Source organism: Mesoplodon bidens, assembly GCF_964165515.1.
Source record: "Mesoplodon bidens genome assembly, chromosome: Y".
NCBI lineage: Eukaryota > Metazoa > Chordata > Mammalia > Artiodactyla > Ziphiidae > Mesoplodon > Mesoplodon bidens.
Genome location: NC_138180.1, coordinates 44,560,747 through 44,704,925, shown reverse-complemented (window position 1 = coordinate 44,704,925; position 144,179 = coordinate 44,560,747). Strand labels below are relative to the sequence as shown.

At 38.5% G+C, this 144,179-nt stretch overlaps 3 protein-coding genes across 9 annotated transcripts; 1 reads left to right on the top strand and 2 right to left on the bottom strand.

The window, feature by feature from the left end:
• Nucleotides 1–40,382: 40,382 nt before the first annotated feature.
• Nucleotides 40,383–86,096, bottom strand: LOC308609613 (lysine-specific demethylase 5C-like). 7 transcript variants are annotated; one of them, XM_081223324.1, is made up of 27 exons: nt 85,856–86,096; nt 85,560–85,728; nt 84,320–84,397; nt 83,182–83,304; nt 82,556–82,726; nt 81,597–81,731; nt 78,019–78,142; nt 77,726–77,910; nt 75,993–76,151; nt 75,478–75,597; nt 75,204–75,362; nt 56,303–56,484; nt 56,046–56,208; nt 47,483–47,602; nt 47,166–47,360; nt 46,712–46,893; nt 46,505–46,629; nt 46,232–46,379; nt 44,980–45,076; nt 44,103–44,461; nt 43,540–43,678; nt 42,925–43,104; nt 42,633–42,770; nt 41,862–42,452; nt 41,505–41,583; nt 41,177–41,376; nt 40,383–41,065 (listed from the first exon to the last, which is right to left on the bottom strand). In XM_081223324.1, exons 2-27 carry the CDS (start codon nt 85,707–85,709, stop codon nt 40,712–40,714), a joined length of 4,656 nt encoding a protein of 1,551 aa, XP_081079450.1. In that variant the 5' UTR covers nt 85,710–85,728; nt 85,856–86,096; the 3' UTR covers nt 40,383–40,711. The 7 variants fall into 7 exon arrangements, with proteins under 7 accessions (XP_081079450.1, XP_081079452.1, XP_081079454.1 ...); XM_081223326.1 differs by having other exon boundaries at nt 77,726–77,889; XM_081223328.1 differs by having other exon boundaries at nt 77,726–77,883.
• Nucleotides 85,862–103,558, bottom strand: LOC308609679 (sodium-dependent organic anion transporter-like; the record flags this gene model as incomplete). The annotated part of the gene is made up of 4 exons (XM_081223393.1): nt 103,154–103,558; nt 93,177–93,295; nt 91,523–91,611; nt 85,862–85,957 (listed from the first exon to the last, which is right to left on the bottom strand). The coding sequence occupies exons 1-4, from the start codon at nt 103,528–103,530 to the stop codon at nt 85,862–85,864; spliced, it is 681 nt and encodes a 226-aa protein (XP_081079519.1). The 5' UTR covers nt 103,531–103,558.
• A 7,492-nt stretch (nt 103,559–111,050) lies between these two features.
• On the top strand, nt 111,051–111,853 carry LOC308609693 (ubiquitin-conjugating enzyme E2 D2-like; the record flags this gene model as incomplete). The annotated part of the gene is made up of 2 exons (XM_081223403.1): nt 111,051–111,170; nt 111,608–111,853. The coding sequence occupies 2 exons, from the start codon at nt 111,051–111,053 to the stop codon at nt 111,851–111,853; spliced, it is 366 nt and encodes a 121-aa protein (XP_081079529.1).
• Nucleotides 111,854–144,179: the final 32,326 nt, after the last annotated feature.

Sequence of the window (144,179 nt, the reverse complement as noted above, 5' to 3'; positions counted from 1 at the left end):
TTGTTTACTCGAGATGTTTCCTGTTTCTTAAGGTGGGATTGTACTGCTATAAACTTCCCCCTTAGAACTGCTTTTGCTGAGTCCCATAGGTTTTGGGTTGTCCTGTCTCCATTGTCATTTGTTTCTAGGTATTTTTTAATTTCCTCTTTGATTTCTTCAGTGATGACTTCGTTATTGAGTAGTGTATTGTTTAGCCTCCATGTGTTTGTATTTTTTACAGATCTTTTCCTGTAATTGATGTCTAGTCTCATAGCATTGTGGTCGGAAAAGATACTTAATACAATTTCAATTTTCTTAAATTTACCAAGGCTTGATTTGTGACCCAATATATGATCTATCCTGGAGAACGTTCCATGAGCACTTGAGAAAAATGTGTATTCTGTTGTTTTTGCATGGTATGTCCTATAAATATCAATTAAGTCCATCTTGTTTAAAGTATCATTTAAAGCTTGTGTTTCCTTATTTATTTTCATTTTGGATGATCTGTCCATTGGTGAAAGTGGGTTGTTAAGGTCCCCTACTATGAGTGTGTTACTGTCGATTTCCCTTTTATGGCTCTTAGTATTTGCCTTATGTATTGAGGTGCTCCTATGTTGGGTGCATAAATAGTTACAATTGTTATAACTTCTTCTTGCATCGATCCCTTTATCATTATGTAGTGTTCTTCATTGTCTCTTCTAATAGTTTTTGTTTTAAAGTCTATTTTGTCTGATATAAGAATTGCTACTCCAGCTTTCTTTTGATTTCCATTTGCATGGAATATCTTTTTCCATCCCCTTACTTTCAATCTGTATGTGTCTCTAGGTCTGAAGTGCGTCTCTTGTAGACAGCATATATATGGGTCTTGTTTTTGTATCCATTCAGCCACTCTGTGTCTTTTGGTGGGAGCATTTAGTCCATTTACATTTAAGGTAATTATTGATATGTATGTTCCTATTCCCATTTCTTTAATTGTTTTGGGTTCGTTATTGTAGTTATTTTCCTTCTGTTGTGTGTTTTGCCTAGAGAAGTTCCTTTAGCATTTGTTGTAAAGCTGGTTTGGTGGTGCTGAACTCTCTCAGCTTTTGCTTGTCTGTAAACGTTTTAGTTTCTCCATCAAATCTGAATGAGATCCTTGCTGGGTAGAGTAATCTTGGTTGCAGGTTTTTCTCCTTCATCGCTTTACTTATGTCCTGCCACTCCCTTCTGGCTTGTAGAGTTTCTGCTGAGAGATCAGCTGTTAACCTAATGGGGATTCCTTTTTGTGTTATTTGTTGTTTTTCCCTTGCTGCTTTTAATATGATTTCTTTGTGTTTAAGTTTTGACAGTTTGATTAATATGTTTCTTGGCGTATTTCTCCTTGGATTTATTCTGTATGGGACTCTCTGTGCCTCCTGGACTTGATGAACTATTTCCTTTCCCATATTAGGGAAGTTTTCAACTATAATCTCTTCAAATATTTTCTCAGTCCCTTTCTTTTTCTCTTCTTCTTCTGGAACCCCTATAATTCGAATGTTGGTGCGTTTAATGTTGTCCCAGAGGTCTCTGAGACTGTCCTCTGTTCTTTTCATTCTTTTTTCTTTATTTTGCTCTGCAGCAGTTATTTCCACTATTTTATCTTCCACCTCACTTATCCGTTCTTCTGCCTCAGTTATTCTGCTATTGATCCCATCTAGAGTATTTTTCATTTCATTTATTGTGTTTTTTTTTTTTTTCTTTTTGCGGTATGCGGGCCTCTCACTGTTGTGGCCTCTCCCGTTGTGGAGCACAGGCTCCGGACGCGCAGGCCCAGCGGCCATGGCTCACGGGCCCAGCCGCTCCGCTGCATATGGGATCCTCCCAGACCGGGGCACGAACCCGTATCCCCTGCATCCGCAGGCGGACTCTCAACCACTGCGCCACCAGGGAGGCCCTATTGTGTTTTTAATTGATGCTTGATTTATCTTTAGTTCTTCTAGGTCCTTGTTAACTGTTTCTTGCATTTTGTCTATTCTATTTCCAAGATTTGATCTTGGAAATAGAATCTTGTATCAGCTTTACTATCATTATTCTGAATTCTTTTTCAGGTAGACTGCCTATTACCTCTTCATTTGTTAGGTCTGGTAGGTTTTTTTCTTGCTGCTTCACCTGCTGTGTGTTTTTCTGTCTTCTCATTTTGCTTATCCTGTGTTTGGGGTCTCCTTTTTGCAGGCTGCAGATTCGTAGTTCCCGTTGTTTTTGGTGTCTGTCCCCAGTGGCTAAGGTTGTTTCAGTAGGTTGTGTAAGCTTCGTGGTGGGGGGGACTAGTGCCTGTGTTCTGGTGGTTGAGGCTCGATCATGTCTTTCTGGTGGACAGGTCCACCTCTGGTGCTGTGCTTTGGGGTGCCTGTGTCCTTATTATGTTTTTAGGCAGCCTCTCTGCTAATGGGTGGGGTTGTGTTCCTGTCTTGCTAGTTGCTTGGCATAGGGTGACCAGCACTGTAGCTTGCAGGTCGTTGACTGAAGTTGGGTGCTGGTGTTGAGATGGAGATCTCTGGGAGATTTTCGCCGCTTGATATTATGTGGAGCTGGGAGGTCTCTTGTTGACCCGTGTCCTGAAGTTGGCTCTCCCACTTCAGAGGCACAGCACTGACTCCTGGCTGCAGCACCAAGAGCCTTTCATCTACCCAGCTCAGAATAAAAGGGAGAAAAAGTAGAAAGAAAGAATTAGTAGAAGAAAGAAAGAGAGAGTGAAAGAAAGGAAGAAGGAAAGGAAGGAAGCAAGGAATAGAGGGAGGGATGGAGGAAGGACGGAAAGAAAGAAAGAAAGGAGGGAGGGAGGAAGGAAAGAAAAAGAAAGAGTGAAATGAGGAAGGGAGGGAGGGAGGGAGGAAGGAAAGAAAAAGAAAGTGAAAGGAAGAAGGGAGGGAGGGAGGGAGGAAGGAAAGAAAGAGAGAAAGAAGGAAAGCAGGGGCGGAGGGAGGGAGGTAAGAAGGGGAGATAGGAAAAAAAGAAAGAGCAGGTAAAGTAGAATAAAGTATAAAATATAGTAGCGTTATTAAAATTAAAAAGTAATTATTGAAAAAAAACCAGACAGAACCCTGGGACATATGGTGGAAGCAAAGCTATACAGAGAAAATCTCACACAGAAGCATAGACATACACATTCACAAAAAGAGAAGAGGGGAAAAAAATCGAAAATCTTGCTCTAAAAGTCCACCTCCTCAATTTGGGATAATTCGTTGTAAAAAGAGGAAAAGGGGAAAAAGTCTGAAATCTTGCTCTCAAAGTCTACCTCCTTAATTTGGGATAATTCATTGTAAAAAGAGGAAAAGGGGAAAAAGTCTTAAATCTTGTCCTCAAAGTCCACCTCCTCAATTTGGGATAATTCGGTGTAAAAAGAGGAAAAAGGGTGGAAAGTCTTAAATCTTGTCCTCAAAGTCCACTTCCTCAATTTGGAATATTCGCTGTCCATTCATGCACTCCACAGACGCAGGGCACATCAAGTGGACCGTGGAGCTGTAATCCGCTGCCTCCGTGGCTGCACAGAGAGATTTCCCTGTCTCTTCTCTGCTCTCACAGCTCCCGGGTCTCAGCCTTGGACCTGGCCCCACCTCTGCGCGTAGGTCACCAGAGGGCCTCCGTTCTTTGCTCAGACAGGACGGGTTTAAAGGACCCACTGATTCGGGGGCTCTGGCTCACTCAGGCCGCAGGGAGGGAGGGGCACGCAGTGCTGGGCAGGCCTGCGGCAGCAGAGGCCAGTGTGACGTTACACCAGCCCGAGGCGCTCCGTGCGCTTTCCTGTGGAAGCCGTCCCTGGGTCCCGGGACCCCGGCAGTGGCGGGCTGCACAGGCTCCCCGGAAGGGGGTGTGGACAGTGACCTGCGCTCGCACACAAGCCTTGTGGCAGCGGCAGCAGCAGCCCCAGCGTCCCACGCCCATCTCCGGGGTCCGCGCCTTTAGCCGCGGCTCGTGCCCGTCTGTGGAGCTTCTTTAAGCAGCTCTCTTAATGCCCTCTCCTCACGCACCAGGAAACAAAAGGGAAGAAAAAGTCTCTTCCACTTTGGCAGCTCCAGACTTTTTCCCCAGACTCCCTCCGGGCTAGCCATGATGCACTAACCCCTTTAGGCTCTCTTCCTGCCGCCAGCCCCAGTCCTCTCCCTGCGCTCTACTGAAACCCGATACCTGAGCCTCAGCTCCCAGCCCCGTCCGCCCCGGCGGCCGATCAGACAAGCCTCTCAGGCTGGTGTGTTCCTGAGGGCACCGATCCTCTGTGCGGGAATCTCTCTGCTTTGCCCTCCGTACCCCTGTGGCTGCGGTCTCCTCCGCAGCTCCCGAAGCTTTCCCCCTCCGCCACCCGCAGTCTCCGCCCACCAAGCATCTTTTCTCACCACAAGGCTACGAGATTAGAAATGAATTACAGGGGAAAAAATCAAAAACACAAACAATTGGAGGCAAAACAATACATTACTAAATAACCAAGAGATCACTGAAGAAATCAAAGAGAAATCAAAGAATACCTAGAGAAAAATGAAAATGAAAACACGATGATACAAAACCTATGGTATGCAGCAAAAACAGTTCTAAGAGGGAAGTTTGTAACAATACAATACTACCTCAAGAAACAACAAACATTTCAAATTAACAATTTAACCTTCCACGTAAAGGAACTAAAGAAAGAAGAACAAAGAAAGCCCAAAGTTAGTGGGAGGAAAGAAATAAAGATCAGAGCAGAAATAAATGAAATAGAAACAAAGAAAACAATAGCAAAGCTCAATAAAACTAAAATCTTCTTCTTTGAGAAGATAAACAAAATTGATTAACCATTAGCAAGACTCATCAAGAAAAAGAGGGAGAGGACTCAAATCAATAAAATTAGAAATAAAAAATGAGTAGTTACAACAGGCACTACAGAAATACATAGGATTCTAAGAGACTGCTACAAGCGACTGTGTGCCAATAAAATGGACAACCTGGAAGGAATGGACAAATTCTTAAAAATGCACAACCTGCGAAGACTGAACCAGGAAGAAATAGAAAATATCAACAGACCAGTCACAAGTAATGAAATTGAAATGGTGATTTAAAAACTTCCAACAAACAAAAGTCTAGGACCAGATGGTTTCATGGGTGAATTCTATTAAACATTTAGAGAAGAGCTAACACCCATCCTTCTCAAACTCTTCCAAAAATTTGCAGAGGAAGGAACACTCCCAAACTCATTCTGTGAGGCCACCATCACCCTGATACCAAAACCAGACAAAGGTATGACAAAAAAAGAAAATTAGAGACCAATATCACTGAATATAGATGCAAAAATCCTCAACAAAATACTAGCAAACAGAATCCAACAACACATTAAAAGATCATACACCATGATCAAGTGGGATTTATCCCAGGGATGCAAGGATTCTTCAATATACACAAATCAATCAATGTGATACACCATATTAACAGATTGAAGAAGAAAAAACATATGATCATCTAAATAGGTGCAGAAAAAGCTTTTGACAAAATTCAATACCCATTTATGATGAAAACTCTACAGAAAGTGGGCATAGAGGGAACCTACCTCAACATAATAAAGCCCATATATGACAAACCCACAGCAAACATCATTCTCAATGGTGAAGAAACTGAAAGCATTTTCTCTAAGATCAGGAACATGATAAGGATGTCCACTCTCGCCACTGTTATTCAACATGGTGTTGGAAGTCCTAGCCATGGCAGTCAGAGAAGAAACAGAAATAAAAGGAATACAAATTGGAAAAGCTGAAGTAGAACTGTCACTGTTTGCAGATGACATGATACTATACATAGAGAATCCTAAAGATGCCACCAGAAAACTACTAGAGCTAATCAGTGAATTTGGTAACGTTGCAGGATTCAAAATTAATGCACAGAAGTCTCTTGCATTCTTATACAGTAATGATGAAAAATCTGAAAGAGAAATTAAGCAAACACTCCCATTTACCATTGCAACAAAAAGAATAAAATACCTAGGAATAAACATACCTAGGGAGACAAAAGATCTGTATACAGAAAACTATAAGACACTGATGAAAGAAATTAAAGATGATACAAACAGATGGAGAGATATACCATGTTCTTGGAAGAATGAATATTGTGAAAATGACTATACTGCCCAAAGCAATCTACAGATTCAATGCAAACAATCCCTATTAAATTACCAATGGCATTTTTTACAGAACTAGAACAAAAAATCTTAAAATTTGTGTGGAGACCAAAAGACCCCGAATAGCCAAAGCAGTCTTGAGGGAAAAAAACAGAGCTGGAGGAATCAGACTCCCTGACATCAGACTATACTACAAAGCTACAGTAATCAAGACAATATGGTACTGGCACAAAAACAGAAATATACATCAGTGGAACAGGATAGAAAACCCGGAGATAAACCCATGCACCTAATCTATGACAGCAGAGGCAAGGATATACAGTGGAGAAAAGACAGTCTCTTCAATAAGTGGTGCTGGGAAAACAGGACAGCTACATGTAACAGAATGAAATTAGAGCACTCCCTAACACCATACACAAAAATAAACTCGGAATGGATTAGAGACCTAAATGTAAGACCGGACACTATAAATCTCTTAGAGGAAAACATAGGAAGAACAATCTTTGACATGAATCACAGCAAGAATTTTTTGGATCAACCTCCTAAAGTAATGCAAATAAAAACAAAAATAAACAAGTGGGACCTAATGAAACTTAAAAGTTTTTGCACAGCAAAGGAAACCATAACAAGACGAAAGGACAACCCTCAGAATGGGAGAAAATATTTGCAAATGAAGCCACTGACAAAGGATTAATCTCCAAAATTTACAAGTGGCTCATGCATCTGAATATGACAAAAATAAACAACTCAATCCAAAAATGAACAGAAGACCTAAATAGACGTTTCTCCAAAGAAGATATACAGATTGCCAACGAACACATGAAAGAATGCTCAACATCACTAATCATTAGAGAAATGCAAATCAAAACGACAATGAGGTATCATCTCACACCAGTGAGAATGGCCATCATCAAAAAATCTACAAACAGTAAATGCTGGAGAGGGTGTGAAGTAAAGGGGAAGCCTCTTGCACTGTTGGTGGCAATGTAAATTGATACAGCCAACTTGGAGAATAGTATGCAGGTTCTTTAAAAACCTAAAATAGAATTACCGTATGACCCAGCAATCCCACTACTGGGCATATACCCAGAGAAAACCATAATTCAAAAACACACATGCACCCCAGTGTTCATTGCAGCACTATTTACAACAGCCAGGACCTGGAAGCATCCTAAATGCCGTTCGACAGATGAATGGGTAAAGAAGATGTGGTACATATATATAATGGAACATTACTCAGCCATTAAAACGACGGAAATTGAGTTATTTGTAGAGACGTAGATGAATCTAGAGCCTGTCATACAGAGTGAAGTAAGTCAGAAAGAGAAAAACAAATATCGTACATTAATGCATATATGTGGAACCTAGAAAAATGGTACAGATGAACTGGTTTGTAGGGCAGAAATTGAGACACAGATGTAGAGAACAAACGTATGGACACCAAGGTGGGAAAGCAGCGTGGGGGATGGGGGTGGTGGTGGGATGAATTGGGAGACTGGGATTTACATGTATACACCAATATGTATAAAAGGGATAAGTAATAAGGACTTGCTGTATAAAAAAATAAATAAAATAAAATTCCAAAATTGAAAGAAAAAAAGGCATTCTGTAAGTAGTTACCCTCATAGGATTGATTATGGTTTCTAAGTTGATAAGTGTGTGTGTTTGTGTGTTCATGTGTGCATGTGTGCTTGTTCAGGCCAGTTAGGGATGCTTCAGTGATGGACTCTAATTTTATTGTTCTGATTTTATAATATTACTGTTTACTGTTGTTTTTAAAAAACCTTGGTCATTTCCACTTTATTTCTTGGTCTTTCAGTTTTTTCTTTCCAAACGTCAGTAACTAAACTATTTTACTGTTCAGAAGCAATAAAAAGTAAGATACAGTTCAGTTCAGGGCAACGAGACATTATTTTGACCACTTTTTTCCCCCTGAATTTACATAGCTTTCCACTATGTCCAGCAGAAGAAACGTCCTGCTCCATGAGGTCTGCTTGGCCTCCATAATCCTTCTCCACACTTTATGCCTGATCTCAGTAATTGCAATCTCCTACTCCAACGTTCAGTACCAGCCTTTGTTTTGGGGCCTCCTCTTGCACATTATTGGCAATTTGCACTATTGCTTCTTCCTAATTTTCTGTCTATTTCTTCTCCTCAGATGGCTTATAGAGTCAAGGCATAAAACATTGGTCAGTCGTACAATGCCCCCATACGTTAGTCCCTGAAATAATCAAGGGTTACATGAATAAATAGTAGTGCTAAGTTTTAAGACACTGAACTCTTTAATCATTTCTTTAAATCACTGTGTTCAAAATATATATGATCTTCAAATCCCAACAGTACAGAGTACAGACCTGTGTTGGCTTTGTGTACAACCTGCTGTCATAACCCACATCCTCAGACCTGGCCCCATCCCCAACATGATCACAATTTATTGGACTGAGGACCAAGTTTGTGCTTGTGTACATGAAATACTACGGAGAGGCAATGTACTAGGGCTCTCCTCACAGTTATAAAATAAGCAAAATTGAAATGTTTGTGGTATTTTATAGTTTCAAATTACTACTTATTCAGGTTGGGAATGCAGGCAGTGTTTCAACCCCTAGTGGAAATGGATGGAGGACTTTGTATCTTCATGAGAACTCACCATAATGACTCTGGTTCTGGGCTGACTCTGGACCCTGTTTCTTCTCTCCCCATCAGTCACTGAGGTTCTGAGGCAGAGAGTTATCACTAATGTCTATAAGTTCCTAGGGCCCAGCTTCCAAGAGAAATTTTCATTGATCACTGTTATTTGTACCCTGGTTCTTTTTGAAATGGAGTAAGTATTTTAAAAAAATTGTGTAACAATTGATACTTCTATTGGCTTCCATAACGATGAGATTTTTCCCCTCTGATTTATCTTTATACAGTCTGTCATTAGTTAAATTCCTTCAAAATATTTTCATCTTTGTCTTGAATTAGGCCTTGGACTAAAATAGATTTTCATTTGAGAATTATTTCTGAAATTGTTCATTCACCTGTCCTATAAATGACTGATACAGAACTAACAGTAATTTATCATTTCATCTTGGGTCAGTTACCACGCCTCAGTTTCCCTTTGTGTAGAATGGTTTGAAAGTACGTACTTTCTTGGTGAAATATTCCATGTAGGGGGTTTATCACACATAGTACACACACCGTATTTTGCTTATTGTCAAATGAAACTACTCCAGAAACAAGTATGTGTACACAAGTTTAATCCCACTACACATCTCTTCCTAGGCCTCTTCATGATGCAGTTGAGGGGGATTTCTTGGAGATTGTTCGCCTGCTTCTCTCCTATGGTGCTGACCCCACTTTGGCTACATATTCCGGTAGAACCATCATGCGTATGACTCGCAGCAAACTTATGGAAATGTTTCTGGCAGGTAGGTAACTTCAAAGAATAGGAATGACAAAGTTTAACAAATGTTTTAAATTAAAAATTAGATGGTAATTTGCAACACTTCTAATTTCTCTAGATCCTCTCACTCACTGTTTTTTGTTCTAATTGATGTGAGGTGGTATCTTACTATAGTTTTTATTTGCTAATTAATGAAAATATGCTTATTGGACATTTATAGATCTTCTTTGGAGAAAAGTTTATTCAGGTTCTTTGCCCATTTTAATATTAGATTATTTGTTTTTTGTTGACTTGAAGGAGTTCCTTTTATATTCTGGCTCTAAACCCCTATCAGACTTGCAGTATTTTCTCCCATTCTGTAGACTGTCTTTTCACTGTATTTCCTTTGATACAGAGAAATTTTTTAGTTTGATGTAGTCAGATTTATCTGATTTTGCTCTTGTTGCCTGTGTTTTGGTGTCATATCCAAGAAATGTTTGTCAAATTCAATTTCCTGAACCTTTCCTCCTATGTTTTTATGGCATTAGGTCTTATTTATTATATCCATTTTGAGTTAAATTTTGCATTTGGTGTAAGGTAAGGGTCCAGCTTCATTCTTTTCCCAACATCATTTTTTTGTTGCTGTTGTTTTATTTTATTGGCCACACCACATGGCTCGTGGGATCTTAGTTCCCTGACCATGGATTGAATCGGGGCCACCACAGTGAAATTACCAAGTCCTAACCGCTGGACCATCAGGGAGTTCCCCCAGCACCCTTTGCTGAAGAGACTTTCTCCACGTGTAGCCTTGGCACTCTTGTCAAAGATTATTTTACAGTGTATTGTCTTTATGCCAGTGCTGTATTGTTTTGATTACTTTGTTTTGTGGTGTGTTTTGAAATCAGGGAGTGTGAGGCCACCAACTTTATTCTTTTTCAAGATTATTTAGGCTATTCAGAATCCCTCGAGATTCCATGTGAATTTTAGGGTAGACTTTTCTATTTTTGCAAAAAAAAGAAAATGGCTGGGATTTTGACAAAGATTGCCTTGAATCTGTAGACTGCATTGGGTAGTATGGACATTTTAACAATAAAGTCTGCTTAATCTGTGAACATGGGATATCTTTCCATTTATATGAGTCTTCTTAGATTCCTTTTAGCTAAGTTTTGTAGATTTTAGTGTACAAGTCTTTGTCCCTTTGTTGTTTTTTTTTAACGTCTTTATTGGAGTATAACTGCTTGTGTGTTAAGTTTCTGCTGTATAACAAAGTGAATCAGTTATATGTATACATATATCCCCATATCCCCTCCCTGTTGTGTCTCCCTCCCACCCTCCCTATCCCACCCCTCTAGTTGGTCACAAAGCACCAAGAGGATCTCCCTGTGCTATGCAGCTGCTTCCCACTAGCTATCTATTTTACATTTGGTAGTGTATATATGTCCATGCCACTCTCTCACTTCATCCCAGCTTACCCCTCCCCCTCCCCGTGTCCTCAAGTCCATTCTCTACATTTGCGTCTTTATTCCTGTCCTGCCCCTAGATTTTTCAGAACCATTATTTTTTTAGATGTCCCTTTGTTATTAACTTTATTCTTAAGTATTTTTTCAATGCTACTGTAAGATTGTTTTATTTCCTTTTCGAATTGTTTATTGTTAGTATGTAAAATTGCAACTCATTTTTGTATGTTGACTATGTATCATGCAACTCTGCTGAAATCATTTTTACTTTTAACATATTTTTTTAAAAAACTTTATTTTGTCACCTCTCTAGATTATTTAAAGAACTTACAGGGTCACAATGATGATGAACCTGGTGGCCTTTGGGAGTTCTATGGAAGATTTGTATGTGGTAAGAAACATTTTTTCTCCACATTTTTCTTTCAGTGGGAAGTGAATGAGTTACAGAATATGTCTTTCTTTCTGGTATGGGTGAGGGGATGATGGGTGATGGATACTGTAAGCAGGGATCATTAGGAAATTATCTGTTTTTATTTAGAATTATTTAATTATTGAGAGCTGAAATCTGATAGAGCCTACTGACTCCTTTCTTTCTTTTTACCTGCATTAGAGCCAGATAAAAAGGATGGATTTAATGTTTTGACAAATCCTCCAGGACCAGAGGATGAGGATGATGATAAGGCTTCCAGCGATGTGTTTGAATTTGAATTTTCAGATAGTCCTCTCTTACCTTGTTATAACATCCAAGTGTCTGTTGCTCAGAGGTAAGGATGTATATATCATGTGGTTGAAAAATAGCTTGCAGTAGTTTTCTTTGGGAAGCAGGACCTAAAATCCCTTTTAAGCAGATGAGGGTGGGTGAATGATTTCTAATTCTCCATGAACCTCACTTAATGAAAATTTCTGGAAAAGATTAATTATACACAGTGGGGATCAGATTCATAGCACAGTATAAACTATCCTCAATAGAACGCCACCAAGGCAAATAAGACCCCAGGCCCAAAGTGTTGAAGTTGTCATTCAGTGGAGTTTCACAGAATAGTTGCTCCCTTGGAGACTTCGGTCACAAAATCTTTGGGAAAGGGTCCAAGGAGCTCCCAACATAGGGGACTTCTTAGGCACATGAAGTGTGTAACAGTGTATTGATAAACTGCCTTCTTGTGTAGGATTAGAAAAATAATTTATTCATGGGCTTTTATATATCGTATACACATAAAAGATGAATCCTTTGCTGTGTTAACAAAGGTACTTAATAAATAAAAGTATATATGCCATTAAAACAGTGAAATTTTATAGTAACAGAAAACATAAAGTTGTGTTGCAGTGTGCATGTAAGGAATGTCACAGTTTGCTGAAAGAGATGAAGGTTAGGGTGTGGCATGTGTAAAAAGAAATGTGGTGTAATGTGTGTTTAAAATGTGTTCTATTGTGGGGGTAGGAGGTGGGATCAGAAAAGGTGTTTGTAATCAATCCTCTTGTGTTGGGATACAGACTTCCCTCAGTGAATATAGTGGAACACATAGCGAGTTATAACTTGAACTGTGATCAGAGCTGAGTGCATAGGAATTAACCCATTTCTGTTAGCAGTGAGAGCAGTGAAAAGCACATTCGATGAATCTCATTAAGATGTTCCTTCTGCTTTCTAAAAATCAGATGGTCTTCTGTAGATGTTCTCTTAAAACCAGATGAGTTCTGAGTTACTCATACTAGAAGTAAATACTTTCCCTTACTTTGATAAGAGAGCATTGGTCAATGATGGGTGTGGTTAGAAAAAGCTACTGGCTCTTGTTATGGCTGTAGATGGGTTTATTCAGGATAGTCAGTAATTTTTGCCAGAAACTCGAACCACTTTCTTTTTTATTTTGTAGGCCACGAAACTGGTTATTGCTTTCAGATGTGCTTAAAAAATTGAAAATGTCCTCCTGTGTATTCCACTGCAATTTTCCCAATATTGAAATTGTCACAGTTGCAGAGTCAGAGTTTTACAGGCAGGTTTCTGCAAGTCTCTTGTTCTCTTGCCCCAAAGACCTGGAAGCCTTTAATCCTGAAAGCAAAGAGCTACTAGATTTGGTTGAATTAACAAATGAACTTCAGACTCTGCTCAGCTCCTCTATGGAGTGGTTAAATCCCAGTGATGTAGCCCTGGAAGACCATTGAGCAGTTTAGTTTTACTGTATACAAAATATGTTGTGGTGTTAATCCTGTGCATTATTGTTTAAATACAGCTTTGTCTGTAAAGAAGGGACATTATTACATATGAAAGTATATATCTGCTTTATCTAAAACACGATTTGGAAAACGTACAAGCTTGTTTTTCTTTTTAGCTTTTATGAAGTTCAAGTGTTTTACCTTTAAATGTACGGAGGCTTTTTTTTTTTTTTTTTTTGCGGTATGCGGGCCTCTCACTGTTGTGGCCTCTCCCCTTGAGGAGCCGCTCGCTCCTCGGCATGTGGGATCTTCCCGGACCAGGGCACGAACCCGCATCCCCTGCATCGGCAGGCAGACTTTCAACCATTGCACCACCAGGGAAGCCCGGGTTTTTTGAAATAAGTTTGTTTTACATGGAACGTTTTTCTTTTTTTTTTTATTAAGGAAAAAACAAATTATAGCAGATCTTCATTCACTGACTTTTTTTCATACAAAGTCCCAGTGACAGAGGCAGTTAAGAGAGGTCACCAAAATTGAGAAGGTGTTTGGGAAAACAACTTTTTGTTTTGTTTAAAGAGTACATGCTAATGCCCAAGTATATGTTATTGGATATAAGTCAATTTAAAACCACATCTGTACACAACAACTAATTGTATGAACTCCATTTCATAACTTAAAAGTTATGAAATTAGTTTTCATACCTTAACTGGATTGTTTATGTATTTTATTGTCTTATTTAAGGGAGACTTAGAGCTCTTTTTCTATCTACTATATAGAATATTGAAAATTATTATTGTAAGTTGAAGTTTGCTTAAAAATGTATATAAATGGAAGTTTTTTGAATTGTGTTCTTGTATTTTAACTTTATAAGTAAATTCTGTGCCTTTTTTTTTTTTGCGGTACGCAGGCCTCTCACTGTTGTGGCCTCTCCCGTTGCGGAGCACAGGCTCCGGACCTGCAGGCTCAGCGGCCATGGCTCACGGGCCCAGCCGCTCCGCAGCATGTGGGATCCTCCCGGACCGGGGCACGAACCCGCGTCCCCTGCATCGGCAGGCGGACTCTCAACCACTGCGCCACCAGGGAAGCCCAATTCTGTGCCTTTTTAACAATTTTACAGAAATGTTCTGAAAGGCAGTAAAACCGTTGAGGAAGTGAGAGAATTGTATTCCCAAATTCCTATCGTGTTCCTAAAATAAATGGTGTTTACTGCTATTTAAAAAAATGTTGGTGATCTAATTTTTATAGTTATATTTATATCAATTTGTATTCTCTATACACCAAAGCAAGCTGGAAATTTCAGAGGAAATATACTCTGAATACATCCTACACTGCTGTCCTATAATCTCAACTCCTAGAAGTGTCTGTGTGTATATGTATACGTTCATTCACAGATATAAACATACAGAAACATATATTATTTACATACATTTTATTTGTTTAGTTATTCCAATTATTTAATTAAGGCAAAACACACATACTGTCAAATTTACTAGCTTAATTATTTTTACATGTGCAGTTTGTTAAATGTGGAGTGGTACTAAATACATTCATATTATTATGCTATTGCCATTATCATACATCTCTTATTACACTTTTCATCTTGTAAAACTGAAACTCTACCCATTAAACAATAACCCTCCTGTCCCCCTTTCTCTTCCTTGTTAGCCACTAAATTCTATCCTTTGTCTCTGAGATTTTGACGATTCTCAGTACATCATAAAGAGGTGTCGTACAGTATTTGTGACTTACTTATTTCACTTAGCTTAATGTTTTCAAGGTTCATCAATGTTGTCACATATGTCAGAATTTCATTTTTGAGGCTGAATAATATTTCATAGTATGTGTATACCACATCTTGCTTATCCATTCATCAGTTGATGGAACTTGGGCTGCTTCTGTGTTTAGCTATTTTGAATAATGTTTCTGTGATCATGGGTATAAAAATAATTCTTCAAGACCCTTTAAATTCTTTTAGGTACATACACAGAAGTTGAATTACTGGTTTATAATTTAATACTGTCTTTAATTTTTTTCAGCAACTGCCAGTGTTTCTCATAGCGGCTGTAACCAATCATGAACAAAAGTTCCAATTTCCACGTTCTCACCAGCACTTGTTATTGCAGAAATTTTTTTCATTTTTGTTAGTTCAGTTTGCCTATTTTTTCTTTTGTTGTCTGTGCTTTTGAGGTCATAGCTAAGAAATCATTTTTTAAATCCAATAATGTTGTGAAGGTTTTGCTCAGTTTTCTTCTAAGGGCTTTATAGTTTCAGCTCTTACATACAGGTGTTTGATCCATTCTGAGTTAGCTTCCGTATATGGTGTCAGATATTAGTCCAACTTCATTTTTTGCATTTGGATATATCCAGTTTTTCCAGCGTCATTTGTTGAATTCTTAATTAAATGGTCTTGGCATCCTGTAGAAAACCGTGTATGTGAGGGTTTATTTCTGAGCATTTATTTTGCCCCATTGATCTTAATGTCTTCATGCCAGTATGATTCGTCTTGATTACTGTACCTTTGTAGTAATACTTGAAGTTGGGAAGTGTTTTGTTCTTTCTCAAAGTTATATCAGCTACTCAGGATCCCATACAATTCCATATGAATTTTAGGATAGGTTTTTCTATTTCTGTAAAAAATGTCATTGGTGTTTTGATAGGGATTTCATTGAATCTGTATATTGCCTTGGATAGTATGCTCATCTTAACAATATTCTTCCAATTCATGAGGACGGAATATGTTTCTATATATTTATGTCCTTAAGTCTTTCAGCATGTTCTGTAGTTTTCACTGTACAGTTCTTTTGCTTCCTTGCTTAAGTATATTTCTATGTATTTTATTCTTTCTGATGCTGTTGTAAATGGAGCTTTTTCTTATTTTCTTTTTGTACTTTTTGTTAGTGTATAGAAATGCATTATTTTTGTATTGTTGACTTGGTAAGCTCATATTTGCTGAATTTCTTGTTAGGTCCAGTAGTGTTTTTGGTAGAATCTTTAGGGTTTTCTACATATAAAGTCAGATCTGCTAACAGAGATAATTTAACTTCTTCCCCTCCAATTTGAATACTTCTGACTGTTTTTCTAGCTTAAGTATTCTTGCTAGCATTGAATAAAAGTGATGAGACTGGACATCTATGTCTTGTTCCTGTAGTTAGGGGGTTAGTGATCAGGCTTTCACTACAGAGTATGATGTTCACTGTGGTATTTTCATACACAGCTTTTATTATGTTGAGGTAGTTTACTTCTGTTTCTGTTCTGTTGAGTTTTTGTAATGAACGTGTGTTGAGTTTTGTTAAATGCTTTTTCTTTATCAATTTAGATTATATGCCATTTTCTTAATTTTTAAAAATATATTACACTGATTTTCAAATTTTCAACTGTCCTTGCCTTCCAGGAATAACTCCCACTGAATCCTTTTAATATGCTGCCGAATTCACTTTGCTAGTATTTTGTTGAGGATGTTTGTTTGCATTCATAAGAAATATGTGTCTGTAGTTTCCTTAGGGTGTCTTGGTTTGGTTTTGGTATCAGGGTGATGGCATCCCTATAGACTGAGCACAGAAGTGTACCCTACTTTTCAGTATTTTTGAATATGTTGGGGAGTATTGGGATTAGTTCTTTAAATATTTTGTGGAATTTAGTAATGAAGCCTCATGTCCAGAACTTTTCTTTTTTTTTTCCTTTTTTATTAGTTTCTGCTTTATAACAAAGTGAATCAGTCATACATATACATCCGTTCCCACATCCCTTCCCTCATGCATCTCCCTCCCTCCCACCCTCCCCATCCCACCCCTCCAGGCGGTCACAAAGCACCGAGTTCATCTCCCCGTGCTCTGTGGCTGCTTCCCACTTTCTATCTAACTCACGTTTGGGAGTGTATATATGTCCATGCCTCTCTTTCGCTTTATCACAGCTTACACTTCCCCCTCTCCATATCCTCAAGTCCATTCTCAAGTAGGTCTGTGTCTTTATTCCTGTTTTACCCCTAGGTTCTTCATGACATTTTTTTTTAATTCCATATATATATGTTAGCATACGGTATTTGTCTTTCTCTTTCTGACTTACTTCACTCTGTATGACAGATTCTAGGTCTATCCACCTCATTACAAACAGCTCAGTTTCGTTGCTATTTATGGCTGAGTAATATTCCATTGTATATATGTGCCACATCTTCTTTATCCATTCATCCGATGATGGACATTTAGGTTGTTTCCAGCTCCGGGCTATTGTGAATAGAGCTGCAATGAACATTTTGGTACATGTCTCTTTTTGAATTATGGTTTTCTCAGGGTATATGCCTAGTAGTGGGATTGCTGGGTCATATGGTAGTTCTATTTTTAGTTTTGTAAGGAACCTCCATACTGTTCTCCATAGTGGCTGTACCAATTCACATTCCCACCAGCAGTGCAAGAGTGTTCCCTTTTCTCCACAACCTCTCCAGCATTTATTGTTTCTAGATTTCTTGATGCTGGCCATTCTGACTGGTGTGAGATGATATTCATTGTAGTTTTGATTTGCATTTCTCTAATGATTAATGATGTTGAGCATTCTTTCATGTGTTTGTTGGCAGTCTGTATATCTTCTTTGGAGAAATGCCTATTTAAGTCCCCTGCCCATTTTTGGATTAGGTTGTATGTTTTTTTGCTATTGAGCTGCATGAGCTGTTTATAAATTTTGGAGATTAATCCTTAATCAGTTGCTTCATTTGCAAATATTTTCTCCCATTCTGAGGGTTGTCTTTTTGTCTTGTTTATGGTTTCCTTTGCTGTGCAAAAGCTTTGAAGTTTCATTAGGTCCCATTTGTTTATCTTTGTTTTTATTTCCATTTCTCTAGGAGGTGAGTCCAAAAGGATCTTGCTTTGATTTATGTCATAGAGTGTTCTGCCTATGTTTTCCTCTAAGAGTTTGATAGTTTCTGGCCTTACATTTAGGTCATTAATCCATTGTGAACATATTTTTGAGTATGGTGTTAGGGAATGATCTAATCTCATACTTTTACATGTCCCTGTCCAGTTTTCCCAGCACCACTTATTGAAGAGGCTGTCCTTTCTCCACTGTACATTCCTGCCTCCTTTATCAAAGATAAGTTGACGATATGTGCGTGGGTTTATCTCTGGGTTTTCTATCCTGTTCCATTGATCTATCTTTCCGTTTTTATGCCAGTACCACACTGTCTTGATTACTGTAGCTTTGTAGTATAGTCTGAAGTCAGGGAGCCTGATTCCTCCAGCTCCGTTTTTCGTTCTCAAGATTGCTTTGGCTATTCGGGGTCTTTTGTTTTTCCAAACAAATTTTGAAATTTTTTGTTCTAGTTCTGTGAAAAATGCCATTTGTAGTTTGATAGGGATTGCATTGAATCTGTAGATTGCTTTGGGTAGTAGAGTCATTTTCACAATATTGATTCTTCCAATCCAGGAGCATGGTATATCTCTCCATCTATTTGTATCATCTTTAATTTCTTTCATCAGTGTCTTATAATTTTCTGCATACAGGTCTTTTGTCTCCTTAGGTAGGTTTATTCCTAGATATTTTATTCTTTTTGTTGCAATGGTAAATGGGAGTGTTTTCTTGATTTCATTTTCAGATTTTTCATCATTAGTGTACAGGAATGCCAGAGATTTCTGTACATTAATTTTATATCCTACTACTTTACGAAATTCATTGATTAGCTCTAGTAGTTTTCTGGTAGCATGTTTAGGATTCTCTATGTATAGTATCATGTCATCTGCAAACAGTGACAGCTTTACTTCTTCTTTTCCAATTTGGATTCCTTTTCTTCTCTGATTGCTGTGGCTAAAACTTCCAAAAGTAGGTTGAATAAGAGTGGTGAGAGTGGGCAGCCTTGTCTTGTTCCTGATCTTAGTGGAAATGGTTTTAGTTTTTCACCATTGAGGACAATGTTGGCTGTGGGTTTGTCATATATGGCCTTTATTATGTTGAGGAAAGTTCCGTCTATGCCTACTTTCTGCAGGGTTTTTATCATAAATGGGTGTTGAATTTTTTCGAAAGCTTTCTCTGCATCTATTGAGATGATCATATGGTTTTTCTCCTTCAACTTGTTAATATGGTGTATCACATTGATTGATTTGCGTATATTGAAGAATCCTTGCATTCCTGGAATAAACCCCTCTTGATCATGGTGTATGATCCTTTTAATGTGCTGTTGGATTCTGTTTGCTAGTATTTTGTTGAGAAGTTTTTCATCTATGTTCATCAGTGATATTGGCCTGTAGTTTTCTTTCTTTGTGACATCCTTGCCTGTTTTTGGTATCAAGGTGATGGTGGCCTCGTAGAATGAGTTTGGGAGTGTTCCTTCCTCTGATATTGTTTGGGAGAGTTTGAGAAGGATGGGTGTTAGCTCTTCTCTAAATGTTTGATAGAATTCGCCTGTGAAGCCATCTGGTCCTGGGCTTTTGTTTGTTGGAAGATTTTTAATCACAGTTTCAATTTCAGTGCTTGTGATTGGTCTATTCATATTTTCTATTTCTTCCTGAGTCAGTCTTAGCAGGTTGTGCATTTCTAAGAATTTGTCCATTTCTACCAGGTTGTCCATTTTATTGGCATAGAGTTGCTTGTAGTAATCTCTCATGATCTTTTGTATTTCTGCAGTGTCAGTTGTTACTTCTCCTTTTTCATTTCTAATTCTATTGATTTGAGTCTTCTCCCTTCTTTTCTTGATGAGTCTGGCTAATGGTTTGTCAATTTTGTTTATCTTCTCAAAGAACCAGCTTTTAGTTTGGTTGATCTTTGCTATAGTTTCCTTCATTTCTTTTTCATTTATTTCTGATCTGATCCTTATGATTTCTTTCCTTCTGCTAACTTTGGGGGTTTTTTGTTCTTCTTTCTCTAATTGCTTTAGATGCAGGGTCAGGTTGTTTAATCGAGATGTTTCCTGTTTCTTAAGGTGGGATTGAATTGCTATAAACTTCCCCCTTAGAACTGCTTTTGCTGCGTCCCATAGGTTTTGGTTCGTGGTGTCTCCATTGTCATTTGTTTCTAGGTATTTTTTAATTTCCTCTTTGATTTCTACAGTGATGACTTCGTTATTGAGTAGTGTATTGTTTAGCCTCCATGAGTTTGTATTATTTGCAGATCTTTTCCTGTAATTGATGTCTAGTCTTATAGCATTGTGGTCGGAAAAGATACTTGATACAATTTCAATTTTCTTAAATTTACAAGGCTTGATTTGTGACCCAGGATATGATCTATCCTGGAGAATGTTCCATGAGCACTTGAGAAAAATGTGTATTCTGTTGTTTTTGGATGGAATGTCCTATAAATATCAACTAAGTCCATCTTTTTTAATGTATCATTTAAAGCTTGTGTTTCTTTATTTATTTTCATTTTGGATGATCTGTCCATTGGTGAAAGTGGAGTGTTAAAGTCTCCTACTATGATTGTGTTACTGTCGATTTCCCCTTTTATGGCTGTTAGTATTTGCCTTATGTATTGAGGTGCTCCTATGTTGGGTGCATAAATATTTACAATTGTTATATCTTCTTCTTGGATCGATCCCTTTATCATTATGTAGTGTCCTTCTTTGTCTCTTCTAATAGTCTTTATTTTAAAGGCTATTTTGTCTGATATAAGAATTGCTACTCCAGCTTTCTTTTGATTTCCATTTGCATGGAATATCTTTTTCCATCCCCTTACTTTCAATCTGTATGTGTCTCTAGGTCTGAAGTGGGTCTCTTGTAGACAGCATATATATGGGTCTTGTTTTTGTATCCATTCAGCCACTCTGTGTCTTTTGGTGGGAGCATTTAGTCCATTTACATTTAAGGTAATTATTGATATGTATGTTCCTATTCCCATTTCCTTATTTGCTCTGGGTTCGTTATTGTAGGTATATTCTTTCTGCTGTGTTTCTTGCCTAGAGAAGTTCCTTTAGCATTTGTTGTAAAGCTGGTTTGGTGGTGCTGAAGTCTCTCAGCTTTTGCTTGTCTGTAAAGGTTTTAATTTCTCCATCAAATCTGAATGAGATCCTTGCTGGGTAGAGTAATCTTGGTTGCAGCTTTCTCTCCTTCATCATTTTAATTATGTCCTGCCACTCCCTTCTGGCTTGTAGAGTTTCTGCTCAGAGATCAGCTGTTAACCTGATGGGGATTCCCTTGTGTGTTATTTGTTGTTTTTACCTTGCTGCTTTTAATATGATTTCTTTGTGTTTAAGTTTTGACAGTTTGATTAATATGTTTCTTGGCGTATTTCTCCTTGGATTTATTCTGTATGGGACTCTCTGTGCCTCCTGGACTTGATGAACTATTTCCTTTCCCATATTAGGGAAGTTTTCAACTATAATCTCTTCAAATATTTTCTCAGTCCCTTTCTTTTTCTCTTCTTCTTCTGGAACCCCTATAATTCGAATGTTGGTGCGTTTAATGTTGTCCCAGAGGTCTCTGAGACTGTCCTCTGTTCTTTTCATTCTTTTTTCTTTATTTTGCTCTGCAGCAGTTATTTCCACTATTTTATCTTCCATCTCACTTATCCGTTCTTCTGCCTCAGTTATTCTGCTATTGATCCCATCTAGAGTATTTTTCATTTCATTTACTGTCTTTTTAATCGATGCTTGATTCATCTTCAGTTCTTCTAGTTCCTTGTTAACTCTTTCTTGCATTTTGTCTATTCTATTTCCAAGATTTTGGATCTTGGAAATAGAATCTTGGATCAGCTTTACTATCATTATTCTGAATTCTTTTTCAGGTAGACTGCCTATTACCTCTTCATTTGTTAGGTCTGGTAGGTGTTTATCTTGCTCCTTCACCTGCTGTGTTTTTTTCTGCCTTCTCATTTTGCTTATCTTCCTGTGTTTGGGGTCTCCTTTTTGCAGGCTGCAGATTTGTAGTTCCCGTTGTTTTTGGTGTCTGTCCCCCGTGGCTAAGGTTGTTTCAGTAGGTTGTGTAGGCTTCCTGGTGGGGGGGACTAATGCCTGTGTTCTGGTGGTTGAGGTTCGATCTTGTCTTTCTGGTGGACAGGTCCACGTCTGGTGGTGTGTTTTGGGGTGCCTGTGGCCTTATTATGTTTTTAGGTAGCCTCTGTGCTAATGGGTGGGGTTGTGTTCCTGCCTTTCTAGTTGCTTGGCATAGGGTGACCAGCACTGTAGCTTGGTGGTCATTGACTGAAGCTGGGTGCTGGTGTTGAGATCGAGATCTCTGGGAGATTTTCGCTGCTTGATATTATGTGGAGCTGGGAGGTCTCTTGTGGACCCGTGTCCTGAAGTTGGCTCTCCCACTTCAGAGGCACAGCACTGACTCCTGGCTGCAGCACCAAGAGCCTTTCATCCACCCGGCTTAGAATAACAGGGAGAAAAAGTAGAAAGAAAGAATTAGTAGAAGAAAGAAAGAGAGAGGGAAAGAAAGGAAGAAGGGAAGAAAGGAAGGAAGGAAGAAAGAAAGAAAGGAGGGAGGGAGAGAGGAATGAAAGCAAAAGGAACAGTGAATGGAAGAAGGGAGGGAGGGAGGGAAGAAGGGAAGTTAGGAAAAACAGAAAGAGCAGGTAAAGTAAAATACAATAAAGTATGAAATATAGTAGCGTTATTAAAATTAAAAAGTAATTATTGAAAAAAAACGGACATATGGTGGAAGCAAAGCTATACAGAGAGAATCTTACACAGAAGATTACACATACACATTCACAAAAAGAGCACGGGGAAAAATCAAAAATCTTGCTCTCCAAGTCCACCTCCTCAATTTGGGATAATTTGTTGTAAAAAGAGGAAAAGGGCGAGAAGTCTGAAATCTTGCTCTCTAAGTCCACCTCCTTAATTTGGGATAATTCGTTGTAAAAAGAGGAAAAGGGAGGAAAGTCTTAAATCTTGCACTCAAAGTCCACTTCCTCAATTTGGGATGATTCGCTGTCCATTTATGCACTCCACAGACGCAGGGCACATCAAATGGGCCGTGGAGCTTTAATCCGCTGCCTCCGAGGCTGCACAGAGAGATCTCCCTGTCTCTGCTCTCACAGCTCCCGGGTCTCAGCCTTGGACCTGGCCCCGCCTCTGTGCGTAGGTCGCCGGAGGGCGTCCGTTCTTCGCTCAGGACGGGTTTAAAGGAGCCGCTGCTTCGGGGGCTCTGGCTCACTCAGGCAGAGGGGAGGGAGGGGCGCGCAGTGTGGGGCGGGCCTGCGGCGGCAGAGGCCGGCGTGACGTTGCAGCAGCCCGAGGCGCTCCGTGCGCTTTCCCGGGAAAGCCGTCCCCGGGTCCCGGATCCCCGGCAGTGGCGGGGTGCACAGGCCTCCCGGAAGGCGGGGCGGACAGTGACCCGCGCCCGCACACAGGCCCAGCGGCGGCGGCGCCAGCAGCAGCCCCACCGTCCCACGCCCGTCTCCGAGGTCCGCGCCTGTCTCCGGCGCTTCCCCAAGCAGCCCTCTTAATGCCCTCTCTTCACGCACCAGGAAACAAAACTGAAAAAAGTCTCTTGCCTCTTCGGCAGCTCCAGACCCTTTCCCCGACTCCCTCCGGGCTAGCCGTGGTGCACTAACCCCTTCAGGCTCTCTTCCTGCCGCCAGCCCCAGTCCTCTCCCTGTGCTCCGACTGAAAGCCGATACCGAGCCTCAGCTCCCAGCCCCTCCCGCCCCGGCGGCCAAGCAGACAAGCCTCTCAGGCTGGTGTGTGCCTGAGGGCACCGATCCTCTGTGCCGGAATCTCTCCGCTTTGCCCTCCACACCCCTGTTGCTGTGCTCTCCTCCGCTACTCCGAAGCTTTCCCCCTCCGCCACCTGCAGTCTCCGCCCGCGAAGGGGCTTGTAGTGTGTGGAAACCTTTCCTCCTTCACGGCTCCCTCCCACTGGTGCAGGTCCCATCCCTATCCTATTGTCTCTGTTTATTCTTTTTTTCTTTTGCCCTACCCAGGTATGTGGGGAGTTTCTTGCCTTTTGGGGGGTCTGAAGTCTTCTGCCAGCGTTCAGTAGGTGTTCTGTAGGAGTTGTTCCACGTGTAGGTGAATTTCTGATGTATCTGTGGGGAGGAAGGTGATCTCCGCGTCTTACTCTTTCGCCATCTTCCCGGGACATGATCCAGAACTTTTCTTTGTGGGGAGTTTTTTTTTTTTCGCGGTACGTGGGCCTCTCCCGTTGTGGAGCACAGGCTCCGGACGCACAGGCTCAGCGGCCATGGATGATGGGCCCAGCCGTTCCGCGGCACGTGGGATCTTATCAGACCAGGGCACGAACCCGTGTCCCCTGCATCGGCAGGCGGACTCTCAACCACTGCGCCACCAGGTAAATCCTACTTTTATTTTTTTAATTTTAATTTATTTCTTTAAGTTGAAGTATAGTTGAAGAGTAATTACTTTTACAATGTAAGTGGATTAAATTCTTATCAAGGGACAGATGAGCAGAATGAATTAAACAAAAACATGATACAACTCTTTGCTTTCTACAAGAAATTCATTTTAGATCTAAAACACAAAAACGAACAGTGGGAGCATGGATTATTCAGCCATGAGAATAAATGAAATCCTGCCATTTGTGACAACACAGAAGAGCCTTGTGGGCAGTAAGATAGAGACAACTGCTGTATGATCTCACTTCTACATGGAATCTCAAAAAGCCAAACTTGTAAAGATGAGTAGAATGATGCTTTCCAGGAGCTAGAGGATGGAGAAGTTGAGATGTTGAAGGGTACAGACTTGCAACTGGTAGATAACAGATAGCATTAACAAGCAACAGATAGCAATAACAAACAACAATACTGTATTATAAACTTCAGATTTCCTAAGACACTAGATCTTCATTGTATGCTACATTTATAAATGCATTAAATTAGCCTTAGAATGTCTCATACACCTTAATCTTCAAAATATTATATGTCAGTTATATCTCAATTTATAAAAAGATAATTATAAGAGTGCTTATAATGCTCATCACCTGTTTCTGTGAAAACAAATATTCAAGGAGTGGCTATAACAGCCATTCTGTACATGTAGAGAAGTGTTTAAGAACACATAGAATAAAGATGATTATAAGAGAAAAAAAGTAAAAGGGTGGAAAAAATACTCTATGGAAATAGTAACCAAAAGAGAGCAGGTATGAGTTTATTATCAGACAAAATAAATGTTAAAATGAAAAAGGTTACAGGAGACAAAGGAGGACTGTTATGTTAATAGATGATTCAATACAGCAGTAAGCTATAATAATTAAAAATACTGATGTACTGAACAACAGACTACCAAAATATATGAAGCAAAAATTGACAGAAAGGAAGGTAGAAATAGTTCTTCAATACTACTAATAGTTGGAGAGTTAAATATCCCACTTAGAATACTGGATAGAACATCTAGCTAGGATAAGTAAGAAAATAGATATCTTTACCAAGACAATAAACCAACTAAATCTAACACATATGCAGAACACTCTACCTAGCAACAAGAGCTTTTTCTTTTTCTTTCTTTCTTTCTCTCTCTCTCTCTCTTTTTTCTTTTTGCAAAAGCTTGTAAGTTCGATTAGGTCCCATTTGTTTATTTTTGCTTTTATTTCTATTGCCTTGTGAGACTGACCTAAGAAAACAATGGTATGATTTATGTCAAAGAATGTTTTGCCTATGTTCTCTTCTAGGAGTTTTATGGGATCATGTCTTATGTTTAAAATTATTTATTTATTTATTTATGGCTGCATTGGGTCTTTGTTGCTGCGCGCGGGCTTTCTCTAGTTGCAGCAAGAGCTGCTTTTTGTTGTTGTATGTGGGCTTCTCATTGCAGTGGCTTCTTTTGTTGTGGAACACGGGCTCTAGGCGCATGGGCTGGGTAGTTGTGGCTCACGGGCTCTAGAGTGCAGGCTCAGTAGTTGTGGTGCACAGGCTTAATTGCTCCGTGGCATTTTGAATCTTCCCAGACCAGGGCTCAAACACATGTCCCCTGCATTGGCAGGCGGATTCTTAACCACTGCACTACCAGGGAAGTCCCCATTTAATCCATTTTGAGTTTATTTTTTGTGTATTTTGTTAAGGAATGTTCTAATTCATTCTTTTACGTATAGCTTGCCCATTTTCCCAGCACCGTTTATTGAAGGAACTGTCTTTTCTCTATCGTATATTTTTGCCTCTTCTGTAGAAGATTAATTGACCATAGGTGTGTGGGAAGAGAGCTGTTCTAAGAAGCTATATTGCTAGTGTCAGAAGAAAGGTCCAGGAGGCACTCCCGTTTTTGAGAAGGTGTGGTTAATGTGTAATGCAGGTACACACAGCACATTAGGGAGAGAGCAAGGATGTCCAAATGGACACAGAATTTTATGTTTAAATTCTCTTGTCCTGCCTTAAAATATAAATTTCATTTCATCAGTAACTTTAAAGTGTACAGTTCAGTGGGTTTAATTATATTTACAGGATTGTGCAACCATCACCAATATCTCATTACAGATATATTTTATTACCCAAAAAAGAGAGCTGCACCTAATGTCTTTCTCTGACTTGTTTTACTTAGCATAATACTCTCTAGGCCAGTGTATTTTATTGATAATGGCAACATTTCAGTCTTTTTTATGGCCAAGTAATATTGTATATGTTATATATACCACATGTTCTTTTTTAAAAATCTTTATTGGAGTATAATTGCTTTAAAATGGTGTGTTAGTTTCTGCTTTATAACAAAGTAAATTAGTTATACATATACATATATCCCCATATCTCTTCCCTCTTGCGTCTCCCTCCCTCCCACCCTCCCTATCGCACCCCTCTAGTTGGTCACAAAGCACCGAGCTGATCTCCCTATGCTATGAGGCTGCTTCCCACTAGGTATCTATTTCACATTTGGTAGTGTATATATGTCCATGCCACTCTCTCACTTTGTCCCATCTTACCCTTCCCTCTCCCCATATACTCAAGTCCATTCTCTAGTAGGTCTGCATCTTTATTCCCATCTTGCCCGTAGGTTTTTCACGACCATTTATTTTTGTTTTTTAGATTCCATATATATGTGTTAGCATACAGTATTTGTTTTTCTCTTTCTGATTTACTTCAACTGTATGACAGACTCTATATCTATCCACCTCACTACAAACAACTCAATTTTGTTTCTTATTATGGCTGAGTAGTATTCCATTGTATATATGTGCCACATCTTCTTTATCCATTCATCTGTTGATGGACACTTAGGTTGTTTCCATGTCTTGGCTATTGTAAATAGAGCTGCAATGAACATTGTGGTACATGACTCTTTTTGAATTATGGTTTTCTCAGGGTATATGCCCAGTAGTGGGATTGCTGGGTCATATGGTAGTTCTATTTTTAGTGTTTTAAGGAACCTTCATACTGTTCCCCATAGTGGCTGTATCAATTCACATTCCCACCAAGAGTGCAAGAGTGTTCCCTTTTCTCCACACCCTCTCCAGCATTTATTGTTTGTAGATTTTTTGAATGATGGCCATTCTGACTGGTGTGAGATGATATCTCATTGTAGTTTTGATTTGCATTTCTCTAATTAATGATGTTGAGTATCCTTTCATGTGTTTGTTGGCGATCTGTATATATTCTTTGGAGAAATGTCTATTTAGGTCTTCTGCCCATTTTTGGATTGGATTGTTTGGTTTTTTTTTTTTGATATTCAGCTGCATGAGCTGCTTGTAAATTTTGGAGATTAATCCTTGTCAGCTGCTTCATTTGCAAATAGTTTGTCCCATTCTGAAGGTTGTCTTTTCATCTTGTTTATGGTTTCCTTTGCTGTGCAAAAGCTTTGAAGTTTCAATAGGTCCCATTTGTTTATTTTTGTTTTTATTTCCATTTCTCTAGGAGGTGGGTCAAAAGGATCTTGCTGTGATTTATGTCATAGAATGTTCTGTCTATGTTTTCCTCTAAGAGTTTGATAGTTTCTGGCCTTACATTTAGGTCTTTAATCCATTTTGAGTTGATCTTTGTGTATGGTGTTAGGGAGTGTTCTAATTTCATTCTTTTACATGTCCCTGTCCAGTTTTCCCAGCACCACTTATTGAAGAGACTGTTTTTTCTCCACCGTATATTCTTGCGTCCTTTATCAAAGATAAGGTGAGCATATGTGCGTGTGTTTATCTCTGGGCTTTCTATCCTGTTCCATTGATCTGTATTTCTGTTTTTGTGCCAGTTCCATACTGTCTTGATGACTGTAGCTTTGTAGTATAGTCTGATGTCAGGGAGCCTGATTCCTCCCTCTCCATTTTTCTTTCTCAAGGTTGCTTTGACTATTCTTGGGGGTTTGGGTTTCCATACAAATTGTGAACTTATTTGTTCTAGTTCTGTGAAAAATGCCAGTGGTAATTTGATAGGGATTGCATTGAATCTTTAGATTGCTTTGGGTAGTAGAGTCATTTTCACAATGTTGATTCTTCCAATCCAAGAACATGGTATATCTCTCCATCTATTTGTATCATCTTTAATTTCTTTCATCAGTGTCTTGTAATTTTCTGCATACAGGTCTTTTGTCTCCTTAGGTAGGTTTATTCCTAGATATTTTATTCTTTTTGTTGCAATGGTAAACGGGAGTGTTTTCTTAATTTCACTTTCAGATTATTCATCATTAGTGTATAGGAATGCCAGATATCTCTGTGCATTAATTTTGTATCCTGCTACTTTACCAAATTCATTGATTAGCTCTAGTACTTTTCTGGTAGCATCTTTAGGATTCTCTATGTATAGTATCATGTCATCTGCAAACAGTGACAGCTTTAGTTCTTCTTTTCTGATTTGGATTCTTTTTATTTCTTTTTCTTCTCTGATTGCTGTGGCTAAAACGTCCAAAACTATGTTGAATAATAGTGGTGAGAGTGGGCAACCTTGTCTTGTTCCTGATCTTAGTGGAAATGGTTTCAGTTTTTCACCATTGAGAATGATGGTGGCTGTGGGTTTGTCATATATGGCCTTTATTATGTTGAGGTAAGTTTCCTCTATGCCTACTTTCTGGAGGTTTTTATCATAAAAGTGTGTTGAATTTTGTCAAAAGCTTTCTCTGCATCTATTGAGATGGTCATATGGTTTTTCTCCTTCATCTTGTTAATATCGTGTATCACATTGAGTGTATTGCATATATTGAAGAATCCTTGCATTCCTGGGATAAAGCCTTGATCATGATGTATGATCCTTTTAATGTGCTGTTGGATTCTGTTTGCTAGTATTTTGTTGAAGATTTTTGCATCCGTGTTCATCAGTGATATTGGCCTGTAGTTTTCTTTCTTTGTACCACATATTCTTTATTCATTAATCTATTGATGGACAGTTAACTTGCTTACATGTCTTGGCTATTCTTAATAATGCTGCTGTGAACATTGGGGTGCATGTATTTTTGGAATTAGTGTTTTCATTTTTGATTTATATATACCCAGGAGTGGGTATATAGTCATATAATAGCTCTATTTTTGGTTTTTTTTTAAGGGACCTCCATACTGTGTTCCATAGTGGTTGCACTAATTTACATTCCTACCAAAGTGCAAGAGGGTTCCCTTTTCTCCACACCCTCTCCTGCATTTATTGTTTGTAGATTCTTTGATGATGGCCATTCTGACAGGTGTGGGGTGACACCTCATTATGGTTTTTCCTTTTTTTTTTTTTGAGGTATAGGTCTTTTACAATGTTGTGTTAGTTTCTACTGTACAGTACAGTGGAGTTCCCTGTGCTATACAGCAGGTTCTTATTAGTTATCTGTTTTATACATATTAGTGTATATATGTCAATCCCAATCTCCCATTCATCCCACCACCCTCCCCTCTTTCCCCCCTTGGTGCCCATATGTTTGTTCTCTACATCTGTGTCTCTATTTCTGCCTTGTAAACTGGCTCACCTGTACGATTTTTCTAGATTCCACATATATACGATGATAAAAATAGGCTTCACTACATGCAGGAAAGTAAGCTGTTAATTCTACTGGATGCTTTCCCATGCTTTTCTCTCAATTGCCTCCAATTTTATTCCAATTTATGCTCACCCTCGGTATCTAATCTTCATCTCTTTATACACTATCTTTAGTCTGTAATCAGCTCCATACAAACTCAAATGTTAAACGTGAATGGTGAACCAAACACACTTCTTCAAAAGTTTTCCTCTAGTGCCTATTTTTAAATAGTTTTGAAAAGCATACTTCCGCACCTATTTTAAAGTCGCCACCCAAAATGTTCACATGCTGAGCCCTGGCAAATCATTTCATTATCAGCATATTAAGTATGGATTATACATATATCAGATATATTTCTGCAGAAGTACTGGAGCAGCAGATTCAGATATATTGATGGAAAAATGTGCAGTATATAATGAAACTTGTAAAAACCAATCCCTGATCCTCATGGTCTGATCCAAAAGCCAAATTGGACCTATTGTCTACCAAAAAATGGGATTCCACTTTCCTGTTCAAATAAAGGTGTTGATATTTTGAGGAAGCAGTGTCATTCTAAATTCTGAGAGTTGTTTGATCAATGAGGCGTTTTATCCTTGGATGAAATAAAACACTGCCATGAGGAGGGTGAAGCAAAATGAAAATAATGAGTTGCTTGGAGAATGATGACCAGGTGTTGATGCCCTTTCCATAGTCTGCATGGCACTTGGGAGGTGACTAGAGTGAGTATCTGTCACAGATCTTTCCCCTGAAAGACAAACCTCCATTGCCACTGTTTCCATCTAGATGTCCCGTTGGCCCTTCAACCTACATCGTCCCCTGGGCATTCCTACCATCCTCTGGCCACCCTGACATCAACAAGAATAGCCCAAGCATTACCTTGGCTAGATAATCAAGGTCAAGTACAAGATAAAGGTCATTACCAGTGATAAGTCAGGCTACTATTCTGTCCCCCATGGTATGAAGTGACCAGAAAGACCCTTCACCTCTGTGGTCTTCACCCCGAAGCCTTTAACCCCTGTCTAATGATGAGAAAAACTTCAGGAAAACTCAAAATAAAAAATGTTCTACAGGATGCCTGTCCATTACTTCTCAAGTCTGTCAAAAGTATGAAAAACAAGGGAAGTTAGAAAAATGGTAAGAGAGCAGAGGAGACTAAGGACAGAAATACGGAATTAGTGAAGTCCTGATAATGTACGGAATTTGTTTAGCATGAATATACAATGTTGGCTTTATAGTTGTGACAAATGCACCATAGCTATGCAAGGTGCTGACATTAGAGAAATGGGTGAGAGGTACACGCTGCACTATCTTTGTAACTTTCCCGTAAATCTAAATGTATTCCAAAATTAAAAGTTCATTTAAAAAAAAAACCCAAAACAGAATAGGAAACCTTGACTCTGAGGCTTTTGCATCAGTTTTGCAGCTGAAGCATTACTTCTGTTTGGGAGGTGTTTCTCTGGCCAGGTCATCAAACCCCCAGTTGAATTCCCACCCATCCATTAGGATATTTGTTCTCAAGCTTTTTTGCCACTCTAAGCTCCCTGAATGCAAGGATAACTGGGATTTTGTTTTTAAATTTTGTATGTGCATCAAAGGATATGCGTTTTAAAAAAAAATTATCACCCAAAGTCCATAGTTTACGTTGGGTTCACCTTGCTGTTATACACTTTATTATACCTAGGACAAATGTATAATGACATGTATCCACCATTACAGTATCATATAGAGTAATTTCACTGCCCTAAAAATTCTCTGTGCTCCACCCGTTCATCCCTGTTTACCCCCAAACCCCTGGCAACCACTGAGCTCTTCACTGTCTCCATAGTTTTGCCTTTTCCAGAATGTCATCTGGTTGGAATCATACAGTATTTATCCTTTACAGATGGGTTTCTTCACTTAGGAATATGCATTAAGGTTCCTCCATGTCTTTTCCTGGCTTGATAGCTCATTTCTTTTTAGTGCTGAGTAATATTCCATTGTCTGGATGCTTTACAGTTTATCCATTCACCTCCTGAGGGACATCTTAGTTGCTTTCAGGTCTTGGCAATTATGAATAAAGCTGCTGCAAGCATCCATATGGTTGTAAGTTTTCATCTCCTTTGGATAAATATTAAGGAATGAGATTGCTGGATCGTCTGGTAAGAGTATGTTTAGTTTTGTAAGAAACCACCAAACTGTCTTCCAAAATGGTACAGACACTAAACTGTCTGTACCATTTTGCATCCTCTCTGCTGTTTTGTATACTTTTATCTTTAGGACCTTGAATGGCACCTGGTGCACAGAGGATACTAATAAATATTTGTTCAGCACTGAATGATAAGAAGCACCTGGGCTGTGTATATAAAATGTGCATTTCCCAGCCAAATCCCTAGAGATTCTGATTCAGTGGGTCTGGAGTGGGTCCCAGGAATCTGCCTGTGTATCAGTGCCGGAGAATGCTAGTGTGCCTGGTCTGAAAACCACGCTTTGAGTATCACTGCTTTCCAAGCTCATTCTAGAGAATTTCCTTCTGCCTAGTCAGAGAGCAAGGTTTTGCCCACTTCTGAAAAAGGGTGGTTCCTGGTTTATGCCACTCATACATCACTGTGTTCTGAAATTGCTACTAGGTTGTCTTGAAAATAAAGCAGGCTGCTATGATGGGAGATAGAGCTGTGCTTCATTCCCAAAAAATGTTTAGCTGAATGAGAATCGTTGCACATAAATGTAAATTCAGAATGGAGAACTCTGGGAAAGCATGGGAAGACTGCAAGGTTGGAAGGGATACATTTTTCAGACATAATATAGACAGTTGAATCCTACAGAAGTATTCAACAGCGCTTTCCGGCAACACGTTCAAAACTTGTGCAGATAAGAGCCGTAGGAATAGTCCACTAAAACGAGGCCTTGTGTGACGTAATCGCAGTGCAATGATCAAAATCGGGAACCTAACATGGATCTAATACTGTTGTCTCTCTGGAGACTTATTCAGGTACTGCCAATTGTAAGAATAATGTCCAAGTTATCCTTCAGCTGTCCTGTCTTTTAATGTGAAATAACTCCTGAATCTTTCCTGGTAATGTAGGACTTTGACACTTTTGAAGAGAGCAGGTTAACTCTTTTGCAGAATGTCTTTAATTTAGGCTCTTTTGATCTCTCTTTAGGATTAGGTTCAGGTTAGGCTTATTTTTTTAAAATAAAATTTTTAAATTTACAGGGGATATACTTATCTCCGTAGTGCAAGGTCCCAATCTTAATGGAAGATGGGTGGCCAGAAAGTGTTGGAAAGCTTTCAAGATGAAATTCTGATTTTCTATAAGATGAAAGATTTCCATGAGGAATAAGAACCTTTCTTCATTTTATCTGTATTCCAAACTGGGAGCACAGGGAGGAACACATTGCTGAAATGTATCTTTTTGTTTTTTAAACTTTTATTCTCTCCCCCTCTGCCTTTTTCCATACCACCTATTTGTTGGGGAAGCCAAGCCATTTGCTGTAGAATATCCACATTCTAGGTTTTGAAGAATTCTTTCTCCTGGTATCTTTTTACATGAAATTCCTCTCCATAGACTAAATAGTACATGAGTGACAGTAGTATCAAATTCTGGGCCAGATTCTTCAACATTACTTAAGCAGTTGTCTTGTAAGCATTTAGTAACAATTAAGAGACACTGGCCAAATGTTAGCATGGGTTCATTAAGGACATATTTTGCAGGTTTCCATCCATTTCTTTTTCTTGATGCAAGACTAGGTAATTCTTTAGTTACATTGTTTCTGGAGATCCTGGGAAATCCTGCAGTTACATTATTTCTGGACTTCAGGAAAGTGGCATAATTTTCCTTTTTTAAATTGGGATATAGTTGCTTTACAATGTTGTGTTAGTTTCTGTTGTACAGTGAAGTGAATCAGCTATAGGTATAATATATCCCCTCCCTCTTGGACCTCCCTCCCCCCCCCCACCATACCACCTATCTAGGTCATCACAGAGCACCGAGCTGAGCTCCCTGTGCTATACAGCAGGTTCCCACTATCTGACACATGGTAGTGCACATACTTCAATCCCAATCTCCCAATTCATTACCCACCCCCTCCCCATGTCCACACGTCTGTTCTCTATGTCTGTGCCTCTATTCCTGTCCTGCAGATAGGTTCTTCTGTACCATTTTTCTACATGCCACATTCATGCGTTAATATATGATATTTGTTTTTCTTTTTCCTGACTTACTTCACTCTGTATGACAGACTCTAGGTCCATCCACTTCTCTACAATTGACCCCATTTCGTTCCTTTTTATGGCTGAGTCATATTCCATTGTACATATGTACTTTGTAATGATAACATCCCCTATGTCAAGAACTTTGTAAATACCATCTGAATCTCATGATTCAGAAAATTAGAATTCAGGAACCAGGCAAATTTACATTCACATCTCAGCTCTGCCTATTTCTACTATGAGAGCTTGGGTGTGTGACTTAACCTCCAAGTCTCAACTTTCCTATCTGTAAGGTAGTGATAATGATAAGACCTGCTTCAGTTACTATTTGTGAGGATTAAATACTTTGAAAATTAAATGCAGGTGTAAATCTTAATATGGTGCCTCACACGTAGTGAGTTCTCAGTAACTGCTTTCTGTTAGCATTGCTATCACACTGCTGAGGAGACTGAGAGTCATAGAAGCTACAAATCTGGAATAAGGTCTCCAGTACCAAGGTCATTACTGTAATGCCTTCTTTCCTCCTTGCAGACAAACCAAAAGAAAACGTGAGCTGGGAAACAATACAGATTTGTTTCAAGTAGAATAACCCTCTGGGGTTCTAAAACAAGAGGAATCAATGCCAAAAATAGAGTGTGGCATCTATATCATTGCTATTGGGCCTTACCACCATTCCACCCTTCTGAAAATGTGGCTGCATGGAAGGTTGTTTTACAAATGGCAGATGAAAAGAAACTACTCCAGATAATGGTATAAATGAATTAGGATTTAAAAAAAAATTAACATATACAAGACAAATTTAAATTTGAGTCATGAGATTTAATTAAGAAAACATGCAATTTCTGACTTGTTCTCCAAAGAGAAAAACTTTACAAAACCCAGGTAAGTAAAAAACAACAACAAAAACACCAGATGAGTTATTGTTAGGTTTTGAACTTGCTATGGAAAGTAATAGGGGATTTTTGTTCAGCTGTCTGAACCCGTCTGCCCTTCTGTGAGATTATTCTTTTTGCATGTGCTCAAGGCCCAAGTTCAGGGATTCAACAAGACTGGGTAACACTGGGGCCCTCCATCTTTATGGTCATCCTATGGGACTGAGGATGATATAAGCAGAGGTTTTGAAAGAGCTTGTGCTTTTCGGTTTGCTGCCACTGCTCACCCCAGTCCTGAGAGCGTGCCTGAGCAAGCTTGTTGGAAATAAGACATCTATGGTGACATTTCTCAGCTGACAGCCATACCTAGGCAGACCCTGTGAGTGAAGTCAGTAGACAGCAAATAACCCAACTGAACACAATCTAAAGATCCACCCTTCTGCCTCATTAGCTAAATTACTGTACTTTATTTTAAGCCGCTGAGCTAAGGGATGTTTGTTATGCGGCTTTACGGTGCTACTAGATAAGTGATCTTTTCTTCAGCATGCCCTTGTTTGATTGGCAATACGCTGAAATCACCCCACTAGAATAGAGTATGTGCATCTTACTTTTTGCCATGTATGCGATATGAGGTCAATCCATCTTTTGGTTAAATTAATAAATTTAAGTTGTGAGTTAATATAGCATCCTACGTTCCTCATATATTAACATGTTAATAATTATAACAATTATGTTACTACAAGAGGGGCAGGGTTCCATCGTTTCACACCATTATGAGGTTAACAGCTGTGTCACTGAGATGAAAAGTGGGTTTAGAGGTTATCACTTTGGAGGGATGCTGGTACTACTGCATCCTGGTGTCCTATGGAGGAAATCAACTAATAACGGGGCAAAATCTTCAAGATACCTTCAAATATCCTTAAGAACACCAGGAAATTGGCTGCATAAAGTCAATAGAGAACCTGCATTTATGGAACTTATATTCTTGCCCAAAAGATAAAGCAATAAAATGGATATCTGTCGAATCCCACGGCAGTGTGGCCTGCCTTGCTCTGCAGCAAAGAAGCCCTGTGTTCAAATCCTAGCATGATCATTAATTGGTTTGGGGAAGGTGGATAAGATTCTTAAATTCTCTAAGCATCAGCTTTCTCATTAAAAAAAAATCAGGCTATTAATATTGCTTCCATAAGAGTGTTGCTTTGAGAATTGAATCAAACGGCATATTCAGAATGCTTAGCAGAGCACCTGGCAGATATTTAACTGTTAAGTAAATTGTAGTTATTATTATTAAGATGGCCTGCTGCTCCTATGAACCTGAAAATTCAGGAGCAACAGTTTATTTGGAAGAAAATTAGTGTAGAATTCTGATGAGCTGTGCAGAAAAGTAATGAATCACAATATTTGTGATATAGAGAGTTGCCTCTCTTTGAAAATGGGGCATATTTTAAAAAAAATTTCATCCTAAGAGACCCAGGCCCAAGGGGTTAGAAGAAGCACGGCAAGGATTGAGGTGTCTCATTGGAAACCAGATGTGGACACATCTGGAGAAAATAGATCATCCAGAGCATGCTCAGGTAGGTTATTAATCATACAAATTAGAACGGACCCTGCAGACAAAGTTACTGATACTCCCAAATCATTAATGATTTTTGAAATCCCACAAAGACTTTAGGAACTATGGAATCACCAACTTTGGTATATGTTAAATAATCACAATGATAAAAATAATTATCCATTAGGAGAAATGCAGAAAATGTACAAAAGTGAAAACAAGAAGAAAAAAACGTAGAAATATCTTTTTTCAGAGCATCAACATTATGGTGCATTGTCTCCCAATCTTTATTCTTCTTGACATTTAAAAGAGAGGCCACAAACTAAATTTGAAATTATTTCACAGAAACAGAACACTTTTTCTTTCCCTGAAAACAAAACAGGTGTTATTTCATTGTCTCTGACAGAGAAAACTGAACAATGAATCTCAGACTCCAAACAAAGCATTTCAGTAAAATATCAGAGTTACCGTTTGCGCCCTTAAGATTGCTGTAATAGACCTCGGCATTTTTGAATCTTTGTTCTACTAAAAGGTGAGAGGGAAATGTGCACAGGTGTGTGACATAAGCAAGATGGTATTAAACGGCCCTATATTAGTGGTTTGGAAATATGTTGATCAAATAGAACACAATATATTGATTAAAAAAGAACTTACTCGGGTCTCTATGTTGTAAACAAAGCACAACTCTGAAATTTGCTTCCGTTTTGAGTTTATGGACTAATCTCTTTTCTTCCCTAGGGTTTTTGAAAATGATCCGAGAATGCTTCCCATCAGCATAATCCATGGATCATAGTGGTAGAAGTTTATTCGATTCCCTGATAGCCATTTTAATTAGGCACATGAGACTATACTGGTCGCCTCAAAGTTCTGTCCAGATCCTTCATAGGTTATGGATCCAAAAGGAGGTGGGATGCAGTACAGACTGACCCGAGCTGGGAAGGCTGTTGGAAAGCTAACGGGGCAATTGCTCTTTTAGGATTTGAGACGAACTCAGTGGATATTGGATGGAAATAGATGTCCTGAGCTACAGTGACTCGCTGGGACCTTATACAAATAGCATCTTGCCCTGGAGTGATGTTACTTGGGTCATGCCATATACTCCTAGATGTCCAGCTTGATGGACATCCACCCAACATCTCAACTCGCCAGCTCTGCATGTGTACACGTGCTTCTGTGGCTCTGAGTGCACAGCCCAGAACACTGAGGACCAAACAAGTCTTCCAGTACATACGGGAAATTGCTAGTGAACCACTTCTGTGACCGAAGATTTAAGCCATATGAAGGCAAGAGATCATCATCCCCACCCCTGCATCCTACAGAGGCAATGCAACACTGAAGAGAACCTTTCAGTGTATGTGCCGAAGACATGAATTTCTCTTTTCATTCTCTGTAGGGTTAATTTCCAAAGAGACAGCAGAATGTAACAGAACAATGAATCAGTGCCTGGCAGATCCATAAGTCTTAACGAAGAGGCCTGACTGGTCATCTGCCAGATGACAGAGGAAACACTCTTCCAATCATTGCCTTAACTCGGATTTACAGACAGATATTAAAAGTACTAAAGGGAGGTTCCAAATCACCAGCTTTAAAAGGGAATATCCAGAGCACTCATAATCCTATTTTTTTTCTAGCCAATACCTTGTTTTTACCATATATTAACTGAGTATCTACTCGAGTCCTTCTGTGTCTTTTCTATTAACGCACCATGGTTTTGGCACTTCTTAATCTGTGTCCAGTCAATTGCAGTATAGTTGCTTTACAATGTTGTTAGTTTCTGTTGTACAACAAAGTGAATTAGCTATATATGAGCACCGAGCTGAGCTCCCTGTGCTATACAGCAGGTTCCCACTAGTTGTGTTTCACGCGTGGTAGTGTATATATGTAAAACCTAATCTCCCTATTCGTCCCACCCTCCCCTTCCCGCACTGTGTTCACGTCCGTTCTCTACGTCTGCGTCTCTATTCCTGTCATGCAAATAAGCTCATCTGTACCATTTTTCTCGGTTCCATATGAGTTAACGTAGTTTTTTCAAAAAAAAATTAATTGGGGTATAGTTGTTTTACAATGTTGTGTTAGTTTCTACTGTACAGTGGAGCTCCCCATGCTACACAGTAGGTTATCTATATTAGTGTATATATGTCAATCCCAATCTCCCAATTCTCACTTTCCCACCTCGGTGTCCATACATTTGTTCTCTACACCTGTCTCTATTTATCCCTTGCAAACTGGTTCATCTGTACCACTTTTCCAGATTCCACATATATGTGTTAATATATTGGTTTTCTCTGATTCTGTACGACAGTCTCTAGGTCCGTCCACATCTCTACAAATGAGCCAATTTCATTCCTCTTTATGGCTGAGTAACATTACATTGTGTGTATACACCGCATCTTCTTTATCCATTCATCTGTCAGTGGACGCAGACATTAGGTTGCTTCCATGTCCTGGCTATTATAAATAGTGCTGCAAATGAACACTGGGGTACATGCGACTTTTTGAATTATGGTTTTCTCAGGGCATTCCCAGCAGTGGGATTGCTAGGTCGCATAGTTCTACTCTGCAGGCAGATGCTCAACTCTTTCACTACATTATCAGTATTTTCCATTAAATGTTAATTCTCAAAACGGTCAGCTGCATATGTAAACTGTGAGGGAACAAATACAGGGAGCAGATGCTGTATTTAGAAGACACTCTTTAGAAAATACAAAATTTCTGAGGCCCATGGGGAGTCATAGGTCTTTTTGCCACACTGCAGGGGAAGAGGATAGACACAAAAGCTTAAGAAATAATTCTTTTACTTCGATAAAATATCACAAGACATTCTATTTTACCGGATCCTTATGCTGCAAGAGGATATCACTTTTTTTCTTTTTTTTGCACAAGTGAAAAAGGTAAAACTGGGGGAAGCAGACTATGATTTGGTTTCCCAGTAACAAAGCTATACTTTAGGATCACCTGCTAGAATAAAGAAGAAAAAGGAAGAGAATAAAGAGGGTGGCAGTGATTAAAGGCATGAAATTTCAAAGTCTACACTGGTTGGGGTCAGCAGGAAGAGAGGGAGCAGCATTGACTTAAGACATTCAAACCAGGTTGACAGAATTAGATTACTGGAAAGGAGTAATAGTACAACAGCATCTATATGACTAGACCCCTTAGAGAGAAACAAGAAAAACAAACTGATTAAAGGTCTCCTACTGGTCTTGCCTGAGATATTTACACATTGGTCTCATTGAAATCTTACAAAAAATGCTATTAGATGAGTTGTTGTATTTATCATTTGAAAGCACAGGAAAACCTGAACAAGTAACATTTTCAACTTCAAATCTATAAGAAACAGAACTCACAGCCAACTGTATATGGAAAAACAGATTGGTTCTAGGCTACTAGAACAATTTGAAAAAGAATGAAGTGGGAGGAACCACTCTACCTTAATGTAAAACTTCCTAAAAGCTACGTTAATGAAGACAATGGAATATTGCCAAAGGGACAGACATAATGGAATAGATCAAAACACAGACACACAGTGGAAGCAACACTTTTTGACATAATGATAATAAAGCAAGAAAATAACTTTTCAGTAAATGGTGCTGAAACTGGCATACTTGAGGAAAAAAGTGAACCTTGACCTAAGTCTAACACCTTATACAATTAAGTCCTTCACCCCTACCAAGAAAGACATTATGCATTTTAAAACTAAATTTATACATTTCCAAATCTCAGACCTTCACTTTTCTTGTATTCCCAAAAGTGCAAAAAAAGACCTGCAGTTTCAAAACACACCTGGTGGTGTTTTATTTCTAAGTAAATAAATTAAACATAGACAACAGCTCTAACCAACAATTTGTTTTGCTCTATTCTTTTTGGCCTTACCAAATAATTACATCGTAAATGTCTTTTATTACAATGTGAACTAAGGTGAGAAAAGAAAAGGAGGTAGGATGAAGTTGGAAAAAGACTTTAAGCACCAAAATATTTTAAAGATATAAGAGGAAAAAAAGAGGAATACAGGAAGAGAAAAAAAATGAGACATTTGCCTTTCTCAAGTTTTATTTGCACCAGTCTAGGAAAAAAAGTGGTTTAGGAAATATCTCCCTGTATGCTAGTCACAGTAATGTTGCTGGGAAACGGTGTTATCCATAGGAACAGAGCTTAAAAAACATCACCTTTAGGAGTTAGGATTTGAAAACTGAAGTGACAAATCCTAGATAGAAAAGAAGGTATAGGACCTACGAAGGTCCAGGAAGCAGTGGTATTAAACAAAAATCTTGTGTTACTGTCACAACTCTTGCTGCTCAGGGTACGACAGGTGTACCAAAGGTGTTAAAGAATGAAATGGTGTTGTAGAAGTTGAATCATTCTCTTGTAAGTTATTTTGGTTCCCTTTCAAGATAGGGTTACGCTCTGCAGGAGGTGTCATGAATATATTTTCACAATCTGTTCCCTCCTGAAACTCTTCTTCGTCTTGGCCCTCCTCAGGCTTGATCTGTGAACTCCGGGCCTTTTTTGACTCCGGTTCTTCTTGAACAATACGCTCACTCTTTCTACCCAGATCTACTTTCCGCTGCCGCCGCTGTCGCTTCTCAAGTACCTGGCCCCTTATCTGACTTCCTTGATGCTCAGGCTTCTCCAGCTAGAATAATACACAGACAAGCAGAAAGGAGTTGTGGGTCAGTGGCCAGGCCTGGAATTTCTGCCTACTTGGTCTGATCTCCTGGCTGTGGCCTTCACCCCACCACATCACCTCCAGAAGCGTGCGGATCCGTGCTAGGTCTGGAGGCTGCCCAGCTTGCAACAGCTGCCAGATGCTGTGGTTCTCATCCAGAGTCACCTCAAGGAGATCCCCCTCCAACATGAGCTCCTCCAGGGGGGCCCTAGTTGCCTCAGGCAGTTCCAATACAGGGCCAATCAACTGAGGCAGTACTGAGGAGAGCTGTTCCAAGTCTGGGGCATGTGGAGACAGGCTGCATTAGAGTCTGCCCTGTCTGATCCACAACACCTTGACAAAGCCAAGGACCACATGGATTATTCTGGTAGTATCTATTCAACAGCCTACCCACACTTAGACATACCTGTCTTATGTGAGTCATACCCGGCAGCTACCTTCTCAGGACTGCTTACACTGTCTCTGTTCTCCAGCAACCCCTGGACCTGCAAATGAGAGCAAGGATGAGTCACAATAACAGAAAAACCGGGCCCTATTATTCCTCCCCCAACACCAAGCATGGGATCTTCCACCTCCTGGAACAGGAAAGCAGACACAAGTTTATAGAAGTGGAAAGTCTAGGGATCTGCACAACATGAATGGGGCAGGGAGGCTAGACCAAGGGAGACTGAAAATTCAAGAACAAAAACAGGGCTGCATAGTAAATATGGGTAGTGAGAGGAGACTGAAATTTAAGGACAAGAGCTGGCACTCAGCTGCTAACCTTGGTCATCTCCTTGCCATTGCCTTTTCTGAGACGGTCAGAGACAGCAGCTGAAGAGCAGGTATGGGGATCCTTGGGTGTGGGTTCAAGCTGCAGCTGCTGGCGAAGCTCAGCCAGCCGTTCCAACAGAGCAGTCACATCCTTAGACGCCAGAGCTTCTCTGGCACGACCTTGCCACCCAATGGCCCTCTCTGTGAGGCACTGCAGGGCCTCACCCTCAGGCAGCCGTACAGGCAGTCTCTGCAGTGCTACCAGCAGTGCCAGTATGGTTTCCAGGCGTGGGCGCCGTGAGCGCATGCACAGTGGACACAAGAATTTCGTGTCCCACTCCCACCAGGCCAGCAGTGGTGATGAGGTGGCACTGGGTCTCGGGGAGCTGAAGAGGCGGGGTACTGACACACATCGCCCATGGAACCATTCCTGACATAGGTCACACTGAAGAGCCCCCACCCCGGCTGGCACCTGCCCACACACACAGATGGAGGTTGCAGAGGAGGCTGTGGTTGATGGACTGAGCTTGGAGGAGTTGGTGTGACGAAGCTGCAGGATTCCCTCCTTCTCCTTCTGTTCCCCCTCCTTGAAGGCCATAATCTGCCAGGCCCAGGATATAGAAGAATGGTAGATCAGCACTCTACCCCCTCCCTCTTCTGGTGCCATTAACACCACAAACCACGAGTAGTAATGCTCAGGGAGCAAGTGGCCTACCTACAGTCACACAGCTGAGACACTTGCAGGCAGATTCTTCACCCCATCTGTGCCCAAGTTCCTTACCACAGAGCCTGGGTCCCTGAGGTCCTTCGCGGAAAGTCCCAGCAGCTCTGCATCAGATTTATATAACCCCATCTCCTTCTCCATCCACCGGCTGCGCTTGGTCCTGTCTGAACCAGTGTCTGCACATGGGCAAAGCACCTGAGGCATACAGCAGAGAAGTCAGGATTTCCCCACCTCACACCCACTTTCCTCTCCTCCCAGGACCCTCCAAGGTCCCATGTTCTCATGTGAGTCATGTCACAATAGCAAGGCCAGGGAGATGACTGGTGTGGTTCACAGTCACAGGACGCACCTCCAGCAACGTGTAGCATGAATTCTTCTTCAGGAACATCTTGGAAGCCTTCTCTCTCCAGGAGTGTGCTGTCAGTACCTGCAACTCTAGCTGTCTTAGCTCTTCCAGCCCTACTGGTAGGTCCCGGCCCACAGCTACCAAGCCCTCCAAATCATCCAAGCATGGGTAGTGGTCACCATTCTGGGATAGGGGCAAGAGAAAAGCTCAGCTGAGTAATGTCAAAAACTACTAAGTGCAGACATGCTGACCAATGTTTAATTTCATGCTGCACAGTCATGATAACAATCTATAGACTATTCTGGAGGAAAAAGAGGGATAGCAACAACTTTTCTATCAGAACTCCTAGTTTCACCAGTTTAGGAAAAAACACCTACTTAACAGGCCACTTGTTCTGTTCTGCTTTGCTTTGTCTGGCACCTTCTACGTTGATACTCTCTGCTCTAGGCCCGTGCATGTGCTTCCCTTTCACCTGTTCTCATGCTGATATCCTTAGTTCCTTAAGGGTGCCCTTCAACCTGCAGCTTCCACTTTCTAGCACAACCCAACTGAGACTAAGACTGAAGTGTCCTTCTTTTAGCTGAATGTTTGAGGTAGGAAAAGAAACAAGGTTCTCACTTGAATCTCATCCACATCAGCAATCCAAGCCTGTGCCTTGGTCAGAGCCTCTTTGAGTACCTGGATGTTAGGTAGGTGAACAGGGATGTTTTCTGCCTCACGAATTATGGCTTCCAGTGTAGCTGGTGGATGCTTCTGCCTAAAAATGTTTGGGGAAAAAAGAACCAATCCTTAATGTATATATATACTGGGTTCTTTTCTAGTCCTAGATTTCTTTGGCAAAATCAGAGGCAATGAAAACTTTGACAGAGAAAGTGAGCAACAATTCTCCAATTCTTAGGAACTCTCTAAACACTGAAGTAAACATGTGACTCTTTTAGAAGTCATGTCCAGAGTCTCTCACCCAAGAATAAACTCAGGCCAGGAGAATTTCCTTAGTTATTGCCTTTAAACAGTAAAATATCTATAGGACTGTATGACATGTCATATTAATCATTTATAGTTTACTGGATGGGTAACTGGGACTCTGGTACCAGAGTCGTGCATTAGAAGCCATACTTAGGGTCACCCCCAAACTACAAAGACTTTGAGTTACAGTAATATGAAAAAAGTGTGGGCTCCACCTGGCCTCCAGGCAGAAATGAGCCTTTTCTTCCCAGCGCTCTGCAATGGTCAGCAGCTCCTGAAGCTCAGCCCGGGCCTTGTCCACAGAAGGGCTGGAAGCTACTTTGGCACCTGTAACCAACAGCCCCTGCATGATGACCAGGGAGCCCCTTTGGGCCGAAGGGTCCAGTGCTTGCTTTACTTCATCTAGCCATCGTGCTTGCTCCACTTGCTGCTGGAGCTGACGGGCTTCAGGCACTTCCACACCCAGCTGCTGCCCCCTTTCCAACAGGGACTGCAGTTGCCCCAGACTGGCTGGCAGTGAGGCCAGGGCTTCCCGGGCCTCAGCTTGGTAGTCCTCCACCTGCTGCAGGAAATCCTGCAGAGGAATTGAATAACAAACATATTCTTTATTCATACTGATACTCAACCAGCTGGCCTTGTTGTGCTCCCACTTATCTTCAGTGATGTCCTAAGACATGGCCTGCTTGATATCAACTCATTTATTTACCATAAATACCTCTGCTTCTCCTTTAATTATTTGGAATTTACTTTTTTTTTTTTTTGGCCTACTTTAATACCATCTTACTCTTCTAGAAAGCTTCCTGACACTTTAAAGTAAAAAAAAAAAACTTCCCACCCCCTTCAGGTTCTCCAATGCCAGGAGTCTTTCATGTAGCCCTCTGCTTAGTATGTATAGTAACTTTTGTTTGGAGGATATCACTTTGTACTGTAAGCTGTCAGGATAGACATTGTTGGACCAGCCATCTCCATAGCTTCTAAGAAAGATGTATTATAAGGAACTACTTAGAACAATCAGTTCTCACACCTTCCTAGCATCTTAGACTCTGCTAGTATCTGATGTTAACAAGGATTCCAGGCCACGTCCCTCTTCACCTTAACAACCCCCATCTGACGCATGGCACAGGGGAGGCTGCCCATCTGCTCAAGAAGGACCCGGAGCTCAGTCAGGGTCAGCTGTGGTGTTTCAATCCTGCAGGAATCAGGCAGAAAGAATTCACTGAATGAACCTGCAAAGTCCATATTTCATGCATTCATGAGAAACCCATCATCCTTATTTCTCTTCCATGTATAGTAATGCTTCCAAAGTCATTTTCTAAATTGGTACTGTGAACTAATAAGTTAAGATAAAAAAGACTTGAGGACAACTGACAGCTGACAGAAACTGTTAACGAAGAGACTGGAGATAACCTAAGTGAGAGAGTCTAAGTTTTTGAGGAAATTTAATAGTTTGGGGTCTAGGGTGAGTGTCGTTAGTTAGAAGAGTGAAAATAAATACAGAGTTTTTCTGGACATGACAAAAATATGAGATGGTCCCTAGATAACTTATTTGCTGTAGTATTCAGTTAAGACATATAAGGAGATCTAAATGTAGAATAAGGAGGACATAAAAGTAAACAGCCAGCAGTATATGAGCAGTAGTCAAGGCCAGTGAGCATGAGTATCCCTTGTCAAGGTGTGAAAGTTTTTATTTCTTTTGAAGTAGGAAAAGGAAACAAGTTATCTACAAGAAGGGAATCACCTCTACTACCTTTAACTTTTTAAAAACTTCAAGTTAAAAAAAAATGACTCTGACATTCTGATTAATAGCTCCTATTTTTCCTTTACCTAAAATTTATAAAGCAAAAGTATATAAATAATCACTAAGTTAATTTTTCAGTCAGAGAAGTAGGTGTATATCAGTTAATCATACACTTCTGCAACCAGTTATGTAAACACAACGTGAGGATTTCTTCCAAATTCTAAAATTTTATCTACCTACATAGAAAAACATAAATTTTGTGGAAATTCCAGTGGTTGAATATCTTTATGAAATTTGTTGATAGGTCAGGACTACAATTTTCCCATTCATGACATATTATGTTTGAAGTTGCCTATTTTCAATGGTTTGTTGTTCATATCCCATTGTTTTCATGTCTTAATAAGTTCTCACTGTAAGTCACCCTATGTTGAATCCATGCCTTGTCAACTAGATTATAACTATTGGTCACCAATAAATATAACATATATACACAGATATATAACATATTAATTTTTGTTACCTGGATTCTTCACTTACGGTCTACCCATTTTTTCTTACCGATTTTCACATACTGCCCATCCTTTTTAGCTCTTTTCTCTAACATACCTGACCTCTTGGCCACTGACCAGACCCAACACTTGGGAGACACAAGCCTCTGCTTCATTCAGGCAGTTTGTCAATCGCTGAAGCAGCTCACTGTTAGGGAACCTTCTTTCACGGGCCTCAGACTCTAGTGCCCTTAGTTCTTCAAAGCCTGGAGAGAGAGTTAAAGTTTCAAGAGGTAGGCAGTATTATGAACAGCTGGAAAAGAAAGGTTGGGAGTGCTGAAGTTAAAGAAACAGCACTTGCCCTTGGGTTGTTCCACCTCTTATCACTTACTCCGCTTCCGGCCATCCTCTACCTCTAGGGCCATTCGCACTTTGTTAGCCCAGGTGTCAAAGGACTCGGCGCGAACCTTCAGCTTATGTAGCATGGCGGGGAGCTCATCCAAGGTGTAACGATACCTGGGGGAATGGTGCAAAGAAAAGCACATCTGGCCCAGTTCTATAAACTCCTCTGTGTCCTCCAAGTAGGCCCCATACTCACCGCAGGTACTGCCGGCTACTGGAACACTTGCAGAGGTCATTGATGTGGGAAAGGCAGACAAGGCCATCTGGGCAGTCATAGCAGGCCAGGGCTGATAGGAAGCATGTGGTCTTGCACTTGATGCACTGGCGTTCATCATCTGGGAGTAGCTCGAAAGCCTCTCGCTCAGCCTCCGTGATGCCCTGGGGGTGTTCAACCCACATATACTGTAAAGACTAGGAGCAGGGTTGTGGACACCCCACCTCAGCCAACACTGAGCCCTGCTGTGGGCTCAACCTTGTAAGGACAGCTGTAGAGAAATTGGAAGAAAAAAATATAAACAAATATAGTTTTTCTTCATCTTCAAAATGTATGACTTAGAGATGAGGAAGAGAATTCTTACTCAATTTCTGTCTATGTCTCCCATCCTTAGTCTACTTCACTGAATCCCTGAGTTCTGTTCTCCACCACGCACCTTGTCCAATAGGGACTTTCGTAAACGTCGCTCCTCCTGCACCATAATGAACATCTCCTTGTACACAGCCACAGCCAGGTTCAAGTCTAACTTCTCTGGAAAAGCAGCCATTTTGCATATGAGCTCCTCATGGGAGAAGACACAGTAACGCCGAAGTCGGCGGTAGTGTTCGATGCACTGGCGGCCAGCAGGCAGCTGTAAGCAGTTCAAGACTATGTTAGAGAATCTGGAGACCAGAGTGCTTACCTTCTCCACAATAACCTCTACTCATATTCTTTACAGTTTTCTATCTGCAAACCCATCCATTCCAGACTCACCCAGTCAGCAGTACAAAAGTTGACGGCCTCTGCAAAGTTGTAGCCTTGGTTAAAGCCACTGTGGTAAGCTCGAGGAAAAGTGATGACAAATTCTCCTGCACACTGATTTGTGCGCACAACCTGAAAAGAAGAGACAGGAGGGTGTGGGTCAGGACTAAGGATGGGATGTAGAGTTAAGAATGTCTTTCACATAAACTTTACTTCAGCATTTATGTGCCCTAAAGGAGAAAATGAAGAGTGTGATGGTTAAAAGTGATATTCAGACAAAAGTACAGATGAAAATAATGCACAATTCAATAATTAAATACATCAATCATCCGTAAACGTGAAGAAAATTCGTAAGGTCAACAAATAAAGAAATGTCAATTTCAAAGTTTGAGAAATAATATCAGCACAAATGATGGAATGGGAACTCCAAACTTTTGTCCCTCTACCAATGATTAGGCTGGCAAAAAGTGTCCTAAGCATTTTCAAAATTCTGCAGTAAAATCACAAACTCCAAAAACCATAAATTAAAAAAAAAAAGGAAGAAACAAAGAAGAAGAAATTTTTAAACTGTCACAAGTACACCATGGTTTCATAACTTCTCAGCCTATGACCCTCTCACCCAATCTCAACAGCTACCTTTAGGACAGCAGTTTTAAGACCCTGGTGCAGCCTGCTGGTGCCTGCAGCACAATGTAAATCTTGTTTTCAAAAAACTGATGTGTATTTTGACCTGTCATATGGCCCCCTGAAAAATCATCTCAAGTATCTCCCCTTATTTCATCTGTCTGAGGGTTTCCCCATGAATAGAAGCGCCTTCACATGTTCTGTTTGTTGAAAGCATGCAAAGAAAAATGTATCACCCACTGTCACCTTTATTACGAGAAAAAAGACTGACCAAAAATTAAATTCGAAAATGCGTGGGAAGTAAAAGGCAAGGGAAAGAGATATTTGGGGAAATAAGGGCTCTGAAAAGCTCCTACTTACTTCTGAAAATTGAGAAGGCTATATGAATACTAAGGAAAAAAACCTGTGAAGACCCTAAACTCCCACCTCTGGCTGATTTTGGGGCTACAATCAGGTGGTGACAGTTTTAAACAGCTTTCACTAAGCACTGAAAAAGAGCCCCCAACCAGAGCCAACCTGGGAAGACTGGGAGGATATATTTTTCTTTCTCTCTTCTTGGTTTAAGAAAAAGTCTCACTGATAGATGACTACCATTCTAATGGAACAGAGAAAAAGAACAGACTTTACAAGATTACTTCAAGCCCATAAAAAAGACAAAGTTATTAGTCATTAGGGAAATGGAATCAAAATCACGAGATACTTCTTACCATTGTGATGGTCAAAGATTTTTTTTTAAAGAAAATAACAAGATGGCAAAGATGTAGAAAAAAATGGAACCTGTCAGTAGGAAAGTATACTGGTGGATCCACGATGGAACACAGTATGGACGTTCCTTAGAAAGATAAAACGTTGAATCATATGATGCAGCATTTCTGGCTATAAAACAAAGATGAAAGCAAGTGCTCAGGGATGTCCCTGGCGGTCCAGTGGTTAAGACTTCGCCTTCAAGGAAAACCTTCAAGATAGCGGAAGAGTAAGACACGGAGATCACCTTCCTCCCCACAGATACATAAGAAATACATCTACACGAGGAACAACTCCTATAGAACGCCTACTGAACGCTGGCAGAAGACCTCAGACTTCCCAAAAGGCAAGAAAGCCCCCATGTACCTGGGTAGGGCAAAAGAAAAAAAGAAAAAACAGAGATAAAAGAATAGGGATGGGACCCACACCTCTGGGAGGGAGCTGTGAAGGAGGAAAGGTTTCCACACACTAGGAGCCCGTTTGCGGGCGGAGACAGCGGGTAGCGGAGGGGGAAAGCTTCGGAGCCGCGGGGGACAATGCAGCAACAGGGGTGCGGAGAGCAAAGCGGAGAGATTCCTGCACAGAGGATCGGTGCCGACTGGCACACACCAGCCCGACAGGCTTGTCTGCTCACCTGCCGGGGCGGGCGGGACTGGGAGCTGAGGCTCGGGCTTCTGTCGGTGTGCAGGGAGAGGACTGGGGTTGGCGCGTGAACACAACCTGAAGGGGGCTAGTGCACCACGGCTGGCCGGGAGGGAGTCCGGGAAAAAGTCTGAGCCTGCCGAAGAGGCAAGACTTTTTCTTCCCTCTTTGTTTCCTGGTGCGCGAGCAGAGGGGATTAAGAGCGCTGCTTAAAGGAGCTCCAGAGAAGGACGTGAGCCGCGGGCTATCAGCGCGACCCCAGAGACGGGCATGAGACGCTAAGGCTGCTCCTGCCGCCAGCTAGAATCCTGTGGGCAAGCACAGGTCACTCCCCACACCTACCCTCCCGGGAGCCTGTGCAGCCCACCACTGCCAGGGTCCTGTGATCCAGGGACAACTTCCCCAGGAGAACTCATTGCGCGCCTCAGGCTGCTGCAACGTCACGCCGGCCTCTGACGCCGCAGGCTTGGCCCGCACTCCGTACCCCTCCCTCCCCCCGGCCTGAGTGAGCCAGAGCCCCCGAGTCAGCGGCTCCTTTAACCCCGTCCTGTCTGAGCAAAGAACAGACGCCCTCAGGCGACCTACATGCAGAGGCAGGGCCAAATCCAAAGCTGAAACACAGGAGCTGTGCGGACAAAGAAGAGAAAGGGGGGCTTCCCTGGTGGCGCAGTGGTTGAGAATCTGCCTGCTAACGCAGGGGACACGGGTTCGAGCCCTGGTCTGGGAAGATCCCACGTGTCGCGCGGAGCAACTAGGCCTGTGAGGCACAACTACTGAGCCTGCACGTCTGGAGCCTGTGCTCCGCAACAACAGAGGCCGCGATACTGAGAGGCCCGTGCACCGCAATGAAGAGTGGCCCCAGCTTGCCACAATTAGATAAAGTGCTCACACAGAAACGAAGACCCAACAGAGCCATAAATAAATAAATGAAAGTAACCTTAATTAAAACAAAGAAAAAAAATGTATTTCACACCAGGGTCAAAAATTAAAACAAAGAACAACAACAACAACAAAAAACCAAAAAAAAAAAAAAAAAAAGAGAAACGGAAATCTCTCCCAGCAGGCTCAGGAGCAGCGTATTAAATCTCCACAATCAACTTGATGTACCCTGAATCAGTGGAATACCTGAACAGACAACGAATCATCCCAAATTGAGGAGGTGGACTTTGTGAGCAAGATATATTATTTTTCCCCTTTTCCTCTTTTTCTGAGTGTGAATGCTTCTGTGTGAGATTTTGTCTGTATAGTTTTGCTTTCACCATTTGTCCTATGGTTCTGTCCGTGCTTTTTTTTTTAACTTAAAATTTTTTTTCCTTAATAATTTTTATTTTATATTTTAATAACTTTATTTTATTTTATCTTACTTTATTTTATTCTTTCTTTCTTTCTTTTTTTCTTTCTCTCTCTCCCTCCCTCCCTCTCTCCCTCTCTGTCTCTCTCTCTCTCTCAGTGCTGTGCCTCTGAGGTGGGGGAGCCAACTTCAGGACACTGGTCCACAAGAGACCTCCCAGCTCCACGTAATATCAAATGGCGAAAATCTCCCAGAGATCTCCATCTCAACGCCAAAACCCAGCTTCATTCAACAACCAGCAAGGTACAGTGCTGGACACCCTATGCCAAACAACTAGCAAGACAGGAACACAACCCCACCCATTAGCAGAGAGGTTGCCTAAAATCATAATAAAGCCACAGACACCCCAAAACACACCACCAGACGTGGACCTGTCCACCAAAAAGACAAGTTCCAGCTGCATCCACCAGAACACAGGCACTAGTCCCCTCCACCAGGAAGCCTACACAACCCACTGAACCAACTTTAGCCACTGGGGACAGACACCAAAAACAACGGGAACTACGGACCTGTAGCCTGCAAAAAGGAGACCCCAAACACAGTAAGATAAGCAAAATGAGAAGACAGAAAAACACACAGCAGATGAAGGAGCAAGGTAAAAACCCACCAGACCTAACAAGTGAAGAGAAAATAGGCAGTCTACCTGAAAAAGAATTCAGAATAATGATAGTAAAGATGATCCAAAATCTGTGAAATAGAATAGAGAAAATGCAAGAAACATTTAACAAGGACCTAGAACAAATAAGAACAAGCAATGATGAACAACACAATAAATGAAATTAAAAATACTCTAGAAGGGATCAATAGCAGAATAACTGAGGCAGAAGAACCGATAAGTGACCTGGAAGATAAAATAGTGGAAATAACTACTGCAGAGCAGAATAAAGAAAAAAGGATGAAAGGATTGAGGACAGTCTCCGAGACCTCTGGGACAACATTAAACGCACCAACATTAGAATTATAAGGGTCCCAGAAGAAGAAGAGAAAAAGAAAGGGACTGAGAAATATTTGAAGAGATTATAGTTGAAAACTACCCTAATATGGGAAAGGAAATAGTTAATCAAGTTCAGGAAGCACAGAGAGTCCCATACAGAATAATTCCAAGGAGAAACACGCCAAGAAACATATTAATCTAACTATCAAAAATTAAATATAAAGAACAAATATTAAAAGCAGCTAGGGAAAAACAACAAATAACATACAAGGGAACCCCATAAGGTTACAAGTGATCTTTCAGCAGGAACTCTGCAAGCCAGAAAGGAGTCGCAGGACATATTTAAAGTGATGAAAGGGAAAAACCTACAACCAATATTACTCTACCCAGGAAGCATCTCATTCTGATTCGATGGAGAAATTAAAATTTTAGAGACAAGCAAAGCTAAGAGAATTCAGCACCACCAAACCAGCTTTACAACAAATGCTAAAGGAACTTCTCTAGGCAGGAAACACAAGAGAAGGAAAGAACCTACAAAAACAAACCCAAAACAATTAAGAAAATGGTATTAGGAACATACATGTCAATAATTACCTTAAATGTAAATGGATTAAATGCTCCAACGAAAGACACAGACTGGCCGAATGGATACAAAACCAAGACCCATATATATGCTGTCTACAAGAGACACACTTCACACCTAGGGACACAAACAGACTAAAATTGGGGGAACAGAAAAAGATATTCCATGCAAATGGAAATCAAAAGAAAGGTGGAGTAGCAATACTCACGTCAGACAAAACAGACTCTAAAATAAAGATTATTATAAGAGACAAAGAAGGACACCACATAATGATGAAGGGATGAATCCAAGAAGAAGACACAATTAAATATTTATGCACCCAACACAGGAGATCCTCAATATATAAGGCAAATGCTAACAGCCTAAAAGGGAAAAACAACAGTAACAGAGTAAGAGTAGGGGACTTTACACCCCACTTTCACCAGTGGACAGACCATCAAATGAATATAAATAAGGAAACACAAGCTTTAAATGACACAGATGGACTTAATTGATATTTATAGGATATTCCATCCCAAAACAACATAATACATTTTCTTCTCAAGTGCACATGGAACATTCTCCAGAAGAGACCATATCTTGGGTCACAAATCAAGCCTCAGTATTTAAGAAAATTGAAATCATATCAAGTATCTTTTCTGGCCACAATGCTATGAGACTAGATATGAACTACAGGAAAAAAAACTGTAAAAAATACAAAAACATGGAGGCTAAACAATACACTACTAAACAACCAATGGATCACTGAAGAAATCAAAGAGGAAATCAAAAAATGCTTAGAGAGAAAGGAAAATGAAAGCATAATTATCCAAAACCTATGGGAAACAGCAAAAGCAGTTCTAAGAGGGAAGTTTACAGCAATACAACCCTACCACAAGAAACATCTCAAATAAACAACATAACCTTACACCTAAAGCAATTAGAGAAAAAAAGAACAAAAAAAGCCTGAAGTTAACAGCAAGAGAAAAATCATAAAAATCAGATCAGAAATAAATGAAAAAGAAATAAAAGAAACAATAGCAAAGATCAATAAAACTAAAAGCTGGCTCTTTGAGAAGGTAAACAAAATTAATAAACCATTAGCCAGACTCATCAAGAAAAAAAGGGAGAAGACTCAAATAATCAGAATTAGAAATGAAAAAGAAGTAACACTGACACTGCAGAAATACAAAGGATCATGAGACTACTACAAGCAACTTTATGCCAATAAAATGCACAACCTGGAAGAAATGGACAAATTCTTAGAAAGATATAAACTTCTAAGACTGAACCACAAAGAAACAGAAAACATGAACAGACCAATTGCAAGTAATGAAATTGAAACCGTGCTTAACAATCTTCCAGCCAACAAAATTCAAGGACCAGATGGCTTCACAGGTGAATTCTATCAAACATTTAGAGAAGAGCTAATACCCATCCTTCTCAAACTCTTCCAAAATACAGCAGAGGGAGGAACACTCCCAAAGTCATTCTACAAGGCCACCAATGCCTTGATACCAAAACCAGACAAAGATGTCACAAAAAGGAAAACTACAGGCCTAAATCACTGATGAACATAGAGGCAAAAATCCTCAACAAAATACTAGCAAACAGAATCCAACAGCACATGAAAAGGATCATACACCATGATCAAGTGGGGTTTATCCCAGGAATGCAAGGATTCTTCAAAATACATAAATCAATCAATGTGATACACCATATTAACAAATTGAAGGAGAAAAAACATATGGTCATCTCAATAGATGTAGAGAAAGCTTTTGACAAAATTCAACACCCATTTATGATAAAAACCCTCCAGAAAGTAGGCGTGGAGGGAACTTACCTCAACATAATAAAGGCCATATATGACAAACCCACAGCCAACATCGTTCTCCATGGTGGAAAACTGAAACCATTTCCACTAAAATCAGGAACAAGACAAGGTTGCCCACTTCACCACTATTATTTAACATAGTTTGGGAAGTTTTAGCCACAGCAATCAGGGAAGAAAAAGAAAAGGAATCCAAATCGAAAAAGAAGAATTAAACATGTTGAAGGGCAAACATGTAATTTGTGACAATAATAATATAAAGGAAGAGGGACAGACCTACAAAGGAATGAAGATTTTTTTTGAAACTTACTATTGAAAATAAATTGGTATTAATTCAAACTAGATTGTTATAAATTAAAACAGTAATTGTAATCACCAAGCTAACCATTAAGAAAATAACTAGAAAATAAACACCAGATAAGGGCATTATGTAGAATTAAACTGGAATAAACCAGTTAATCACAAAGAAGGAAGTAATGGAAGAACTGAGGAATAAAAAAGATTCCGGACATGCACAAAACAACAAATGGCAGAAAGAAGTAAAGTCCTTCCTTACTGACAATTATATTAAGTTTAAAATTAAAGTTTCAAAAAGCAAAGACTGGCAGAATTAATAAAAAACTTCATTCAACAATTATCTTCTTTATAAGAAACTCACCAACACATAAGACACAAGTGGACTGAAAGTAAAAGAATGAAAAAATACACTACAGGTAAATAGTGATGAAAAGAGAGTAGGAGTGGTTGTAGGAATATGAGATGAAATTAGACGTCAAGTAAAAAATTGTCATGCGATGAAGACGAACATGATATATTTATAAAAGGGTCAATTTCTTAACAAAATAAGTAAAATAAAGAATAGAAAACCAACAGAGGATGACCAAAACCAAAACCCAGTTGCTTGAAATGATTAACAAAATTGCGAAACCTTTAGGAAGAGTATGACAAAAAGAGAGAAGACAAATTATTAAAATCAGAAATGAAAGTGGATTACTAACTTTACAGAAATAAAAAGGATAATAAGAAAATAGTATGAATCACTACATCAGCAAATTAGATTACAAAAAAAAAGAGGATGCACAAATTCTAGTCCCGAATATGAATGGCAGTCCCTGATATATGTGGGGGAAGAACAGTAAGTAAGAATCATGAGGAAAGAGAAATGGTAAAACTAGATTAGCTGTATGATCTCATTATAATCAATACTCAGGGCTATCTTTTTTAATGAAAAAATAGTGATGTTATTAGGAAGAAAGGAAAATAATTCAAGAACGTGTAAAATGTCAGAACTGGAAGAGAGTGCTGGAGGTGTCAAGTCCATTTTATGTGGATGGAAAAACTGAGGGAGATGGACATAAAAGTTATGAAAATGTTTTGTGGAGGTTACTCTAAATCTAAAAGTTGTTCAAATGAGAATATGTGTAGTGTGTTGTAGACAGAGAGAGTGTGCTATTTTATCTCCTAGAAATTTCTGGCTTAGTAACCTTTGCAAAACAGGGTGATATAAATGAATCCTGAAAAACCTGAAGTCTGAAACCACCCCTCCCACGTCTGTTGAAGCATTATAAAATTAGAATCTATATCCAGTAATGTTGTCAGAAAACCTATTACAGACTATGAGGCAGATTAAAAGGCCAGAAACAAGGTTTTAGGTTTTATGCTGTTGAATAATTTTCTGATTTCTCTTTTCTCTTCGCCTTAAGGATACCCCACACCCTGGGGTCTACACAGGATTGCAGCTTGAAATAGCATGTAAAGGGAAAGAGAGATGCATTGCTAAACCCAGTCTCCAAAACTTTATTTCCTCCAAAACTAAGTTTTTCATTCACTGCCATTCACCTTATGGAAAACATTAAATCCATTTGTCCCCTATTTCCAGGTACTTACTGGCACACCATGAGACATGAGGGTGTTGGGATTCATGAGGGTGACGAGCTGGTGTAGGAGGTCAGGCTGGCTATCAAAGAGCTCAGGTGTTAGCCTCTTCATCACCTCCTCCAAATGCTCTGCTGCCAGTGAGGGTACACCATACCAGGTCTTCGGCTCACCCCTGCTCAGGTAAAGAGAGACACATAAAGACTGGAAATATCCTTGCATACTGAGGGAATCTTGATATCCATCCCGGCCATTTGGAGCCCACTCACCAGTGTAGGTAGTTAATGGAGTAACTCCAGTGATCCTCAATATGCCAACAAAATGCTGAGAATACCATGCCTACATAGAGCCAGGGAACCTTCATGCCTGAGATATCTGCATTAATGTGGCAGAGAACAGACTGATCCAGCACTGGCATCACATTCAGGTTCCATCCACTGTTTGCATACTCCTGTCAGGTCAGAGATTTGCCAGAGTGAGTAGGGAGCAGTTGGGTGAAGAAAGATAACTGCTTGCTCTAGTTTGGGAATAAAAACCTAGTTTTCATGGGCCCTCAGGAGGTCCACTGTATGCAAATCAGTTTTCTGCATAGAGAGGGAAGACTATGACTCAAAATATTAATTATCCATAATCCAGATTAAGATTTATCTGCCCCTGAAATTAACAAACACTCTTCATAAATGTTCTTTAAAATCACTTTATCTCAGTTACACTCCAGGCATTCTGTGCCCCTAATGAAAATTTACAGACAACGATGTTATTCCTTAAATTACTTACATCTTCTAAATATCATTATCATATTTTTCTTTTCTTTATGCCTTTCTATTACTTGTCCAAAACAAACACACAACAGAAAATATGTTATCCTGGAAGTCTTGCCCAAAACTTAGTACTACTCTGGGTAGTTTCCATAGGATATTTTAGGCCGTCTCTTACTTCCAAACTACTAAATTATTAAGTAAATCATTTATATACCATCTCATTTATTTCTTGGTTGTGTTTGACACATTAAGTTATTAATTCATTTTTTGGAGTATCAAAGTCATTGGTGAAATCTCAGAGTAGGAAACTAAGGGCTCACAGAAACATCAACAAAAATGGGCAAAAATTATCTGATTCACTTTATCAGAACTCTGAATAATTTTCGCTGCAAAGATTTACTGCAACCAAAAGACAAAAACAATCATGAAAAAAAAACAACTGTAAACACATCAGAAAAGCTTTATCATATTTTAACTTACCCTCACCCAACCCCTACCCTATGGCTTAGCTGTAATCTTGAAAACAGCACCCTATATTGCCCACGTGGGTTCCTGGTTCCAGAAGGTAGAAAAGAGACCGGTTCTCAAAGAACTGTGTTTATTTTAACCTGTTTGAGAATACACTGAAGAACTAATGCAAAAAGTTTATTCTGCCTAACTCGGAACTATCTCAGAGTTAAGAGGACATTTCTCAAAAATACTAAAAGCAAATGAACCAACCAAAGCTTACTACAGGCCAAAAAAAAAAAAAAAAAAAAAAACCGTTGGGTAAAACAACAGATAATGCAGTACACTTGGGAGGAAAAACTCCAAAATTCCTGCTTCTGAAAGCTTCCTTATATTTCAAGGAATACCAACTCTTGCTATACCTCCAAGCTGTGCTTAAGTGATGAGTTGTAAATATCTATGCATTGAAAGGTCATACACAGAGCCAATCTGCAAAGAATTTAATAAGAGTATTCAGAGCTCTAACAAAAAATTTTTCTTTGCAAAATCCTTTAAGAAAAGTCATATAAAACATACACAGTACACAATGCCAAAAAGTAGCAACAAAAAACCCCAAGGGAAGGAGAATATGATTTCCAGAGCAGAGTCACATTAAAATACTCAAAATACCCAGCTGTCAATAAAAAATTAGAATACATGCAAAAAAAAAAAAAACCCAAGAAAATATGACCCATTCAATGACAGGGGTAAAAAAAAAAAAGAGAAACTGTCACTGAGAGAGCAGAGACACTGGACTTACTAGAAAAAGGCTTTTAGCACCTTAAATATGCTCAAAAAGCTAAAGGAAACCATTGACAAAGAACTAAAGGAAACCAGGAAAACAACGTCTCCTCAAATAGACTCGAGAGACAGAAGAAAAAAAAGGTCTCAAATAGAAATTCTGGAGCTGAAGAGTATCATATTTGAAGCAAAAAATTCACTGGAGCAATTCAATAGAATGAAAAGTCAGAACTAAATATCAGGAAATTTGAAGACAGGTCAATTGAGATTATTTACACTGAGGAGCATAAAGAATAAAGGAAAATGAACAGAGCCTTTAAGTCAGCTGTGGGAAACATTCAAGCAAACCAACATACTTTTTTTTTTTTTTTTTTTTTTTTTTTTGCGGTATGCGGGCCTCTCACTGTTGTGGCCTCTCCCGTTGCGGAGCACAGGCTCCGGATGTGCAGGCCCAGCGGCCATGGCTTACGGGCCCAGCCGCTCCGTGGCATATGGGATCCTCCCAGACCGGGGCACGAACCCGCATCCCCTGCACCGGCAGGCGGACTCTCAACCACTGCGCCACCAGGGAGGCCCCAACATACTCTTAATAAGAGTCCTTAAAGGCGAGAAGATGAAACAAGAAATAGAATATTTGAAGAAATAACAGCTGAAAACTTCCCTAAAGATATTAATCTACACATCCAACAAGCCTAATGCAATCCAAGCATAGCCAAACTGTTGGAAGCTAATAGAGATTCTTACAAGCAGCAAGAGAGAAGTGCTATCTCTCCTACAAAGTATTCTCAGTATGATTAACAGCCTATTTCTCACTAGAAACTAAGGAAACCACAGACAGTAGGCAGACATATTGTAAGTTATAAAAGAAAAATAAATAAATCAAGAATTCTATAACCGATAAAAACTATCCTTCAAAACTGAAGGACAAATTGACATTCCCAAACAAAAACTGAGGGATCTGCACTACAAGAAATAGTAAAGAGAGTTATCTAGGCAGAAGTTCAAAAATCACTAGATGGTACTCAAAGATTTATGAGAAAATATGATACAGATAACTACACATGTAAATGTAAAAGCTCAATACTATTGTATTTCTGATTTGTGACTCTTTTTACCCTTATGATATAAACACAAATGTATTAATATAAAATAATAATTATAAGTCTATATTAATGGGCACACAATTTATGAAGATATAATTTACCATAATAACAAAGGGATAGAGAAGACTCTGTGTAGGAACAATGTTTAAAACTAAGGTGGTATTAACCAAGTGTAATATATATTAGTTGTATAAGGTAACCACCAAGAAATTAACTAAAAAATATACAAAAAGGGAAATGACATACTGAGGATAAAAGTCAATTAAACAATCAATTAAACACAATATAAAAGAGCAATTATGAGTAATAAAAGAGAAAAATAATCAATGAAAAATTAAACACAAAATGAAGGAGTAATGTGGGAACTGAGAAGAAAAATGATTAACGACATAAGAAAAAAAGAGCAGAATTAAGTTCTTCATTATCAGTAAATACCTTAAATGTAAATGGATTGAAGAGGAATGCCTCTTCAATTAAAAGGCAGAAACTGACAGAATAAAGAAAAAGAACTGATCTATTATGTCTTGAAAAGACTCAAAGCCTTAAACACTAACAAATTAAAAGGGAAAAAATCTGAAGAACTTATTTTGTCCAAATAGTAACCAAAGGAGAGATGGGGTCATTGTATCACTATCAGACAAGATAGATTTTGAGAATTATTCAAGATAAAAAGACATTATACACTGAAAAGAATGGTCAATCCATCAAGAAGACAAAACAACATAACTTAAAACTAGCCCCAATATAAATGAAGCAAAAATTGACAAAGTTGAAGGGAGAAATAGAAAATTCTATAAAAATAATTGAAGATTTTAATATTGCTATGACAATAATAGACAGAACACCACCAGAGCAGATATGAATATGAAAATAGGAAATGTGAACAACACTATAAACCAGCTCAAGGTAGACACAGACTATCCCATCCAGTAACAGCAGAATTCATATTTCTCACAAGTGTAAAACAGACCACTCCCCAGGATAAAACATGTTAGGCCATAAAACAAATCCCAATGAAGTATAAAAAAACTGAAATAATAAATTCTTTCTGCACCACAAACAAATGAAACTAGAGATCAATATCCAATGAAAAACCAGAAAATTTACAGATATGTGAAAATTAAACTACACACTTTTAAAAACCATGGGTCAAAGATGAACTCACAAAGGAAAAATGAAAAGATACTTCGAGACAGATGAATAACAACTGAAAAAGCTTAATCTAAGAGAAAGAAGTTCAAATGACTAAAATCACAAATGAAAATGGGTATAACTAAAAACTTCACAGAAAAAGGTATTATATAAGAGAACAATGTAACAACTGTATACCAACAAATCATATAATCTAGATGAAATGAAAAATCTACTAAAAACAATCTCCCCAAACTGACTCAAGAAATAAAAAATCTGAAGACTGATAACACATACAGAGATTTAATCAGTAATCTAAAACCTCTGAACAAAGAAATGCTCAGAATGAGATGGCTTCACTCGTGAATTCTACCAGTGAAAGAAAAATTATAAGAAAAATTGCAATCTGACTCAAACTCTTTGAAAAACAGAAAAGGAATGAATCCTTCTTAACTCACTTTATGGCATCAAGTCAGACAAAGACAACACACGAGAACTACAAACCACTATACATTATACACTGATACAAGGCACTTCCGCAAATACTAACAAACCAAGTCTAGATGCATATTAAAATGATTATACATCATGATCCAGTGAAATTGTCCCAGGAATATAGAGGATGATTCAAATACAAAAACCAGCCAATGTACTACCCTATATCAGTAAAATGAAAAGGGTTAAAAAACTCATGATCATCCTAACTGATGCATTTAACAATAATCAGCACCCTTTCATGGTAACTATCCTCAACAGTCTCAGATTAAAAGAGAACTTTCTCAACCTACTAAAAGCACTTGTGAAAAACCCACAGCTAATATCATACTCAATGATTAAAGACTGAAAGCTTTCCTCTAAGATCAGGAACAAAACAAGGATTCCAACATTTTGCCACTTCCATTCAGTACTGTAGTGTAAGTTCTACGCAAAGCAATTTAGCAGAAAATTTTTTAAATATTAAGTAAACTAGATGTATAGCTATATTTGCATACCACATAATCTAATACATAGAAAATCCTGAAGAATGTACCCATAAAAAACTGAGCTAGTAAAGGAATTCAGCTAAGTTGCACAACACACAATCACACAAAATTCAATTGTGCTTCTTTACCTAAAAAAGAAACTTTCAAAAACAAGTCTGTTAACAACAGCATTATAAAGAATAAAATATTTAGGAATAAATTTAACCAGAGATGAAAAACTAATACAATGAAAACCACAAAGCACTGCTGACAAAATTAAACAAGACAAAGAAATGGAAAGAGATATGTGTTCATAGGTTAGAAGTCTTAATATCATTAACATGGCAAAGCTACTCAAAGCAATCTACACATTCAATGCAACCCTTATCAAAACTGCAATGACCTTCTTAGCAGTACTGGTAAGCCAATCTTAATATTCAAATACAGGGGAATCCGGAGGAAGATGGCGGAGGAGTGAGACGGGGAGATCATCTTCCTCCCCACAGATACCATCAGAAATTCATCTACACGTGGAGCAACTCCTACAGAACACCTACTGAACGCTGACAGAAGACCTCAGACCCGCCAAAAGGCAAGAAACTCCCCACATACCTGGGTAGGGCAAAAGAAAAAAGAATAAACAGAGACAAAAGGATAGGGATGGGACCTGCACCAGTGGGAGGGAGCCGTGAAGGAGGAAACGTTTCCACACACTAGAAGCAAATTCGCGGGCGGAGACTGCGGGTGGCGGAGGGGGAAAGCTTCGGAGCAGCCAAGAGGAGCACAGCAACGGGTGCGGAGGGCAAGGCGAAGAGATTCCCGCACAGAGGATCGGTGCCCTCAGGCACACACCAAGCCCGGAGAGGCTTGTCTGCTCGGCCGCCGGGGCGGGCAGGGCTGGGAGCTGAGGCTCGGGTATCGGGTTTCGGTCGGAGCGCAGGGAGAGGACTGGGGCTGGTGGCAGGAAAAGAGCCTGAAGGGGTTGGTGCGCCGCAGCTAGCCCGGAGGGAATCCGGGGGAAAAGTCTGGAGCTGCCGAAGAGGCAAGAGACTTTTTCTTCCCTTTTGTTTCCTGGTGCGTGAGGAGAGGGCATTAAGAGCGCTGCTTAAAGAAGCTCCACAGACGGGCACAAGCCGCGACTAAAGGCGCGGACCCCGGAGACGGGCGTGGGACGCTGGGGCTGCTGCTGCCGCCGCCACAAGGCCTGTGTGAGAGCGCAGGTCACTGTCCACCCCCCCTTCCGGGGAGCCTGTGCAGCCCGCCACTGATGGGGTCCGGGGACCCAGGGACGGCTTCCCCGAGAAAGCGCACGGAGCGCCTCGGGCTGGTGCAACGTCACGCCGGCCTCTGCGGCTGCAGGCCCGCCCCGCACTGCGTGCCCCTCCCTCCCCTCGGCCTGAGTGAGCCAGAGCCCCCGAAGCAGCGGCTCCTTTAAGCCCGTCCTGTCTGAGTGAAGAACGGACGCCCTCCGGCGACCTACGCGCAGAGGCGGGGCCAGGTCCAAGGCTAAGACCCAGGAGCTGTGAGAGCAGAGAAGAGACATGGAAATCTCTCTGTGCAGCCTCGGAGGCAGCGGATTAAAGCTCCACGGTCCGCTTGATGTGCCCTGCATCTGTGGAGTGCATGAATGGACAGCGAATCATCCCAAATTGAGGAAGTGGACTTTGAGGACAAGATTTAAGATTTTTTCCCCTTTTCCTCTTTTTACAACGAATTATCCCAAATTAAGGAGGTGAACTTTGAGAGCAAGATTTCAGACTTTTTCCCCTTTTCCTCTTTTTACAACGAATTATCTCAAATTGAGAAGGTGGACTTTGAGAGCAAGATTTTCGATTTTTTCCCCCCTGTTCTCTTTTTATGAATGTGTATGTATATGCTTCTCTGTGAGATTTTCTCTGTATAGCTTTGCTTCCACCATAGGTCCCAGGGTTCTATCCGTCCGTTTTTTTTTAATAATTACTTTTTTATTTTTAATAACGCTACTATATTTTATACTTTATTCTCTTTTACTTTATCTTCTCTCTTTTTTTCCTACCTTCCCTTCCTCCCTCCCTCCCTCCGCCCCTTTCTTTCTTTCCTGCCTCCCTCCCTCCCTCCCTGTCTTTCTTTCTTTCCTTCCTCCCTCCCTCCCTTTCTTCCTTTCACTCTTTATTTTTCTTTCCTTCCTCCCTCCCTCCCTTCTTTCTTTCCTTCTTCCTTTCTTTCTCTCTTTCTTTCTTCTACTAATTCTTTCTTTCTACTTTTTCTCCCTTTTATTCAGAGCCGGGTAGATGAAAGGCTCTTGGTGCTGCAGCCAGGAGTCAGTGCTGTGCCTCTGAAGTGGGAGAGCCAACTTCAGGACATGGGTCCACAAGAGACCTCCCAGCTCCACATAATATCAAGCGGCAAAAATCTCCCAGAGATCTCCATCTCAACACCAGCACCCAACTTCAGTCAACGACCTGCAAGCTACAGTGCTGCTCACCCTATGCCAAGCAACTAGCAAGGCAGGAACACAACCCCACCCATTAGCAGAGAGGCTGCCTAAAAACATAATAAGGCCACAGACACCCCAATACACACCACCAGACGTGGACCTGTCCACCAGAAAGACAAGATCGAGCCTCAACCACCAGAACACAGGCACTAGTCCCCCCCCACCAGGAAGCCTACACAACCTACTAAAACAACCTTAGCCACTGGGGAGAGACACCAAAAACAACGGGAACTACGAATCTGCAGCCTGCAAAAAGAAGACCCCAAACACAGGAAGATAAGCAAAATGAGAAGACAGAAAAACACACAGCAGGTGAAGCAGCAAGATAAAAACCTACCAGACCTAACAAATGAAGAGGTAATAGGCAGTCTACCTGAAAAAGAATTCAGAATAATGATAGTAAAGATGAGCCAAGATTCTATTTCCAAGATCCAAAATCTTGGAAATAGAATAGACAAAATACAAGAAACAGTTAACAAGGACCTAGAAGAACTAAAAATGAATCAAGCATCAATTAAAAACACAATAAATGAAATGAAAAATACTCTAGATGGGATCAATAGCAGAATAACTGAGGCACAAGAACGGGTAAGTGACGTGGAAGATAAAATAGTGGAAATAACTGCTGCAGAGCAAAATAAAGAAAAAAGAATGAAAAGAACAGAGGACAGTCTCAGAGACCTCTGGGACAACATTAAACACACCAACATTCGAATTATAGGGGTTCCAGAAGAAGAAGAGAAAAAGAAAGGGACTGAGAAATATTTGAAGAGATTATAGTTGAAAACTTCCCTAATATAGGAAAGGAAATAGTGAATCAAGTCCAGGAGGCACAGAGAGTCCCATACAGAATAAATCCAAGGAGAAATACGCCAAGACACATATTAATCAAAGTGTCAAAAATTAAACACAAAGAAATCATATTAAAAGCAGCAAGGGAAAAACAACAAATAACACACAAGGGAATCCCCATTAGGTTAACAGCTGATCTCTGAGCAGAAACTCTACAAGCCGGAAGGGAGTGGCAGTACATAATTAAAGTGATGAAGGAGAGAAAGCTGCAACCAAGATTACTCTACCCAGCAAGGATCTCATTCAGATTTGATGGAGAAATTAAAACCTTTACAGACAAGCAAAAGCTGAGAGACTTCAGCACCACCAAACCAGCTTTACAACAAATGCTAAAGGAACTTCTCTAGGCAAGAAACGCAACAGAAGGAAAATACCTACAATAACGAACCCAAAACAATTAAGGAAATGGGAATAGGAACATACGTATCAATAATTACCTTAAATGTAAATGGACTAAATGCTCCCACCAAAAGACACAGATTGGATGAATGGATACAAAAACAAGACCCATATATATGCTGTCTACAAGAGACCCACTTCAGACCTAGAGACACATACAGATTGAAAGTAAGGGGATGGAAAAAGATATTCCATGCAAATGGAAATCAAAAGAAAGCTGGAGTAGCAATTCTTATATCAGAAAAAATAAAAGTCTTTAAAATAAAGACTATTAGAAGAGACAAAGAAGGACAGTACATAATGATAAAGGGATCGATCCAAGAAGAAGATATAACAATTGTAAATATTTATGCACCGAACATAGGAACACCTCAATACATAAGGCAAATACGAACAGCCATAAAAGGGGAAATTGACAGTAACACACTCATAGTAGGGGACTTTAACACCCCACTTTCACCAATGGACAGATCATCCAAAATGAAAATAAATAAGGAAACACAAGCTTTAAAAGATACATTAAACAAGATGGACTTAATTGATATTTATAGGACATTCCGTCCAAAAACAACAGAATACACATTTTTCTCAAGTGCTCATGGAACATTCTCCAGGACAGATCATATCTTGGGTCACAAATCAAGCCTTGGTAAATTTAAGAAAATTGAAATTGTATCAAGTATCTTTTCCGACCACAAAGCTATGAGACTAGACATCAATTACAGGAAAAGATCTGTAAAAAATACAAACACATGGAGGCTAAACAATACACTACTCAATAACGAAGTCATCACTGAAGAAATCAAAGAGGAAATTAAAAAAATACCTAGAAACAAATGACAGTGGAGACCCGACGACCCAAAACCTATAGGACGCAGCAAAAGCAGTTCTAAGGGGGAAGTTTATAGCAATACAATCCCACCTTAAGAAACAGGAAACATCTCGAGTAAACAGCCTGACCCTGCACGTAAAGCAATTAGAAAAAGAAGAACAAGAAACCCCCAAAGTTAGCAGAAGGAAAGAAATCATAAAGATCAGATGAGAAATAAATGAAAAAGAAATGAAGGAAACGATAGCAAAGATCAATCAAACTAAAAGCTGGTTCTTTGAGAAGATAAACAAAATTGACAAACCATTAGCCAGACTCATCAAGAAAAAAAGGGAGAAGACTCAAATCATAGAATTAGAAATGAAAAAGGAGAAGTAACAACTGACACTGCAGAAATACAAAAGATCATGAGAGATTACTACAAGAAACTCTATGCCAATAAAATGGACAACCTGGAAGAAATGGACAAATTCTTAGAAATGCACAACCTGCCAAGACTGACTCAGGAAGAAATAGAAAATAGGAATAGACCAATCACAAGCACTGAAATTGAAACTGTGATTAAAAATCTTCCAACAAACAAAAGCCCAGGACCAGATGGCTTCACAGGCGAATTCTATCAAACATTTAGAGAAGAGCTAACACCTATCCTTCTCAAACTCTGTGTAGCAGAGGGAGGAACAGTCCCAAACTCATTCTACGAGGCCACCATCACCTTGATACCAAAACCAGGCAAGGATGTCACAAAGAAAACTACATGCCAATATCATTGATGAACATAGATGCAAAACTCCTCAATAAAATACTAGCAAACAGAATCCAACAGCACATTAAAAGGATCATACACCATGATCAAGTGGGGTTTATTCCAGGAATGCAAGGATTCTTCAATATATGCAAATCAATCAACATGATACACCATATTAACAAATTAAAGGAGAAAAACCATATGATCATCTCAATAGATGCAGAGAAAGCTTTCGACAAAATTCAACACCCATTTATGATAAAAACCTTCCAGAAAGTAGGCAGAGAGGGAACTCTCCTCAACATAATAAAGGCCATATATGACAAACCCACAGCCAACATCGTCCTCAATGGTGAAAAACTAAAACCATTTCCACTAAGATCAGGAACAAGACAAGGCTGCCCACTCTCACCACTCTTATTCAACCTACTTTTGGAAGTTTTAGCCACAGCAATCAGAGAAGAAAAGGAAATAATAGGAATCCAAATTGGAGAAGAAGAAGTAAAGCTGTCACTGTTTGCAGATGACATGATACTATACATAGAGAATCCCAAAGATGCTACCAGAAAACTACTAGAGCTAATCAATGAATTTGGTAAAGTAGGAGGATACAAAATTAATGCACAGAAATCTCTGGCATTCCTGTACACTAATGATGAAAAATCTGAAAATGAAATCAAGAAAACACTCCCATTTACCATCGCAACAAAAAGAATAAAATATCTAGGAATAAACCTACCTAAGGAGACAAAAGACCTGTATGCAGAAAATTATAAGACACTGATGAAAGAAATTAAAGATGATACAAATAGATGGAGAGATATACCATGCTCCTGGATTGGAAGAATCAATATTGTGAAAATGACTCTACTACCCAAAGCAATCTACAGATTCAATGCAATCCCTATCAAACTACCACTGGCATTTTTCACAGAACTAGAACAAAAAATTTCAAAATTTGTTTGGAAAAACAAAAGACCCCGAATAGCCAAAGCAATCTTGAGAACGAAAAATGGAGCTGGAGGAATCAGGCTCCCTGACTTCAGACTATACTTCAAAGCTACAGTAATCAAGACAGTGTGGTACTGGCACAAAAACAGAAATATAGATGAATGGAACAGGTTAGAAAGCCCAGAGATAAACCCACGCACATATGGTCAACTTATCTTTGATAAAGGAGGGAGGAATGTACAGTGGAGAAAGGAGAGCCTCTTCAATAAGTTGTGCTGGGAAAACTGGACAGGGACATGTAAAAGTATGAGATTACATCATTCCCTAACACCATACACAAAAATAAGCTCAAAATGGATTAAAGACCTAAATGTAAGGCCAGACACTATCAAACTCTTAGAGGAAAACATAGGCAGAACACTCTATGACATAAATCACAGCAAGATCCTTTTGGACCCACCTCCTAGAGAAATGGAAATAAAAACAAAGATAAACAAATGGGACCTAATGAAACTTCAAAGCTTTTGCACAGCAAAGGAAACCATAAACAAGACCAAAAGACAACTCTCAGAATGGGAGAAAATATTTGCAAATGAAGCAACTGACAAAGGATTAATCTCCAAAATTTATAAGCAGCTCATGCAGCTCAATAACAAAAAAACAAACAACCCAATCCAAAAATGGGCAGAAGACTTAAATAGGCATTTCTCCAAAGAAGATATACAGACTGCCAACAAACACATGGAAGAATGCTCAACATCATTAATCATTAGAGAAATGCAAATCAAAACTACAATGAGGTATCATCTCACACCAGTCAGAATGGCCAGCATTAAGAAATCTAGAAACAATAAATGCTGGAGAGGGTGTGGAGAAAAGGGAACACTCTTGCACTGCTGGTGGGAATGTGAATTGTTACAGTTGCTATGGAGAACAGTATGGAGGTTCCTTAAAAAATTAAAAATAGAACTACCATATGACCCAGCAATCCCACTACTAGGCATATACCCTGAGAAAACCATAATTCAAAAAGAGACATGTACCAAAATGTTCATTGCAGCTCTATTCACAATAGCCCAGAGATGGAAACAACCCAAGTGTCCATCATCGGATGAATGGATAAAGAAGATGTGGCACATATATACAATGGAATATTACTCAGCCATAAAAAGAAACGAAACTGAGCTATTTGTAATGAGGTGGATAGACCTAGAGTCTGTCATACAGAGTGAAGTAAGTCAGAAAGAGAAAGACAAATACCATATGCTAACACACATATATGGAATTTAAGAAAAAAAAATGTCATGAAGAACTTAGGGGTAAAACAGGAATAGAGACACAGACCTATTGGGGGTGGGCTTGGGGATATGGGGGGGCTGTGATGGGGTGGGGGAGAGGCATGGACGTGTATACACTGCGAGGCGTGGGTTGGATGGATGGTGGGGGGTGGCTGCGTGGCGCGGGGGGATCGGCTCGGTGCTTTGTGGCCGCCTGGAGGGGTGGGATGGGGAGGGTGGGAGGTAGGGAGACATAGGAGGGAGGGGCTGTGGGAACAGATGTATATGTATGACTGATTCACTTTGTTGTAAAGCAGAGACTAATACAAAAAAAATATTCAAATACAATTGCAACTGATCCCAAACAGCCAGTCTTGAAAAAGAACAAAGTTGAAAGATTCACAATTTCAAATTTCTAAATTTACCACAAAGCTACAGTAACCAAAACAGGGTAGCATTTAGACTAATGGAGTAAAAATGAGAGATCATAAACAAAGCCACACGTCTATGTCAATTTTGACAAGGATGCCAAAACCACTCAGTGGAGAAAGAGCAGTGTCTTCGAGAAATGGTGCTATGACTACTGGATATCTAACTTCAAAAGAATGAAGCTGAAACTTTATTTCACATTGTAAGGGAAAAGGAAAACAAAATGGGTTCAAGACCTAACTAGAAAAAGAAAACACAGAGGTAAATATTCACTGCTTTGGATTTGGTGGATTCTGAAAATGACACAAAAAGTACAAGCGACAAAAAAAAAAAAAAAATTGCACTTTAAAATGAGCAGTTTTGTTTTCAGAACACTACCAAAATTATTTTTTAAATCCTGTAATATGACAAAAAACTCTTTTAAGTCATGTTAATAAGTCATGTATCTCATAAGGGTCTCTTATTCCAAACATACATAAGATCTCAAAGTCAACAATAACCTCAATAAAGTACAATATGAGCAAATCTAATTTAGCTACACATTAGGATACTACACCACTTATAAGTGGAAGTGGGAATTCCACCTGTAAGTGGAATTTATTCCTGGAATGCAAAAATGGTTCAACATACAAAAATTAATGAATGTAAACTTTTCATTAATAAAATGTAAGGGAAAAAGACACACAATCATCTTAAGTTATTCAGAAAAAGCACATCTGACAAAATTCTACAACTTTTCCTAATAAAAACAAGAAATGGAAGGAAACAGAATTTCTTCAGAACAATAAAGACTACATATGAAAAACCTCTAGATGACACTATACTCAATTCAATATTAAAAGACTGAAGCTTTGTCCCTAAGATCAGAACAAGTCAAACGCCTACTTTCACCATTTCTGTTCAACACGGAACTGGAAGTTACAGTCACAACAATTAGTCAAGAAAAAAAAAAAAGCAATCAAAATTGAAAAGGAAGATGTAAAATCATCTATTTGCAGATGACATTATCCTCTATGTAAAGAACCCTAAAATATCTACCAAAAACCTGTTACAACAAATAAACTTGGTAAAGTTGCATGCTACAGAAATCAAACTACAAAAAACAGTTGCATTTTTAAAAGCTGACAATTAACAATCCAAAAAGAAAATTAAGAAAATAATTCTACTAACAACAGTATCAAAATGAATACCAGGAAGTAAAAGTGTACAAACACTAAAAACTAGAAAACATTGCTGAAAGATATTAAAGACATAATTAATAGAAACACATCTGTGTTCATGAATTCTAAGACTTAAGATGTCAATACTACCGAAGTGTTCTACAGACTCAAACTTTATCAAAATTCAAACAACAATGGAGAAGTGAAAAAATCCATCTAAAATTTTCCTGAAATAGAAAAATCCACCCTAAAATTCACATGGAATCTCAAGGACACCAAATAGCCACAAAGTACAGTTGAAGGTATTACGCTTCAAGAAGCTACAGAAATCAGTGTGGTACTGACATAGGATACATTAGAGACCAATGGAATAGAACAGAGAACCCAGAAATAAATTACTACAAATACAGTCAACTGATTTTGACAAGGGTGTCAACACCACTTAATGGGGAAGGACAGCCTTTCCAATAAATAGGAAACTTAGATATCCACTACAAAGGAATGAGGCTGGCCCATATACAAAATTTCAACTCCAAGTAAGTCAAAGACCTATACATAAGAGCTAAGCTGTAAGATTCTTGACATTTCTCCAAAGTCGGCAACAAGTACATGAAAAGATTCTCAGCATCTCATCATTTAGGGAAATACAAGTCCAGATGGAAGATAATAGTTTACTTTCGCACATTAGGAAACTGCTATTACCAAAACAAAAAACCAGCCCACAAACTGACCAAAAGACAAATAGCAGAAAATATGTGTTGACCTATACATGGAGAAATTGGAAAGCTGGTGCACTGCTGGCCAGAATGTAAAATGGAATCGCTGCTGTTGGGGTTTCAAATTATATAATCTAGTAATTCTAATCTAAGCCTATACCCAAATAAAAGCAAGAAGTCAAAAAGAAATTTGCTACACCAATGTTCACAAAAGCATTATTCACAATAGCAAAAAGATACAAACAATCCAAATGTCCAACAACAGAAGAATGAATGAACAAACTGTGCTATATAAATATAAAAATATTATTCAGTTTTAGAAAGGAATGAAATTCTGTTATATGCTACAATACTGATGAATCTTTAAGACAATATGCTAAATGCAATAAGCAAGACACAAAAGTATGACTCCATTTACGTGACATATCTAGAGCAGTCAAATTCATAGGCAGAAAACAACAGTGGTTACTAGAGGCTGGAGGGAAAGGAGAATGGGAAATTATTTAATGGGTACAAAGTTTGTGTTTGGGGTGATAAGAAAGGATGGTGGTGATGGTTGCATGACCTTGTGACTGTACTTAATGCCACTCAAGTATATATTTAAAATGATTAATATAGTAAATTTTATATTATGCATATTTTACCATATTTGAAAAATATCAATTACAAAAGCCAAAAACTTCAATTAAAATATGCAAAGGACCTAAATAGGTATTTCTCCAAAGGAGTTACATAAATGGTCAACATACACATGAAAAGATGCTTGACATTAGTTAGTATAATGAGATGATTACAACCATGTAACAGTCAATAACAAGTATTAGTAGGCATGTGGAAAGTGGAACCCTCATTTGCTACTAGTAATGTGGTAAACAGTTTAATAAATTAAACACAGATTATCATGCAATCCAGTAATTCCATTCTTAAATACATATTCAAGAAAAATGGAAACTGGTGTTCAAACCAAAAATGTAGAGGAATGTTCACTCGACAAATTCAATACTCTTTCATGATAAAAACATTAACAAACAAGGAAAAGAAGGAAAATACCTCAACATAATAAAGGATATACATAAAAAGCCCACAGCTAATTTCACAATCAATAATGAAAGACTGAAAGCTCTTCCTCTAAAGAATAAGAAACAAGAAGAATAAGGAATAAGCCTGCTCATTCTTCACAGTACTATTCAGAAAAAGGTACTGGACTGCCTTTCTGGTAGGAGTGTAAAATGACAGAACCACTGTGAAAAATGACATGGTTCCTCTTCAAAAGATTAAACTTTGGGCTTCTCTGGTGGTGCAGTGGTTAAGAGTCCACCTGCCGATGCAGGGGACATGGGTTCGTGCCCCGGTCCGGGAAGATCCCACATGTTGCGGAGCGGCTGGGTCCGTGAGCCATGGCTGCTGAGCCTGCGCGTCCGGAGCCTGTGCCCCGCAATGGGAGAGGCCACAACAGTGAGAGGCCCGCGTACCGCAAAAAAAAAAAAAAAAAAAAAAAAAAAAGATTAAACTTTATGTTTCAGGAATTCCACCTCTGGGAATACTATACGCAAAAGAACTGAAAAAGGGTCTTGCATAGATATCTGTACATCTGTATTCATGAAAGCATTATTCAATATAGCCAAAAGACAGAAGAAAACCAAATATCAACCAATGAAAAGTAGATCGAATGTAGGAAATTATGACACATGCTACAAGATATAAACCTTGAAGTTTATAAACTTTGAAACAGTACACCAAGTGAAAGAAGCCAGCCACAAACGACAAATACATATAAGGTACCTAAGCCGTCAAATTAAGAGACAGTAAAGTTAGAATCACACTTGTCAAGAGCTGGAGGAAACACTCCGATTCACCACTGCAACAAAAAGAATAAAATACCTAGGAATAAACCTATCTAAGGCGGCAAAAGACTGTATGCAGAAAACTGTTAGAGACTGATGAAAGAAATTAAAGATGATACAAACAGATGGAGAGATAGATATACCATGTTCTTGGACTGGAAGAATCAACATTGTAAAAATGACTATACTACCTAAAGCAATCTATAGATTCAATGCAATCCCTAACAAATTACCAATGGCATTTTTTACAGAACTAGAACAAAAAATCTTAAAATTTGTATGGAGACACAAAAGACCCCAAATAGCCAAAGCAGTCTTGAGGGAAGATAAACAGAGTTGGAGGAATCAGACTCCCTGACTTCAGACTACACTACAAAGTTACAGTAATCAAGACAATAGGGTACTGGCACAAAAACAGAAATATAGATCAATGGAACAGGATAGAAAACCCGGAGATAAACCCATGTGCCTATGGTCAACTAATGTATGACAAAGGAGGCCAGGATATACAATGGAGTAAAGACAGCCTCTTCAGTAAGTGGTGCTGGGAAAACTGGACAGTTACATGTAAAAGAATGAAATTAGAACACTTCCCAACACCATACACAAAAATAAACTCAAAATGGATTAAAGACCTAAATGTAAGACAGGACACTATAAAATTCTTAGAGGAAAACACAGAAAGAACACTCTTTGACATAAACCACAGCAAGATCTTTTTTGACCAACCTCCCAGAATACTGGAAATAAAAACAAAAATAAACAAATGGGACCTAATGTGAAAGCTTTTGCACAGCAATGGAAATTACAAACAAGATGAAAAGGCAACCCTCAGAATGGGAGATAATATTTGCAAACGAAATCACTGGACAAAGGATTAATCTCCAAAGTATATAAACAGCTCATGCAGTGCAGTATTAAAAAAACAAACAACCCAATGAAAAAATGGGTGGAAGATCTAAAGAGACATTTCTCTAAAGAAGACATACCATGCTCAAGGAATACATGAAAAGATGCTCAACATCTCAAATTATTAAAGAAATGCAAATCAAAATTACAATTAGGTTATCACCTCACACCAGTTAGAATGGGCATCATCAGAAAATCTACAAACAGCAAATGCTGGAGACGGTGTGGAGAAAAGGGAACCCTCTTGCGCTATTGGTGGGAATGTAAATTGATACAGCCACTATGGAGAACAGTATGCAGGTTCCTTAAAAATCTAGAAACAGAATTATCATATGACCCAGCAATCCCACTACTGGGCATATATCCAGAGAAAACCATAATTCAAAAAGACACATGCATCCCAATGTTCGTTGCAGCACTATTTACAACAGCCAGGTCATGGAAGCAACCTAAATGCCCATCAACAGACGAATGGATAAAGAAGATGTGGTACATATATACAATGGAATATTACTCAGCCAATAAAAGGAACGAAACTGGGTCATTTGTAGAGACGTCGATGGACCTAGAAACCGTCATACAGAGTGAAGTAAGTCAGAAAGAGAAAAACAAATATCGTACATTAACGCATATATGTGAAACCTAGAAAATGGTAGAGATGAACCAGTTTGCAAGGCAGAAATTGAGACACAGATGTAGAGAACAAACGTATGGACACCAATGGGGGAAAGTGGCTGGCGGGTGGGGTGGTGGTGGTGGGATGAATTGAGAGATTGGGTTTGACATGGATACACTAATATGTATAAAATGGATAACTAATAAGAACTTGCTCTATAAAAAATAATTTTCAAAAAATAAATAAAAATAGAAAAAAAACGTAGAACATGTTGCCACTTCTTCAGTGATAGTAAATGCTGCTGAAACATTTTCAAAATGGAGGGAACAAAAAGAGGGCAAGATCCCATATGCAGCAATGAAGATTTAGTCAGAATTTAGGACATCTAAATTGACCTCTGAGTAGGTAAGAGATCTCCTTGTATTAAAGAATAAAATGAAGCCATTTCTTGATGCCCTCCTAGTTCTTTCAAATCATAAATGTGAACAAGTTAGTTGTGGCATTTGTGTTTTTCTATTATGCAGACAACCAAAAGGTGGTAAACTTCCAACAATTACATGTGGGGGAAAGAGGAAGAAGGACTACTCTGGATTCTAACTGATAACTACAAGGTATCATACTATTCCTTGTGCCTATCCCCAGGAAAATACCAAAGAGGAAAATGTGGTAGTAATAGTGGTTATCCAAATTCTGGATCACTGACAAGATTTTCCAATGGCATTACATTTTATTGGCCTGCTCCCCAGTCACAGTGTAAATATGAATTACCAACCACATTACCTCCTCCTCAGGGGACAGGTTTCCTTTGCTACTGCTGACAGGAAAACCACTGCCAAATTCTTTGGAATGAATGTCTGCTCCATACTCAACTGTTACATCCTCCTCAATGCTGCTCACCAGCCTCCAGAATTCCTTCTCCACAAGTTCCGTAGGTACCATCTGTGACAACAGGTGTAAAAGATGATCATAGCCCACTATATTTTGGCCCCATGTCTCCATGAACACTAAGACTATCAGACACCAATCCCTACATCCGCATTCCACAATCACATACATGAACAGGCACGTTGAAGTAGTCCACCTTGAAGGAATCAGCCATTTCACCAAAGCTCTGCAAAGTGTACTCCTGGGTAGCCTGCTCAAAGCCAAAGGCTTCCAGGGGTCTCTTACACTCCTGAAATAGAAAATATTTCAGTAAGACAGAGGCAACAGACAACAAACCCCTTCAAAAACCCAGCTAGAGATATATCTTATGCTATTCCTCCACTTTAATTTTCCAGGTAGAATAGTTTCTTTAATATCTACTAAACTTACTTCCTTTTGTTCCTTTGGTTCACATCACCTGGATTACAGTCCTTCCTCTCTGTCTTAAATTTCTACCATCCTACAGCTACTCTACCCAACCATTCTCTCATTTACTGTGTCACTGATGGCTAATTATAACCTAACAAAAATTATTAACTTAGATAAATGGAGAAACCTACTTTATTCTTCCCTAAAACCAGGAGTCTGTATTGAAAACAATTACCAAGAACTAAATTTAAAACGTCTATGGTGGACAGGCCTTACCGCCATGATACACTTTGGGCATCTCCAGACCCCTCTGGGGATTTCAGGAAGGGGTGGCAATAGGCAAAAGATGTGATAATTGTCATCACAGACATCACAGAGAAGAAGTTTATCATCTTCGTCCCCTCTAGAGCACATTCGGCAAACATATGAGTCAATCTACCAGGAAAAATAAAAATAATATAAGCTGCTTGTTCAAGGAAACTTCGTCTTAGGCTTCCAGACCATTCATTCTGAACAGCCACCACCAGTCAATGACTGTGCATTGTTGTACTCATGACTTCACTATCTGGTGAAAAATATGACAACATAAATAATTACTATGCATGTTAAGAAATGAACCATAATTAAGGTGTGTTGGAAAAAACAAAAAGTAGAATTTATTTAAGTTTCATGGTACAAACCCAAATCATGAAGGTACATACTAGCATAGATCAGAGAATCACCTACGTTAGTAATAGCTGGTATAGACTGCAAGTTGAATATAAATAGGTCAAATGACCCACTATCCAGTTATACCTGCTATTCTAATGTGAAGTTTAATAGGTTTCCATTTCATTTAACTGTCTTCAGTTTAGATAATGAATTAGATAGGTCATAAGGACAGAAAGATTAAGGCAAGGTCTAACAACTTGGATTCTTAGCTACTACTGAAATAATTTATTATTAAGTATACTTTAAAAAGAAGAGACACTAGTAGACTTTTACCAGGAAGGATTCATTACTGAAAAATTGCTTGCAGTGAGGATAGGCTACATTGGGAGAATGCAGAAGTAACATGATCAGTAAAGAGCACCAAGACACAACTGAGAGTGGGAGAAAAAAATCTGCTGAGTGTATGGAGGTAGACACACACACACAAATTCTTATTAATCTGTAGATATTATAATTTGTCAAGAACATGTATATGTAAACATATGTATTTACACGCATATGTAAATATATGTAAATTTATAAAATGTACACGTTTACACAGATATATACATTGGCATATACTTATATATATGTATGTAGGCAGTTACCCTCAGTCACAGCAATTCCAATACTATATATATACACCACATCAGTGTCTACATAGCTTACCTAAAGTCATGTAATTTAATAGTAGTACTATCTATAGTAGCCCCAATCTGGAAAGTACTAAAAACACTGGGTTAAGTGAGGACACAATCCCAATGGTGGTAATAAAGATAATCTCTAAGTGGACATGATTAAGAGGAAGGAGAAAGCAAATTTATCACTTTATAAAAATGTAGCAACTCTAGCATACTAAAGAGATTATAAAATCTTTCAGGTGAGGTGGAGGAAAAGGTGAAAAGAAAGATTTATATACATAAAAGACTTAAGTAAAGCAAGGTCATAGGAGAGGCACTACTATGTAAAATGTAGTTTTTAGAGCCCTGAAGCATTTGCCAGAAAACAGCTCTTTCACATAATTTATATTTAATCACATTGTCTCCTACCACATTAAGATGTAAAAGTTAAGAATGTGCTTATCACTGGAGTTGAAAAGACACAGAAGTTTGGAGGAAAGTTCTGATACAGAACACAGGACATAAACTTTGCTCCTGACTATAATACTTGAGTATGTTCTTTCTCCTTCCTGGCCATCAGTGTCTTCATATTTAAAGGGCTCAGAAGTAAACTGAAGGAAGGAGAAAAGTAAGGTGCGATAAAAAATTTTAGCTTCCATCTCGTCCTGATAGTTCATAAACAGTGTTAAGAGGCCTTACAAACTGGGTATTGCTTTGATTCTTCCGCAGCCGCATGGTCATCTTGGTGCAGGGCTCTAGGCTGTTACTCAAATCCTCCTTGGGCAGTGCTGACATCACCTTCCAGTTCCCACTCAGTTCCTCCTTCATTGTAACAGTGGAGGGGTATATTACCCCTTCTTTACCTAGGGGAGTCAGAAACAAACCTGAAAACAAACAAATCCATCTGCCATCAGGATTAACAAACTGTCTCCCCCATGGTACTTTAGTACTTTACCCCTCACTTTGCCTCATAGCCTATTAGGCTTCACCACCTTTCTTCCGTGAAGTCTTATCCTTGGCTACGAGTCCCAAGCCCATCATCTTGGGGCCTGCCCCATAGATTTGTAGCTTCTTCAGCTCTGGGTTTTTCTCAATGTCTTCTTCTGTGGGTTCTGGCTGTTGAAAGAAGTTCAGAGGAGGAAGTGAGTCTTATATAAACAGACATTATACTTAGAGATCTAGACTTTCAATTTGCAAAATATCCCAGCAGTATAAATGGAAAAGAGATCATAAAAATTCAAGTCAGTCAACAGCCTCCACCTTGTTTACTGATGATGTATTTTTATCTGTGGGTAAGGGGTGACCAGGGATGGACAAACGAAGAGAGAAATTTGAGAGGTAACAGTCTCGATTTTTTTCACACTATAAAGGATATGGTAGAGTACTCCAGTATGTTAAGCTTAAGTGTAACAAAATATATAACTTATATACCAAAGAGTGCAATAAACAAATTATAAAAAAGCCTCTTTCTGCAACTCAGTTGAAGACGCAAATGGGAAAATAAGAGGACTCCTACTATTCTACTGTTCTGTTTGAACTCAGATAATGAGAAATAATTCCCTTCTCCTGACAATGTATTTAAAGACCTGGGAAAGTAGAAATATGTTATGTGTCAAAAAATACACATATTATGTGCCATTTTCAGCACATCTCTTTTTAGTGAACACCATGAAATATATTTTATCGACTGTTTCAGTTCTGAACAAAAACTTAAATTTAAGCTCTATTACATTTCTTCTTTCCATCTAAAATGTGACATTATCTAACTTTTATTCTACATATATATAAAAACACATATGATAACCGATTTTCTGGTTCTGTTTTATTTCCAAAATAATTTATGCAAACAGTATATATATTGTATGACCATATCCATGACAAACACAGCATTAACTAGGGACACAGTGGTAGCAAAGATATCACTCAGTGATCAGGCAGAAATGATTAAAAGAAACAAAACAAAGGTGGCTTGAGTTTAAAAGGACCATCAACATATATATCTGTCCCCTCGCTTATTATTCTATTATTATGGCATCAGGAAAGATTCAACCTAGTCTTTTATTTTTTTCTTTTGGTATTATAAACAAATGATATAATTAGTTATACTAATCATATTCTAAATTTTTTATATTTTATGTTTTGGCATCTTTTGAAGGGGCTTGCTGACTGGGAAGACTGTTCCTCCCAGGTCTAGCTAATTTCTAGAGGCAACAAACAACTGTCATATACAAACTAACTAATCCCAAGTCCATACCCCCAACCACCTCCTTATCTAACACTTACAAATGACAACCATGGTTTGGTTCCTAGCCAAATGAACCTCTGGCCAGGAACCAAACAACTATGAAAATTCCCTAGGCCCCAAAGCTTGCTGGGATTATTCAAACCAACCAGTTAGTTCTAAGATGTTTACCCTACTTTGCCTTGCTTTCCCTGAGGATACGCTGATAAAGGCTGTGGCCTATGCCTTCTCCCTACTCTTTTCTGCCCCCCACAGACACTAATGTTTCCTTCCTCCTGTCGCCCCGTGTGGCATGGTATTCCTCTTGCTTCTAGGGGCACTGTGAGTAACATTAAAACTTTTCTTTCAAAGGCACTGAGATCTCCCTGTTGGCATTCAGGCATTTTTATAAATTAAGACCTGGGCACAAATTAATAACTCATATAATAGCTGCATGCTATTATGAAAGATTGAGTTAAAACAGGAGTGCATGCACATCTAAAATTTTAATTAAAAATTTAAATTTTAGTACAATCTTTCACCCTACCAACAATATACTAAGATCCCTAGTTCCTTATCCTTGCCACATTTTTGCTTTTTGGCCAATTAGTTATTGTAAAAAGAAATATGTAACTATTTTATATTTTCAATTTGCTAGTAAGGTAAAACATTTGAGTAATTACTTAGTAAGGTTAATGTAAGAGGAAGCTTGAAAACACACCGCGAAAGACAACTGCATCAGTTTGTAGGCGTGGGACTCCTAGATGCCTTGTACATTTATAATTTCCCCTTATATCATATTAACTATACCATGACATATTCCTTTAATATACTCTATAGGTGATTGCTGGCAAAGCACATACCTTTTAAAAGAGCTAATACTTGCTTGTCTTAAAATATTAACTAACACAGTACTACTCTTAATCTTTCAGACATCTTATTATTAATTCCTATATTACATACACTTATGTACGAAGTGGAAAAACGATGTACATGTTAGTCCTCACAATTTCTTTGTCACTAGATTTACTTGTTTTCTTTTCTGCTTTACTTAGAATTTATTTGTATTTTTTCCCTGGTAATGTTTTGGAAATACAACCCCTTTCTTTCTTTTAGTAACCATATGGTTTTCAAGAATTTTTAAAACCTTTCGAGCACAGTACACAATCCCATTCTTAAAAAAAACCTGACTAAAGATCATTTGATTGTGAAAATTTTTTTGCTCTTGACTGGCACTGACAACTTTCAAACGTATTTGTTTCCAAGTTATTACGTGCTCATTTTTTCTTATTCAACTCATTTTCAGACACTTGTCTCTATAAAGAAATAAAGTACTAATGCAGAATACATTTCAGTTTCTATAATCTGAACATCACTATTTCTCATTTCTTCATTCTACATTACAGTGTTAAGTATTTTAAAACTTAATAGTACTAGGATTATTCACAACATAACTAAAGATACACACAACCTTATGCTAAGATATTTCAGAAGTAGACACATTCAAAATTTTATGAAAATATACACAGACATACACAACAGGCTAAGCAAAACAGGCTAAGACAAATAATAAGACTGTACTGTTCATATTTAAAATTTTCTATATATTATGATTTGTGACATCTTGAAAGGTTTTCTGGCAGTGGAGAGACTGCCCCTTCCAGGCTAGCCAATTCTTCAAGATTGGACTCACCAGAGAGCACACAGGGTTAGTAAGCAAACTAACCAGCCCAGAGCCATACCTCCTGTGTCTGGCTCCTGCATCCCAGGAGGCAACATTTCTCTGCCATAATCATGCAGGGCCAGGTGTCAGGAAAGTAGGGACCACCCTGTAAGTCAAAGCTCACTGAAATTGTTCAAAGTAGCCAATCCCAACCTGCCCTTCCCTTGGAAACCTAAATAAAAGCTGTGGTTTAGGCTCACCCTTCTCTCCTGCCCCACGCTCATGTTTCTACTGTATTTTGTTTTCCTGAGCCTTTCTTATGTCACCTCTCAGGGCAGCATCTGACTGCCCATCTCATAAAAGAACACATAATGAAAACCAATGGTTTAAAAAATAAACTATATAGTATGCTTAATAAATACCATCACAAGATTCACAAAAATTCACCCTTAAGACAACATTAGAAGAATACACGTTTGCTTTTAAAATGTACAAAAGGAAAACTACAAAAGAAAAATACTGCACACCATACCTATGAAACAACTCATTCACTTTCAATTAATTCAACCGTGAACCAGCTATAGGTTAAAAAAAAAAAAAGAATGTCTTATACAAATGGACTGTCCGTAAAAGGGAGTCCCAGATGAACTTTGGCAGTTTGTAGGGAAAAACAACCAGGCACTCACATCAGGCTGTAGTCTTTTTGCCCGCCGACTATAGCTGCTGAACTTGGAAGGCTGCACAGACTGTCTAAGGGGAATACTGTGGGGTTTGTATTCCTTGTCTTTCTCCTCACTGTCAAAAGGTTGAGTGTTACACTGCTGGGAATAGGGAAAAGTGAAGTATCAGGAAATGAGTAATATTCACAATCAGCAAATAACTAAGTGATTCTCTCATCCTAAATCTTTGGCAAGAAAAGCTGTACTTCTTGGTAAATTATATAAATCTACCCTTCTGTTCTTTGGAATGACAGAATACATCATGAAAATTCCTCTACATCTTTGTATTCATATAAGCAGTAGAGCCTAGTGAAGACCCACAGTCTTGGGGACCAAGGTTTGAACCTGGACATCTACCCTTACTTTCTGTGTGCCTTATGCACTTCAAATCTAATAAAACCAGGTAAACTAAATTTAATATGTTTGCACACGTACATGATACACATGTAGTTTTAAAAAGTGTTCTGGAGGTAATAAAACCTAAAAAGTTATTATTTAAGATAACCAGCTAAATCAGTTGCCACCCCTTGTTAAGCCCAAGTTACACCATGGTTTTATTCCTAAACTCTTTTTACATGAACTATCCTCCGAAAGTTTAATAACTCTTAAGAATTATCTTTTTCACGGAGAATGGCTAAAATAAGAACTGCTTTTCTCTAACTCCTACTTTAAGACCTTGTCCATGAAAACCCTAAGACAGAGGGAAAGGACATCCACTTCCCTTGATCTAACCTAGAAGGTGTGAAACCTCTTCACACATGCTACAAAATATTTTACAGGGCCAATTCTTGGAATTTCTAATTTTATCAATGAGCTTAAGACTCTCTAAACCTTGACTATTTAGAAGAAAGCCCAACCAGAAAAGGGAAGGTAAGAGGAAAAACAGCAAAATCACATTAGGCTCCAAACCAGCTAAGGGACCTCACCACAAGGTTAGCTCCAGACTGAAACACTTCATAAGGATAAATGATACGTTCATAGTGAGATCGTAGCAGGGAGCCAATGTTTTTGCCTGGTGGGTAATTGAGGCGCTGGGCAACTTGGGCCCATCGTCGGTCCTTACAGATGGCTTCATAGCCACCTTCCTCCATCACAATCTGAAAGGATAGGATAAGAAAGGGTATAGATTAACTATTAACACACTGGAAAGACCTAAAAAATTGCAATGAGGCTTAAAATGAATGCTCTCTGCCCCCCAGTACCAATGATTACAGGTCTCAAAGATTGTGTCAAGCAATGTTGGCAGGACTACATCCCAAGTGAAAGTTCAAATAGCAGGGTTGTCATCTTGAAGACTGAGCCCTAGTTTACCAGCTCTAGTACTAGTTGGTACAGGAAGTCCCATCAGACTGAAAATCTGCATACAACAAGTGGCTCTCTCTAGGTCCTGGTTTCTATGAAAATCTAAATCACTGCAGGAGCACTGAGGGAAAAAATGTTGGCAGACTCCTGTGTTCTTTCCTTTCCTGTCCAAAGACAATGTTCAACAACAGATGTGTCCAAAGTTAGGTTTTTTATTTGTTTTTCCTTTTAAAAGCAGAAGTACTCTTACCTTACTAAGACTGTAGAGGTCCAAGATCTTCCGCTCCACATTGGGAATTTTTAAAGAAGAACCTTGAATTTCCCAGAATTTTGCAATCTGGTCCAAATAATTCAGTTTCACTCTGGTCTGAGCCTAGAGAATAGAGAGCCCTATAAGTTTGTCTTACTCCTTATCCTAACTTTGGTGCAGTATGAAATGGATGAGCAAGTATCGTTCTGTATTTTCTATGGTTTTCTACTAGGCTAGAATCTAGGCTTCATTGCCTTTAACACCACTGGTGTCCATAAAAAGCTCAAATAAACTAATTCTTTCATGTGAGAGGAGGAACTCAGAAAGTGATGCCTCAAAGTCAAAACACTTCGTGCCTAAGTTTAAAGCATTATCTTTGGGTTTAATCAACGCTGAATAAGAGTATTTAGGCTCAATCTAGTATCTTCCTCCAGATAGCCATCTAGAGTCTACAGAAACACAACTGAAGGGAATAAAGTAGTTTTCCTTTCCATGTCAAAAACTTAAGACATGAGACCAGTTTATGAATTATCATTCTCTTACCCTAAGTCATTTTGGAGCTTTTATTCACCAACCACCGTCAAAACTTCTAACAGACAATGCCAAACCATTCATATGCTTTCCAAAAATAATACTAAACCGAATAGGGACACTCTTGAGTACTTTAAAAAACAAGATTTTCCTCTCCTACTTACTCTAACCCATTCTTAAATACAGTCATATATCCAACACCACCAGCCTTAAGGTAGAAATTCAGAAAGCCAGATTTTTGCTCTGTACTTTGTTTTTGTTAAAGAAATCAGGGAAAATCCAAAATAATAAAATACGAAGGTATGGGGGAAAAAATGGGAAAGACAGTATCTTTCTATTTTCTTGATAGGTCTAGTTTTAGCCCATTTATGGCAGAAAAAAATATGTGATTCATCTCCCTAAATTTAAACCCTCTATATGTCCTGCCATTCTGCACAAGACTTTTTGCAGGATCAATATTCTTGGAAATAATGAAGCTGGTGTTACAATCAAAATATATTTACTTCAAAACCTAACCTTTTAAATGCATTGTTATCAAACTACAAGCAAAACAAGATTAGAGCTGAGATTCCACTCTAAGAGGGTGACTTAAATATTAAAGAAATACCTCTAGTTCATTTAGCCTCTGGATGCGTGGAGTAAATTTGAAGTTGTCAACTTCTACTGCAAAGGGAGGCTGCCAGTCCTAAAAGAAAGTGAAAGAACTTGGTTATTATGGCATAGCAAAGGATAAAGATAGAACCAGAACTACCGGTTTCTATCTTAATATCCCTCACTTTTAAGACTTATTATTATTATTGCCTCTAAAAGCCTCAAGCTGTTGCATCTTTAACACTAGGTCACTGGGAAAAAAAAATTTATAATCCAAAGGTCTGCTTGGTATGTCTCCTCCAAAAAAAGAAAACAAACAAAAACAAAAGAAAAAAGTCCCAAATTCTGACAAAATGAGGCCTAAAGTTCACTTTAAGAACAAAGGACAAAAAGGTTGTGAGAAAGGTCCTTACTGAAATGAAGATAATCCTATTATGAACAAGAAATTGTTTAATTTTCAAACTTAGACCATTATCTTTTCCTACTCTTGGTGGTCTGGAAAAGATGAACCGAAGCGTAACTACTATACTGAGAAAAGTATTACCATTGAAATAGAAAAAAAGAGAATCTGGGAGTCAGGCTCAACATGTGACTAATGAGCAGCATGCTGTGCAGTAAGTGGACATCTACTCTGGATGTCATATTAGTTGTTTAAACTGATGGCCTAGGTTCATTTCAATTTGCATTCAAAATTCAGTCAAATAACAGTTTCAATTAGCAGTTTTAAGTATCCCAAAGCAAAGGAGAAGACTCTACGTGAAATAACAGTACTTCAGTTGGTAGTTGGGGTTCCATATCCTTTCCGATTTTTAGGTATGTTTATTATACACATCACAGGTCATATGAGAAAATGTAAACAACGGACGCCCAGTGGCACAAATTCATGCAACTTTTCGTCGGTTCAATTACATATCAGATAACTTGGAATGAATTAAATGTCATTTAAAGAAAGTATAAAAGACACATATCCCTATAATAGAGACGTATGTAACACTGGCACACGTGAGAATCTGTACCGATTCAGGTTTTTTAGTTATTCACATAAAATTTTTGTTACTCCACGAAGTCTAGTGATAGGATATTAGTTTTCCGACACCAGCGCGTTTTAGTCAAACATTTACAAGGGGGAGAAACTAGGAGCTACCGGGAGGATTCAATTAACTGGCTCCGAATCTAAGGCGTTGTTAAAGTAGCACAGTGGTCCTGCGGTCACTGCAAAAGTCACCTTCAGGCCAAATTCATCTGTAGAGGCTTACCGCGGGTGGGCGAATCTTGCAAATACCCGACTTCTCGGCAATGGGCCTGATTTTCGCGATGTAGCCAAGGGGGTCTCGAAATTCTGCCCAACTAGGCTCGAACACCGGACACTCTGGCGGCGGTAGGAAGTCGTCCGTCCCCGGTTCCATTTCGGGCCCGAACGGTAATCTGTAAAATACGATTTTGCAGATTTTTTTCAACAGCGCATGGAACCTTCCTACATAAAAAGTAAGTGCCACACAGCCTTTATTTTCTAGTAAACTCCAGAGTTATTTTAACGCATGTACCTACGTACCAATCGTCAAGGAGGCGTTTTACAGCCACCATCTTGACTCACCAGCCTTTCCGGTCTCTTGGCGTGCCGTATTACTCCGCGCACCGATTCTTCAGCAGTTATCTACAAACCTGAACGACGTTCGGAACGCCAGGTAAAAGCTGAGATTGCAGAAGCAAGTTCACCGCCGTAAAATCACTACAAAATAGCCGCTAGCGTGATATTAAGTAGTTCTTTAATGCAACAGAGGGATAGAGTTACGACCAGAGGCACCGGATCTTTTTTTTTAATGTGCCCATTGCGCATGTTACGCCTGCGCATTAGCGAGGAAAAAAAAAATCTGAAAAATCACCAGTGTGGCTGAACTCTGCAACTGCAGCCTAAATGCTCCTCCCTTACTTTACCAGTGTAAGCCACAGCGACGTTAATGCGTTTGCCAAAACGGAGTTCCTCTAGACCCTTACCGAGTTATCTGTGACAGGCCAGGATTTATGGGAAAAGAACCCGTTGCAGGAGTTTTACAAACCTGGAACCATGATAGAATATAAATTATTTACGTTCATGCACAGTATTTCACTCACGACCAACTTTCCATGCGCACGTTTATTATTCCATTTCTGCAAACTGCAGATTGGATTCTTAATAGAAAAAAAAAAAAAAGGCAAAAAACAAAGTACCGTGAAAACTTACTCTGACTACAACTTCTCCCGCTTATTTCTACGTTATCCTTTCAGTGGATGGAATAACTATGCTCAATTTTGCGGTGTCGAACACTTCACTGTTTTCTCAAAACAAATTCTATTTGTTCGTGAGGTTTTATGTTAAAACAAGCTGTTAACACTTTGCTGTCCATAACATTATTTACAGTTTATTACGTCTTTGTTAATGAGTGAAATTTCCCAGAATTGTTGTTCTCCACTTAGCTTGAAAGCAATTTTATATTTGTAAAATTTATTTCCTGGTATCTTCTTAGAGATATATATTTTTTAACATTTTGCCAAATTTAGGAAGTATCCATTTCTTTTTTAAAATGCTTTAAAAAATTAACTGTTAGGCCCCGTTTTAAAGGGAACTGGAAATAAATCTTTGATTCAAAGTTTGTTGGTCTGATTTGAATATTGTTTCATTTAATACTATTCTTGCAATGTTTTTATGTTCATTTTGTTTCTATTGTGTGGGACTTTTACTTTTTTTTTGTTTCATAAAATCAGATTTGCCATAGTTTACCCAGTATTATTAATCTTTCAAATGATTAGATCTTTCAGATGGTTAGATCTACTCCTACTCCACAATTTTTTAATGCATATATTTATTGTGTATTGAATTTGTTAATTTAAAGAGTGTTTGCACTGCCAAACCATGCCTGAGAATTCAAACAAAGAAATGGTACAATGGACAGCCTTATCCACCCATCATACAGCATGTTTAAATTTCATTCATGTGCATTTTGACAATATCACAATGTTCTTAAAAAAGATACAACAAGGGTTGGAATTTTTAAATCTCTGCAGGTCTTCAGATTTCTAGCATAGTATGCCATTAAATACCAGTTCCACATATTCATCTCAGTTCATTCCTCAATAACATAAACCCCAACAAAATTTTGCTGGAAAAAAAAGCATACTTTTCAGGGGAAATATGTGGCTCAAAGTCCAAGACATTATTAAGAGTTTTGGTTGTCAAATGAAGTCTTCATATTAACCAAGAATGCTTTGTTTCTCAATCATCCAACCTCTCCTTGGCTGGCTCAACTACTCACCCAAATATATCAGAACGTAGGCATCCTCCCTGTCACCTCAAATAATGCCAACATTATTGCCTAGATGTGGTTTGCAGGTCCTGTCAGGTGATTCTGTAACCCTCCTAGGAGTAGTATTGACACTTTTATCAAGACTGAACTCCTAGAGGAAAACATTCCCACATCAGGATAGTTTTGCTTACCCATTTGCTTCGCCCTTGCCAGTAGCAAGTCTGCAACTCCTACATTTGACAAACGGATTTATTATGGACAAACCCAGACTCTGAATCAAGTGGTCACATGACACTTTGAAATATTTCTACTGAACCAAAATAAAGAACTAGGAAACTGCCAGACTATCTCATTAGATGGAAAGACTTTTCAGTAATCCTGGGTAGCCTTTACATCAAAGGCTGTTTGGTTCCACTCTAGAGATTGGCAAACTCATGAGGCATTTCATAATTCCAATGCATATTTCATGTTACTTAACTAAGCAATATGCTCTGCCAAAAACTATTCCAAGTCAAAGAAAAAAAAAAAGCCTTAACATGGAACACAGAAAAGCACTACCCAAATAAAAAAATTGCGAAAAGAAAAAAGATTATTTCCTCCCCAACCCCTTTTCCCACTTGGTGGACTCAAGTTTGGTTGAATATAATTTGTGGTTACCTCAGGAGACAACTCAAAGTTTAAATTATGAATCACAACCCTACGCAGATTATCTGAACACATCAGTTCTTTTGAGAGTGGCATGGTCCAAGAAGTCTAATAAAGCCAATGCCCACTACCGAGTATTCCTTAGGGATGGAGCACAGGACAGGATAATTAATTAAGGTCACTTAAATTTACATCTTTTATAGCAGATCAGAGCCAAGATGTCTGACTTTCTGCAGGATTTCTGATAGGAATCCAGTAGAGCTAGTTTCAAATTTCACTTCGACACAATAGCTGTAAACTTCTTATCTAGAAGTTGTGATCCACAATGAGTGCAGCAAATCTGAGGTAGTCAACCCTTATGAAGGCTCAGTATCTGAATATAAAAAGATTTTGAAATGATCACAGGCTGCAGTTTTTTATTTTTTTGTATATGCAGAGTAATTATGAAAGAACTCTGCTGAATCTAGTTTCACACATTTATATAACAATGAAAATCTCCCTAAATCCATGAAGAGCAGTTTTGACACTTTAAAATAGCTTTTTATATAACAGCTTTATTGAGATAAACATAAAATTCTCCATTCTTAAAGTACACAACCTAGCGGTTTTAGTATATTTAGAGTTGTGCAACTCTCTCAGAGTTCTGTCAAATATCAGAACATTTTTTTTGGATGGGCTTACAGATAATTTTTTTTTCTTCAGAATTTTCTAAGTTTTAAAAATTTCTACAGTGAACATATGTTGTATTTATAATAAGAAAAAAAGGTTGAAATAAATTGAGAGGCATGAAACAAAACATAGTGAAACTTCTTTTCCTAGAAGAGTACAGGTGCCTGGACCTCATCCAAAGTATGAATTACTATATTAAAAGTACTATTATTATAATATATTATTATTTCTCCATTGACTGTTCTTGGCACATTTGATGACAATCAATTGTCCATAAATATATTTTTCTTTATTTCCAGAGTCTCAATTCTTTTCCATCAATCTATACATATATCCTCATGTCAATACCGCACTGAGGTCCGAAGTGGTCAAGTGACTTGCACAAATCTAAGTCTTCTTATTTTATGATCAGAATCTATTCCCTTCAAGGGGAGGATTTTGCCAGAGGGATTGGGTAGTGGAGTTTTTCGTGGATAGGACAAATTTGTGAAATAAGTGAAAAATCTGATAATAAGCGTCCAACACCTCTAACACAACCTCACAGGCCCTGTGCTGGTAACCTCTTGTGTGAGATCTGCCCTGCCTGACCATCCTCCACTCTCGTCCCACCACCCCTTCAAACACCAACAACTTCTTACTGCTTTGGTCCCTGTTCTTCTCTCCTCCAAGTGAAGACTATCTCTTACTTTTGTTAACAGAAACAAAAAAAAATCAACCAAAAATTTTCCCAGTGGTCTGAGTTTTAAATCAGAGAGAGAGGAAGCAAGACCCAGAATATCTGGGAGAAAATCAAGATGTTGGCAAGCTCCCATTCACATCATGTAAACAGTAAACTATTCACCCAGTTCAGCATCAACCTTGATTTGAAGTAATTCAGGGTATGGAAGAAGACAGTCATGGGGAACCAAAACAAAATAAAAACAACCCAATGTACCATAGATGTGTTCTGGGATCATTTTTACTGCTCAAATATAGGGAAAGACTGGGTCTCTGCCTAACAGAAAGATGCTGGAACACACAAAGGCCTCTGATTGTAAAAATCCTCCTTTAACTTTCTACCAAGAAAGGGATTTCAAAGTTTAAAATTTACCAAAAGCAACTGATTCCAAAAATAAATCAGATCTAAAATTAAAAGAGGACTAGGAACAGAAAATGAAGACATCCCAAAATAATGATAAAAGTGTTCTAGTTTTAACTAAGGTGCTCTAGATTGTTTATACATATAACTAAATATTTTCTGCCACAGCGCCTAGGGAATAGCCAAATGGTTTTCAATTTGCCTATGGTTTTCATTTACTCTTTACAGACATACAGAAAATTTATCTGATTTCTCCATTGACAATGATGGCCTAGTAGAGGATATGGAAACACCCAAATCATAATTTTTTTGGTAGATGCCTTTTTTATAAAGCAATGCAAGATAGAGTACTTAAAAAGTAAGAGGTTCCCATGATCATACTCTCTCCCCTTGTTTTGTAAACAAAATTATAACCACATGCTGCCAAGGTGGAAATTTTCTCCTACTGAAATAACAGTAAAGTCACCATGTGCAATCTGAACGCACAGCATCTAAGCCTTCCTCCAGCTCCCTGTGCTCAACTGATTTGTCTGCTTGTCAACCCTTCCTCCCATTCTCCATCTCACTGGAGGAATAGCGAGTGTTTTTCAGTCTTGTGCCCAGGTGGGGAAGCAGCATCTATTCGTGCAGGCAAATGGAGTGGCATGTTTTGTCAGGTAGAGCCAAACATCAGGAGCTTAAACTGAACCAAACCATAAATCCCCAACTAAAATAAACTGAGATTTATTTGCTGAACCTCCAATTAGCTCCAAATGTCTTTCTTTATAAATGTAAAAATAAAAACATTTTTTAAATCTTCATGAAAGACATATGTAATAAAACTATGTATCATCTAAAACAATGCATAATTGGAAAAATGGACAAACCCTATAGGAGATGGACACCATTGTTGAGAATGCCTCCTCTCGAGCTACATCATTTTAAAAGCCATTTAACAAGGACATTGGCTTGTTTTCTAGCAGATAAAAGACAACCCTGTAAAGTTAAGAGGAGGTAGGGGGTTCCATCTCCCATCATTCCAGGGCCAGACTCCTTAGTGTGTTCTGGATGATTTCATTTTGACAGTTATTCGTGTGGTCAGCAGCCCTTGCTCGTGTGTACAAACTCCATCTTTAGAGGCTCCCCCAGGAATGCTTCCAAAAGACATCCCTTCATCCTGCTGTTCCAGGAAAGCAGCCACAGTCCTAAATGCTGGGCCCCATTTCATGCAGACTTGGACAGCCTTCACTTGAGAGTGCCGGTGTGAATCCTTGTGAACAAATTGGTGCTCTTTGGCCACACACAGGCCTAAGCTTTTCTGTCACTAAAGCATGAGTTCCATGGGCTGCAGGGTGTCATAAGCCTCAGTGTAGGGTCCTGTGGGAGTGGAGCAAGGCTTAGTGTGGAGGAAATATGGTGGTTGGATCAAAAAATGCAGGACATATAAAGAAAACAGTGCTAGATTTGGGGTTGTATTTGACTGGCCCATTTGTTCTGGTCATTGCCTATGTCTATTTGTCAAGTCTCTGATTCTGAAATGTGCTAACTCTCCCATGGAGTTGCTTACCTTAAGAATAATTTTGGATCGTTTTGGCCACCTATAATTCACATAGACACTGAGGGCCACAGGAATGGTCAGGCACACAAGGATAACTCCTGAAGAGAAGAAAAATCTGTCAGATGGTATCCCCTCTCATCCTGACTGCCCAGTCCTCAACAATTTGTCTATTTCAATTAGATAAAAGCTTTAATTAAAGAGGCATTTTATTTCTGCATCCACCTCCAAAATAATTTTTTAAATCTTTATAAGACAATCTTTGAAGGGTATATGATACCACTGAATGCCATCACACACAGTCTATCATTTCTTCAGAATTTCTCAACAATCATATGGAATTTTAGACACAACTGAAAATGTAAGGATTAGAAAAAAGGAGGACCCTTTTATGTCTGCAAAATTCTCTGGTTGCTATGTATGGGGTTACCACTCTACAACTATAGCTATTATTTTTCTATTTGAAGCCAACAGGTGATTTGCTTCGCAAAATAAAGAGTATCTATTACAAGACAAAGACGGCATTTGCTACAGAAACCAAAGCAAGTTCTCATATTTCCAACTGTAGCCAGGTAACCCAAAGGCAGGTAAAGAAATACATCTTTTAATTAACATAAGTGAATAAAGACAGGCTCAACAGAGCAGAAGTCTACTTGCCAATAGGATCCATACACTGACATTTTCCAGTGCCACTTTCCAAACCTGCTCACTTGCAATACTAGCTCCAAAGTCATATGAGTTGCTCATATTTGGGGCTTTAATTGTTAACAAGTGACTTTTAGAGTATATTATTAAAACAGAATATGGTAATAACTTAGTGATGAGACAAAGTTGCACATAAAATCATGATTTCTAAATTAAAATTTCACTCAAACTTTACAAATTCAATGGGCTTCAGCTGTTATCAGGACATGGCTCTATTCATGGTTCTGAACTATGGGCCATGGGCTGTAAGCTCTGCAAGTAATTACTTGAGACTCCAGATTGACATTTTGGAGTTTAAGAATCATAGTTTCTACCAGTTCTCCAAAGAATCTGATCAAACCAGAATAGACATATCATCTCACCAAGTTTTTCTTCCAAGCCTAGTAAGTCCACAGAGCTCTCAGAGTTTAGGGAGATAATGAAAGAGATATGGGTGTGGTTATGACATGTGGATATGCTTTTAATACTCAATAAGAATCATTATGTTGATCAGTAAAGAAATCAAGGCTCACAGGTGATGTAAAAGGTGGAGCTGAGGGAACTAAGTTCTCATTAGAGCCACTGTGATTCAGTTAACCTGTGGGTCATGATGAGTCTAATTGCTTTCTAGTGAATTATATAAGGGTTATTTGTTTTTTTAATAAGTAAGTTTTATGGCTTTGTTTTCAAAAGTGAACACTTGTAGGGGTTCAGAGCTTGGACTTGGCAGTCAGATTCATGAGACAGAATTCTAGTCTGCACTTACCAGCTGCATGACCTTGGATGAGTTACTTCACCTCCCTAATTCTGAAAATGCAGGATATGGAACTGGTAATAGAATCTATACTGTAAGGTTATATGGAAAATTAAATTAGATAATATATTAAAACCTCTGTATAAAGGAGACACATAGTAAACAACAGCTATTATTATTACCATCACCATTACTATTACTATTTCATGTCACAAGCCCAATACAGACCTATGTTTTGATATGAAATGGTGAGATTCTGCTCAAGATTCCAGGACAAGGTGTGGAGATAAAGGCAGAGTGTCATCATTCTCAGGGCAGCCACTGTGGAACAGGTTGTCATACTGATGCTGAAAGTAAAATTAAAGTAGATGCTTAAGACGGAGAGTTTGAAGTGAAGAATTTAGTCCTTATAAAAACAACTTCTGGGGTACAACTTCTTAGAGATTATGTAGGGTAAGTTACTTGAAACTCCCTCCCATTTTATTATTCAACAAATGATGACTGTATTTGTGGTCTAGAAAAAAACTTCCTGCAGGTCTTGCCATCTATCAATTAACTCATATTTTATGAGGATTTACTTGTCCTAAACATTCTGCTAGTCACTATAAGATTCACATTTTTCCTTATACAGTTCTCCTTTATTGATATATAATTCATAGATGATAAAATTCATTCACTTTAAAGTATATTTTAGTATATGTGACTATACTATTCTATTTCCAGAATCTTTTCATCACCCCAAAAAGAAGCTCCGCCCCATTAGCAGTCCCTCCCCATAACCTTCTTCCCCCAGCCCCTGACAACCAGAAATTGATTTTCTTCCTTATATGATTTTGCCCCTATTTGATAAAACCAGCAACAAAATCAATCAGTAAAATTAAGGGAAATAAGGTAAATGGAAATGAGATATTCTTCAGGCCAACAATATACTTTATCTTTAAATCACTGCGAAAATTACACAATCTGTTTAAGCATATACAAACTGTTTATAGACACGATTAATGTTGCTCTACAGATGAGGCGAGGCACAGGGAACATCATACAACACAACCCAGGGGTAAAGCAAGAGTTTTTTCCCTTCAACACTAGGCTTCAAGAGTCTGGGAATGTTTTAATATTCATTGTTTAACTTCTCACAACAGACTGCCTTGCACATAGTATATGCCCAACCTGTGTTTATGGTGCAAATGGCTGAAAGACTGAGGCTCACTACCTACCAGACCACCAAGGAGGGGAAGGAGACCCTTCGTAGGACTAAGGTCTGCTCCAGAGACAACAAATGTCCCCCAGCACTTGATCAGGCCTGCAAGTCAAACATCATTCTTCCTCATAATATGAATCACCAATGTTTCCACCTAATTACCCTGGCTATAAAATAATCTGTCTGTGATAACTTTGACATTTTCTATCAGAAGAATCTTTATACTCCCAGCAAAGCAGTAACCATTATACTTCAATGATATTGAAAATACTCCTTCTCTACTCTCAGTCATTGCTGGTGAAAATGCAAAATGGCACAAGCCCTGGAGGGGCTGAATTCTTTGACCCAACAATCGCCCATCTGGGAATCCAGCCCAAAGACGCACTGTCAAATATTAAACTGATTGGTGACCACTTCAGAAAAGCAGACTTAGGTAATTCACAAGTATTTGTATATATCCCTTTTCCTCTTTGTTTTCATTTGAACAATCCTGTTTCATAGCTGCTTGTTCAGGGAATAGAGGCTTATTCTTTGTTGCTTTCTTTTTAAAAAATCACATGATACAACTTACTCTGCAGCTTTGCTGCCTTTGTTTTTTTTCTCCACTTAATCTCATAGGCATTTTTCAGGACAAAAGATATAACAAATTTATATTTTTTAAAGAACTGCAAGTACAATATAAATATGCCGTAATTTCTTCAATCACTCCATTAATGATGAAAAAATTGAGATTTCTTCCGTTATAAATAATGTTATAATAAACATTCTTACATATATTTCACTTTAAATAATTCTTTTCTTTCTGTAGAATATATTCTCCAAAGTGGAATCACTGTGTCAAGAGTCTGTGTTTTTATTTTAATAGATACTACCGATTCCTTTAAAAAAAGCTTGCTGTATTTCACAATCTTGCCTACACCGGAGGCCATCAATGCCTTTTAATTCTCATGAAAACATTCAAAACTGCATCTCACTCTTCTTTTGTTATGCACCTGACTCTCTACAAGGTTGTGCTTTCTTTTATGTTTACTAAACTCTTGGATACCCCCTCTCAACGGCCTTGCTTGTCTGATTATTTTCTCAACTTGTAGGAGCTGCTTTAAAATTAGGGTACATATAATCAAATGTAATACAAATATTTTTGCCAAGTTTATTCTATATTTTTACTATGCTTATGACTTCTGTCATAGTAAATAACTCTGAGATAGTCAAATCTGTCCATCTGTCCATTTTTTTTTCCTGGCTTCTGAGTTCCTTGTCTTGTTAAACATTCTCCCCTCTCCTGAGGTTATTCAAATATTACCACCACTTTTTACTTTTTCATAGGTTTATATTTTACATTTATATCTTTAACCTATCTAAAATCTATATTTTATATTGGGTAAGGTATGAAACTAATCTATTGTCTTCTATATTGAGAGGCAAGTGTGTTAAATTTTCCAGATAAACACTTTTCCACTAAACTGAAATGCCAGCTTCATTATACATTAAATATATGTTCAAGTATGTTCAAAATGTCATTTTTTCCTAAGCAAATACCAGACTTTTAATTACGGTGTTTTCATAGTGTATTTTTATATACGACAGAGCAGACACTTCCACGTAAGTCTTTCTTTTCAAGCTTTTCTGAGCAGTTCTTGCACATATTTTACTCCATATGAGATTTAAAATTCTTATCTTATCTCAATGTTTACTTTGAGCAAGTCTTCCTCCTAACTAGAGAGCAGGTGAAGGAAGAAAAGCAGCTTGCCACAGCTCTCAAACCTCTGTATCCATGAAGAGTGTGTCTGGAATGCTTCTCCAAGTTCCTAGTCTATGATAGTGCTACATTCCTGGCTCTTCATATCACCACATCCTGAAAGGAATTCCATATTACATCACTTTGATCTTGAACTTCTGTTGAACTAGCAGAGAATTTTCCTCCTGTATGGCTTTGGCTCAAACACTAGAAAGGTAAGATTCATGACTGTGGGAAGCAAAGTGTAAGATTATATCAGACTGATTCTATATCCTTGATTACACAGGTTACTACTTCCATCTTTTATACAACTTCATACCCATAACATTCACAGTAATGGTCAAGGAAGGCAACAGATGACCCTGGTGCTCTGCTGACAGTTATAGATACCAACAAAGCTGGAAAAGCACACATTGAATGTGCCGGAGTGCATTGGATAATCACACCTTTTGTTTTACTGCCATGAAATTCCAATGTAGCATAAACAGAGGATGTGGTCAACTGGGTCTCTTGGCTGTTCACATATAGGAAAATTGTTGGCAAAATCTAACGTCAATATAACAAGATTCCACTTGCACTTAGAAGAATGGCATCACCATCTGCAAACTAATACAGAGAATAATGAGACAGATTCAGCAAGTATGGACAAACTTAGAAATCCTGAACCTCCTTTAAAATATGAAAATTATACATATATGCATTACATTAAAATGTAGTGTTCATGAGTATACCATTTTGCAATTGGGATTTAAATTATATACATGTTATTTTAGTTTGAAACCAATAAACTCAGGAACTCTGACACTCAAAATTATGAAAGTACACACTTGCTTCCCCACTGAAAAAAAAACTTTAAAATTATCTAGCTAGTCAGATGGACACAGAATATGCTATAAGATCAGATCAACAGACTTGGTCCTACAGAAGAATTCAAGGCCAGGTTTTCCACCCCCAAATATAAATGTTACTCCTGTCTGCTACTTCTCAAGAACAGTAACCAGCATTTATTGAGTACCACCTGCTAAGTATCAGACCTCATTACATACATTTTCTCTTTTCGTCTAAAAAATAACCCTATGTGTGGGTATTATTTTCATTTTATAGACAAGGTGCATAGCATTATAGAAACACACTAAGTCACATGGATTCAGTCTAAGTTCTGTCTCACAAGATGATCTTCAGTTCTCCACCAGCCCCTATCAGACAGACCTGAAGAATCTAAAGTCCTATTTTTAGGATTTCTGCTGAGGATCAGGAGCTCCTTTAAAGTTCAAAAGTCAAAATTGGCCACTGAGGCTTCCCTGGTGGTGCACTGGTTGAGAGTGCGCCTGCCGATGCAGGGGACACGGGTTCGTGGGAGCGGCTGGGCCCGTGAGCCATGGCCGCGGGGCCTGCGCATCCGGAGTCTGTGCTTTGCAACGGGAGAGGCCACAAATGTGAGAGGCCCGCATACCGCAAAAAAAAAAAAAAATAAAAAAATAAAAATTGGCCACTGAATCCCTCAGGCTCTACCACCACCAGTGGTTTTTCTCTGCTGCTGAGGACACAAACATGTCCTGAGGGATGAATAGACCTCACATATCAAAAGTTATCAAACTAGAGTTCCCTGGTGGCCTAGTGTTAGGATTCCAGGCTTTCAGTGTTGGGGCCAGATTTAATCCCTGGTTGGGGAACTGAGATCCTGCAAGCCGCAAAGTATGGCCAAAAAAAAAAGTTATCAAACTAAAGACAGTGCGAACTGTCCTGAGTTGTACCAATAAACTGATTGCATTTCAAGAGAAGCTTTTGTAACACACAGGCAATCAGAAACTTCCTTCAGTCATTCACTCTCGTCTATCAAGCACCTGGCACCACCAGGCTAGCACTAAGCATGCAGAGGAACAAGCCCTGGAGGAGCTCAGAGACCTAGTGAGGCTGAAAGTAGCCCAGCTACTGCAGTGTCCTCCGATAGATGACAAGAAAGCATTGCATATTTAGTGCTATAGGACAGAGGAGAGGCATCTCTGTTGAATAGTTTCAGAAGAAACACTAAAAACTGGGGTGGGAGGGGGGATGCTTAGACTTTATAATTTGCTTTTCTTTTCCTATTGTCACAAAATACTTAAAAGAGCCTCAGATCCATTTCTGGTTTATACCCAAAAGAATTGAAAGCAATGACTCCAACTGATATTTGCACACCCATGTTCATGGCAGCATTACTTACAGTAGCCAAAATGTAGAAACAACACAAGGGTCCATCAATGGATGAATGGATAAACAAAATGTCTTATAACAATGGATTATTATTCAGCCTTAAAAAGAAAGGAAATTCTGACACAAGCTACAATATAGGTGCACTTTGAAGACATTATGCTAAGTGAAATAAGCCAGACACAAAAGGACAAGTGTTTTATGATTTCACTAATATGAGATACCTAAAGTAGTCAAATTCATAGAAACAGAAAGTAGAAGAGCAGTTGCCAGAGCCTGAAGAGAAGGAGGAATTATTGTTTAATGGATACAGAGTTTCAATTTGGGAAGATGAAAAAGTTCTAAAGATGGATGGTGGTGTTGATTGTACAGCAATGTGAAAGTATTTAATGCCACTGAACTGTACACTTAAAAATGTTAAAATGGTAAATGCTATGTTATATGTATTTTACCACAATATAAAAAAGGACCTCATATGACACAAATGAACTTATCTATGAAATAAACAGACTCACAGACATAGAGAACAGACTTGTGATTGCCAAGGGGCAAGCGGGCAGGGGAGGATAGATTGGGAGTTTGGGATTAGCAGATGCAAAGTATTATATGTAGAATAGATAAACAATAAGGTCGTACTGTATGGCACAGGGAACTATATTCAATATCCTGTAATAAACCATAATGGAAAAGAAAAGAAAAAAAAAAGGGACCTCAGAAAGTCTAACCCAATGATTTTACAAATGAGTACAAAGGTGCAGAAAGGTAAATTGCTCAAAGGCATAGGGTTTCTTGAGCAGAGACTAAAACACAGACCCCTGACACAGTGCTCTTTTGCCTGACCCCTATAATAATAACTCATAGAGAATTTTGTGCCAGTAAGACTCTAAGCACTTTATATAATTAACTCATTCAATCCTTACAACAACCCAGAAGTGAGGAAACTAAAGTGAGGAAGTGAGGAAACTAAAGCACAGAGAATTTAGAAGTGAGGAAACTAAAGCATAGAGAATTTACATAGAAGTAAGGAAGTGAGGAAATTAAAGCACAGAGAATTTAGAAGTGAGGAAACTAAAGCATAGAGAATTTACATAGAAGTAAGGAAGTGAGGAAACTAAAGCACAGACAATTTACATAACCTGTAAAAGTTTTAGAAGTGAGGAAACTAAAGCATAGAGAATTTACATAACCTGCTGAGATGACCCAGTTAGTAAGTGATGGATCTACTTTCTGGTGCACTTAACTATGACACTGTACTGCCAGATCTCAGTTTTCATGTCCTCCTGTCCAAGGCAAGCATTCTGTCCATCCTTAGTATAGTAGATTGAAAAAAATGTCCCCAGTTCCTTTCCCTTCACTTTTCCATGCCCTCTGCACTATGACTGCAGTTCATCCCATTTAGAGGCAGAATCTACTTCTCCAGTCCTTGTAACTGGGCTTGCCTTGCAATCTGCATTAGCCACTGGAATGTGGTGGAAGTGATATGAAATGCCTTCAAGCTCAGGCCTCAAGAGAACTTATAAGCTTCCCAGACACTGTCATTTGGTTAGGTCTAGGCTAGCCTGCCAGAGAATGAGAGAACACATGGAGGAGAGTCCAGTTGTCCCAGCTGAGGCCATCCAAGATCAGTCTACATTTAGCCAGTCCTGGACATGTGAGAGAGCCCTGCCAATATCAGCAGAGCTCAGTCCACAGGCAGGATAATTTTAAGGCTCTTCATACATGTGGCCAACTGCTTTCCAGAACAGTTATATTGAAGGATGATTGGAGGAGACAGATCAGGCCACTTGTCATTGCAGGCTGTGAGGACAATGAGCAAAAGAAAGTTGGAAAAGTGCTGGGTATGTTTAAAAACAGTTAATAGGGACTTCCCTGGTGGTCCAGTGTGTAAGATTCTGCACTCCCAATGCAGGGAGCCTGGGTTCAATCTTTGGTCAGGGAACTAGATCCCACACTTGCCGTAACAAAGATCCCACGTGCCACAACTAAGACCCAGTGCAGCCGAAATAAATAAATAAAACTAAAATCTATTAAAAAAAAAAAAGAACAGTTAATAGCCCATTTTGACCAAAGACCAGTTGTGCTTAAGGGGTTAATGGTAAATAAACTTGCAGGAGTTGGTTAGACCCAGCTTAGGTTCTACCCAATTTAGCAGGTTGAGAAGCCTTTACACATATAATAACGTTCCTTTTCTCCTCACAACACCATACAGGAAGTACTATGATTTGCAGTTACAGAAAAGAGGTCCCAAGTCAGGATATAAAGACAGGCAGCCTGACCCCAGAGCCTGCTTTATCCACTTACTACAAAACCATGAAGGAAAGACTGAAGGGAGAGAGAACATTGCGAAGATACTTCAATTGGCCAAGAAAGAAATTGTGGTGCCTGACCTGAGGTGATAGCAGTGGACAGATAGGAAGAAATAGCTATGGGTGACATCAAGAGGGTGGGCTACAGTACTAGCCAGAGAACTGACTAAAGAAAATGAAGCATGAAGGGAATCACGGGGTGGGGGTGTAGGACTGCTAAGATGATGAGCCCAGGTGACTGGGAGGATGACTGGTGTCAGCATCAGATACTCAGAATGCAGAAACTGGTTCATACATGTTCATTCTGAAACACCTTGGTTGGTGTGAATGCATGGAGAACTGCAAGTAGATTGAATGAAGCACAGAGTTAAGGCATGAGAGACACACTTAGATTTAGTGCTCATCTCAAGAGCGCTAAATCTAAATTTCCACATTTGTAAAATGAAGGCGTTTTACTAAATGTTGTTGGATTTTTTCCAGTATGAAAAACAGAATTTCTATCAATGACTGTCTACTGAGTTTTGCTTAAAAGTTTTCTTTGCTGGTAATTAAGTAAGAAAAACATAATGAACTTGGATATTGTTTCACTCGATACTATTGAATTTCCTATTTGCAATTTTTACTGAGAATTAAGATATATTACTCTTGTATCTATAAGCTTTTGAAAATCTAATATTTAGTCCCCATTTTCAATTTTCATTTCTTAGAATTTAAATTTTATGCTTGTTTTTGTTTGTGAGACTCAAAATCAAAATTTTTAAGAAAAATCGGAAAGTAGCTAATATTTACTACATACCTACTCTGTGCCTGGCATTCTGCATATATCTTTCCCCTTTAAAATACATCCTTGTGAGGAACAGGTAATTTTAACCCTGTTTTACAAATGAGGCTTATAGGTTAAATAATTTGACCAAAGTTAAAAGCTAATTAAGGGAAGTAAAATGAGCTTTATCTTTTATAGACTTCCTATTAATTGGTGTTTTTATTATAATTTTGGCTAATAAGAGATGAAGGTAATAAATGTTCTCTTTCCCAGAAGAGAAGTGTTTGAGAACACTGTTTAAAGAGTAATGTTCCTACTCAGAAGATCTAGTTGTGTTAATAAATGGCATTGAAGAAAGTACCTAAATTGCTGACTGATGAGAAACAGATGTGCCTTTAAATCTGAGTTCTGCCATACCCATTTGTAGGATTTGGCAACATACTTAACCAATCTGACACACAATTTTCTCAGCTGTAAAATTCAGAATAATAAAAGGTCAGTTACAAGGTTATTTTGAGAGCCAAGAAAGAAGAGAAAGAAAATACATGAAAGCATAACCCCCCTGACTATCCGGGTACTTAATAAATGTGTTTCCTTCTTTTTTCCCAAAACTTTCAGGCCCTAGAATTTATCACCGTTATGTGGACTTTGTGTAAAGAATATTTATCATTTCCTAATTATTATGTTAATGGTCAACTTTACTGAATTTGAATTAGCAGTGCATATTAGGGAGGTTTTTTAATTAGCAATGCAAGTGATTCATTTCAAATCTTTGATAAGTGGGTAACTAAAAACATAGCCATATGAAAATCAATTATTGGCCTGCTTGGCACGAACCTATTCAAATTAATAGGTGAAATAAGTTCCATATGCTGAACATTCAGCACATGCAGGAAACTAGAAACCCATATCTGCAGCTGAGTCAGTAACATCAACTCCCAGCACAGTCAGCACCTCTGATTCATTCATTCATTGTGTAATAAATCTCAACCAAATGAGATACAGATTGAACAAAGATTTAAACTTGTAAGTAGTTCTTCCCCTGGGCAAAATGTGAAAGAGTTTGTTTGGAAGTAAGCAAAGATTCTAGAAAGACCACTGTTTTTAGCCCTGTCATTTTCTCCAATTGTGACTCCTCTATTTATTCAAATGCCCTTTTTTCCCACCAAAACAAGTACTGCAAAATACATGTGATTAACTCAATCTTATTAAAATGTAAATGAATGATAAAGGTTAATGTTTCCCAGAGGTATTTATCTACACCATAATTGGAAATAAGGTCACTGGCTTAAATGAAAGGAGTGAGATTCTAGTAATGAATGTTAAAGATCTGCAAAGCAACAAGAAAGAACAGTTTTAGTCATAAGTCTTTATGTTGTTCCCCAAGTCAACTCAATAGGCCACTTAAAACAGGATGCATCTATCGCATACCACTAAAGCTCCCTTATCCAGTTCCCCACAACACTGATCTCATAAAGTAGGTGTTCAGGCATCACTTGCTGATTTGAGCCATGAGGCTCTCATTCTGGTTATGCCGCTGCCACCACCACCACTACAATAGCTGCCAACCTTAGCTACTATCCTTAGCTACTATAGCTACTATCCTTAGTAGCTACCATCCTTAGCTTCCTGGGCTTCTGCCCTGGGAGACTGTGCAACCAGGACTGTTGCTAAAGTCATCAGTGTGGGTGAGAATGAGTTCATGCCTAGGAAGGGCCACTGGGTGAGGAAGAAGACTTGTCTTCACTGTTGCATATTAACCAAACCCCACTATTCAGAAAAGCAGTTGCCAGTAAAACAGAGGACAATCACAGCAAAGTAAATTCTAAGCTCAGAAAAGAAAAGTCCTTCTGGGAATGAACAAGTCTCTGTAACATGTTTCTCACTGGAATCTCTACCTAGATTGGCAGAGTTTTTAACACGAAGGTGTCAGTTCCCCCGCCCCACCCCCACCCCAGGCAGAGTGCTATCAGGGGAAGACAGCTGAGCTTCCCTTGTGTAACTTACCTGAGATCCATATCTCCATCAACCCAGTAGGTGAAAATGTTTGAGATGGTTCCCCCTGGGCAGCACCCCACGATGAGGATAACCATAGCTTGGACTGGCTTTAGAGAGAAGCTGATGACCAGGAGATAGGCAGCAAGAGGCATGAGCCCAAACTGGCAGAGCAGTCGCACAGCAATGCCCCAGGATCCCCTGATGTGTGACCAGAGTCTCCAGATCTCCACAGAGCATCTCAAGGAGAACATTAGCAGGCCGATCATCATGGCTGACACCACTGTGAAAACAAGTTCCAGGTTCCCATAGGTCTCCAGCCCCACTGGCAACTCCTCCTCTGAACTATTGGCAGGGCAGGCTGAGCTGCTGGAACAATTTGTTCTCATCTCCTTATCTCCTTAAGGCAGCATTACAAATGAACAACTGCTGCGGTGGCTGGGCAGGTCTATCCTGCCACATTTTGTAATAATTCCACCAGGTCACCCATGGAGGATCATTCCAATAGCTGTTGGTCAGTCAGGTGATTCATCCTAATCTGATCAATTTATTCATGAGTGGCATTATAAAAGTAATTACCATGGGCATGAAACATATAATAAATTGTGATAAGTAAGGCTTTCCACTTCTGTTCTTACTCACCAGTGAATATTCAAGTGAAATGAGACAAGCAAACATTGTCAAGTGGAACAACTGGTATGCCATCAGCAATCACATTGTGTTCCAAGAAAGAGGTTGGATGGCAAGGCATAATTTCTCCAAACTCAGTGAAGATTTGCAAAAGCCAGGATGCAATGTTTTGCAGAGAGCAAGGCTAACTGGAAAAAACAAAGGCAGCCAAAGCCACACCTCATAGCATTAGCAAAACTCTTCTGCTGAAGACATTAAAACCAAAGGCCAGTTAAGGAATGTCAGCAGGGACTAAGGATAATTTCAAGAGAGCTTTGGAATTAGTCTCACTTTTTTCTTCTTTCTATTTCTATTAGAATTTGTGTCTAAAGCCAATAATTAAACACCTGTAAGACTAATATGGTATTAAGCACCTGATTTGTCTCATGAAACATGTGGAGACTCATTACTGAACCCAAAATAATTCAAGGGAGCTGTCACTTTCTTTTGGAGAATAGAGTCAGATTTGAGATGCCACACCCCTGGGTCTTGTAGTGAGGTCTGGGAATTCGGCTATAAAATGGAGTAAAGAGCTTGTCTGGAAGCTGAAGACAGAGTGTGAGGTTAGCCTCTGGCTGCAATGGCTCGGGGCCCATCTGTGTGCCTTAACCACACAGACACATGTTTTGTTGGCAAAACCAGACAAGGAAAATATGGTTCCACTAAACTGAGGCTCCAAAACACCAGATGCCACACTCTTTCTCACAGAAAGCTATGTGTTCCCACCTAAATGATGCAGAGGAGTGGTTGAGATGAGGGGGAATGGAGAAAGGAGAGAACTAACATTTTTTGAGCACCTAGTAAGTAACAGAGGCATGCTAGGTACTTTACACATATGTGGCTGTGTCGGGTGAAGCAGAACTTTTTTTTTTAACCTTATTTAGTAAGAAGGTATCAGATTATTTCTGTCTGGATAATGTCAAAAAGTCTCTTGGTTAAAAAAAAAGTCCCTTGGTAATCCTTCTTTGTTCCCAAATCACCTGAAAGACCCTTCTTAATAATACAAATTTAAGTTTAGTAAGCCATTCCTGATAGATGATGAAGTGATAGGAACTTTGGTGATTTGCTTGGTACTCAGCTCTGATAGCTGTGAGGAGTGGGTTAAATCTGCAAAGTGGACTTAAGGAGTCTCCAAAGGGTAAGTTGTCCTTGGCCTTGCCTTTTGAAATTCAGCGTTACCAGAATTTCTGAAATGAATTAGGATAATTCCAATTGAGGCCCACTAGTAGGAAAAGATACTAAAATCTAATTACACATCAAGAAAGGAAGTGATGTCTGGACTGGTGACAAGTTCCTCTGGATCCAGTTGTCTTGACACAGATGTCACAGGGTGATTCAGGACACAATAACTGAGTAGGTGAATGTAACCTGTAGACAAGTAACCTTGAGAGGCCAAGCTTGGGCACCACCAAGTTGTGTGCAAGGACCTGGACCAGAAGGGGCATGCCAGCAGTGGGTGAGGACTCAATGGCCTCAGTAGAACCAATTTATTCAAAAGGTCCCAACAAAACAACAGCAGCTGAGACCAGGACCTACCAGTGGACTGGTCACACTTTTCTGAGTTTCTCTCCATTTGGGGTTGACAAGAGGCTCCTTTGGAAGAGTAAGCACCTAGAGTTCTTAGTAAATTTGTAAAGGAGATTTTAAATAGGGGACCCCAAACCTATTGACATGTAGAGATTCTAGTGATTAATTAGAAAATTTTAAAATCCAAACTTACACCCCATGCTAGCAAGGTGGATTGTGAGATACCATTTAATATTCATATCCAAAGTAAGAGGTAAGTATTATCATTCCCCACTTCACATATAAGGAAACAAAGACCTAGTAAGGCCTTTGTGATTTAAGGTTATTAGGCAAGTTAGTTGTAACCCTGGGGTATTAAATCCCAGTCTAATTCTCAGCTTACATTTCCCTGAACCACACTGAAGTGGAAACAACGAAAGTAGTTGGTAGCATGATGATGTTGAAAAGCCTGGCAACACTTAGAAATAGCTCAGGGATAAAACACTGCTATTTGGCATACAGATGAAGAAACCAACTAATCCCTAATCTCTAAATTTATCTCATATGCTCACAAGCTTAAAATGCACTTGAATATGTTCAACATATATACACCTTAATTTTGAGATCTAGTTCTACAAACCACAGGAAATGCTTCATGTATTTCTATTCTCTGCAGATAGAATTAGAGGTTAAAGGTTTTCTTCAGGAAAACCAACTGAAAAGCCTGGCTTCTTCAGGTTGAGAATGTAAAGGCAGAAGTGAAAGTGCCAAAAAGAAAGGTGATTAAATATGGCTAAGGAATTGTTTGTAAAACTTTGAAAATTAGCACAACACGAAATTTCTAGAAGCTTGAAGAACATAAAAAATCCTATAGGTTGGGCTTCCCTGGTGGTGCAGTGGTTGAGAATCTGCCAGCTAATGCAACGGACATGGGTTCGAGCCCTGGTCTGGGAAGATCCCACATGCCACGGAGCAACTAGGCCCGTGAGCCACAACTACTGAGCCTGAACGTCTGCAGCCTGTGCTCGGCAACAAGAGAGGCCGCGACAGTGAGAGGCCCGCGCACCGTGATGAAGAGTGGCCCCCGCTTGCCACAATTAGAGAACGCCCTCGCACAGAAACGAAGACCCAATACAGCAAAAAATAAATTCATTCATTCATCAAAAAATCTACAGAGGACGAGGGGAAGATGGCGGCAGAGTAGGACGCGGAGATCACCTTCCTCCCCACAGATACACCAGAAATACAGCTACAAGTGGAACAACGCCTACAGAACACCTACTGAACGCTGACAGAAGACCTCAGACCCCCCAAAAGGCAAGAAACTCCCCACGTACCTGGGTAGGGCAAAAGAAAAAAAAGAAAAACAGAGACAAAAGAATAGGGACGGGACCTGCACCACTGGGAGGGAGCTGTGAATAGGAAAGGAGCCCCACACACTAGAAGCCCTTTCGTGGTTGGAGACTGCTGGTAGTGGAGGAGGGGAGCTTCACAACCACGGAGGAGAGCACAGCCACAGGGGTGCAGAGGGCAAGGCGAAGAGATTCCCGCACAGAGGATCGGTGCCCTCAGGCACACACCAGCCCGGAGAGGCTTGTCTGCTCGGCCGCCGGGGCGGGCAGGGCTGGGAGCTGAGGCTCGGGTATCGGGTTTCGGTCGGAGAGCAGGCAGAGGACTGGGGCTGGCGGCAGGAAGAGAGCCTGAAGGGGTTAGTGCACCATGGCTAGCCTGGAGGGAGTCCGGGGAAAGGGTCTGGAGCTGCCGAAGAGGCAAGAGACTTTTTCTTCCCTCTTTGTTTCCTGGTGCGCAAGGAGAGGGGATTAAGAGTGCTGCTTAAAGGAGCTCCAGAGACGGGCGCGAGCCATGGCTATCAGCGCGGACCCCAAAGACGGGCGTGAGACGCTGGGGCTGCTGCTGCCACTACCTAGAATCCTGTGTGCGAGCACAGGTTACTCCCCACACCTCCCCTCCCGGGAGCCTGTGCAGCCCGCCACTGCCAGGGTCCCGTGATCCAGGGACAACTTCCTCAGGAGAACTCATTGGGCGCCTCAGGCTGCTGCAACGTCACGCCGGCCTCTGACGCCGCAGGCTCGGCCCGCACTCCGTACCCCTCCCTCCCCCCGGCCTGAGTGAGGCAGAGCCCCCGAGTCAGCGGCTCCTTTAACCCCGTCCTGTCTGAGCGAAGAACAGACGCCCTCAGGCGACCTATGTGCAGAGGCGGGGCCAAATCCAAAGCTGAAACACAGGAGCTGTGCGGACAAAGAAGAGAGAGGGGGGCTTCCCTGGTGGCAGAGTGGTTGAGGATCTGCCTGCTAATGCAGGGAACACGGGTTCGAGCCCTGGTCTGGGAAGATCCCACATGCCGCGTGGAGCAACTGGGCCCGTGAGCCACAACTACTGAGCCTACACGTCTGGAGCCTATGCTCAGCAACAAGAGAGGCCGCGATAGTGAGAGGCCCGCGCACCGTGATGAAGAGTGGCCCCAGCTTGCCACAACTAGATAAAGCCCTCGCACAGAAATGAAAACCCAACACAGCTAAAAATAAATAAATAAATAGATGAAAGTACCCTTAATTAAAAAAAGAAAAATACGTATTTCACACCAGGGTCAAAAATTAAAACAAAAAGCAAAATAAAAAAAACAAAGGGAAAGGGAAATCTCTCCCAGCAGCCTCAGGAGCAGCAGACTAAATCTCCACAATCAACTTGATGTACCCTGAATCAGTGGAATACCTGAATAGACAACGAATCATCCCAAATTGAGGAGGTGGACTTTGAGAGCAAGACATATTATTTTTCCTCCTTTTCCTCTTTTTCTGAGTGTGAATGCTTCTGTGTGAGATTTTGTCTGTATAGCTTTGCTTTCACCATTTGAATGCTCAACATAATGAATCATTAAAGAAATGTAAAACAAATCTACAATGAGGTATCACCTCACACTAGTCAGAATAGCCATAATCAAAAAATCTACAAACAATAAATTCTGGAGAGGATGTGGAGAAAAGGGAACCCTCTGGCACTGTTGGTGGGATTGTAAATTGATATAGCCACTAGGGAGGACAGTATGGAGGTTCCTTAAAAAACTAAAAATAGAAGTCCCATACGACCCAACAATCCAACTACTGTGCATATATCCTGAGAAAACCATAATTCAAAAAGAATTATGTACAACAATGTTCATTGCAGGTCTATTTACAATAGCCAGGACATGGAAGCAACCTAAGTGTCCATCGATAGATGTATCGATAAAGAAGATCTGGCACATATATACAATGGAATATTACTCAGCCATAAAAAGAAACAAAACTGAGTTATTTGTAGTGAGGTGGATGGACTTAGAGTCTGTCCTACACAGTGAAGTAAGTCAGAAAGAGAAAGACAAATACTGTATGCTAACACATATATATGGAATTTAAGAAAAAAAAATGTCATGAAGAACCTAGGGGTAAAACAGGAATAAAGACACAGACCTACTAGAGAATGGACTTGAGGATATGGGGAGGGGGAAGGGTAAGCTGTGACAAAGCGAGAGAGAGGCATGGAAATATATACACTACCAAACACAAAACAGATAGCTAGTGGGAAGCAGCCGCATAGCACAGGGAGATCAGCTCGGTGCTTTGTGACCACCTTGATGGGTGGGATAGGGAGGGTGGGAGGGAGGGAGACACAAGAGGGAAGGGATATGGGAACATATGTATATGTATAACTGATTCACTTTGTTATAAAGCAGAAACTAACACACCATTGTAAAGCAATTATACTCCAATAAAGATGTAAAAAAAATCTACAAACAATAAATGCTGGAGAAGGTGTGGAGAAAAGGGAACATTCTTGCACTGTTGGTGGGAATATAAATTGATACAGCAACTATGGAGAACAGTATGGAGGTTCCTTAAAAACTAAAAATAAAACTACGATACGACTCAGCAATCCCACTACTCGACATATACCCTGAGAAAACCATAATTCGAAAGGATGCAAAGCAGAAGTAGAGACATAGATGTAGAGAACAAATGAATGGTTACCAAGGCATGTAGGGTGGTGGGATGAATTGGGAGACTGGGACTGACATATATACACTACTATGTATAACAGATAACTAATGAAAGCCTACTGTATAGCACAGGGAACTCTACTCAGTGCTCTGTGGTGACCTAAATGGGAAGGAAATCTAAAAAAATAGTGGATATATGTATATGTATGACTAATTCACTTTGCTGTACAGCAAGAAACTAATACAACCATACTCCAATAAAGCTTAAATTTAAAAAAAACCCACTAAAAATAGAGTGACCATATGATCCAGCAATCCCTCTCCTGGGCGTATACCTGGACAAAACTCTAATTTGAAAAGACACATGCACCCCTATGTTCATAGCAGTGCTATTTACAATAGCCAAGACAACAAAACAACCTAAATTTCCATTGACAAATGAATGGATAAAGAAGATGTGGTACATATATACAATTGAATATTACTCAACCTTAGAGAAACAATGAAATAATGCCATTAGCAGCAACATGGATGACCCTAGAGATTATCCTACTAATAAAGTCAGCCAGAAAGACAAAGACAAATACCATATGCTATCACTTATATGTGAAATCTAAAATATGTCACAAATGAATTTATCTATGAAACACACTCACAGAAATGGAGAACAGAGTTGTGCTTGCCCAGGGGAAGGGGGAGTGGGGGAGGGATGGATTTGGAGTTGGAATTAGCAGTTGCAAACTATTAGGTCCTACTATATAGCACAGGGAACTGTATCCAGTATCCTGAATGAAAAAGAATATGAAAAAGAATATATATATATATTTTACATATGTAATATGTATATGACTGAGTCACTTTGCTGTACATCAGAAACCAACGCAACATTGTAAACCAACTATATTTTAATAAAATCAATTTTGGGGACTTCCTTGGCTATCCAGTTAAGACTCTGCACTTCCACTGCAGATGGCATGGGTTCCATCCCTGGCTGAGGAACTAAGACCCCACATGCTGCATGCAGCGCAACCAAAAATAAATAAATAAAAAATCCTATAGGGAGTTCCCTGGTGGCCTAGTGGTTAGGATTCCAGGCCCAGGTTCAATCCCTGGTCAGGGAACTGTGATCCCACAAGCCATGGTGCAGTGTGGCAAAAAAAAAAAAAAATCCTATAGGTTCCAAAAGAGTTTAGGTAAACTCATGAGAGATATCTAAAAAACAAAATTATTTATTTAATCTAAATTATTTATTTAATCAAAAATTAAAATAAATTGGTGGTAAGGAAACAGACTGTTAAATGACACAAGATAAAAAAACCTAATGTTATATTTAAAAAAAATCAAACCTTGGGAAGTCCCTGGTGGTCCAGTGGTCAGGACTCTGCACTCTCACTCTCCAGGGCCTAGGTTCAATCCCTGGCTGGGGAACTAAGATCCCACAAGCCGGTGGGTGCAGCCAAAAAAAAAAGAAAATCACACCTTTTGATAGTATTCAAAAATACCATCACCTCACTTCATGTGCATTAGAACCATAGGGTCAAGGATGCAGCAGCTGTCGGGTGGGCAGGGAGGAGGCCGAGGCCACAGCTTGAGGGATGCCTTGGCCCCTCTGCACCTGTGTAGGGTCTGTGTGAGATGAAGAAACTACCCTTCCCAGTAGCCCGGAAAATCAAGAGCTTGTGTTGGAACTTTGAGCACATACAGAGATAGTGAGGAGCCAGATAAAAAGCACAGACTATGGTGCTGAAACGAATTCATAAGGAACTTAGTGATTTGGCCCATGATCCTCTGGCACAATGTTCTGCAGGTCCAATTGGGGATGATATGTTTCATTGGAAAGTCACAATTATGGGACCTAATGACAGCCCATGTCAAAGTGGTGTATTCCTTTTTTTTTTGATAGGTAAATATAAAATTCAGTATTATTTTATTATTGGTTCTTATGACCCAGCAATCCCACTACTGGGCATATACCCTGAGAAAACCATAATTCAAAAAAAGACCTATACCACATGTTCACTACAGCACTATTTACAATAGCCAGGACATGGAAGCAACTTAAGTGTCCATTGACAATGAATGGATAAAGAAGATGTGGCACATATATACAATGTAATATTACTCAGCCATAAAAAGAAAAGAAATTGAGTTATTTGTAGTGAGGTGGATGGACCTACAGTCTGTCATACAGAGTGAAGTAAGTCAGAAAGAGAAAAACAAATACCGTATGCTAACACATATATATGAATTATTTTTGACAGTTCATCTTCCTATGGACTACCCCTTCAAACCAGGCTGCATTTACCATAAGAATTTATCATCCAAATATCAACAGGATTGGCTGCATTTGTCTCGATATTCTAAGATCACAGTGGTCACCTGCTTTAACTATTTCTAAAGTTCTTTTATCCATTTGTTCACTGCTGTGTGATCCAAACCCAGCTGACTCCCTAGTACCAAAGATTGCATGGATCTATAAGACAGACAGAGCTAAGTACAACAGAATATCTCAGGAATGGACTCATAAGTATGCCATGTGATGCTGCCTTAAGGTCAGAATAACCCATATTATAGCTGGAATAAACTTTAAATTACTATTCCTTTTTTGATTTTCTTATCCAGCTGCTCCCCTATCAGACCTTCTCTTTTTAAATTTTATTTTTTGTTCAACTCCCTCCATTCATTCACATGCTTATCTGAGAAGACTTAAGTTCTTCCAGCTTTGGACAATAGCTGCTTTTAGAAACTGTAAAGTAATTACAAGAGAACAATGCCCGATATTCAAAAAAAAATTTTTTTAATGGAGTATGTAGGGCTTCCCTGGTGGCGCAGTGTTTGAGAGTCCGCCTGTCGATGCAGGAAACACGGGTTCGTGCCCCGGTCTGGGAAGATCCCACATGCCGTGGAGCGGCTGGGCCCGTGAGCCATGGCCGCTGAGCCTGCGCGTCTGGAGCCTGTGCTCCGCAACGGCAGAGACCACAAGAATGAGAGGCCGGCGTGCCACACACACACAGAAAAAAAAATGGAGCATGTATGTTATATGGCCAAAGCCTTCACTCTAATTTGGTTATAAGACTAAAACCATTCCTCACAGCTCTAACATGCTGAAGAATCACCTGATGGGGAGGGACATGGATAGTCAGTTGTCACATCAAAGTAAGCAACATTATTCTAGCAGCATTCATTCTTGTATAAGCATTCCACTGTTAGAGATTTGAGGTTACATCATATACTTTATGCTCATAACTGATGTGGCTAGAGAACTGGTATTGAATTAGTAGTATCTGAAGAAAAGAAAATGTGATGTATTTCATGCATGTCAATAAAGGAATGACCTTGTTCTGTACAGAATGGAAATTGGAAGTCAAATACACCTTGTATTCCAAAATGGGGCCTCAAACATGTAATTTTCATTTAAATTTGTACGAGGCTTGAAGCTATTAGTTAATCTATTTTCCAAGAATATACTGTTTAATATAGCCCTGAATAAATGATGCAAGTTGCAAATGGATGAGTGATCAACTAATAGCTCTGCAAGTAATTGATTTATTTTTCTTCATTAAAGTTGCACAAACCAGTGAAAAGAAAAATACTATCACCTACAGAAAAAAAGAACCCAATACTTGAACAGAAAATTCACAAAACAGTTAACAAGCATAGTAATCAACATCACTAATAATTTTTAGGTACACTAAGATCATGTGTTTCCTATAAATAAGAATGAAACAAAAAATTTTAAGATGAATATCTCATTAGTAAATAAGAGTTGATGGAAAGAGACATTCTCATATGCTGCAGGTAGGAGTGAAAATTCATGCAACCTTTCTGGAAAAAGTCTGGCAATATGTAGTAATAACCTTGTCACTATAAGTCTAAGAAGCTGTCATAATAAATAAAGCTGCAATACTTACAAAAATTTATTATTATAAATGTTCCTGTTTATAATAGCACTGTTATTTATAAACATATTCTTATTTATAACAACATTATTATTTATAAAAGCAGAAAACTGGGAACAACTTAAATGCCCAAAGTGAGTTTAATTTTAAGTAAATTACAGTACCATGAGATATAATGGAGTTCTTTAATAAGTAAACATTTTAACAGTGAGAAACGCTTATGTTAGAAGGTTAAGCAAAAGACATCAAGATCAAATGGCATAGACAGAATGCTCCCAACCATGTTAAAATAGCATAGAAAGAGACCAAATGGAAAGGCTCCAAAATCTTCAGAGTAAGTGCTTCTGTATGTAGGACTACGGTTGACCCACAATGTTGAGATGACTCAACCATTGTCTTCGTCCATAGGTTTTTATAAGAAAGCCTAATAAATACCAAAGCTTCCAGGTAAGAGATACCTGCAGAAAATGGAATGCATGGGCATGAGAAGGACTAGAGATGGGCTGAGTAGGACCTAGAGAAGTGTGGTAATGGGCTCGTAAAGAGGTTAGCCAAAAACAGTATCTGCTCCACATTCAGGATATGATAGCCTGCATGGAAAATGAAGGAGCTCGTCAACAAAACCAGTTGGAAACACCGGTTTATCCTGCTCTGGTGTTTTGCTATTTATAATAGTACTTGTGGTCCTTTTCCAAAGACCCTTTCTAGCCTCAGCTCATCAGATAAGATGTAACTAAGATTATAGCCATAAATTCTCATAGCCTGTCTAAATCCTAGAATTATGAGAACATCCACAAACTGTAACAAGTGTGATCAATGGAGTTTGTCAGCCATGAAAGCAAACGACTGATTCTGATTTTCTATGATAATAACAGTAACAAAAACTACCATTTATTGAGTTGTTATTTATGTATTTAATATCTTTAATAGAGTATAACTGCTTTACAATGATGTGTTAGTTCCTGCTTTATAACAAAGTAAATCAGTTATTCATATACATATGTCTCCATATCTCTTCCCTCTTGTGTCTCCCTCCCTCCCACCCTCCCTATCCCACCCCTCCAGTCGGTCACAAAGCACCGAGCTGATCTCCCTGTGCTATGCGGCTGCTTCCCACTATCTATCTACCTTGCGTTTGGTACTGTATATATGTCCATGCCTCTCTTTCGCTTTGTCACAGCTTACCCTTCCCCTCACCATATCCTCAAGTCCATTCTCAAGTAGGTCTGTGTCTTTATTCCTGTTTTACCTCTAGATTCTTCATGACACTTTTTTTCTTAAATTCCATATATATGTGTTAGCATACGGTATTTGTCTTTCTCTTTCTGACTTACTTCACTCTGTATGACAGACTCTAGGTCTATCCACCTCATTACAAATAGCTCAATTTTTTTTCTTTTTATGGCTGAGTAATATCCCATTGTATATATGTGGCACATCTTTATCCATTCATCCGATGATGGACATTTAGGTTGTTTCCATCTCAGAGTTATTGTAAGGAGAGCTGCAATGAACATTTTGGCACATGACTTTTTTTGAATTATGGTTTTCTCAGGGTGTATGCCCAGTAGTGGGATTGCTGGGTCATATGGTAGTTCTATTTTTAGTGTTTTAAGGAATCTCCATACTGTTCTCCATAGTGGCTGTATCAATTCACATTGCCACCAGCAGTGTAAGAGTGTTCCCTTCAGCATTTATTGTTTCTAGCTTTTTTGATGATGGCCATTCTGACTGGTGTGAGATGATATCTCATTGTAGTTTTGATTTGCATTACTCTAATGATTAATGATGTTGAACATTCTTTCATGTGTTTGTTGGCAGTCTGTATATCTTCTTTGGACAAATGTCTATTTAGATCTTCTGCCCATTTATGGATTGGGTTGTTTGTTTTTTTGCTATTGAGATGCAGGAGCTGCTTATAAATTTTGGAGATTAATCTTTTGCCAGTTGCTTCATTTGCAAATATTTTCTCCCATTCTGAGGGTTGTCTTTTGGTCTTGTTTATGGTTTCCTTTTCTGTGCAAAAGTTTTGAAGTTTCATTAGATCCTATTAGTTTATTTTTGTTTTTATTTCCATTTCTCTATGAGGGGGCTCAAAAAGGATCTTGCTGCAATTTATGTCATAGAGTGTTCTGCCTTTGTTTTCCTCTAAGAGTATGATAGTTTCTGGCCTTACATTTAGGTCTTTAATTCATTTTAAGCTTATTTTTGTTTATGGTGTTAGGGAGTGATCTAATCTCATACTTTTACATGTACCTGTCCAGTTTTCCCAGCACTACTTATTGAAGAGTCTGTCCTTTCTCCACTGTACATTCCTGCCTCCTTTATCAAAGATAAGGTGACCATATGTGCGTGGGTTTATCTCTGGGCTTTCTATCCTGTTCCATTCATCTATATTTCTGTTTTTGTGCCAGTACCATACTGTCTTGATTACTGTAGCTTTGTAGTATAGTCTGAAGTCAGGGAGCCTGATTCCTCCAGCTCCATTTTTCGTTCTCAAGGTTGCTTTGGCTATTCGGGGTCTTTTGTGTTTCCATACAAATTGTGAAATTTTTTGTTCTAGTTCTGTGAAAAATGCCAGTGGTAATTTGATAGGGATTGCATTGAATCTGTAGATTGCTTTAGGTAGTAGAGTCATTTTCACAGTGTTGATTCTTCCATTCCAGGAACATGGTATATCTCTCCATCTATTTGTATCATCTTTAATTTCTTTCATCAGTGTCTTATAATTTTCTGCATACAGGTCTTTTGTCTCCTTAGGTAGGTTTATTCCTAGATATTTTATTCTTTTTCTTGCAGTAGTAAATGGGAGTGTTTTCTTGATTTCACTTTCAGATTTTCCTCATCGGTGTATAGGAATGCCAGAGATTTCTGTGCATTAATTTTGTATCCTGCTACTTTACCAAGTTCATTGATTAGCCTAATAGTTTTCTGGTAGCATCTTTAGGATTCTCTGTGTATAATATCATGGCATCTGCAATCAGTGACAGCTTTACTTCTTCTTTCTGATTTGGATTCCTTTTATTTCCTTTTCTTCTCTCATTGCTGTTGCTAAAACTGCCAAAACTATGTTGAATAAGAGTGGTGAGAGTGGGCAGCCTTGTCTTTTTCCTGATCTTAGTGGAAACGGTTTCAGTTTTTCACCATTGAGGACGATGGTGGGCTGTGGGTTTATCATATATGGCCTTTATCATGTTGAGGAAAGTTCCCTCTATGCCTACTTTCTGGAGGGTTTTTATCATACATGGGAGTTGAATTTTGTGGAAAGCTTTCTCTGCATCTATTGAGATGAACATATGGTTTTTCTCTTTCACTTTGTTAATATGGTGTATCATGTTGATTGATTTGCATATATTGAAGAATCCTTGCATTCCTGGAATAAACCCCACTTGATCATGGTGCATGATCCTTTTAATGTGCTGTTGGATTCTGTTTGCTAGTATTTTGTTGAGGGTTTTTGCATCTATGTTCAGCAGTAATATTGGCCTGTAGTTTTCTTATTTTGTGACATCCTTGTCTGGTTTTTGTATCAGGGTGATGGTGGCCTCGAAGAATGAGTTTGGGAGTGTTCCTCCCTGGGCTATATTTTGGAAGAGTTTGAGAAGGATACCTGTTAGTTCTTCTCTAAATGTTTGATAGATTTCACCTGTGAAGGCATCTGGTCCTGGGCTTTTGTTTGTTGGAAGATTTTTTTTTTTTTTTTTTGCGGCATGTGGGCCTCTCACTGCTGTGGCCTCTCCCGCTGTGGAGCGGAGGCTCAACGGCCATGGCTCACGGGCCCAGCCGCTCCGCGGCATGTGGGATCCTCCCAGACCGGGGCACGATCCCGTGTCCCCTGCATCGGCAGGCAGACTCCCAACCACTGCGCCACAAGGGAAGCCCTGTTGGAAGATTTTTAATCACAGTTTCAGTTTCAGTGCTTGTGATTGGTTTGTTCATATTTTCTATTTCTTCCTGATTCAGTCTTGGCACGTTGTGCATTTTTAAGAACTTGTCCATTCCTTCCAGGTTGTCCATTTTATTGGCACACAGTTGCTTGTAGCAGTCTCTTAGAATCCTTTGTATGTCTGTAGTGTCAGCTGTCAGTTCTCCTTTTTCATTTCTAATTCTATTGATTTGAGTCTTCTTCCTTTTTTTCTTCATGAGTCTGGCTAATGGTTGATCAATTTTGTTTATCTTCTCAAAGAACCAGCTTTTAGTTTTATTGATCTTGGTATCATTTCATTTCTTTTTCATTTATTTCTGATCTGATTTGTATGATTTCTTTCCTTCTGCCAACTTTGGGAGTTTTTTTGTTCTTTCTCTAATTGCTTTAGGTGCAGGGTGAGATTGTTTACTCGAGATGTTCCCTGTTTCTTAAGGTGGGATTGTATTGCTATAAACTTCCCTCTTAGAACTGCTTTTGCTGCATTCCTTAGGTTTTGGGTTGTCGTGTCTCCATTGTCATTTGTTTCTAGGTATTTTTTTATTTCTTCTTTGATTTCTTCAGTGATCACTTCGTTATTAAGTAGTGTATTGTTTACCCTCCATTTGTTTGTACTTTTTACAGACTTTTCCTATAATTGATACCTAGTCTCATAGCATTGTGGTCAGAAAAGATACTTGATACTATTTCAATTTTCTTAAATTTACCGAGGCTTGATTTGTGACCCAAGATATGATCTATCCTTGAGAACGTTCCATGAGCACCTGAGAAAAATGTGTATTGTGTTGTTTTTGGATAGAATGTCCTATAAATATCAATTAAGTCCATCTTGTTTAATGTATCTTTTAAAGCTTGTGTTCCCTTATTTATTTTCATTTTGGATAATCTGTCCATTGGTGAAAGTGGGGTGTTAAACTCCCCTACTATACTTGTGTTACTGTCGATTTCCCCTTTTATGGCTGTTAGTATTTGCCTTATGTATTGAGGTGCTCCTATGTTGGGTGCATAAATATTTACAATTCTTATATCTTCTTTTTGGATCGATCCCTTGATCATTATATAGTGTCCTTCTTTGTCTCTTCTAATACTCTTTATTTTAAAGTCTATTTTTTGTGATATGAGAATTGCTGCTCCAGCTTTCTTTTGATTTCTATTTGCATGGAATATCTTTTTCCATCCCCTTACTTTCAGTCTGCATGTGTCTCTAGGTCTGAAGTGGGTCTCTTGTAGACACCATATATATGGGTATTGTTTTTGTATCCATTCATCCAATCTGTGCCTTTTTGTGGGAGCATTTAGTCCATTTACATTTAAGGTAATTATAAATATGTATATTCCTATTCCCATTTTCTTAACTGTTTTGGGTTCAGTATTGTAGGTATTTTTTTTCTGTTGTGTTTCTTGCCTAGAGAGGTTCCTTTAGCATTTGTTGTAAAACTGGTTTGGTGGTGCTGAACTCTCTCAGCTTTTGCTTGTCTGTAAAGATTTTAATTTCTCCATCAAGTCTGAATGAGATCCTTGCTGGGTAGAGTAATCTTGGTTGCAGGTTTTTCTCCTTCATCACTTTAAATATGTCCTGCCAGTCCCTTCTGGCTTGTAGAGTATCTACTGTAAGACCAGCTGTTAACCTTATCGGGATTCCCTTGTGTGTTATTTGTTGTTTTTCCCTTGCTGCTTTTAATATGATTTCTTTGTGTTTAATTTTTGACAGTTTGATTAATATGTGTCTTGGCGTATTTCTCCTTGGATTTATTCTGTATGGGACTCTCTGTGCCTCCTGGACTTGATGAACTATTTCCTTTCCCATATTGGGGAAGTTTTCAACTATAATCTCTTCAAATATTTTCTCAGTCCCTTTCTTTTTCTCTTCTTCTTCTGGAACCCCTATAATTCGAATATTGGTACATTTAATGTTGTCTTAGGTGTCTCTGAGACTGTCCTCCATTCTTTTCATTTTTTTCTTTATTCTGCTCTGTAGCAATTATTTCCATTATTTTATCTTCCACGTCACTTATCCGTTCTTCTGCCGCAGTTATTCTGCTATTGATACTGCCTAAAGTATTTTTTATTTCATTTATTGTGTTTCTAATCGTTGCTTGATTCATCTTTAGTTCTTCTAGGTCCTTGTTAACTGTTTCTTGCATTTTGTCTATTCTATTTCCAAGATTTTGCATCATCTTTACTATCATTATTCTGAACTCTTTTTCAGGTAGACTGCCTATTTCTTCTTCATTTGTAAGTTCTGGTGGGTTTTTTTCTTGCTCCTTCACCTGCTGTGTGTTTTTCTCTCTTCTCATTTTGCTTATCTTCCTGTGTTTGGGATCTCCTTTTTGCAGGCTGCAGATTCGTAGTTCCCGTTGTTTTTGGTGTCTGTCCCCAGTGGCTAATGTTGGTTCAGTGCGTTGTGTAGGCTTTCTGGTGGAGAGGACTAGTGCCTGTGTTCTGGTGGATGAGCCTGTATTTTTTCTTTCTGGTCATCAGGTCCACGTCTGGTGGTGTGTTTTGGGGTGCCTGTGGACTTATTATGATTTTAGGCAGCCTCTCTGCTAATGGGTGGGGTTGTGTTCCTGTCTTGCTGGTTGTTTGACATGGGGTGTCCAACACTGTAGCTTGCTGGTCGTTGAGTGAAGCTGGGTGCTGGTGTTGAGATGGAGATCTCTGGGAGATTTTCAATGTTTGATATTATGTGGAGCTGGGAGGTCTCTTGTGGACCAGTGTCCTGTAGTTGGCTCTCCCAATTCAGAGGTACAGCACTGACTCCTGGGTGCAGCACCAAAAGTCTTTCACCCACACAGCTCAGAATAAAAAGGAGAAAAAGTAGAAAGAAAGAATTAGTATAAGTAGAAATTAAGAAAGAAAGAAAGGAAAGGAGGAAAGAAAAGAGGGTGGGAGGGATAGAGGGAGGGAGGAAGGAGGGAATGTAGAAAAAAAGAAAGAGGGAAGATAAAGTAAATTAAAATAAAATATGGTAAAATATAATAAAGTTATTAAAATAAAAAAAATTATTAACAAAATTTAAAAAAAAGACAGATAGAACCCTGGGACAAATGGTGGAAGCAAAGCTATACAGACAAAATCTCATACAGAACCATACACATACACATTCACGAAAAGAGGAAAAGGGAAAAAAATTCATAAATCTTGCTCTGAAAGTCCACCTTCTCAATTTGGGATGATTCATTGTCTAAAGGAGGGAAGGAAAGGATGAGAGAAAGAAAGGAAGAAAGAAAGAAAGAAAGAAAGAAAGAAAGAAAGAAAGAAAGAAAGGAAGGAAGGAAGGAAGGAAGGAAGGAAGGAAGAAAGAAAGAAAGAAAGAAAGAAAGAAGATAAAATAAAATAAAGATAAAATAAAGTTATTAAAATAAAAAGTAATTATTAAGAAAAAAAATTTTTTAAAAACGGACAGATAGATCCCCAGGACAAATGGTCGAAGCAAAGCTGTACAGAGAAAATCTCACACAGAAGCATACACATACACAGTCACAAAAAGGAAAAAGGGAAAAAATGATAAATCGTTTTCTCAAAGTCCACCTCCTCAATTTGGGATGATTTGTTGTCTATTCATGTATCCCACAGATGCAGGGTACATCACGTTGATTGTGAGGCTTTAATCCTCTGCTTCTGAGGCTGCTGGGAGAGACTTCCCTTTCTCTTCTTTGTTCGCACAGCTCCCGGGTTCAGCTTTAGATTTGGCCACGGCTCGCGCCCGTCTCTGGAGCTCCTTTAAGCAGCACTCTTTTTTTTTGTTGTTTTTTGGGTTTTTTTAAAATTAGTTTCTGCTTTATAACAAAGTGAATCAGTCATACATATACATCTGTTCCCATATCCCTTCCCTCTTGCGTCTCCCTCCCTCCCACACTCCCTTTCCCACCCCTCCAGGTGGTCACAAAGCACCGAACTGATCTCCCTGTGCTATGCGGCTGCTTCCCACTATCTATCTACCTTACGTTTGGTAGTGTATATATGTCCATGCCTCTCTCTCGCTTTGTCATAGCTTACACTTCCCCCTCCCCATATCCTCAAGTCCATTCCCATGTAGGTCTGTGTCTTTATTCCTGTTTTACCCCTAGGTTCTTCATGACAATTTTTTTTTCTTAAATTCCATATATATGTGTTAGCATACGGTATTTGTCTTTCTCTTTCTGACTTACTTCACTCTGTATGACAGACTCTAGGTCTATCCACCTCATTACAAATAGCTCAGTTTCGTTTCTTTTTATGGCTGAGTAATATTCCATTGTATATATGTGTCACACTCTTAATCCCCTCTCCTCGCGCACCAGGAAACAAAGAGGGAAGAAAAAGTCTCTTGCCTCTCCGGTAGCTCCAGACATTTTCCCGGACTCCCTCCTGGCCAGCTGTGGTGCACTAGCCCCTTCAGTCTGTGTTCATGCCGCCAACCCCAGTCCTCTCCCTGCGCTCTGACTGAAGCCCGAGCCTCAGCTCCAGCCCTGCCTGCCCCGGCAGGTGAGCAGACGAGCCTCTCAGGCTGGTGAGTGCCGGTCGGCACCAATCCTCTGTGCAGGAATCTCTCCGCTTTGCCCTCTGCTCCCCTGTTGCTGCACTCTCCTCTATGGCTTTGAAGCTCCCCCCCTCGACAACCAGCAGTCTCCAACTGCGAAGGGGCTTCTTAGCATGTGGAAGCCTTTCCTCCTTCACAGCTCCCTCCCACAGGTGCAGGTCCCGTCCTTATTCTTTTGTCTCTGTTGCTTCTTTTTTTCTTTGGCCCTACCCAGGTACGTGGGGAGTTTCTTGCCTTTTGGTAGGTCTGAGGTCTTCTGTCAGTGTTCAGTAGGTGTTCTGTAGTAGTTGTTCCATGTGCAGATGAATATATGGTGTATCTGTGGGGAGGAAACTGATCTCCGTGTCTTACTCTTCCACCATCTTCCCCTGAACTCTCCAGATTATTCTTTTCTTAACTGCTCTACATACATGATGAGAGCGAGAAAAACTAAGTTCCAATGGGAAATATCCATATGGTGAACAATCTCTAAAACAATGAGAGAGGGAGGTTTTTTTTTGGCACTTGGAAGAAGTTACTTTGACAAAGTTGATTTGATGTAGGAAAAATGGTGCCTACAACTGCAGTGCATGAAGGAGGTGACACCTACATTCCAATACTGTGAAAATCTCAAAGTGAAAAACAAGTCTTTTGACTAGAGGTACATGATTTGAAGAGAAGGAGAGGGATTGAAGCTAAAAGGAGCACATAAATGGAGGGTAGGAGCCTATTAGTATAAAATTCCAAAATAGCCTGAGATGCCTGAAACATTGGCCACTTTTTCCTTCTCTAGGGATCAATTAAGATGAATAGATTATGCCTATACTTATAAATAAACTAAGCGAAGGTCACTAGGTTCTTTTCATAGGTTATATCTGTTCTGAGGGACAATGAAAACATCTCTAAGCCTACCTGTCAATACCTCTATCTTGTTTCCTACCCCTTTAACCCCTAAATGAAGCAAAAGAAAACTGTAATTGGATTTCACCTTAGGCTCCATAATGGTGGATTGGTGGCTCAGTGAAGTCTGAATAGATTCAACAACTCCTCTGCTGTCTGCCCCCAAATACCAAGTAAGGAATGGCAGCTTCATGACTTAACACCATCTATCTCCAACACTAAAGATGGTCTTCATGTAGTTATCCTGTTCTCTCTCCATCATTGTAGAACAATTGTGTTAGAGTTAATGGCATATTATTTAGCTATTGGTTGCAAGATCCAGACTAAAGACAAGGACTGTGTATCACCCTGAAATTCTGGACTTGGAGCTGATTCAGTAGCTGGATATGATTCTGAAGAATAAATAAGTGGGTTCGTATATGGAAAGAAGGGTGTGAATGAATGTCAGTATTCAAAAGGTATTGGAGACGTATATTCACTGCTGCCTAGCATTCATTCTCCCCCTGTCATGGTAAAATAGAATGGCATTCCTTTGGGGGAAATACCCCACTTCGTGTTTCTCAGCTATGCAGTTTGACCCAAAATTCTGTTTCACCAATGTATCCCAAGTAGCTTAAACCAATCAGCTAAATCAGGGTTTTAGCCTTGGAACCACTGACATTTGGGGCTCTACATTGTGGGGGTCTGTCCTGTGTATTGTAGGATATTCAGCAGCATCACTGGACTATACCCACTACATGCCTTTATGATACTCTACAGTTAAGATAACCAAAAATACTTCTAGACATTGCCAAATGTCCCCCTCGGAGGAGAGGGATGAGGATAAAAATCACCCCTCATACAGAACCACTGAGCTAAATTCACCCCTCATTTTACTAATGAGTGTTCTTAATATCAAAAAATTAATAAGAGGTATACCTTATTTAGTACTTATTATACACGAGGAATTGCTCAAATAATCCTCAGCAGCTCCACGAGACAGTGTACTAATCAGGGTAAAGACAAGATTTGTATAACAAAGAGATACCAGAATGCAATGGCTTAGAGAACAAAGATTTTTTCTCATATTCAATGGTCTTGACATGAGTAGTGCAGGTTGGTGGAGTTCTACAGTCATTTAAGGACCCAAGCCCCTTCCATTTGTTGTCTATTTGGTCTACATTATCATTCTCTACATGGCCAAAGATGGATGACCACCACATCAGGGTTCCACCAACCAAGAAAGGGAAAAGTTAATGGAGGAAGTATACACAATGCCTTTCAAGGTTGAGATTTGAAAGTGGTACCCATTACTGTCACACATTCCATTGGCAAGAACTTAGCTGCATCCCCACACTTAATTATAAGTCAACCAGCAAATAGTGTCTAACTGCACAATCATGTGTTCAGCTACAACACAACTGTGGACTGAATGTTTGTGTCCCCCAAAATTCATGTTGAAGCCCTGATCTGCACTGTGATATTATTTGGTGGTAGGGCCTTTGGGAGGTATTTAGGTTATTATGGTGGAGCCCTCATGAATGGGATTAGTGCCCTTATGAGACACAGGAGAGATGATCTCTATCTCTGTCATGTGAGGACAGAGCAAATGGTGACCATCTGTAAACCAGGAAATGGGTATTCACTAAGAATCTGACAATGCTGACACATTGATCTTGGACTTCCAGTCTCCAGAACTGTGCGAAATAAACGTTTGTTGTTTAAGCCACCCAGGTTTTGGTATTATTATAGCAGCTTGAACTGACTTAAAAAATACTATAGCTTTGACAGAAGGGGAAATAATTTTGGTAGAAAATTAGCAGTCTCTGCATATTACCATGTTACAAATGAAGAAAGCAAGGTACAGAGCTGAAGTAACTTGCCCAAAATCTTATGGCTGGCAAGTGGGACTGGAATACAAGCAGCTAATTCCAGAGCCCATGATCTTAAACCCTATATCACTACTTTTCAAATCTCTGAATGATAACCTAAAACAAGAAAAGCATTTTACTTAGCAACTTAGTACATATATGTGTGTATCTGCACATGTTTATATGTGTGTATGTTTCATGAAACAATCCCTACCCTTACCACAGTCAATGAATGCCAATATTTCTATTTTATTCTATTCTATTCTATACTATTTAATTTTTTAACTGTTGGTCATACCCGCTAAATTGATTTTGCAAACCTCTGATGTGTGATTAACAGTATGAAAACAGTGCACTTCACTCAATTCTAGTAGGAGAATTGGAATTTGTTGGAAGGCTATTGGAGAGCTCATGGTATGAATAAGAAGGCTAGAAAATAAGATTCAGAAAACAGGTAGGCCCAGAGACTTCCAGAAACCCAGAATCACAACTAAAATCTTGTCATCAGAAAAGCCTGTCAAGATACACCTGAAACCATTGTTGATGTTACTTCCACCTCTGCCCCTGGACACTGGTTGTCATGACACTGTCACTGAAATAAATGCCAAACCAGGTTGTCTTCTGTGTCTCTCTCACTCCATATTCAATGTCTCAGGAGGAAGCATCCAGTTGGCATATTTTGGCCACATAGTTATGCCCAGGCTCTTGGGATCAGGCAGAGCAAGAATCTGGCTTTTCAGCTCACAAAACAACAGAAATGAGGTTAGATTCTGGGCAGCCCAAAAATGAAGAAACAAAAAGGCAATTGTACAATATACTCATAAACCACTAGAAGAAGCATATATTGGTACAGCCACTTGGAGAGCAATTTGGCATTATTTTGTAGAACTAAAATATGTATCCTATGATGCAGAAATTCTATTTCTAGGCATAGAGTCTAGATTGAAATTCCCATACAATGGGCATAAAGAGACATGTTTAAGTATGTTCACGGAAGCATTATCTATAACAATGAAAACTGGAAACAAGCTAAAGGTTTATCATTTCAAAAATGAACAAGACTTGGTCTTGTTCATCTTTAAATCCTAGCACCAAGCACTGCTGACAGATTATCAGAACCACACAAATACTTGTTGAAATGAACAACGATTGAACGAATGTCCTGAATGTCAATCAGGAATTATCCAGTGAGTGATATACAGGGATGGACTGAAATATTCAGAGATCCTTTCGAAGAAACCATCATATGGTGTAAAAAAATGTGGGTTTTAGGTTATGAAAAGGCTTGGTATGATACCAAGTTATGGTTGTGCCACCTAGGGCAAGCTACTTAACCCCTGGGCCTCAATCTCCTTGTCTATAAATGAGAGGATTAATGGAATAAGGGATCCTGGATAGGTAGTGCAGGACATCCTAACCATTGGGTTCAATGCTGCACAGTGACTGAATGATGGACATGGCAAGAAGGTGATCCCTCAGCCTTTGGGTTGCCTAGAGCCCCTGGGCCAGTCACCTCCTGCCTTGAGCATCCTCATTCATCTTTTACTCCAGTATAAAATATTATAATTTTCTACGTGTGCCATGACATGAAAACTGATAAGAAGCACTAGCATCTTGCAGTCCCTGGCACATAGAATATACTCAGTGAATGTTAGTTCCCACCACTTCCTGATGGAATGTGAAGCTCTCTCAGGATTTATATCTACCAGGGTCACATGAGATATGAAATCATGTAGGTCTTGCCAGATCTCCTGGAAGTGGCTCTCCTAAAAGTCACAAAGGATTTAAGAATGGCCTCAATATATTCTTCACACAGGAGACCACCTGGGAATTTTTCAAATATACAGAACAAAAGTCATGGGGTCTAGAGTGAGCCAAACGAGGGATGGAAAAGAAATGTCCTTCAATCTTACCTCCTAAACTTCACCTTGACTCAGACCATCTCTTTTCCCTATTCTATCTCAAGATCTTATCTGTTTTGTATGTTATCACAAATAACGGTGTTGAGAAGGAACACTTTTCTATTCTGGGTGTCTCCTTCCACGTGAAGAGGGTTCCAAAAGTATAACACTCCTGGCCTCTTTCTGCCCCCTTATTCCACCCCAAGGGAAATGGAGCTAACTGATAGGTTTAGAGGGAGAAAGTAGGCACATGTGGCCCAACTTCATTCTTTCTTCCCCTTGGAAGCTAACATCCTAGAGAAACCATGTGTTCTTAACTCCATACACAGTACACTTATTGGAAATCAGCCTGCTGCCCAGAAAGCCTGCTGTGACCCAGGGCTGCCAGTAATGAAATGAGGAAATCTATCTCATTACAAATTCTTACTTGTCCCATACCAGCCATATTCTCTGATATCAGCTTCCTCAATAGGTCATACAGGCAGCCAGGCCAAACCAGACCAAGCAGATGGCTTAACAGCATAGGTTTCTGGAAAAGGTTGGACTTAGAATCACATGAATCTAAAACCACATCTCAGTTCCACTCCTTGAAAAGCTGTGTCACTTTGGAGAAGTTACAAATCGTTCATCTAGCCCTCTGATTCCTTCAAAACTAAAACAGGGATTTGAAAATGGGTCAGTTAAACATATACCTACTATAGAAAAAAGCTATTCCTCTCCTTGAAGCATCCATCCAAGAGAAGTTAAAACATATGCCCATACAATGCTCAGAGCAGCTTCATTTGTAAACACTCAGAACTGGAAACAACCCACATGTTTATCAATGAGTTCATGGATAAACAAAGTGGTATATTCATAAAATACGATACCACTCAGCAATAAAAAGGAACATATACACAACAACATGGATGCATCTTAAACTAATTATGCTGAGCAAAAGAAGCCAGGCTAAAGAAAGTACATATTGTATTACTGTATTATATAAAATTTTCAAAAATACAAATCAATCTATCATACCAGAGAGCAGCTAGATCAGTGGTTGCCTAGGGGAGGCTGGGGATGGGAAAAGAGTAGTGAAAAAGGTCGAATTAAGAGGGGCACAAGAAAACTCTTGAGGGGGTGAATATGTTCATTAGCTTAATTGTGGTGATGATCCTACAGGTGTCAAAACATCAACTTGTACTTTAAATATGTACAGTTTATGGTATAGCTAGTGACACACCAATAAAACTGAAAAAAATATGTGTGTCAAAGCATATATAGGGAAGAAACAGTAGGAATCAAATCCCCTGATCACTCTTCAAAAGTGGCACCTTTTTAATCAACTAGACTTCAGTAAAATAATTTTTTTTGGATTATTGGACAGGCTCACCAGAAGAAAAGAGACAGAACCCAAATAAACAAAATAAGAAACAAAAGATGAGAAATAAAAAGCAATACCACAGAAATATAAAAAAAAATCATAAGAAAATATTATGAACCGTTAAATGTCAAAAAACGGGACAACCAAGAAGAAATGGACAGGTTTCTAGAAACATACAGCACACCAAAACTGAATCAAGCAGAAATAGATAATTTGAACACACCAATTACTAGAAATAATATAGAATCTGTAATTTTACAGGTCCTTACAAAACCTTTTTTTTTAGATTCCATATATATTGTACCAAGAAAAAAAACAAAACAAAAAACTCCCTACAAACAAAAGCCCAGGACCAGATGGCTTCACAGGCAAATTCTACCAAACATACAGAACAAAACTTATACCTATCCTCCTCAAACTCTTCCACAAGATTGCAGAGGAGGTAGCACACCCAAGGCCATTCTATGAAGCTATCATCACCCTAATACTAAAACCAGGCAAAGACACTACCAAAAAAGAAAAGTATAGGCCAATAGAATCATACACCATGATCAAGTTGGATTCATTCCAGGGTCACAAGGATGGTTCAACATATGCAAATCAATCAATGTGATACTTCACATCCACAAAAGAAAAGGCAAAAACCATCTCAATAGACATAGAAAAAGCTTTTGAAAAAATTCAAAATCCATTCATAATAAAAACTCTCACCAAAGTCGGTACAGCAGGAACATATCTCAACATAATATAAAAATTATTTATGACAAACCCACAGCCAACATAATACTCAATGGTGAAAAGCTGAAAGCCTTCCCACGAAATTCTTGAACAAGACAAGAATGTCCAATCTCATCACTTCTATTGAACACAGTATTGGAAGTCCTAGTCACAGCTATCAAATAAGAAAAAAAAATAATAAAAGGTATCTGAGTTGGAAGAGAAGAGGTAAAATTGTCATTATATGCAGATGACATGATACTCTATTTAGAAATCCCTAACACTCTATACAAAAATTATTAGAACTGATAAATGAATTCAACAAGGTAGCAGGCTACAAGATTAATATACAAAACTCAGTTGCATTTCTTTACACTAACAATGAAATATCAGAAAGAGAAAGTTTTAAAAAAAATCTCATTTAAAAACCACATAAAGAATAAAATAAAGGGCTTCCCTGGTGGCGCAGTGGTTGAAAGTCCGCCTGCTGATGCGAAGGACACGGGTTTGTGCCCCGTTCTGAGAAGATCCCACATGCCGTGGAGCGGCTGGGCCCGTGAGCCATGGCCGTTGAGCCTGCGCGTCTGGAGCCTGTGCTCCGCAACGGGAGAGACCACAACAGTGAGAGGCCCGCATACCGCAAAAAATAAATAAATAAATAAATAAATAAATAAAAATAAAATAAAATAAAATACCTAGGAATAAATACCAAGGAGTTGTAAGACTTATATGTTGAGAACTATAAAACACTGATAAAGGAAACTGAAGATGATTCAAAGAAATGGAAAGATACTCCATGCTCTTGGAATGGAAAAATTAATATTGTTAAAACGATCATACTATCCAAAGCAAGACACAGATTTAATGCAGTCCCTATCAAATTACCCTTGACATTTTTCACAACTAGAACAAAGAATTCTAAAATTTATATGGAACCACAAAAGACCCAGAATTGCCAAAGCAATCCTGAGGAAAAGACAAAAGAGCTGGGAGCATAACCCTCCCAGGTTCAGACAATACTATAAAGCTAAAATAATAAAAAATGCATGGTATTGGCACAAAAACAAACATATAGATCAATGGAACAGAATAGAGAGCCCAGAAATAAACCCACACACCTATGGTTATCTAATCTTTGACAAAGGAGGCAAAAATATACAAGGGAAAAAAGACAGTCTCTTCAGCAAGTAGTGTTTGGAAAGTTGGACAGCCACATGTAAATCAATGAGAGAACACTCCCTCACACCATAACCAAAAATAAAATCAAAATGTCTTAAAGACTTAAATATAAGACATGACTCCATAAAACTAGAAGAGAACATAGGCAAGATATTTTCTGACATAAATCAAAGCAATATTTTCTTACATCACTCTCCCAAGGCAAAAGAAATAAAAGAAAAAAAAAGACAAATGAGGGCACTGCCCTGATGGTGCAGTGGTTAGGAATCCACCTGCCAATGCAGGGGACACGGGTTCAGGCCCTGGTCTGGGAAGATTCCACCTGTCGCAGAGCAAGTAAGCCCATGCACCACAACTACTGATCCTGCACTCTAGAGCCTGCGAGCCACAACTAATGAAGCCCACACACCTAGAGCTAGCACTGCACAGCAAGAGAAACCACCACAATGAAGAGCAGCCCCCACTCCCTGCAACTAGAGAAAGCCCTCATGCAGCAACAAAGACCCAAGGCAGACAAAAATAGGTAAATAAATAAATTTATTAAAAAAAACAAATGGGACCTAGTCAAACTTATAGGCTTTTGCACAACAAAGGAAACCATAAACAAAACAAAAAAACAACCTATGGATTGGGAGGAAAAATCTACAAACAATGTGACCAATAATGGATTAGTTTCCAAAATATACAAACATCTCATACAGCAAAATATCAAAAAAAAACCCCAAAACCAAACAACCCAATGAAAAAAATGGGCAGAAGACCTAAACAAACATTTCTTAAAAGAAGACACACAGGTGGGCAACAGGCACATGAAAAGATGCTCAACATCGCTAATTATTAGAGAAATGCAAATCAACACTACAATAAGGTATCACCATCACTGTAGTCAGAATGGCCATCATTAAAATACAACAGATAACAAATGTTGGAGATGGTGTGGAGAAAAGGGAACCCTCTTACACTGTTGGTACGAATGTAAATTGTTTAGGCCACTATGGAAAACACTATGGAGGTTCCTCAAAAAACTAAAAATACAGTTGCCACGTGATCCAGCAATCCCACTCCTGGGCATTCGTCAAACAAAACTATAATTCGAAAATATACATGCACCCCTATGTTCATAGCAGCGTTATTTATGATAGCCAAAGCATGGAAACGACCTAAGTGTCCGCTGACAGATGAATGGATAAGGAAGATGTGGTTCATATATATACAGTGGAATACTACTCAGCCATAAAAAAGAATGAAATAATGCCATCTGCAGCAACATGGATGGATTACCTTCTGAGCAAATTCAGAAAGAGAAAGACAAATACTGTTTAATATCACTTGCATGTGAAACTAAAATACAACACAAATGAACATCTCTACAGAACAGAAACAGATTCACAGACATAGAGAACAGATATGTGGTGGCCAAGGGAGAGGGGAGGTGAGGAAGGGAAGGTTTGGGAGTTTGGGATTAGCAGATGCAAACTAATATATACAGGATAGATAAACAGCAGGGTCCTACTGTGTAGCACAGAGAACTATAGTCAATATCCTGTGATAAACCATAACAGAAAAGAATGTGAAAAAAATATATATGTATAACTGAAAAAAGAAAATGTTATATATTTATGTATATATATACATATATATATATATATGTATATATATATGTAAGGGGAAGACAAATACTGCACGATTTCACTTATATGTGGAGTCTAAAAAGTCAGACTCATAGAAACAGGGTGGTTACCAGGCACTGGGGTAACGGGAACATATTTGTTGAAGGGTACAAAGTTTCAGTTATAAGATGAATAAGTTCTGGGGATCAAATATACAGCATGGGGGATTTCCCTGGTGGTGCAGTGGTTGAGAATCCACCTGCCAATGCAGGGGACACGGGTTTGAGCCCTGGTCTGGAAAGATCCCACATGCCATGGAGCAACTAAGCCTGTGCACCACAACTACTGAGTCTGCACTCTAGAACCCATGAGCCACAACTACTGAGCTCGCATGCCACAACTACTGAAGCCCATGCACCTAGAGCCCTTCAACAAGAGAAGCCACTGCAATGAGAAGCCCACACACTGCAACAAAGAGCAGCCCCCGCTCACCACAACTAGAGAAAGCCCACGCACAGTAACAAAGACCCAACACAGCCAAAAATAAAAATAAATAAATAAACAAAGAAAAAATTTAAATGTACAGCACAGTGACTATAGTTAACACTGTACTCTGTACTTAAAAATTGCTGAGAGTAGATCTTACATGTTAGAACCACATATACACACACACACACAAAGGTAAATATGTGAGGAGATGAATGTGTTAACTAACCTTAGTGTGGTAATCATTTCACAATATATATGTATATCAAATCACTTAAACTTATACAATGTTATTTGTCAATTATATCTCAATAAAGCTGAAAAAAAAGAAATGCAAATCAAAACTACAATGAAGTATCACCTCACAGTGGTCAGAATGGTTAACATCAAAAAGTCTGTAGATAATAAATGCTGGAAAGGACATGGAGAAAAGGGAACCCTCCTATACTATTGATGGGAATGCATAAGAGGGTTCAACCACTATGGAAAACAGTATGGAGGTTCCTTTAAAAACTAAAAATAGAGTTACCATATGATCCAGCAATCCCACTCCTGGGCATATATCCAGAAAAGATGAAAACACTAATTTGAAAAGATATATTTACACTTATGTTCATAACAACACTATTTACAATAGCCAAGAAACGAAAGCATATATATATATATTCATATATATAATGAATATTACTCAGCCATAAGAAAGAATGAAATACTGCCATTTGCATGTATGGATGGAAATGCATGGATCTAGAGATTATCATACTAACCGAAGTTAAGTCAAAGCCAAATATTATATGATATCATATATGTGGAATCTAAAAAATAATACAAATGAACCTATTCACAAAGCAGAAACAGACTCACAGACATAGAAAATAAATTTATGGTTACCAAAGGGGAAAGGAGGGGAGGGATAAATTAGGAGTTTGGGATTAACAGATACAAACTACTATATATAAAACAGATAAACAACGAAGACCTATCGTATAGCAGAGGGAGCTATGTTCAATATCTTGTAATAACCTATAATGGAAAAAAAACCTATAATGGAAAAGAATCTGAAATAATTGTAAAGGCATTAGGGGAAAAATGTAATTTGTTAGCGGTAGTGGGAAAGGCAAATAATTTTGTGCAACTGGTCAGGTAAGTAAAATTTATAAAGTTGTTTCACATAGTTGAAAAAAAATAAGAAATAGTCGTATTTGCAAATGTTGCGTCAGTGAGTTTTCAGTGGCAGTTATTAACTATTCATTGAAATAAATCTATCTTATGAGTTTTAAATGTTCCAGAAGGGATATATGTACCAATTAATAAAATTATACTGCTACTACATTGTAACAAAGTGAAGAATTTTCGCTGCAGAGGAAATAATTTTTGTTAAATCCCGAGAGACCTTTAAATCCCTCATATTAAGTTGTTCAGTCCAAATTAAGGAACAGATTTTTCTAAAGATAAAGGTGTCTCTTCCCACAACTAAGTAGCATCACATTTTCTTATCTCATTTTAAAGCTTTTAGACTAAGATAAGCTTTTAAAATGTGTCAAGGCAAAGGAGAAAATAAAATAAAATGTACTTGTTCTATCCTGTGGCAATCAACACACTTGATAGAACTTCCATGATGTTATTGATTTGATAAAAATAGATTAGTAAATGGACATTAAAACTAAGAACAGCAAAATGGCAATGGCTCAAGTTTTACAGCAGCATTGATAAACATTTCATACAAAATGAAATAATAAGGTTAAAAACAGCCAGAAAAATTATAGAGAAAATAATAAATATGAAATCAGGAAGACTAGTAAAGTTAGGAAAATAGTCTTGGTGAGAGATGTTAGTCAAAGAAAATGAAATTGGGAAGATTCTACTAAAAACATTCTGCGTCATCACCATTATTTCTTGCCTGGATTATTGGAGCTGTCTTTTCCCTCTGCCATATCTGCATTTATTTCCCTTATGGTTTATTCCTCAAACAACAGCCACAGGAATTCTGTTAAAATCTAAGACAAATCCTGCAATTTTGTCAGAATCATTCAGTTTGTCTCTGTGTAATGCAGTCAGTCTAAAAATAACCTAAAAATCCTTCACTTTTACGGGTAGAATTGCAGCCCCTTAAAATAGACATATTGAACCTCTAACAACCAGTACTTTAGAAAGTCACCTTATTTACAGATGATATTATGTTAAAATGAGATCATGAGAGGGTGAGCTCTCATACAATATGACTAGTGTTCTTATAAAAGGGAAATTTGGACACACACACAAACATGCATGGAAGGAAGTGCCGTGAAGTTAACAGAACACTATGAGATGAGAGACGCACACACTGCAGTAATGCTGCTGCAAGCCAAAAAAGGCCAAGGATTGCCAGCAACCTCCAGAAGCTAGAAGAGTCAAGAAAGGATTCCTTCCTAGAGTGTTCAGAGGGAGCATGGCCCTGCCACTATCCTATTTCAGACTTCTAGCATCCAGAACTGTGAAAGATTCAATTTCTGTGGTTTGAAGCCCCAAATTATGATAATTCATTGTGGTACTCTTGGGAAATTCAGTCACCATACTTCCTGATTTCATGTTCTACTATTCATACTGTTTAATTTCCTACTACTAAGGGAATAGGGGTACTACTATTTCATGTGTTCTGATCCTGCCAAACTGACTGCATTAATATTTTTTAACATGCTACACGTCCCCTTCTTCAGCACCTGTATGTGCCTCTCCTGTAGTTTTCCTCAAGAATGACTTATGATTTATATGTCTACAAAAAGACTATGTCCTTAGAAAGGCATTTTTTGAACCTCTATATCTAAAATGCCATCCCCCTGCCCCCCAAACCTCTCACCTGGCTTCGTTGACCTTTTAAAGTCACATTCACTTCCCTCTGCTCTCCAGTACCTTGCCTTTGATGATCACTAATCTGTCCTCTATTTTTGTACTGTTTTCATTTTGAGAGTGTTTTTAGATGGAATCAAACTGTATGTGACCTTTTGAGATTAACGTTTTAAACTTAGTATCATTACCTGGTGATTCATCCAATTATAGTCTGTCTTAATAGTTCCTTTTACTTGCTGTGTAGTACCGATGTTATGACTATATGACAGTCTGTTTGCCAGTTCACAATTGAAGTTCATATAAGATAGTTTCCATTTTTATTTATTAGGAATAAAGCTACTGTAAACCTTCATGTACAGGTTTTTCCAAAAACAAGTTTTCACAAATGTCCAAGAGTACAATTGTAGGGATTTGTTGTAACTGCATGTTAATTTTATACGAAACTGCCAAACTCTTTTGCAGAGTGAGTGTATTATTTTACATGCTGACCAGCAATGTATAAGTAATCCAATTTTGCTGCCTCCTCAACAACATTTGTTATTGTCACTACTTTTTATATTAGGTGTTTTAATATGTATGCAGTGATATGACTAATAATGTTGAATGTTTTTTCATGTGTTTATTTCCCATGTGTTTATTTCCCTCTTTGGTCCAATGTCTCTTTTAATTTGCTAATTGGATTGGTTGTCTTTTTATTTTTGAGTTTTAAGGATTCTTTATAAGTCTTAGATTCAGTACATAGAGTCTGTGAACTAATCTGACAAAAACCAAATTAACAGGAAAAAAAGTGTATTTTTGTATGCTCACAGGAGTTTCACAGAAAAGAAGTGCATACTCCAATCAGGTTGTTAGACTAGGGGACTTATATCCCATTTTAACAAAGAGTGAAGAGACTAGACAAAGGAAGAGTGGGTTTGGACTTTGGAGGAGGTGGTTAACTTGTTGGAAGATGACTAGGAAATGTATGATAAATAGCGGGTTTTTTTTGTAGTTTCTTAATTCTATTAATCTTAATTGATAAGAATTTTTGTTTTCTTCAGAGCGCTTGTAAATGGCATGGTTTTTAATTTGGGCCCCAAATTAATGCAAGGGATAAGCAGGCACAATGCTGAAGAACCATTCAAAAAGATTATAACAATAAAATTCAAATGCCCAGTAACACTGTCTCCATATACACATGAAGCAAAACTGATAAATATACAAAGTGACTTTGAGAAACCAACAATTTTCATGAGATTAACACATCAGTCATTTGGACTGATAAACAACAAAATTTTTAGAAATAATTAGGAATATTTGCAATTAACAATGAACAAACCTAACTTTATATTATAAATTATAATATATAATATTATAAATATGGAAAATATACATATTTTATATGTATATATAACATATACATTGCACATATATACATACTTATGTATAATGAAAACATGTATACATATTTACACATATACATTTGTAAGTGATATCATCTTGTTTATAGAAAATCTTGAGGAATCCATTAAAAAGATTTAGAACTAGTAGATAAGTTCAGCAGAGTTGCAGGCGAGACGAGTATACAAAAATCAATTAAATTTCTATAGACTGACAAAGGACAATCCAAAAATAAAGTTAAGGAAAGAATTTTACAAAGGAATCAAAACAACAAAATACTTAGGAATAAATTTTACAAATGTGCAAAACTTATAATCTAAGAACTATAAATCATTATTGAAAGAAATGTAAAAAAACCTAAGTAAATGCAAGGATATCCACTATTCATAGACTGGAACACAAAACTAAGATGGCAATACTTGCAAATTCATACACAGATTCAGTGCAATCCCGTTCAAATTCCAGCTGACTTCTTTACAAAAATTGTCGAACTTCTTCTAAAATTTGCATGGAAATAAAAGGGACCTAGAGTATTCAAAGCAATTTTTTAAAATAAGGAAAATTTAGAGAACTCACACTCCCAGTTTCTGAACTTGCTACAAATCTACAACAATCAAGGTAGTGTAGCACTGGCATAAGAACGTATCAAAAGAATAGAACTGAGAGTCCAAAAGTAAGCTCATCTACTTGACTACTTGAGGTCAATTGATTTTCAACAAAGGATCCAAGATAATTCAGTGGGAAAGAATAGTTTTTCAAGAAAAGGTATTGAGACAACTGGATATTCACAAGCAAAAGAATGGAATAGAATCTCTATCTCATTCCATATACAAAAATTAACTCAAAATTAATCAAAGACCTAAATCTAAGAGCTAAAATTATAAAACTCTTGAAAGAAATACAAACATAAATCTTCGTGACCTTGGATTAGGTGGTGGTTTCTTAGATATCTCACAGAAACACAACCAGTAAAAGAAAATAGTTCAATTGGACTTCATCAAAGTTAAACTTTTGTGCTTCAAAGGAAACCATCAAGAAAGTGAAAAGAACAACCCACTGTATGGGAGAAAAATATTTGTACATCATATGTCTGAGAAGAGACTTTTATTTGGAATATTTAAGGAACTCTTACAATTTAAAGAGAAGAAAATTACCAAAAATATATGAGCAAGGGAGATAAATAGGCATTTCTCCAAAGAAGATAAGCAATGAAAAGATGCCCAGCATAATTTGACACCGGAGTGATGGATACTGAAGCCAACAATTCAAACTGTCTAGAATGGATATAAAAATAGTTTAAAAATAATAACAACAAATGTTGGTGCTTATGTGGAAAAATTGGAACTATCATACATTGCTAGTGGGAATCTAAAATGGAGTAGCTTCTTTAGAAAGGTGAAACATAGAACTACCGTGTAAACCACAATTCTACCCTTACAGAAGTGAAAACATATTTTCATGCAATATGTTGAAACAACCCAAATGTCTATCAACTGATAAATAAACAAATTGTGTTTATCCATATACAATAGACTATTTTTTGACCATAAAAAGGAAAGATGTATTGATATGTGCTACAAGATGGATGAATCTTGAAAATATGCTATTTGAAAGAATTGAGTTAGTGAAGATCACATATTCTGTGATTCTATTTAAATAAAATGTTTAGATTAGGCAAATGCATAGCAGCAGAAATTACATTAGTGGTTACATAAGGTTAGAAGGACTGGGCAGAAAAGTGGGATGACAGCAAATGGGAAAAGGGTTTCTATATGGAGGGATCATAAAGTTCTACAAGTGACTGTCGTGATGGCCACATAACTCTGAATATACTAGAGATTTGTACAATTTCATAGTATGAGTATAAGGTATATAAATTTTATCTCGAGAAATCTGTAACCAAAAATATTGTGGACAAATAGAGAAGTAAAAATATTGATTATATTCAATATTTGGGCTGGGATGAAACTTCATTTTCTAATTTATATAATTGCTTTTTAGTAGGTAACTGCTTGACTTTCATGACAAAGATAATTTTATTTTTGAAAAGAAATACAGTATTTTAAATATAAATTTGACTGTTGATAACACTTCTGGTTAAAAACCTTAACATGGCTAGCTGAGGCATACAAGATCAAATCAAGGATTCTTTAAATTCCCTTGAAGTTTTATATTTTTCTTCTGCTTATTTTTTTACTCATATACATCTCCACCCTTTCTCTAATAGTTAATTTTACTGATTTGCTCTAGTTTTTTGTTTACATCATCATTTTCTAACCTATTTTATAAGCAAAGATTTGAGGGCTGTGTAATATATAGAAAACAGATTTTGGTGATTGAGCATTAGTTTTGAAAGGGGTTTATAAAAGGAAGTAAAAAATTAATAAGAATTCCCATGTTTTTAGTTTAGCTGAGAATTTGCAATTTCACGTCCGAAAAAAATTAAAGCTAATGTGTAGCAGAATTTCCCAATAGGATTAAATGTTTATCTAAGGTTGATAACTATTAACTTAGAAAAATATCATTCGCATTGAATTTTTTTCTGGAGATAGATCAACAGTGCAGATAAAACAGTTGTGAAAATAAGAATATAAGAGGTAGAAGAATTTTAGTTGATGAATACCAAGCACTGTGAAGGGTCTATTACTTACAGCACACCAAGAGGTATAATGTTCACCTTTGTGAAAATAGCCCTTGGGAGCGATATATATATATATATATGTCTGCAGCTGTGTATTCATTCTTTCTCTTACAATTGAATAATTTTTGACAAGTTTCTTAATTCCTGTATTGTTATATCTAAAAAGGGCAAAATTTAAATATCTCTTTCTAGATTTCAGAAAATTACATGAATTTAATACATTTCAAATACTTAAAATATTGGCAAAGTTCATGGGAGCACTTAATTTATATTTGTTATATTTGCTCTTGTTTGTATTACTTTCATAAGTTAAATGACTTACGAAGGTATACTCTAGTTTGGCAGAATTTCTCCAAATAAGCATATGAACTTTTAGAGACAGATTGTCTTAAAACCTCCTTTTAATTTTTTTGGTTGGGACAGTTGACTCATTCTTAATCAATTTTGTATGTATGTTTTTTAAAATCAAACATTCAGCTAGATATTATAAGAATTTGTATAAATTGTATTTAATATTCTTAAATAATCTTGTAGAGTTCCTATTGATTTGTTGTTTCTGATATTAAAGTTGTGTATTGGCAATATCTATCTTTGTTTCTTAGTACTGTTTTCAAATTTATGTATATAATTCATTTTGCAATTTACTACTATCTTTTTTGTTATTAAATCTTTTCTTCTGCTGCTATGGAGTTTTAATTTTTAAATTTTACTTCTTAACATTGAATTGTTAGGTCATTTATTTTAAATTTTGCTTGCTCATAAATGCAGTTAAGTTTGTTCATGTTTTTAGGGTTTCATTTTGAGATTTTCTCAAAGTATGAACAGAGTGTTGTTCATTTTCTAAATGGTGTGCAATTTGAATTTTGATTTGCTATTTTAACTTACATGAGAAATGACTCTTTGGTCTCTTTTTCTTTTCTCATTTAATTGCATCATTTGGAGAATGTTTTTAGAGAAATCAGTGTTTTTGAACGTTGCACACTTATATGTGAAAAGAATTTTCACAGTTTCAACCAAATTTAATGTAAAATTATTTAAACAGAATATTTGGTTCCTTTATATTCTTGATTATCTTGTATGTGCTTAGTTGTCTGATTTCTGAGAGAATAGTGTTGAAATAAAGTTAATTTTGCTTGTGGAAAATTTTATTTCTCATAATAATCCTGAAAAACATGTATATCTAAGTTCCTAAATTATTGATTCCTCTCCTTCTCTAACACCTCTTACACTTTCAGTCAGCAAAACTGTATATTTCCCGGATTTCTTTTAGGTCCATAAATTATATTTCTTTCCTGCTATCACTGAGGTCTAAAGCATGATCCATATTAAATTAGCCTCCTACTTGTACCTTTTCTTTTCTTTTTTTTTTAAACTAAAGTTTCTGTGAAGAACAGGGTTATTTCAGAGACTCCTAATGACTTTTACTTTGAATAAAATTTAAATTGCTTCCTATTCAATCCCACGCCTTGCAGGATCAGATCAGATCTACCTCCCTAATCTCATCTGTGCTATTCTTTCCTGTCAGAGAATGAATGTATATATGTGTAAATGTATGTATGTACTTTGTTTATTTTCTCTTTTCCCAGGGAGAATATACAGTTCATATGAATATATTTACTGTATCTCTGATTATAGAAGCTTGATAGACACTTATTTCTTGAATAAGTGAATAAATTTTTAACCTCCAATAAACAGGGTAGATTGATAGGTATGTATCTTAAAAATGACAACTTTATGATAGAACATTGTTATTATTTATGAAAATATTCTCTAATATTTCAATATTTATTTTTAATAACATTGCTGATGACATTTTCCCCAATATCAGTTACTTATGGGGCTATTCACTGTAATATATTGGCCATCCAGGTCAAGTACAACAGTACTAATATTAAGTTACAGCCAATAGAATTCATCTTTATTATGATATGGTGTTGCTTGGAGATTCCCTCACATGTAGTGATTCTGGTACTTTTTACCACATCTCTGAAACTGAAAAGCATGCCCTTTTTATTATTTATGTTTTCCATAACATTGTTGGCAGCATGGCTTGAGTTTTGTAGGAGTGAAACTTATGTTCCCAGCAAAATTAAAAAAAAATCCTATTCAGTGGGTATAGTACTGATGCTTATCCTGATCACTCTACTCTATGCTGACATCAACTACTCCTGCTAGTCAGCAGTGAAACTGCAGTTATCAAGTGAGGAAATGATAAGAGATGGAAGTGGAACCATAGAACCCTATACTGCAGCATTCGTTTTTAAGAACATATGATAATGATATTTAGGCATTTTGGTGGGAAATCTTTATTGAATTGCTGTTACTCATTAATTGCCACACAGTTCATCATAACCTACAATTATCCATTGGTCTAATGCTTCTCTTCTATCAGTATTTTCATCCAGGGTGGTCAGACAAAGCATTACCAGAACATACTGCAAATAGGCCTGAAGCAATGTGATTTTACATACAATCTAGAGAAAACTCAATTAAAAGAATAATATAGACAGCTGAGAATTTGCTACCAACCCTGGAGTAGGACTGGGTATTTTTCACTGAAGAGATTATAGGCTATCCATTAAGAAATGGACTTCCATAGAAAAATGAACATGCTGATTGTGACTTTATTAAGATACTAATAATGGTAAGAGACATTAAATTTCCTTTCACATAAAGCAAAAGATTGTAAGCAGTTGTTAATAAATTGATTTTTCTCTCGTGAATCTTTAGTACTTTGACTTCTTATCATCACTTTCAAATAAATAACTTCTATTTTTTTTCTCAACTCTAAAGAATTAACAAAACAAAACAAAACAAAACAAAAACAACAAGCTATCTAGGTCCCAAATGGGAGGACAAATAAATCTATTTTCCACCTAAAACATCTTCAGAACCTGTGTCTTGAATTAGACCAACACTGTGTGCAGTCTAGAACATGAGTTATTTGTTTACATTCACCCTTCAAAAGTAGCGTTACCACAGGTTTCACTCAGTGTTTTGCCTAATGCAAGAACAATTTGGAGGAGAACTCTTGTGAGCATGGTAATATTTATATCAATTTATTGTAGCTAAAGGTCCTCCTCATTGAACTTTGCCTAATAAAAAGCAATACCAAATTAATGCACCTTAAAGCACAAAACCTTTGTTGTTAAAAATAAAATGTCATGACAGAAAAAGTTAAAAGAAATATAGTCTTGTCCTAATGTACATAGTACAGTTTTAAAACCTATATATACTTTTATTTTGACTACATTGTTTTTTTTTTTAATTCTTGGGAAAGCAATAGCCTTTTGGGGTCAAGAACTCTAAGGAGTAATATAATTTGAAAATCCAATAATTTTTTTCCCCTTCTAATAACTTTACCCGAAATTTGAGACAATAACTTTTTTGTTTAAGTGTTTTTCAGTTTTATTGAAATATACTACATAACTTAAGGTGTATAATGTGATGATTTGATACAACTGTATACTGCAAAATAACTACCATGAAAGGTTAATTAACATATTCCTCACCTCACATCATTACAATTTTGTGTGTGGTGAGAATACTCATGATTCTTTCTTTGCAGTTTTCAAATACAGGCATATTTTACTTTATTGTACTTAAAAGATATTGTGTGTTTTTACAAATTGAAGTTTATGGCAATCCATAAACATGAAGCAATTTTATTGGTACTACTTTTGCAACACTATTTACTCACTTCACGTCTCTGTCACGTTTTGGTAATTTCACATTATGTCATACTTTTCATTATTATTATATTTGTTATAGTGATCTGTGATCAGTGACCTTTGATGTTACTATTGTAACTACACCCTTGAGGGAAGGAATTGAATTTAGGCCAATTCAAGTAAAAAGGAAGAGTTACATGTCTTTCACTTTAAATCAAAATTTAGAAATGATTAAGCTTAGTGAGGAAGACAGGATGAAAGATGAAGTTGAAAGTGAAGAAAGGATGAAAGCTACGCCTCTTGTGCCAAGTAATTAGCTAAGTTGCAAATGTAAAGGCAAAGTTCTTGAAGGAAATTAAAAGTGCTGCTCCAGTGAACACAAATTATAAGAAAGTAAATCAGCCTTCTTGGTGACGTGGAGAAACTTGAGTTGTCTGGATAGAAGATCAAACCAGCCACAATATTTCCTTAAGCCAAAGTCCAATCCAGAGCAAGACCTTAACTCTCCTCTATGAACCCTGAAAGAAATAAGGAAGTTGCAGAAGAAAAGTCTGAATCTAGCAGAGGTTGGTTCATGAGGTTTAAGGAAAGAAACTGTCTGCATAACATCAAAAGTACCAGCTGAAGCAGCAAGTACTGATATAGAAGCTGCAGGAAGTAATCCAGAAGATCTAGCTAAAATCATTAATGATAGTGGATACACTAAACAACATATTTTCACTGTAGATGAAACAGCCTTCTACTGGAAGATGATGCCATCTAGAATTTTCCTATCTAGAGAGGAGGAGTCAATGACTGGCTTCAAAGCCTCAAAGGACAGGTTGACCCTTGTTAGGGGCTAATGCAGCTGGCGACTTTGAGATGGAACCAATGCTCACTTACCATTCTGAAGATCCTAGGGCCCTAAAGAATTATGCTATACCTACTCTGCCTGTGCTCCGTAAATGTGACAGTAAAGCCTAAGGACAGAACATCTTTTTATAACATATATTTAATTTTTTTAGCCTGCTGTTGCGGCTGCTGCTCAGGTAAAAAGATTCCTTCCAAAATATTACTGCTCATTGACAATGCACTTGGTTACCTGAGAGCTCTGATGAAGATGTACAATGAGATAAATGTTTTCATGCCTGCCTACACAACATCCATTCTGCAGTCAAATGGTCAAGGAGTCACTTTGAGTTTCAAGGTTTATTGTTTTAAAAATACACACCATAAGACTATAGCTTATGAGATAATGTTTGCTCTGAGAGTTATGGATAAAGTAAATTGTAAACCTTCAGGAAAGGATTCACCATTCTAGCTGCCATAAGAGCATTCATGATTCATGTGAAGAAGTCAAAATACCAACACTAATAGGAGCTTGGAAAAAGTTGATTCCAACCCTCATGGATAACACTGAGGAGTTCAAGACTTCGGTGGAGAAAGTCTCTGCCGATTTAGTGGAAACAGTGAAAGAACCAGAATTATGATTGGAGCCTGAAGATGTGACTGAATTGCTGCAGTCTCATTATAAAACTTTAAAAGATGCAGAGTTGCTTCTTATGGGTGAGCCAAAACAGTGGTTTCTCGAGATGGAATCTACTCCTGGTGAACAGGCTGCGAAGATTGTTGAAATGACAACAAAGGATTTAGAATATTACATAAACTCATTTGATGCAGCAAATTTCATTGTCTGATGTTAAGAAATTGCCACATCAACCCCAACCTTCAGCAACCAAAATGAAACTACTCAGCAGCCATCAAGATCAGGGCAAGAGCCTCCACCAGCCAAAATGTAATGACTCACTTAAAGTTCAGATGATGGTTAGCAATTTTTTAGCAATAAAGTATTTTAAAATTAAGGTATGTACATTGTTTTTTAGACATAATACTATTGCATAAAACTTAATATACTACAGTATTGTGTAAACAACATTTATATACACTGGAAAACCAAATGAATTGTGTAGCTCACTTTTTTCGATATTTGCTTTACTGCAGTGGTCGGGAACCAAACCCAAAATATCACCAAGTTATG

Bases quoted from the DNA above. Each gene is read 5' to 3' on its own strand.
- LOC308609613 (XM_081223324.1), bottom strand. From the start codon at position 85,709: ATGGAACCGGGGACGGACGACTTCCTACCGCCGCCAGAGTGTCCGGTG. The intron at 82,727-83,181 runs GTAAGAGTACTT...CTATCCTTTCAG, and splicing joins ACCTCTACAGTCTTAGTAAG to ATTGTGATGGAGGAAGGTGG. The intron at 46,380-46,504 runs GTAAGTGATAAG...CTCTCTCTCCAG, and splicing joins AGAGGATGGCCGGAAGCGGA to GCTTTGAAGAACTAAGGGCA.